Source organism: Rhinopithecus roxellana, chromosome 9 (assembly GCF_007565055.1).
Source record: "Rhinopithecus roxellana isolate Shanxi Qingling chromosome 9, ASM756505v1, whole genome shotgun sequence".
In the NCBI taxonomy this organism is placed as follows: Eukaryota; Metazoa; Chordata; class Mammalia; order Primates; family Cercopithecidae; genus Rhinopithecus; species Rhinopithecus roxellana.
Genome location: NC_044557.1, coordinates 39857303 through 40001481, shown reverse-complemented (window position 1 = coordinate 40001481; position 144179 = coordinate 39857303). Strand labels below are relative to the sequence as shown.

Sequence of the window (144179 nt, the reverse complement as noted above, 5' to 3'; positions counted from 1 at the left end):
CAGGGCCCTTGGCCCCCTAGACATTGAACAATCACTAACATGAGGCAGATTGGTTAATAGGAGAAAAGGGATACAAATATATTTAACGTGTATACACGGAAGCCTTCAGAATGAGGCTCCAGGATCGGGAGTCCCCAACCCCTGGGCTATGGACCGGTAACGGTCTATGGCCTCTTAGGAGTCTAGCTGCACAGCAGGAAGTGAGCAGCAGGCCAGCGAGCATTACCGCCCTACCTCCACCTCCTGTCAGATCCCCAGTGGCATTAGATTCTCAGCAGTGTGAACCTTATTGTGAACTCTAGATTGTGCATTCCTTATGATAATCTAACTAAAGCCTGATGATCTGAGGTGGAACAGTTTCATGCCAAACCCCCCAACTCCCGTGCCCCTGTCCATGGAATAACTGTCTTCTACAAAACTGGTCCCTGGTCCCAAAAATGTTGGGGACTGCTAACCCAGATTACATTTCAAAGCCCCTTTTAAATTAGTAGAAACATCTCACTTATTGAATTTAATATGCAGAAAACCCCCAAATCTGAGGTTTTTGAATGTCTGATTCCACTGTGAGTTTTATCTCATTGCTCTAATTCATTGCCTCTGAACCAGTTTGATTTTGCCCTCCAGGGGACATTTAGCCAAGTCTGGTGACATTTTGGTTGTCACAGGTGGGGAGGTGGGAGGGTAGTTCTTATATCTACTCTGTATGGGTCAAGGATTATGGTAAACATCCTATAATGCACAGCACTGCACCACACAATGAATTATCCTGCCCAATATTGTTATGGTTGAGAAATTCATGATACTTTGTTTCCTTGGGTGATTTATGCTTTTGAATGTGAGCTTACCTTGGAGTTTTGTCTATAGGAATTCTGATAGGTCTAGTTTAAGTTTGTTTTCCACCATAGATGATTAGCTACTGCCAATTGCCTGAGGACACTACCATCCTGGAACAACTTTAATTTCTCAGCCTGGGTTTTTTTGAGACCACATGTAATATGTCAATTTGCTCCATGTTACCACCTTTCCCAAAAGCAAACCCAACCCAACCAAAACCCTAGTTAAGGCCATTCGTGTTTACATATGCTAAGAGAATTTTCTTTCTGTCTCCCAGTATCAAGATTAAGACAAGAAGTTTGCCCCCCTTCAGCATGTCGAGTCATGTGAGGGTGGCTGCCCTCTGGGGCTGCAGCTTTCTCACTTTGGAAGACTTATGAGTTTTTTCCTGTGCCCTGCACAGTGAAGAACAAAGAAACTAGTGAGTGACAGTTTGATGAGACATAGATATACACATAGCTTCAAAGAATCTCTCCATAAAGTACTTATTCATTATAAAGGGAAAAAATAATAACTTCATAGGGAAGAAACCTGGTGGATGACATCTTAAGTGATCAAAGTTACCACCATGACTAATGATACAAACCAACATTATATGCCTCCTGATGTGATGTGATGTGCTAGAAAGAACACAACATCACTTATATAGTATTTCTGCCAAAGAAGCATAATCTGCATTTTCATGTTAAAGTGAAGTTGATTATATATAGCATTGTTAAAAATGATTTTGGAGTTTTTCTCTTCATAAAATTTTAAGGTTGTAAAGTTGACGGTCTGTTTTTAATTCACTTTCACAAGTTGTAAATGTTTTGCAAATATTTTTTTTCCTGTAAGATTTATTTCTTAGCAGGTTAACCTAGATAAATTTATTTCCCAATGGTTACTTTGTTTAATGTTATGGTGCTTGTACACTAAATAATCTCTAAGGATAAGACTCAATATAATTTGTTGTTTATTTTGCATATTTATAAACATTTTTGCCTCAAATTATGAAAAAGTTTTTCCTAAAATTTTCTGGTAGATGTGCTGTCTCTTAACGTTCTCCTTAGCTGTCAATTGATTTCCTTATTTATTTAACTATTTTAAAGTTCTTTATAATAGTTTTTATTCATAAATCAAGTGCTTTTACTCTTACAATAAAAATATACACTTATATTTCCACTCACAATGCACTTAAAGAAAATTTTCAGTCCTGGTTACATTTAAAATAGTTACCTATATTTATCTGGATATTGAGAATATCTGAATCAAAAATCCATTGATAGCATCTACTAAAGCTGAACATTCACACATTGCATGAAATAGGAAAGGAGGGCTTATGTTCTCCAATAGGTGTGTTCATAGCAGTTTAGTCATAAAATCCCCAAACTGCCTATCAACAGTAGTGTGTCTCAATAGGAGACTGTATAAGGACATTTTAGTATACTTATACAATCAAGCAGTGGCAAAAAAAATAAACTATTGCTTTATGCACTAACATGGATAAATATCACAGACTTATTGATAAATGAAAGAAGTCAGAAATGAAAGGCTGAAAATTGTATGAGCCATGTATGTGAAAGTCAAGAATAGACAAAACCAACCTACAGTGACAGATGTCAGAATGATGGTTATATTGAGGGTAAGAATATGGCTATAGCCTTCTGGGATGCTGAAAATATTCTCTATATTGATTGGGGTATGGGTTAAAAGGATCTATACATGTCTAGAAAGTTATCAAGCTGTGCAGTTAAGGCCTATGTATTTTACTATATGTAATCTATAGCATATTTCAATAAAAAATCTGAATGTCTTTGTTATGGCTTAATGTTATTGTATTGATTAGGTTTTAGTCTAAAATATCACGCACAAATTCATGAGATACCAGATAGGTGTTCAGTTATTTAATCTTGGGTCAAGGTAAAGTCAAATGAACTTTGGCCAAATGCTAAGATGTTGACGTAACAACAGTCAAGCAAAGCCACTAGGAAGAATAGGAAGATCACAGAAAGACATATGTATACGTGGGTACTCAAGGTAAAATAAAAGACACTCTAAATCAGTGGGAAAAACTGATAATTTGGTAAATGGTGTTGGGTAAAAGGTGTTGGCAGAAATATGAAGAAAACTAAAATTGATTCCTACCTCACATCACTTACAATGATTCCTACTTCACATCACTTACAAAGGTGAATTCTATACGGATTAAACAGCTAAATGTGAACAGTACAACTGTAAAGTTAATTTAAAAAATGTGGGAAGGGACTTCTTAAAACCTCAAAATGTTATAGCATAAGATAAAAAGAAAAAGATGGTTTTGCTCACAACAAAATTAAGGATGAAGTTAACAGACTGAGAGAAGTTATTTACAATGTCTGAAATTGACAAAGGGCCAATACCTACACATACAAGAAACTTCAACAAGTCAAAATACGCAAAAAACAGGCCAGGGGCACTGGCTGATGCCTATAATCCCAGCACTTTGGAAGGCCAAGGTGGGAGGATCACTTGAGCCCAGGAGTTCAAGACCAGCCTGCACAACACGGTGAAACCCCACCTCTACTAAAAATACAGAAAATAACCGAGTGTAGTGGTGCATACCTATAGTCCCAGCTGTTTGGGAGGCTGAGGTGGGAAGATCACCTGAGGTCAAGGCTGCAGTGAGCTGTGATCATGTCTTTGCACTGCAGCTTGGGTGACAGAGTGAGACCCTGCTACAAAAAAAAAAAAAAAAAAAAAAAGGAAAAGAAAAGAAAAAAAACAAATATCGAAACAAAAGATAGTTCATAGGAGAAGAAACCCAAGAGGCCAAAAGCATATGAAGAGACATTTAAATCTTTTAGTTAACACCAAAGATGCAAATTTAAACAATAATGATATATTATTTTAGACTGGCAAAAATTAGAAAGGTGGAGAATGGGCAGGATGGTAGTGATGTGGAATATAGGAACCTTAGGTACTCTGGCAGTTCTACAGAGCAACGTGCTAGTACCTAATTGTATTATGCATGTGTGTACCTAGTGACCCAGCAGTTTCACTTCCAGACAGATACTCCAAAAAATTCTCACACAGTTCTGTCAGGGGACATAGAAGAATAGGTTCATTATAGTGTTGCTCACAGTAGAGCAGAGGTGATGCTAACCTGGTTGTCTGTGTTCTGAAAATGTGCATGCCTACATATGGTATTGCAAAACAGTTGGAAGAAACTGTCTAGATGTAAACAAAGCAATATGAATAGCCCTTTGAACAAAAAAAAAAGAGTAAGGAACATAATGAGTTATGCAATACATGCATTCAAAAATAGTACATATTTTGTAAAAACATCCAAAATAAGAGGCTACACATTGAAAACACTGGAATGTTAGGTTATTTATGCCAAGTGAAGAGTAGGGACTGGGGAGTAGTCTCACTATGTGGAAAACAAATTTGCAATTAACTCCCAATTTTCAGAACGATGTGTCTCCCTCCTTGCTGCTGTGTTGAATGTCCAAAGAAAAGCCTCTCTGATTCACTTTCCCTAGGATGTGAACCTAATTTTTCCTTCCCAGGACTTGATGAATCCCACTCTGGCCACGCTACTCAACCCTGCTTTCTAAGGCACTTGGAGCCCTAGTCCTAACCTTTAGGTTTCTGCTGTGGGACTCAGGGTGCTCTCTATGGACATCATTCTCTAGGGCATTTAAGGCTGAGTTTTCCCTGATGCTCTATCACCCTTTTCCCACCAAATTTGTGGACACGGCACTTCCACTGACATCTTCTATTCTCTTTGCCTTTCATTCTATACTTTTTTTTCCTTTTTTTTTTGAGAAAGAGTCTCGCTCTGTTGTCCAGACTGGAGTGCAGTGGTGCGATCTCGGCTCACTGCAAGCTCCGCCTCCCGGGTTCACGCCATTCTCCTGCCTCAACCTCCCAAGTAGCTGGGGCTACAGGCGCCCGCCACCATGCCCGGCTAATGTTTTGTATTTTTTTAGTAGAGGCGGGGTTTCACCGTGTTAGCCAGGATGGTCTGGATCTCCTGACCTCGTGATCCACCCACCTCGGCCTCCCAAAGTGCTGGGATTACAGGCGTGAGCCACCGCGCCTGGCCTCAGGCTATACTTTTAAAAACATTTCATTACCGTCATTTTTCTGGAGTTTTAAGAGGGAGCAGGGATTTTGAATTAATCTGTTGGGTGTAAGTGCACTGGAAGCTGCAAACTTATCCTTTGGAAGAATATTTTTTAAACCTGTGCTTTTCAGGGCATACAGGATTCACAAAGTACTTTCTAACTTTCCAACAGTCATTTAAATTATAAAATCTTAACTAAGATCATAATAATATTGAGTCATGTGGGGGGAATTGTAGCTTAATTCCTCATTAATTATTTTTAGAATTGGCAATCCAGGTGAAAGATGCTTAGAACCTGGATCTAGACAGTTGCAGTAGATAGAGAAAGGAGGAGCACATGAGAGAGACTAAAAAGGCAGAAATGGTACAAATTACAAAAGGTGACAGAGGATGACTCTAGATAGCTCTTACAACTGCCATTTGTGGAAAAAGGCATTATAGGAGGAGGAGGAACTGATGAGGAGGTTTTAAAACATAGTTTTATTACTATTCAGATATGGTAAGGCCAACAGATCAGAAGATAATTGCCATTAAAAAGAGCTTGGGGGGAGGCCGAGACGGGCGGATCACGAGGTCAGGAGATCGAGACCATCCTGGCTAACATGGTGAAACCCCGTCTCTACTAAAAATACAAAAACTAGCCGGGCGAGGTGGCGGGCGCCTGTAGTCCCAGCTACTCGGGAGGCTGAGGCAGGAGAATGGCGTAAACCCGGGAGGCGGAGCTTGCAGTGAGCTGAGATCTGGCCACTGCACTCCAGACCGGGCGACAGAACGAGACTCCGCCTCAAAAAAAAAAAAAAAAAAAAAAAAAGAGCTTGGGTCGGGCGCGGTGGCTCAAGCCTGTAATCCCAGCACTTTGGGAGGCCGAGACGGGCGGATCACGAGGTCAGGAGATCGAGACCCTCCTGGCTAAGACGGTGAAACGCCGTCTCTACTAAAAAATACAAAAAGCCGGGCGAGGTGGCGGGTGCCTGTAGCCCCAGCTACTCGGGAGGCTGAGGCAGGAGAATGGCTTAAACCTGGGATGCGGAGCTTGCAGTGAGCTGAGATCTGGCCACTGCACTCCAGCCTGGGCGACAGAGCGAGACTCCGTCTCAAAAAAAAAAAAAAAAAAAAAAGAGCATGATATACTTGTATATCCCAAGAGGAGGGAGGATGCCACACCAGGGGAGGATGCCTGAGAAGCACCAGGGTCTATCCGGAGGCAGAGGGAGGATGGGGACTATGGGCAAGAGTCCATAGTCTCATGGTTTTTGAGGGAAGGAAACCATATTATGAGTTTTGAGGGAAGGAACAGGTGAGGCGGAGTAAGCAGGCTTAGGATTCACTGGTTTGAATCATTTCAGTGGGCTCTGGGGCACTGGGCAATCCCTCGTTGTCTTGTAGTTGGCCCTGGGTGATTATGGCAGGGGAATAGTGGTCCCGAGTAAGAGCCTGATAGAGGAGGTGGTGGGGCTATGAGTTGATAGGTTTGCAATTGAAAGGTGTGCTCTAGGATGAGTTGTTTGGTATCTCCAGGATATGTGTGACCCTCGGAGGGACAATGCCTCCAGTATCAGCAAGATCCCAGTATGTCAAGGCATCAAAATACAGCAAAAAATAAAAAGAAGACATGATGAATACAGTGAGGAGAGCTGAAGCCACATGCACATGCTGAGTTTCAGGTGTCCTGTCTATGAGCCTTCAAGAGGAGATGTCTGTAGGTGGTTGGAGCTCATTTTCAGCTCAGCACAGAGGTTTATTCTGGAGACTTAAATCTGGGGACCAGCTAGAAGAAGCAGTGACAATCACGAGTTTGCATAAGAAAGGGAAGAGGAGAAGCCCCAGTGGTTCAGGAGGAAAACAGAAAGGAGATCTCACAAAGGAGATAAAGCAGGAGAGCGGCACTTGAGGGTGGTGTGGCAGACAGATGGAGGTGACAACACACCACTGTGCAGGCACTCCAGCAATGCTCTCTTCTAGCAGAAGGAAGTGGCAGAGGGAAAGGAAGTTGGGAGAGTAACCAGGACATTGTTGGTGGGGCTGAGGCCTACTTAAGTGCAACCTTTTAGGAATCCTCATGCCTTTCCCCAGTCAGGGTCACTGTCTTACCTGGGCGCCTTCCACTGGTCTTCTACTTTTCTTTTTTTAAAAAAAATGGGGGTAAAGTACACATAATATAAAACTTGCCACCTTTGCCATTTTTAAGCATGTGGTTCAGTAGTGTTATCTGTAGAAGTTTTCTTTCTAGGCTCCTGCTTTCTTGCTTTTTTCTCTCTTTCCCTAGAAAAGGTTTATTCTTTCTACCTCCATCAGGGTCTTAGATCATTTCCTTATGCATTCAAATACTCATAGATCTACCTTCTTAAAAAATTACTGTGCATTACAGCTTCAGTTCCTGCTGTTTCTTCTCATTTTGTCTCTTTCCCCTAAGAATTGTCATCTAGAGATGGGCTTATCTGAAGTCCCCCCATGCCTCTTCTCTAACTGTTGATTTTGAGGGTACCATTGACATTTTATTCCTACTTGGCTAGTGCAACACAACACTGACTTGATCTTTCTAATTTATTTATTTTCATATCTTACAAAAAGTTTTTTTAATCTCATGTACAGGTATATCCTGTACAGATTAAGTTAATAATTATAGCCTTAGTTTTTAGTCAATATCATCATCAGTGTATTTAAGGCTCTCCTCTTATTTTATTTATTCTTTTTAATCATCAGTCTCCATACTCATTTTTATCCTTCCAAGAGGCAACTGTTCTAATATAGTTGACATGTTTTGCCATTTATCCTTAAATTTGTGGGATATTTGTAAAATCTGAGTTGCTGGCATTGCTAATTTGTAGAAAAGGTACTGTATTATATATCCTACTCAGTTTTTTTTCTCAAATTGGTCCATGTTGCAATGCATTTTTCTAATTTCTACATATCATTCTGTAGTGCACATATATGTCACATTTTACTTGTCCAGCTTTTCAGCTACTACAAACAGTACCGCAATATGTTTCTTCATGAATTATTCTTATTGGAAATGAGAATTTCTTCTTTTTTTTTCCCTTTTTTTTTTCTGAGATGGAGTCTTACTCTGACCCCCAGGCTGGAGTGCAGTGGCGCAATCTCAGCTCACTGCAAGCTCCGCCTCCCGGGTTCATACCATTCTCCTGCCTCAGCCTCCCAAGTAGCTGGGACTACAGGTGCCCGCCACCACGCCCAGCTAATTTTTTGTATTTTTAGTAGAGATGGGGTTTCACCGTGTTCGCCAGGATGGTCTCAATCTACTGACCTCGTGATCTGCCCGCCTCGGCCTCCCAAAGTGCTGGGATTACAGGCGTGAGCCACCGCGCCCGGCCAGAAATGAGACTTTCTTAAGGAAGAGGAGTGGGATTGCTTATATGATGAGATATAAGCACATTGTTTTCCAGATTGGCTGTGTCACTCTGTAGTCCCTGGAACTTTGTACAAGGTTATTAGGTTTCCCACATCCCTATCCATACCTAGTGTTATCCAAATTTTTAATAATTTGGCTAATCTGATGGGTTTTAATTTCTAATTATTATTTAATTTGTATTTCCTAATAAAATACTTTGAACATCTCATTCTGTATCCTTCATTTTTTTTTCTTTTTTTCTTTTTTTTTTTTTTGAGACGGAGTCTTGCTCTGTTGCCCAGGCTAGAGTGCAATGGCCAGATTGTATCCTGCATTTTTGATGTTCAACTGCTGACATTTTCTTTTTTTTTTTTTATACAGAGTCTCGCTCTGTTGCCCAGCCTGGACTGCAGTAGTGCAATCTCGGCTCACTGCAACCTCCGCCTCCTGGGTGCACGCCATTCTCCTGCCTCAGCCTCCCGAGTAGCTGGGACTACAGGTGCCTGCCACCACGCCCGGCTAATTTTTTGTATTTTTAGTAGATACAGGGTTTCGCCGTGTTAGCCAGGATGGTCTCGATCTCCTGACCTCGTGATCCGCTCGCCTCGGCCTCCCAAAGTGCTGGGATTACAGGCGTGAGCCACCGTGCCCAGCCTCAACTGCTGACATTTTCTAAGCCTCACCCCTCTCTCTTTTTCTCCCCACACCTGGACAAACTGAGAAAAAAGCCCATGTATTCCCTCCATTGGTGCTGGGAAATTCCAACTACATAAGGGAATAGTTAGCCTAGCCCCACCACCCCCGCTCTAAACCCTAAGACAGTCCTTTCCTTGCTCACTCTAGCCCCATCTGGACCTGCTTGGAGCTGTCCCCAGAAAGCCTCATTATGTGAGTAATGAGTCTTTTTATACCCTCTTACTGTGACTCATTATGTGAGTAATGAGTCTTTTTATACCCTCTCATCATCACTCTTGGCATCTGAACCAAGTTTGGGGTGGGGTCCATTTCTCCTTGCAGGTCATTTACAGCTGGGGCAGTGAGCAGGATGTCAAGGTAATAATCACCCCCACAGGGGTCTTTCTTCTCTTCCCAACTGGTTATACTACCTGCTGGCAAGTATGCACTTTGCCTCTGTCCTATACATAACTAGCCTACATTAGAAGTTATTATGGACATTTAGAGGCAGGTGTAAGGGCTTTGGGTCCTCCTTAAAGTTGCCCAGGGCCATGTGTCTCAGCCCAGACCTATCTGTGTCTCAGATTATGTATCTCAGCTGCAGCATAAGCTCTGAGTGATAAGTGGCTCATGGGAACAACTTTTACTCTAAAACTGTTATTTGTGTGTCTCAGTCAGGCGTTGGCCCTGTTGTATACAGCACTCAGGGGAAAGACCAATACTGTCTGCATATAAGGGTCTGGCTGTTTGTGTGAAGGAAGACAAGATACAATGTAGCATGCCAAAAGCAGGTGGCTTGCCTTTCAAATTGTTGGCATCTTCTCTTGGGTTTTTTACTTTTCCCTCTAATCTATCTTCTCAGATGATTCAAAATGTTATCTTGGAGTTTTTTACTTTTCCCTCTAATCCATCTCTCAGATAATTGATTCTGCTTTTCTAGCTATTTTTCTCATTTAGAAAAGCCTCTTTCTTACCTCCCAGTCATATCACCTACAACCATGTCTATATTTTCTCATGTCTCAATTATTCTAATCCTGTTTGTGATAATCCCATTTTTTCTTTTTCACTATTTCATCTCAGATGCTGCTGATAGATTTCACTACTTAAAACATTGTGTGCTGTGTTCATCCTGTCATAGCTACATGGAACAAAACTAAAGTTACTACTTAATATCTAACATGTGACAGATTCTCCTCTCAGTAGGTTTGTAAGCTAGAGAAAGAATATGGCCTCCTATCTGCAATTCACATTTGTGCCTGTTTTCTATAACCATTTCTACCCCATGTTATTCTTTCATTCTCCCTCTTCACTGAGCCCTTTGATTATTATGTTATCTATCTGTGTATTCAAATAATACATGTATTTTGGCTGGGCACAGTGGTTCATGCCTGTAATCCCAGCACTTTGGGAAGCCGAGGTGGGTGGACCACCTGAGGTCAGGAGTTTGAGACCAATATGGCCAACATGGCGAAACCCCATCTCTACTAAAAGTGCGAAAATTAGCCAGGCAAGGTGGCAGGCGCCTGTAATCCCAGCTACTCAGGAGGCTGAGGCAGGAGAATCACTTGAACCCAGGAGGTGGAGGTTGCAGTGAGCCGAGATGACGCCATGGCACTCCAGCCTGGGTGACAAGAACGACACTCCGTCTCAAAAAACAAAACAAAAAAAGGCTTGGCGTGGGGGCTCATGCCTGTAATCCCAGCACTTTGGGAGGCCCAGGCAGGCAGATCACAAGGTCAGGAGATCGAGACCATCCTGGCTAACATGGTGAAACCCCGTCTCTACTAAAAATACAAAAAAAGAAAAAAAAATTAGCCAGACATAGTGGCAGGCGCCTGAAGTCCCAGCTACTCAGGACGCTGAGGCGGGAGAATGGCGTGAACCCAGGAGGCGGAGCTTGCAGTGAGCTGAGATCGTGCCACTGCACTCCAGCCTGGGTGACAGAGTGAGACTCCATCTCAATAATAATAATAATAATAATAATAATAATAATAATAATAATACACATATTTTGTGCTCAGCTTTCACTTACTCCTTGAATTGGACCTATTCAGAGAAACCTACATTAAATTATGTGATAACTGAGTATTTTACCCTTGTACATTAAAAAGCAAAGTTTCTGTAGAAAATAGTGAAATTAAACTCCTGAATTTGTGTTATAAGAAGAGGAGGTCGTTTTGCTCTATTTCAGAAAGACTTTAAAATTTTTCTTCTAGGAACAATTCAAAGGGCTAGAAAAACTAATTCGAAAGAGAGGGTAACTGCATGAAATCTTGAAAATTTCAATCTTTGTGCATTACACATTTGTTAACATGCACGTCTATGCCAATTCAAATATAAATATGAGTGGTTCAAAGTATCTTTTTGTTGTTTGTTTTTAAGTTAAAAGAGAGCCTCTCTGGAGTTGTGGTGAAATTTGAAATTAGCGTTTAAAGCAGAGAACCCCAAATGATTAATGAAGAACAATGAATTTTGAATAGAAACAAAAGATCAGAAAAAGGAAGCTTAAATGGAGAAAATGAAAAGACTGCATGTTTGGGTTCATTGATAAAATAGACTGCAGTGACTAATGGATAGATGTGTGTTAGTCCCTTTTCTGTGGCCATAACACTGGGCAACTCTGTTTCCATGGCCGTTCAGGAAGAAAGTTTCTAGAAAGTCATTGTACCACCATCCCCTAGGGCAAGGGCTGACAAATTTTTTGTAAAGGCACAAAAGTGAATAGGCTCTGTGGACCATATGGCTGCTGTCACAACGACTCATTTCTGCAGTTGTAGCCCCAAAGCAGCTATAGGCAATGCATCAATGAATGGGTGTGGCTGTGTTCCAATAAAAACTTTATGGACACTGAAATTTGAATTTCATATAATTTTCACATGTTGTGAAGTAGTATTCTTCTTTCTATTAATTTTTTTAACATTTAAAAATGTAAAAGCCATTGTTAGCTTTTGGGTAGAGGCCTGGATTTGGCCCAAGGGCTTCAGTGTTCTGACCCCTGCCCTAGGGCATTGCCAGCTTTGTAGAACTGGGTGCTGCCAAGTTAGAATATACTGGTGGGAAAAGAAGAGGTTTGTGGGAGACAAACCCACTTTCTTAAGACATTGGCTTTATCACTCCCACTGATTAGTGAAAAAGAGTTACTCAGTCCCACCTAGTGACAAATGAAGCTGGACAAACCTAGTATTGTGAGGCAGCCAGGTGCTTGGCTACAAGCTTAATATTGTGAAGGAAAGGCACAGGTTTGATGAACAGCTTTCAGTCTCCTCCTCTGATGTCTGGTTCTTTCCTGTTATGTCTTCTATCAGATGCATTTATCACATCAGTACCCCAAACCAGGGATGAAGAATTCAACCATAGGCCAGACATGGTGGCTCACACCTGTAATCCCAGCACTTTGGGAGGCTGAGGCGGGCAGATCACTTGAGGTCAGGAGTTTGAGACCACCCTGGCCAATATGGTGAAACCCCATCTCTACCAAAAATACAAAAATTTGTATTTTTACAAATACATGTATGGTGGCACATGCCTGTAGTCCTAGCTACTCATGTGGCTAAGGCAGGAGAATTGCTTGAACCCGGGAGGTGGAGGTTGCAGTGAGCCGAGATCGTGCCATTGCACTCCAGCCACTCCAGCCTGGGTGATAGAGTGAGGCTCCATCTCAAAAGAAAATAGACCAATTGTTACATAGAGTTGATTCAAGGCAAACACAGAGAAATGAGAGAGGCTATATAAATCTAACAAATGTATATAAATTTTACTGTTTGGCCAAGTTAGGAATACTAAGATATTGTAATTTTACTATAAACACAAACACATTGGTATTTAGGGCACAGTGGATCATAGGGAAAAGAGCAAACAGGAAGATTGTAAGGATTTACAGATTAAGGATAAGAACTCTTCTATGGCTCAGTGTCCTCATCTGTAAACTAGAAGCAATAATAATACCAACAGCAAAGGGTTGCGATAAAGTGCTTTTTGTTTTTGTTTTTAAGAGACAGGGTCTCGGCTTGGCCTGCTGGCTCATGCCTGTAATCCCAACACTTTGGGAGGCCAAGGTGGACAGATACTTGAGGTAAGGAGTTCAAGACCAGCCTGGCCAACATGGTGAATCCCTGTCTCTACTAAAAATACAAAAATTAGCCAGGCCTGGTGGCACATGCCTGTAGTTTCAGCCACTCATGAGGCTAAGGCATGAGAATCCCTTGAACTCAGGAGGTGGAGGTTGCAGTGAGCTCTGATCATGCCATTACACTCTAGCCTGAGCAACAGAGTGAGACTCTGTCTTAAAAAAGAAAAAAAAAAAAAGAGAGAGAGACAAGGTCCCACTCTGTCACCCAGGCTGGAGTGTAATGGTGCAATCAGAGCTCACTGCAGCTTCAAACACCTGGGCTCAAGTGATCCTCCTGCTTCAGCCTCCTGAGTAGCTGGGACTATAGGCATGTATCACTAGGCCCAGCTATTTTTTTTTTTTTTCTGTAGAGATGGGGGTCTCACTATGTTGTCCAGGCAGGTCTCAAACTCTTGCACTCAAGCAATCCTTTCATCTCAGCCTCCTACAGTGCTGGGATGACAGGCATGAATCACTATACCTGGCTGTGATAAAGCTTAAGTGAATTAATATAGAACTTAGAACAGCACATCTAAATGATACTGTTTATCATATCATAACTGTATTAATGTTATTACTCTATATCATTGTATTACATATTATACACAAATGAGTTATTATACCTATATATATATTTAAAATACTTATGTACATTTGTTATATTTATATCGCTTCTCTCATTTCTCTGTTTGCCTTGAATCAACTGTTTTTGTTTGTTTTTGGAGGTGGAGTTTCACTCTTGTTGCCCAGGCTGGAGTGCAATGGCGAGATCTCGGCTCACCACAACTTCTGCCTCCTGGGTTCAAGTGATTCTCCTGCCTTGGCCTCCCAAGTAGCTGGGATTACAGGCATGCACCACCATGCCTGGTTAATTTTGTATTTTTAGTAGAGATGGGGTTTCTCCATGTTGGTCAGGCTGGTCTCGAACTCCCAACCTCAGGTGATCTGCCTGCTTTGGCCTCCCAAAGTGCTGGGATTACAGGCGTGAGCCACTGCACCCGGCCTGAATCAAAGGTCTATTGTATTTTTATTTATTTATTTATTTATTTTGGAGACAGAGTCTTGCTCTGTCACCCAGAGTAGAGTGCAGTACTGCAATTTCAGCTCACTGCAACCTCTGCCTTCAAGCCATTTCTTGCCTCAGCCACTTGAGCAGCTGGGATTACAAACATGTGCCACCATGCCTGGCTAATTTTTAGCAGAGACAATATTTTTAGTGTTTTTAGCAGAGACAGAGTTTTCTTATGTTGGCCAGGCTGGTCTCGAACTCCTGGCCTCAAGTGATCTGCCCACCTCAGCCTCCCAAAGTGCTGGGATTATAGGCATGAGACACCGCACCTGGCCTTATTTTCTGTTCATTGTTCTTTTTGTCAGTCTTATCTTTTCTTTCTTTTTTAGATGGGGACATTGGTTTTGGACCTTTACAACAGAGAATGTCTGAAGAAGTTTCTTTCCAGTCTGAGATTAATATTAATCTCTTCAAAAGAGATGACCCATATTCCATTTTAGAAGAATTGTGGAAAGATGATGAACACACAAGAAAATGTGGAGAAAACCAGAACAAACCTTTAAGTCATGTTGCCTTCACTAACAAGAAAACACTAGCTAACGACAGGGTATATGAATATAAGGACGTTGGGGAAATAGTTCATGTAAACACACACCTGGTTTCCTCAAGAAAAAGACTCCATAACTGTAACTCATTTGGAAAGAATTTGGAGCCCATTATAACTTTATATAATAGAAACAATGCAACAGAAAATTCTGATAAGACTATTGGAGATGGTGATATTTTCACTCATATGAATTCTCATACAGAAGTGACTGCTTGTGAATGTAATCAGTGTAGGAAATCTCTGCATCATAAGCAAGCTCTCATTCAACATCAGAAAATTCATACTAGAGACAGCCTCTATTTGTTCTCTATGTAAATGTTTTCTCCCCGAAGTCACATGCCTTTACACATGAGAGCATTTGTACTGAAGAAAAGCAGCATGAATGCCATGAATGTGAGGCAGTCTTCACTCAGAAGTCCCAGCTTGATGGCCGTCAGAGGGTTTATGCAGGAATATGCACTGAATATGAGAAGGATTTTTCCCTCAAGTCAAACCGTCAGAAAACTCCTGAGGGGAATTACTATAAATGCAGTGACTATGGAAGAGCCTTTATCCAGAAGTCAGATCTGTTCAGATGCCAGAGAATTCATTCTGGAGAAAAACCCTGTGAGTACAGTGAATGTGAGAAAAACCTCTGTCAGAATTCAAACGTAATATACATAAAAAAATTCATACTGGAGAGAAACACTTTGAATGTACTGAATGTGGAAAAGCTTTCACAAGGAAATCAACACTAAGTATGCATCAGAAAATCCATACAGTAGAAAAACCTTATGTATGTACTGAATGTGGGAAGGCCTTTATCTGGAAGTCACATTTTATCACACATGAAAGAATTCATACTGGAGAAAAACCCTATGAATGCAGTGACTGTGGGAAATCCTTTATTAAAAAATCACAACTCCATGTGCATCAGCGAATTCACACAGGAGAGAATCCCTTTATATGTTCAGAATGTGGGAAGGTCTTCACTCACGAGACAAATCTCATTATACACCAGAAAATCCATACAGGAGAAAGACCCTATATATGTACTGTATGTGGTAAGGCCTTTACTGACAGGTCAAATCTCATTAAGCACCAAAAAATTCATACTGGAGAGAAACCTTATAAATGCAGTGACTGAAAAATCATTCACCTGGAAGTCACGGCTCAGGATACATCGGAAGTGTCATACTGGAGAGAGACATTACGAATGCAGTGAATGTGGGAAAGCCTTCATTCAGAAGTCAACACTAAGTATGCACCAGAGAATTCATAGAGGGGAAAAACCATATGTTTGCACTGAATGTGGTAAGGCCTTCTTCCACAAATCCCATTTTATTACACATGAGAGAATTCATACTGGAGAGAAACCCTATGAATGCAGTATCTGTGGGAAATCCTTCACTAAGAAATCACAACTCCACGTACATCAGCAGATTCACACAGGAGAGAAACCCTATAGATGTGCTGAGTGTGGAAAGGCTTTTACTGACAGATCAAATCTTTTTACACACCAGAAAATTCACACTGGAGAGAAACCTTATAAATGTAGTGACTGTGGGAAAGCCTTCACTCGGAAGTCAGGTCTCCACATACATCAGCAATCCCATACTGGAGTATAATCCCACATTATGAGTGCAGTGAATGTGGGAAAGCCTTTGCAAGAAAATCAACACTAATTATGCATCAGAGAATTCATACCGGAGAGAAACCCTATATTTGTACTGAATGTGGGAAATCCTTCATCCAGAAGTCACACTTAAATAGACACAGGAGAATTCATACTGGAGAGAAACCCTATGAATGCAGTGACTGTGGGAAGTCTTTCATTAAGAAATCACAACTCCATGAGCATCATCGAATTCACACAGGAGAGAAACCATATATATGTGCTGAGTGTGGAAAGGCCTTCACCATCAGATCAAATTTTATTAAATACCAGAAAATTCATACTAAACAGAAACCCTGTAAGTGCAGTGACTTGAAGAAAGCCTTAAACTGGAAGCCACAACTCAGTATGCCTCAGAAATCTGACACTGGGGAAGTAGAGTGCTCAATGCCACAATTATGGTGTGGGGACTCAGGAGGTGACCAAGGCCAACTTTCTTCTATCTAGTTAGAATTATGAACATCTGGATCATATAGCCGATGTGCAGTTACGCTTATGGGGAGACACTTTTGAGAGTGTTAAGCATTGTATAGTGGTCATCTTTGGTTATTTGATACTGGTATTGTCAAGCTCCTGCAAATAATAGTAAATGTGCAAGGAGATGATTTGCAGTCTTTCTTGTTTCACTTTTTGAGCAAACAGTTTTATCAATCCAGGGCTGTTGAGTTTTTCATGTTCTGGGTACCAAAACTATTCAATATTGACCCCAAAAAATTCATTAATGAGTAGAGTGATGAGATAATTTTACATTGTCTAAGCAGCCTAAGGACACTGAGATCAAGGCAAAAGGAGGGCAGTTCAGGTCTATAATGAAAATGAATCAGCAGTTTTTGTGCAAACACTAAAGACAGAAAGGAAGGACTCTACTTTTTTTAAATTTTCTTTGGGAAGTCGCCATTATTTATTATTATATCTGTTAGTGTATGCTGGGGCAGAAGTTAGCCAAGAGGTCTGAAATTGCTCTTTGCCTATTTCTCAAAAGTCTATTTCCCCAGTGATGTAAGCAACAGTGCCCTAACTACTTATTACCTTAGAACTAGCACTAAGATCATGGAAATTAGCTACAGGGACCCAGATCTAGATAGCAGCACTTTAGATCCTCAGCTTTGACCACAGAAACCTGCACTTTTTTGATGTTGTTGTTACCAACTCCTGTTTGAAAAATAGGACAAATTAAGAAAATGGATATCAAATCCTAAAATTTTTCCCACTAATTTTGTTAGTACATTCTCTACATGTTTGTTACTTGCTAGATTACCATTCACTTAGAAGATAAAATGTAGTTGAACATTTGGAAGACTTCTCCTTTTATCTCCTCACAATCTCTACAAACTAATCTTAATTTTGTTTTTCAAATTCTCTGTATTTGAGTAGACTATTTTTCTTCTATCAAATACTAAAAGAAGTGTGTTGTGATTTTACAAATAATTGTGAATTTGTCTCCTTTAGAGCTACTTATTTTTGCTTTATATATTTTGTTTTTGATTTTACATACAATTTAGAATTGTTATAATCTTCCTTGTTAATTGACACATTATCATTACTAGATGTTTATTTTTATCTCTAGTAATTTTTGCCTTAAATGTACTATGTCAGATACTAATATAATGCACATACAGATTAAAAGCTAATGTAAATTAGTACTAACAACATTTCTGGACAAGGGGAGAAGTTATAACATTAATTTCATTTATTTGTCTCTCATATGGTATTGATGTTGTATATCTGGACTCTGTATGTGGTGAACATAGCCAGTCATTATTTAAGTCAATAGCCATTTAAATTAACCCACATATTTATCATTTTAATTACTGTTTTATTTTTCCTGTCCTGTAAGTTTTCCTCTAGAATTATTTTGCTTGTTACTGAAGAACACCCTTTAGTATTAATTTTACTGTGAGTTTGCTGGTGACAAATTGTTCTTTGTTTGTTGGCAGTGTTTTATTTTGCCTTCATATTTGAAGGATACTTTTACTGAATATAGAATTCTAAGTTGAAAGTTGTTTTCTATTAGTATTTTGATGATATTTTATTTTGGTCTGTCTTTTATCATTTTATTGAGAAGTAAGCTTTATATAATTACCTTTGCAGGCAATCTGCTTTTCTGTCTCCTTTGAAATTTATCTATTTGCCTTTGTTTTTTAACAGTTGCACATTGATATGCCTAGGTGTATTTATCTTCCTTGGGGTTTATAATATTTTTTAAATCTGTGGCTTAGTGGTTTTGGGGGGTGCGTGTGTGTGTGTGTGTGTGTGTGTGTGTGTGCGCGCGTGCGCACACGTGCATTTGGGGAAATTCCTAGCTATTATCTATTCAAATTATGCATCTGCCTCATTCTCTTTCTCTGTTTCTTTTAGGGATAGCCTTATTACCTAGATCTCCTGTTGGCCTGTTTTCTAACGGTTATTTTTCTTGAGTTTTGGTGATGTCCTATGTCCTCATATGGTGATTTTTGTATCACTTGCCAGACAATATATATTAAAATTGTAGAGGTAATAAGATGGTCTGGATAATATCTTCTTCCAGAGAGGATTTGCCATAGCTTCTAACATAGCTTCTTAGGCTAGGATCAGTAGTAATCCCTGATTGCCTTTATCCAGTCATGTATTAAGATTATTTGAAACTGGGCTTGAGTCTCTGGAAGACTCATCTTATTATATGTTCAGAATGTGAACATATAAACCTTATTTCTAGGATACTTTAAGGACTTAGGAGTTTGGGAGGTACATCAGGCCCCTCCTCTTTGGAAAGACTTGAATCCTAGTATTTCTTCTTCGGTCACTTGAATTTGTCAAAAATTCTCTCCAGCCTCTCTTGCCCAGTATTTGCCTTCAGAATTAGCAAATACCTCTTGGGAATAAACAGTTTCAGATATTATGTCCCAAATTTCAGACATTATGTCTTATCTCCAATTTTATTCCTGCAATTTCTCATTGCCATGGTAGCTTTCTTTATGCCTTCAGAAAATTAAATGTGTTTAATATTTTCATCCACCTTTTTTAGTTCTCAAAGGAAGTACTAATGTGTACCACTTACTCTGCCACTGGCAGACGTTTTCAATTCGTTGAGATAGCTATTTATATTTAAGAAGTACCAAGACCAAAAATATATTTTCTTACTTTCCAAAATTACTGACTTGTTAATGAAAATGCTTAGATGTGCAGCATTACTTTATTCCAACCTTTTGTTGCTAAAAGTCTTAAGGGATTCACTCATTTGTTAAAACCTTTACAAACTTTGATACATAAGAGAAAATTACCTCTGGTGGTTTCAAATTTTATTTTGGTGGCTGCCAAATTTAGCAAATGGAAGAGATTCACTAAAAGCTTCTCAGATGTCTTTTTTAATACTATGGTTTTTCCTTTGTATAATTAATAGAAAATGGGGTTAATGAAGACCGGTATAGAGTCCAGGGTTTGAAAAATTAACTTAGGAGGATTACCGAGATAGTGATTCTTAACCTTTATTCTCAAGCACATTTTTAAAAATAGAATGTTACACTCCCAAGAAAAATAAAAAACTATAAAAGAGCTACTTGACCTTTTGTCAACAAAGTACTAATCTGTAGAAGAAAGAAAGACTTTCTTTTGTGGGATTTCTTGCATCTCAAGGGGCACTTGTGGACTGATTGAGGAATAAATGATGGAAAACTGAGTGAATTGGGAGAGCTAAATGTTAAGTAGAATTCAAAGGTCAGTATAGATTGGAGACATGTGGAATATAGACTTTACTAGGGAGAACACTATAGGTTCATATCTCTTCTTCTTTTTTTTTTTTGAGACAGAGTCTTGCTCTTGTCACCCAGGCTGGAGTGCAATGGCACGCAATCTTGGCTCACTGCAACCTCCACCTCCTAGGTTCGAGCGATTCTCATGCCTCAGCCTCCCAAGTAGCTGGGATTACAGGCATGCACCACCACGCCCAGCGAATTTTTGTATTTTTAAGAGAGACAGGGTTTCGCCATGCTGGCCAGGCTGGCCTTCATGTTGGATGAAGTGATCCACCCACTTCATCCTCTCAAAGTTCTGGGATTACAGGCATGACTCGGCCAGCTGTATCTTTTTATGCCAGCACGCCATTATAGTTCATTTGTATTTACAACAAACTATTTTAAGACAGTTTGACAGTTTAAATATTTTAATAAAAATGCATTTTATTCTATTTTATTAATTTTAACTTTTTTTTTTAGTGACAGGGTCTCACTCTGTCGCCCCAGGTAGAGTTCAGTGGTATGATCATAGTTCACTGCAGCCTTGAACTCCTTGGCTCAAGCAACCCTCCTGCCTTATCCTTCCAAGTAGCTCAGGCCACAGGCATTTGTAAGTACACCTGGCTTTTTTTTTGTTTTTCTTGAGACAGAGTTTCCGTTCTTGTTGTCCAGACTGGAGTGCAATGGTGCACCCTTGGCTCACTGCAACCTCTCTGCCTCCCGGGTTCAGGCGATTCTCCTGCCTCAGCCTCCCAAGTAGCTGGGACTATAGGCATACACCACTACACCCTGCTAATTTTTTTTGTATTTTTAGTAGAGACAGGGTTTCACCATGTTGGTCAGGCTGGTCTCGAACTCCTGACCTCAGGTGATCCACCTGCCTCAGCCTCCCAAAGTGCTAGGATTATAGGTGTGAGCCGCCGTGCCCGGCCCTTTTTTTTTTTTTTTTTGGAGAGATGAGGCCTCACTTTGCTTTGTTCCCCAAGCTGGTCTCAAACTCCTGGCTTCAAGCAGTCCTCCCACCTTGGCCTCCCAAAGTACTGGGATTACAGATGTGAGCCACTGCACCTAGCCAAAAATGCATTTTAAATTAATTTTTAAAAAGTGAATCATACTGTGTATTCAGAAAATAAAAGAAAACATACACTCAAACATTTACTTATGCATCAGATAATTCATAGGGGATAACAATTTTCTGTTTGTACTAAATGTGGGTAGGATTTTCCTTACAAGTCATACTTCATTATATATCAGAAAATTAATGCTGGAGAGAAACTTTATGAATATGATGACTAGGAAGTCTTCCACCAAAAAGTTAGTGACCTGAACATACTAAATTCACATATGAGAAAAAAATAATAATTCAAATCCCATTATACATTCAAAACACCATTTGCAGAACAAAGTCTATAAGAACACTAACTGGAAAACACTTCACCTGGAATTTATCAGAAAGTTTCTACCAGAAGGAGACAACGTTAAGAGCAAATGTGGGAGCAGCTTCACAGAGAAATCAGTTTTTAGTATTCTTCAGTGTTTACACATGAGTGAAACTGTATTTCTTGAAAGTGAGAAAGCCTTTTCACAGAAGTCAGAACGAGTTTTAAATTACTCATACTACAGAGAAGCCCTGTGATTATTGTACCTTATATATTGTATGTGGAAAAATCTTTGTCCATGAGTCACACCTTACTGTATACCAGACAAGTAATTGATAAAAATACATTTTGTAAGAATACATCATTTTATTAAACGCCATAACATTCAAGTAGAGAAGCAGCTCTATTTGATACATTGGAAAAGGTCTTCCTATAGAAGATTTCACAACAAATATAATTCATTTTGTTTACTGATTTAACTTTAAGCCTATGTCTCAAACCAGTGGAGAAAAACAGACCATAAAACACTTGCCTTTCTTTTTATTAAAATAGTTACATACACATATAACATGGCATAAATGTGACTTTATTTACTTTAGAGACTGTTTCAATCTGTTGCCCAGGCACCCAGGTGGGAGTCCAGTGGCACAATCCTGGCTCACTGCAGCCTCGACCCCCAGGCTCAAGTGATCCTCCTGCCTTAGCCTGTTGAGTAGCTGGGAGTACAGGTACACGCCACCACACCTGCTAATTTTTCTAGTTTTTGTAGAGATGAGGTCTTGCTGTGTTTCCCAGGTCCATCTCAAACTCCTAGCCTCAAGCAGTCCTCCTGCCTAGCCTCCCAAAGTGCTGAGATTACCGGCATGAGCCACCATGCCTGACCTAACTAACTTTTATAATGTATTTTATGTCTTCTTGATTTTTGTACTTCCATTCATAGCATTTCCAGCCACTCCAACAGTCTGTCAACAGATAATGCTAATCAACTTGATATTTTTCTCTATATTCACAATCACAGTCACATTAATATGTCATCTGTATCATATATTAGTGTATGTGATTTCACTGTCATACATAAGAGGGATTGTATACTCATTTTTGCACCTTTTACACTTAACGATTTTTAGCTAGCTGAAAAGACTCCATGGTGTGGACATACCATAATATTTTGACCATATTGCCATTGGTTATTCACATTTTTTTCATTAGGAGAAATAATCTTTTATAACTATACTTGAGAGATTATTGGACAAGGACAGTCATGCCCTAACCTACTGGAGATTATTTTTTTCTATAGCATCTGCTTGTAGGAATGGGACTGATCAAATGGTATGTGTTATTTTATTTTAACAGATGTTGCCAGATTTCTTTGTCCCAAGACTGTAGCTTTTTATGTTTCCAGTACTAGTGTATAAATGTACCTCTTTCCCCCTACTAAAAGTAGCTGTTACTCTTTTTTTGTTTTTTGAGACCGAGTCTTGCTTTATCGCCCAGACTGGAGTGCAGAGGTGCAATTTTGGCTCACTGCAACCTCTGCCTCCTGGGTTCAAGCGATTCTCATGCCTCAGCTTCCCAAGTGGCTGGAATTACAGGTGCCTGCCACCACTTCCAGCTAATTTTTGTATTTTTAGTAGAGATGGATGTTGGCCAGGATGGTCTCAAACTCCTGACCTCAAATGATCCACCTGCCTTGGCCTCCCAAAGTGCTGGGATTACAGGCATGAGCCACTGTGCCCAGCTACAGTTACTCTTTAACCCTGAGAAATTTTACAAGTTCCAAGTGATAACTAATTATAATTTGTATATTAATAGGCCTCTAAATGTGTCTTGGCCATTTGAATTTACTATTCTGTAAATTGCCTTTATAAAGCATTTGTGTATACATTTCTCTTTTTGGATTGTTTATCTTATTAACTTAAAACAGCTTTTTATGTTAAAAGGAGTAACTCCTTTTTTAAAAAACATCTATTGCTTGTCTCGACTTTGCATATGATATTATCCCATTCACATAATTTTATCTGCTACATGTTTAAATGTGTATTCTTTTACAGCTGCTGAATTTTTAATCTTAAGACTTAAGCTTCACATATAATATTTTAAAGTGGTCTTCTGGAGAGTTTGTGTATCTTTTGGGAAATTTTTGGAAAATGTTGCTTTGCTGAACCAGCATGCAATCCCCAAACTCCTCTCTCACTGCTTACTTTATCTTTTGTTGTTGTTGTTGTTGTTTTTTGTGAGACAGAGTCTCAATCTGTCGCCAGGCTGGAGTGCAGTGGCGCAATCTCGGCTCACTGCAACCTACGCCTCCCGGGTTCAAGTGATTCTCCTGCCTCAGCCTCCCAAGTAACTGGGACTACAGGCACCCGCCACCACGCCCGTCTAATTTTTTGTAGTTTTAGTAGCGAAGGGATTTCACCATGTTGGCCAGGATAGTCTCGATCTCTTGACCTCGTGATCTACCCGCCTCGGCCTCTCAAAGTGCTGGGATTATAGGCGTGAGCCACCGCGCCTGGTCTACTTTATCTTTTTTTTTTTAATTTAACTTTTAAGTTCAGTGGTACATGTGCAGGTTTGTTACACAGGTAAACCCATATCATGGGGGCTTGTTGTACAGATTATTTCATCACCCAGAACCCATCAGTTATTTTTCCTGATCCTCTCCTTCCTCCCACTCTTCACTCTCCAATAGACCCCAGTGTGTGTTGTTTCCCTGTTATGTGTCCATGTGTTCTCATCACTTAGCTCCCATTCATAAGTGAGAACATGTGGTGTTTGGTTATAAGTGAGAATATGTGATGTTTGGTTTTCTGTTCCTACATTAGTTTGCTAAGGATAATGGCCGTCAGCTCCATCCATATCCCTGCAAAGGACATGATCTCATTCTGTTTAATGACTGCATAGTATTCCATGATGTATATGTACCACATTTTCTTTATACAGTCTACTATTGATGAGCATTTAGGTTGATTCCATGTCTTTGCTATTGTGTATAGTGCTGTAACCTCATTACCTTCTGAAACTGGTAGTGGCCAAATGACCTGCCTCGGCCCAAGAGAAGCAAAACACTGGTAGATGTATTCTGGGAAAACCTTTATTTCCTAAGAAAAGAGACCGACTTAGCTGTTACCATCAATTCCATCCCTCTTCCTGCCTTGTACATTATGCCGCCAGCAGTGGTGATCTTTCAAGCACCGGGGAAAGGCCAAAAGATTCACCAACACTGGTCCTGATGTTATTGACTCAAAAGTAGCAGCAACTTAACTACAGACTTTAGCTGTGTGATAAAAATAAACATGTTTGGCATAAACCATTCTATTTTATGTCTTTCTTATTGCACCCGAAACCATACCTAAACTTATTCAGGCAATGAAATTTATAAAATAATCCATCCTTTTCCTACTAAAATGAAAATATTTTAAAACCTTAGTAAACTGAATACCTCACATAAACCCGAGTAAGGTAAAGAGATAAGAGCAAAATTATATAAGATTTGTAATGAGTAAAAGGAGGCATGGATATTGAATCAATCCATGGCATCAGAAGAGAATACTACAGTAAATGGGTGATTTCCTAGTAAGATACAACTGATCAAAATTAATAAAAAACTAAAGAAAAAAACATAAAATAAGTTAAAAATATCATTTTCAGAGTCATCATTTAAAATTTACCAGGACTATAGGAAAATATTTTTAAGGTAGTACCCTTTCCTCAGGTATACCACGACCACCGATTCCTCCTCCCTGGCCGCCGCATCCTTGGCTGGCGTCAGAAAAATGGCTACAAACTTCCTAGCACATGAGAAGATCTGGTTGGACAAGTTCAAATACGACCATGCAGAAAGGAGATTCTAGGAGCAGATGAATGGGCCTGTGGCCGGTGCTTCCGGCCAGGAGAACGGCGCCAGCGTGATCCTCCGTGACATTGCCAGAGCCAGAGAGAATATCCCGAAATCCGTGGCCGGAAACTCAGGCCCAGGGGCCTACAGCGGCGCCTGCGCAGACCACAGCGAGCTCGTCGTCCGGATCGCCAGTCTGAAAGTGAAGAACCAGAGCCTGCGCCGCGTGGTACAGGAGCTGCAGCTGATCATCTCCAAGCTGGAGGCGCGGCTGAACGTGCTGGGGAAGAGCTCGCCTGGCTACCAGGCCACGGCCCCACAGACCCAGCACATGTCTTCCATGCGCCAAGTGGAGCACCAGGCCAAGAATTCAGCCACACCAGCAGAGGATGACGAGGATGATGACATTGACATGTTTGGCAGCGACAGTGAGGAGGAAGACAAGAAGGCGGCACAGCTGCGGGAGGAGCGGCTGCAGCAGTACGTGGAGAGGAAGGCCAAGAAGCCTGCACTGGCGGCCAATTCCTCCATCATGCTCGGTGTCAAGCCTTGGGATGATGAGATGGACATGGCCCAGCTGGAGGCTGTATGCCCTCCATCCAGCTGGATGGATTGGTCTGGGGGACCTCCACGCTGATGCCCGTGGGCTACGGTATCTGGAAGCTACAGATTCAGTGTGTGCTGGAGGACAAGGTGGGGACAGACTTGCTGAAGGAGGAGATCACCAAGTTTGAGCAACATGTGCAAAGTGTCGATATCACAGCTTTCAACAAAATCTGAAGCCTGAGTGTGTGTGTGTGCGCGCGTGAAGCCCAGCCATGATTTAAGACTGAGACCGGCCAAAAAAAAAAAAAAAAGATTTTTAAGGTAGTACACATAAATAATGAACTATAAAAGACAGAAATCATAATTTGTAATTTTCAAAATTAATAACTCTTGTCCTTTGAAAGCACTTAAGAAGGCGAGAAGGAAAGACTCAGAAGGGGAAGAAACAGTTGCAATAAATTTCTGACAAAAGATTTGTTTCCTGAAAATGTAAAGAAATGTATAACCCAATTGTAAAAGGACAACTTAATAAAAATGACAATATACTTCAACAGAGACAATTCATAAAATAAGATATGAAATGGTCAATAGGGACAAGAAAGAATTTCAACATAAGCCACCAGGGAAATACAAATCAAAACCATAATGAGACACTTCTTTTTTTTTTTTTTTTTTTTTGAGGCAGAGTCTCGCTCTGTCGCCCGGACTGGAGTGCAGTGGCCGGATCTCAGCTCACTGCAAGCTCCGCCTCCCGGGTTTGCGCCATTCTCCCGCCTCAGCCTCCCGAGTAGCTGGGACTACAGGCGCCCGCCACCTCGCCCGGCTAGTTTTTGTATTTTTAGTAGAGACGGGGTTTCACTGTGTTAGCCAGGATGGTCTCGATCTCCTGACCCCGTGATCCGCCCGTCTCGGCCTCCCAAAGTGCTGGGATTACAGGCTTGAGCCACCGCGCCCGGCCGATAATGAGACACTTCTACACACTCATTAAAATTACTGAAATTAAAATGATTGACAGGACCAAGTGTTGGAAGATGTTGAGCAACTGGAACTCATGCGTGGCAGGTAGGGATGTAAAATGGCACAAAGACTTTGGAAAATACTTTGGCAAATTTTTAAAAAGTTAAACACATAGCTATCATACAACCCAACCATTCCACTCCAGTATTTAACCCAAATGAAATGAAAACTTATGTTCAAACAAAGACTTGTACATGAATGTTGACAAGACCTTTATTCACAATAGCCTCAAAGTGGAAACAATCTACATGTTTATCATCAAGTGAATAGACATAATGTGGTGTATCCATAACTAGAAAACTACTCAGCAATAAAAAGGAACAGACTAATGATAAATGTAACAGCAAGGTTGAATTTCAGTCATTTTGAGTAAAAGATGCCAGACATGAAAGAGTGTTATGTATCATATGGTTGTATTTATATAAAATTCTAGAAGTGCAAACTAACAGTGAAGTAACAAAATTCGGATTAGTAGTTGCCTGAAGCTAGGGCCAGAGACAGGGATGGCCAGCAAAGAGGCACATGGAATCTTTTTGAGTTGATAAAAATGTTCTGTATTGGCCGGGCGCGGTGGCTCAAGCCTGTAATCCCAGTACTTTGGGAGGCCGAGATGGGCGGATCACAAGGTCAGGAGATCGAGACCATCCTGGCTAACCCAGTGAAACCCCGTCTCTACTAAAAAATACAAAAAAACTAGCCGGGCGAGGTGGCGGGCGCTTGTAGTCCCAGCTACTCGGGAGGCTGAGGCAGGAGAAGGGCGTAAACCCGGGAGGCGGAGCTTGCAGTGAGCTGAGATCCGGCCACTGCACTCCAGCCTGGGCGACAGAGCGAGACTCCGTCTCAAAAAAAAAAAAAAAAAAAAAATGTTCTGTATTTTTATTGTAGTTTCATGGGTGCACACAATGTTAAAATGAACATTAAATAGGTACAATTATTGTATGTAAATAATATCTTGCTAAAGTTGATTTTTAAAATACAGAAGATAAGCAGATAGATCCATGTCTGAATATAGTTCATATTTAAAGATCAGATCATTTCATTAATTGAAATCATTTCAAGTTATAGAGAAATATATACCAATATTTTATTTCTTGTAATTGCTTCATTGCAACTTTAAAATACATCATCACTCTTAGACTATCATAGTAAGTACAGGAAAAAAAGAAAGAAATTATTGACTCGGGTCATTTATAACCACAGATGCAAAAATTCTAAATAACATTGTGGTGAATACAATATTTAAGTATATTTGAAAATTAGTAATGATTTTAATTCTAAAATTCAAAAGTGATAGACTATGAAGAAATTGAGGTTGGCCAGGCGCAGTGGCTCACGCCTGTAATCCTAGCACTTTGGGAGGCCGAGGCAGGTGGATCATGAGGTCAGGAGATTGAGAGCATCCTGGCTAACACAGTGAAACCCCGTCTATACTAAAAATACAAAAAATTAGCCGGGCGTGGTAGCGGGCACCTGTAGTCCCAGCTACTGGGGAGGCTGAGGCAGAAGAATGGCGTGAACCTGGGAAGCGGTGCTTGCAGTGAGCCAAGATTGTGTCACTGCACTCCAGCCTGGGTGACAGACGAGACTCCGTCTCAAAAAAAAAAAAAAAAAAGAAACTGAAATAATTTACTATTGTAAATTAAAAGAGAAGGTAATATATTTATATCAGTAATTACTGAAAGGTATTTTATTAATTCAGCATTCTTAATAAAATAGACATGGTAGAAAACTACTTAAATATTATTTAAATGCAACAGCAAATGTTTTTGAATTTTCTTAAATTGATGAATGACATTTGCACATATTTATGGGGAACATGTGATACTTTGTTACATACATAGCCTCAGCCTCCTGAGTAGCTGGAATTACAGGCATGCACCACCACACCAGGCTAATTTTAGTATTTTTAGTAGAGATGGGGTTTCACCAGGTTGGCCAGGCTGGTTTCAAACTCCTGACCTCATGTGATTCGCCCGCCTTGGCCTCCCAAAGTGCTGGGATTACAGGCATGAGCCACCATGCATGGAACTTTTTTTTTTTTTTTTGAGGTGCAGTTTTGCTCTTGTTGCCCAGGCTGGAGGGCAATGGCACGATCTCAGCTCACCACAACCTCCCCGTCCTGGGTTCAAGTGATTCTCCTGCCTCAGCCTCCCTAGTAGCTGGGATTGCAGGCATGCACCACCACCCCTGGCTAATTTTTTATTTTTAGTAGAGACTGGGTTTCTCCATGTTGGTCAGGCTGGTCTCAAACTCCCAACCTCAGGTGAGCCGCCCACCTTGGCCTCCCAAAGTGCTGGGATTACAGGCGTGAGCCACCACACCCGGCTGGAGCATTTTTGTTTCCTGTACTTTGAGGTCTTTGCCATTAAGTATTTCCCTAGGCCAAAATGTCCTGAAGTTTTTCTCCTGCATTTTTTCTAGTAGTTTTACAGTTTCAGTTCTTAGACCCCCTTAAGTCTTTAATCCATTTTGATTTGATTTTTGTGTATGGTGAGAGATAGCAGCTAGTTTCATTCTTCTCCATATAGTTATTCAGTTTTTGCAGCACCGTTTATTGAAGATACCCTCCTTTCCCCCACGTATGTTCTTGGAGCCTTTCTTGAAAATGAGTTGGCTCTGAATATGAGGATTTATTTCTGGGTTCTCTATTCTATTTAATTGATCTTTGTGTCTGCTTTTATATCAATACCATGCTATTTGGTTACTCCAGCATCGTAATATGTTTTGAAGGTAAATAGTGTGATGCCTCCAGCTTTGTTCTTTTTGCGCAAAATTGCTTTGGCTATTTGGGCTCTTTATTGATTCCATACAAATTTTAGTAATTTTCCTATTTTAGTGAAAAAAATACATTACTATTTTTATAGAAATTGCATTGAATTTGTAGATTGCTTTGGGCAGTACAGTCATTGTAATAATATTAGTTCTTCCAATCCATGAGCATGGGATGTTTTTCCATTCGTCCTCTTCAATTTATTTTATCGGTGTCTTGTAGTTTTCCTTGTAGAGCCTTTAACCTCATTAGTTAAACTTATTCCTAGGTATTTTGTTTTTTGTATCTATTTGAAATGGGATTGCCTTCTTTATTTATTTCTCATCTATTTCATTTTTGGTGTATAGAAAGGCAACTGGTTTTTGTATGTTAATTTTATATCCTGCAACTTTACTAAATTTACTGATGTGATATAAGAGATTTTTGGTGGAGCCTTTAGATTTTTCTAAATATAAGATCATATCATCTGCAAAAAAGGACAATTTGACTTTCTTATATATTTCTTTTCAGTGGCAGCAGATGTAAGCAGGTGGCTGGGGGATGCATGTGTCAGCTCTAGGTGGTGGCTGCAGGTGGGGTAGCCAGCAGGGCACTTGTAAATCTGTGGTGATCCTGCTGCTTGTGGGTGTCAGGATTGCTGCTCGTAGCTTGCACTTCAGCTCTGATGGCAGTAGCCAGCAGTAGTAATGGCTGTAGACATGGGAGGTCAGTAGATCTCTGGAGATGTGAAAATGCAGGGCCTGTTGGACTCCAGAGCAGGATGCAGTCTGGTGATGGCTGGACTCTCAAAATGGCTTCTTAGAGCTCAGGAGATATATGCAATGCAGCATGGGCTCCCTCTCTGGAGCAATGCCATCACACAGTCTCCAGGCAGCTCCCTATGTAAGTCTTAGGGCCCACGAGGGTCAAGGGGCTCTCCTGTGGCTAGAATTGCAGGAGTTTGTGGTGGGAGTATAGACCAATGGGGGTCTCTTACTTACCTTTTTCCCACATTGTGGAGTCTCTTTGAAGTTCCCAGCCAACCCTAGCCAAGCAGGCTGCCTGTCTTCCCCTCTCTTTCCTTGCCTCAGGTGTTTCCTGTTACTTCTCTGTTGAATTCCAGTGTTCTTTTTTAGATTATCTATTTGAAGTGTGATTACTCACTATTTTATAAATAAAGTGAATCTGCTTAATTTTATGCCTGTTTTGCTTGATTCAGTTACCAATGTGGATTATTTCTTTCCAATGGGAAGCTATTTGAGTGCACATAATTACTACACCACATTTCTTATGTGGCCTCAGGCGATTTTCATCAGGAACAGCATTAAGCTAGTGAGGAGATAACAATGTTCTCCTTTTCATTGCCTTCCTCTGAGTACACCGATTTGCACGTGACTAAATGGTTTTCACTGGTTTCTCTATACAGACACTTTTCTACAAATTATGCATGATGCTAGGTATAGTCCAAAACCAGACAAAAGCAGCAGGCTATAATTTGTTCACTCATAATTTGCATTTCACTGCATAAAGTGATTTCAACTGCATCAACATTTTTTCGTTCAGAGTGAATCACTAGATTCTCAAAGTTGAAACGCTGGAGCCCCTGATTCCAAGGAAATTTAACACCATTTCTTCAAGTTTCAGTATTTTGACTTTTTTTGTCCTTAACTCTTAAATAGCAGCTTGATATGCTACAAAATAAGCATTTGAAATTTATACTCACTAAAAACATACTGAAAGTATCTGAATTATGTCCAGTCTTTCTCCTCCACCCCTCATTTTCTATACCAAGGTAGCAACATAAGGTGAGACTTTAAAGAACAAAAGAAATTGGACCAAGAAGAAAAGGAAAGGAAGCTGAATGCTCGAGTTTACTGTTTGTAAACCACATGTTACCCTAATTTGGTATCTGGCAAAAGGACATCAAAAGCCCGTTTCATTTGGCTTTTTCCTTCCCTTGGTGCATGGATAAGTCCACTTCCACCTGCAGGGTTTCTGTGTGTGTGTGCACGTATGTGCACATGTGCTGGGACTTCAGCTTTTTTCTGTCTTCTGACTGATTTTTCTCTTCCTACTCTGTTCATAACTTTTACTTCTTACAATTTTTGGTTCAGACACTAACAGATTAAGAAATCCTTGAAGATCTCTTAACTCAACCTTTTCATTTTGAAGATGAGAATATTGAATATTATTGACATGCCTGACTCAGTGAGAAATTTTCTTGATTTTTTTCCTAAAAGGCCAATATCTGAAATGCCACTCTGAATAATACATTTCTCCCCTCATTGATTCATGAAGCTCCCTTTATCAAATATCCTAGTCTGTTTTAAAACTCTCTATCGTGTTTTAATAAATTATCTATCTATCCTTGTTCCTTATCATACTGTTTTAACAATAACATTTTAATCACAGGAATCTTTTCCTCCAATCTTATCTGTGCAATTTATGCTTGCTGTTTACCTGGTGGTATATTTTCAAGTCAATTTTTCAAGTAGTGAAAAAAAGTCCAATTGAAATTATTATTGGAATCAAAATTACACATTATTTTTTAAAGAAATTCAATATGGTCAGGCACGGTGGTGCATGCCTATAATCCCAGCACTTGGGAGGCTGAGGCAGATGATCACTTGAGGTCAGAAGTTCAAGACCAGCTTGCCCAACATGGTGAAACCCCGTCTCCACTAAAAATGCAAAAATTAAGGCTTGGTGATGCATACCTGTAATCTCAGCTACTAGGGAAGTTAAGGTAGGAGAATTGCTTGAGCCCAGGAGGCAGAGTTTGCAGTGAGCAGAGATCATGCCACTGCACTCCAGCCTGGGTGACAGAGTGAGACTCCATCTTAAAAAAAAAAAATCGGCCAGGCGCGGTGGCTCAAGCCTGTAATCCCAGTACTTTGGGAGGCCGAGACGGGCGGATCACGAGGTCAGGAGATCGAGACCATCCTGGCTAACACGGTGAAACCCCGTCTCTACTAAAAAATACAAAAAAACTAGCCGGGCGAGGTGGCGGGCGCCTGTAGTCCCAGCTACTCTGGAGGCTGAGGCAGGAGAATAGCGTGAACCCAGGAGGCGGAGCTTGCAGTGAGCTGAGATCCGGCCACTGCACTCCAGCCTGGGTGACAGAGCAAGACTCCGTCTCAAAAAAAAAAAAAAAAAAAAAATCAATCTTTGCCATGTTTAGTTAGTTAGTGCTTAACTCTGGGGAAGGCAGACTCACATTTCCTCAAGATGTGAGGAACATTTGTCCCATTCCTGGGACATTTGTCCCAGATGAACTCAGTGTCAAATATGAAAAGGTATCTTTCCAAGGACTGTTAAGAGAGTCTCGTTTATGTTTGGATGAACGGAGGCAAGATGGCGCACTTGTGGGTTCTTCATCCCCCAACTTTTCCCGCGCGCGCGAAAATCCAGCCGGCGACCTGGGAAGGTGCAGACCAACTAGGCATGCGCCAGGTGATGTCAATCTGAAGAGACCAAGATTTACCTGGTCGCACCTGTGGAACGCCCCCGGACACGCCCATGCCCCGCCTATCGCCCTCCCACTCCTAGAAAAGCCGCTCCGGAGGATCGCCACGCGCGGACTTCCCAGCTTCCCCACTGCGGTCGATTCCCCACTGCGGTCGGGACTGTTGGAACTCCGTCCGAGAGCTGTACGGGTGACTCTGGGGGCCCCTTTTGTCGGGGGCCAACAGACCTCTCCCTACCCACCTTCTTCCCTTGAAGCTAGGTGACCAAAATAAACTTGCAGTTTTGCTCCTACCCTTGCCTAGTCGCTGGTTCTTTTGTACCCTCCCTGGTGGTCTTAGAAAAACAAAACAGTTGGTGCCGAACCCGGGAGGAGACCCCTCCTCGGGGCCCCCAGGGTCTGGGGAGCCTCCTCCTCCTCCTCGCTCCACACCGCAGACGGACCAGGACCTGAGACCCGCTTCCCTCACTCCCACGGCCTCTCTGGGGTAAGTGCCCTTGTCTCCTCTTTACCTCCCTCAGCCAGAAATCCTGCGCAGGTCCGGGGTCCATTTGGAGCCACCAAGTGGCTCGGGAGACCCGTTCAGGATGGAGACGTCCGCCTGAAGGTAATCTCCACTTAGGCTTCAAGAGCCTCTCGTCTGTCTCTGCTGGTTCCAAAGGACGCTTTGAAGCCAGGCAGGGATCCATTCCCATGTCCATTGGGTCCATTGTGTCGGTAAAGAGGAAACAAATGGGAAACCCCCAGTCCAAATTTCCAAAGAGCACCCCCTTAGGGTGCCTCCTAGCCAATTTAAAAACCTTACAGCTTGAACAAGACCTTAGGAGGAAGCGGTTAATTTTCCTTTCCACTGTGGCGTGGCCCCGATACAAACTAGACAATCAGTCTCAGTGGCCACCAGAGGGCACCCTAGATCGCAATGTTCTGACCGACCTCAGCAATTTCTGCCAGCGGTTAGGCAAGTGGTCTGAAATTACGTACATACAAGGCTTTTGGGCCTTACGCTCTCGTCCCGACCTGTGTAGCCGACGCTCTTTGGCCCAAGTTATGCTAGCCAAGGACGCCGGCCCACAGGAACCCGAAAAAGAGGAGTCTTCATTCCTTTCTGTTCAGCCGGAGGATCTAGGCTTTCCCTCACTTCCGCCCTATACTTCTCCTCCCTCCGCTTGGACTCCTCCTTCCTTTTCCTTACCTACTAGTAATCCACTCAGTCCCGTGCTTCCTTCGGGGCCCCCAACTGGCTGTCTTGAGTCTCCTGTCTCTGCACACACCCGCTCTAAGTGCCCTGCTGATGCCTCCACTCCTGCCCCACACCCTCCTACAGTGTTAGCGCCTTTGCGAGAGGTGGCTGGGGTGGAGGGGGTAGTCAGAGTGCATGTCCCTTTTTCATTGGCCGATCTTTCCAAAATTGAGAAGCGTTTAGGGGATTTCTCAGCTAATCCCACCGTCTACATAAAGGAATTTAGATACCTTTGTCAGGCCTATGACTTAACTTGGCATGACCTCCAGGTTATCCTAACCTCCACCCTAAACCCTGAGGAGCAAGAGCGCATCCTAGCGGCCGCCAGGCAGCACGCCAACCAACTACATTTAACTGACGCCACCATCCCACTAGGGGAGCAAGCAGTCCCCTCGGCAGACCCGGACTGGAACTATCAAGCAAACCAGCCTGGGCGCCGTAGGCGAGACATAATGGTTCAGTGTTTGTTGGCTGGTATGCAAACAGCCTCAAACAAAACTGTAAATTTTAACAAATTAAAAGAAATTATTCAAAATCCAGAAGAAAATCCAGCCGCATTCTTAAATAGGCTGACTGAGGTTCTAACCCAATATACCCGGTTAGATCCGGCCTCCCCCACAGGGGCCACCATTTTGGCGTCTTATTTCATTTCTCAATCAGCTCCTGACATTCGTAAGAAACTTCAGAAGGTAGAGGATGGTCCTCAGGCACCAATACAAGACCTGGTTAAATTAGCCTTTAAGGTCTATAACTCCAGAGAGGAGACGGTTGAGGCAGTGCGACAGGCACGCCTCAAACAGAAGGCCCAGCTCCTAGCAGCGGCTTTAAGGCCCAGTTGTAACCCCAGACCAGAGAGCACATACTCCGCAGACTCCAAGGCTACGAAAGGAGCCTGCTATAAGTGCGGCAAGGCGGGACACTATGCCCCAGGTGTCCGCAAGGTCCCTGAGCCCCAACGCAGCCTTGCCATAAGTGCAAGGCGTCAGGACATTGGGCCAATGAATGTCCTAAGCCTTGTCCACCAGCAACCCCCTGCCCTGCTTGCCAGCAGGGAGGATACTGGAAGTCTGATTGCCCCACCCTGAGAACAGGTGCTGCGTCTCCACGTGACCCCCTTTCCCAGGATCCTGGGAGCTCCTTCCAGCTCCTACATCTGGACGACGACGACAACTGAAGGTGCCGAGACTCGGGGACCCCCATCACCCTCGCCGACCCGCGGGTAACTCTCTTGGTAGCGGGTAAGACAATTGATTTTTTAATAGATAGCGGGGCTACCTATTCTGTTTTGCCGTCCTTCTCTGGACCTAGCCTTCCATCCGATATCTCTGTAGTAGGAGTAGACGGAAAGCCATCCACCCCACAAAAAACTCCACTCCTTAATTGCTGCCTGGCCAACAACTACTTTGTGCACTCGTTCCTCATTATACCCTCATGCCCTATCCCCTTACTAGGCCGAGACATCCTGAGCACCTTAAAGGCCTCCATATACATTCCCACCAACTCATCCACTCCCCTTCAACCCCCTCATGACCTGTTGCTCATGCTTTGTGCAAGTGCACAGGCTCCTCCTATGTCGCCCCCACCCCCCATCTTCCCTATTTCTGTACACCCTCAAGTGTGGGACACTTCCACCCTGGTCATAGCTGCTCACCACCCACCAGTTCTCGTCAAGCTCAAAGATCCCACTCGTTTCCCAAACTGCCCCCAATTCTCTCTCTCTCCGACACATCTACAAGGTTTAAAGCCAATTATCACGCGACTACTTAGCCAACATATTCTTGTCCGCACACATTCCCCCTGTAACACTCCAATACTTCCAGTTAAAAAGGCAGATGGAACGTATAGGTTAGTACAGGATCTTCGGCTAGTCAATGAAGCCACCCGTCCCACGCACCCTGTAGTTCCCAACCCTTACACCCTTCTGTCCCATATCCCCACCAATTCTACTTATTTTACTGTGCTAGACCTTAAGGATGCTTTCTTTACCATACCTCTACACACAGACTGCCAGTTCCTTTTTGCTTTCACATGGGAGGACCCAGACACACATACCTCCACTCAACTGACGTGGACAGTCCTCCCACAAGGGTTCCGGGACAGCCCCCATTTCTTTGGTCAGGCCTTAGCAAAAGACCTTGCCTCCTGCCCTCTCACAAATAGCAAAGTTCTGCAGTATGTAGATGATCTCCTAATCTGTAGCCCTACCAAACAAGACTCTCTTCTAGACACTGCAACCCTCCTCAACCATTTAGGCTCATTAGGTTATAGAGTATCTAAACACAAGGCCCAAATTTCTTGCCAAACCGTCATATACTTAGGAATTGAAATCACCCCGGTCACTAACTACCGACCGCATGGCCCTAATACGTAACCTTCTTCCCCCTCAAGATGCAAAAGAAATTCAATCCTTCCTAGGTCTAATAGGTTTCTTCAGACATTGGATCCCGAATTTTGAAATCCTAGCCAAACCTTTATACGCCGCAGTTAAAGAAACTCCACATGGGCCTTTGTCCAACCCCAAGTTAATCTCGACTCATTTCACCTGCTTAAAAGCTTGCCTTCTCTCACAACCCACTCTCTCACTGCCTGATTTCCAGCATCTCTTCCAACTTTTTACAGATGAAAGACAGAAAGTGGCAGTTGGTCTCTTAGCCCAGCCTGTCGGTAACACCCACCGTCCTGTGGCCTATCTATCCAAACAGCTGGACCCAACTGTACAAGGCTGGCAGCCCTGTCTGTGTGAGCTAGCAGCGGCAGCCTGCCTGACCCAGGAAGCAAAAAAGCTCATTAGAGGCAGTAATCTAACAGTCCTCTCCACACACCGTCTTCAGGATCTCATCTCTCATAAAAGTATTAGCCACTTAACTCCATCCCGGCTCCAACTTTTCCATCTCTTATTCATGGAAGACCCCACTGTTACTTTAGAAGTTTGCTCCTCTCTAAATCCAGCCACTTTACTACCAGACTCTCTTAAACCATCCCATACTAAACATTCTTGTCCTGAGGTTCTGGAGGCTCAACCCCCCAGCCACCTACACTTGCATGACCAGCTCCTTCAGAATGCACAACTAACCCTATTTGTGGATGGCAGCTCCTTTATCAACCCTCAAGGAAATAGACAGGCAGGATATGCAGTAGTTACCTCTTCCACAGTTTTAGAGGCAAAACCCCTACCACAAGGGACCACATCACAGCAGGCAGAACTCACTGCACTAACCAAGGCACTCCTACTATCAAAAGGAAAAACAGTAAACATATACACAGATTCTAAATATGCTTTTCTAATCGCACACACTCATTCAGTCATCTGGAAAGAGAGAGGGTTTTTAACCACCAGCGGTACCCCTATTATTAACAAAAACCAAATACTCAAACTACTAGATGCATTGTTGGCACCTTCCAAGGTAGCCATTATACATTGTAAAGGGCACCAAACTTCATCTAACCCGGTAGCAGCTGGCAACAATTTCGCTGATGTCACTGCCAAGTCAGCTGCCGGATTTTCCACTCCTAAGCCTCCGTCTGCCTGTTTTCTCTCCCCCCAGTATGCCCCTAATTACACTCAGGAAGAAAAGGCTAAGCTATTACAAAATCCAACAGCCGAACTAGCTACAGGTGACTGGATTTATATTGATAACAAACTAGTTATTCCTGAAACACAACTCCATACCATTCTAACAGACATACATAATTCTTTACATATAGGACCCAAAGCCTTATATGATTTCCTAAATCCCCTCCTCCACTGTCCAACACTACAAAAACACTTACTTACAATCAACCAGCAGTGCTCTACCTGTCTAAAGGCAAATCCTCAAGGCGCATTGCGTAATCCCCATCCCAGCCATCAACTCAGAGGACACCAACCAGGTGAAGATTGGCAAATTGATTTCACACATATGCCAAAACGTAAAAAATTCAAATATCTCTTAACCCTTGTGGACACCTTTTCCGGGTGGATCGAGGCCTATCCTACCACAGGAGAAACCGCTAACATTGTTGCCTCTATACTCACTGAACATATTATTCCTAGGTTTGGCCTCCCGGTCACTCTTCAATCTGACAATGGTCCAGCATTCATCTCTAAGGTAGTCCAACAGGTGGCAGCCCTCCTACACATCACCTGGAAACTCTACATCCCTTATAGGCCTCAGTCTTCTGGTAAGGTAGAAAAGGCTAACGGACTCATCAAACAGCAGCTCACCAAACTCTCAATCGAAACCTGGCAGTCGTGGGTAACTCTCCTTCCCTTAGCCCTGACCCGGCTGCGGGCAGCACCTCGAAGCGCAACAGGCCTCAGTCCGTTCGAGTTAGTCTACGGACAGCCCCTAACCCTCCAACAAATACCTTCCCTGCCAGCCCCTTTGGCGAACTACCTCCCATATCTCACTCTTCTCAGACAACTCCTAAGACAAAACGCTGAGTTAGCACACCCTCCTCCAACAGATGCCTACAACCCACATCTCTCCCTCAGTCCTGGAGACCAAGTATACATAAAAGATATCCAAGCCAAAGACTTACAGCCCAGGTGGAAAGGCCCATACATTGTCCTCCTGTTTACACATACAGCAGCAAAACTCCTAGGACACACGCATTGGATTCATATTTCCCAGCTAAAAAGGGCCCCCACTGGGAACAATCAGTGGACATCAGTTCAACTTTCCCCCACTCGCCTCAAACTTACAAAACTTTCTTAACTAGTTCATGCTCCCTGACCCCTGGCGCTTAGCTCGCTTTCTCACCCTCCTCTACATAAACCTATCAGACTTTCAATACATAACCCCAGACCCATATCTACCTCCAGACAATAGTCCAGAGCAGTGGTTCTCCCATCTCCTAACCTTCATCGAACATCTCCACTGCCCAATCCTTCCTTTCCGTTATTCAACTCCAAATTCATCCTGAGGTAATCATACTCAGGCACCCAATGGAGGCCAAAACGGCCCCCATTGAAGGCTATTTCTCATGCAACTGCCCAATCCTTCCTTTCCGTTATTCAACTCCAAATTCATCCTGAGGTAATCATACTCAGGCACCCAATGGAGGCCAAAACAGCCCCCATTGAAGGCTATTTCTCGTGCAACTGATCTCTCTCTAAAACTCTTAACCATACAGCCACTAACTGATCCCTCTATGTCCCCGTGTCCTTGGTCCCCAGTCTAACTCTATACAGCCAGGCAGAAGTAGCAGAGCTTTTCCAGCAACTTTCCATGCCACTACGCCACTCCCGTCAAAACGGGCTGTTTTTCCTCCCTCTAGTTATTGGAATCAGCTGAAAGCCTGGCCTCCCTGCAGCGCCGAACTACCTCAATAGCCTAAGTAGCTGCCCAAAACAGGCAAGCCCTAGGCTTGTTTACAGCTGAAAAAGGAGGCACTTGTCTCTTCCTTAGAGAAGAGTGCTGCTATTATGTTAGCAAGTCAGGCCTAGCAGACACTAACATTCAAACCCTCAAATGCTTCCATACCTCGTTCCTATACTAATACTGTGCTTTATTTTATTCTTCATCCGTACGTCCAAATGCCAACCATGGGCCCCGACCTTAACAGCGCCCCTTAACAGCAGGAAGTAGCCAGACAGACCACGGCGCCCCTTTATCACTATTATCAATAAAAGGTTGGACTGTTTGGATGAAGGGAGGCAAGATGGCACACTTCCGGGTTCTTCATCCCCCCAACTTTTCCCGCGCGCGCGAAAATCCAGCCGGCGACCCGGGAAGGTGCAGACCAACTAGGCATGTGCCAGGTGATGTCAATCTGAAGAGACCAAGATTTACCTGGTCGCACCTGTGGAACGCCCCCGGACACGCCCGTGCCCTGCCTATCGCCCTCCCACTCCTAGAAAAGCCGCTCCGGAGGATCGCCATGCGCGGACTTCCCAGCTTCCCCACTGCGGTCGGTTCCCCACTGCGGTCGGGACTGTTGGAACTCCGTCCGAGAGCTGTACGGGTGACTCTGGGGGCCCCTTTTGTCGGGGGCCAACAGACCTCTCCCTACCCACCTTCTTCCCTTGAAGCTAGGTGACCAAAATAAACTTGCAGTTTTGCTCCTACCCTTGCCTAGTCGCTGGTTCTTTTGTACCCTCCCTGGTGGTCTTAGAAAAACAAAACAGTTTACTGTGTAAACAAGGACAGAAGGCATCAAAGCCAGAATGCCATTATTCCTTGGCTTCTGAACATTGGAGTGGAACTGCTTGTCCCGTGATTACTATTAGCATTAAAATATTGGTTGGATTGTCCCATGAACAGCAAAGTTTACAGCAAAGAGTGATTTTTCCAGAAGAGGAGCTGCAACAGTATTTGAGTTCGGCTTCTACCTTCTTAATTTTCTGAGGTTCCCTCAGGGAAGACCCCAGTGATTGGCAGAGTGGGTGGGATTTAGTAGGCTTTTTCAGGGTTTCGATTAGTCTGACTTTTTTTTTTTTTCAGCTCCCTCAGAGATTTATTTTGAAGAGTCCCTGCCATGACTTTTCTGACTGCCTATGTGGCTTTCAAACCTGCCCACCAAGTGTTTAGGGGTGAGTCATTTCCCCACAGGTAGGAGGGTAAGAGGAGTTTCTAGTCCCCACGAGGAGGGTCAAGAGAGCAAACACGAGAGAGGACTTGATCCTTATCAGAGGTCGCCTCCAGAAAAGTGAGGTGTTCCAGTGATCATTTCCTGACCAATGACTTCCTGAGCTAGCTATTTTCTCCAGTAAACAAAGTCTGTATGAGATATCGTAGGAAATGAATTTCAGACTTTCTTCCACCAAACATTTCTTTTATTATTTTCCAGGAATATTTGCATTGTTTTATCCTGATCTCATCTGTTCACCATTTGCGATTTTTTTTCAAGCCTCAGTTCGCCATTTTTTTTTTTTTTTTTTTATGGAGTCTCATTCTGTAGCCCAGGCTGGAGTGCAGTGTTGTGATCTCGACTCACTGCAAACTCCGCCTCCCGGGTTCAAGCGATTGACCTGCCTCAGCTTCCTGAGAAGCTGGGATTACAGGCACCTGCCACTGCACCTGGCTAATTTTTGTATTTTTAGTAGAGACTGGGTTCCACCATGTTGGCCAGGCTGGTCTCGAATTCCTGACCTTGTGATCCGCCCACCTTGGCCTCCCAAAGTGTTGGGATTATAGGTGTGAGCCACCACACCCGGCCCACCATTTTTTCATGTCCCCTTCTAGTCCTTTGAGATAATGCTTTCAGAATTTTGCCATTCTGCTGTGAGGCCTGTTGTCTATTTGCATGAGAATAATTCCATGTGGAAGAGCTGAGGGCCCAGTTGTTTGGTTTGGAGAAGCCCATGACTGCTCATTCTTCTGAGGCCCTGCCTACACCAGGTGTATGAAATACCTTCATGTGACATGTACAGCTCTTCCAGCTGAGCATAAAGCAGGCACCTCACCCTTTTATCAAATAATCGACTCAGAACTTTAATCAAGACAGATACAAGTGTCTTAAGACTTGAATTTATTTTCTTTAATTTATTAGGTGTTGTGTTTTGTTTTGTATACTAATTGCAATGTATAATTAAAGAACATCGTAGGGTTGTTTAACATAGAAGGTGGTTAAGCTCTGGTGCAGAATACCCTCTCAGTAAACTTTTAAAGGGCATGGGTTGTGGTTGAGCGATATAGACAAAAGTCCTGACCTTTGATTCCTATTACTACTTCTCATCTCTTGCTCTTATTTACTGTTTTGGGCTCTTCATAAAAGGGATTTTTTTCTAGTCCTCCCCAACTCTTGCTCATGGATAATTCAATAATAGTTAAGTCCGAAATGTCTTAAATGAGAAAAGCTTATTCCTATTTAGATTTCTAATTACTCCACAGAATTTGAATTCCACATAATTTGAGATTGCTTTAAGAGCACTAATATCCAGTGCTGGAGTGCCCTCTCATCACTAGTTACAGGGCACTAAATGTCAAATGTTCATCTGGTGATTTATGTTCTTATTTCACAACTTTCCTTAATTGCTTTTTACATACATCTGAGAAATGGTGATTAAAGTATTGCAGGCTTTGGCACATACCATCAGCTTGTAATATCTTCTGATACAGTGTTAAGTGCTTGGCTAACAGACCTACATCTGCATAGAGGTCTATGATAAATTTAAATTTTTCCAATACTCTTGATTTTTAAAGATTTCTTGGTGAATATTGGCACTCAGCTACAGGATATTTTAGCAATACTTTGTCCAATCATGCTCTCCCAATCCGATGGGGCTTTTGATTTGAATTTAATCTTATTATAGTGTCTTGCAACTTATTCAAGTCTACTTTTATTAGTGTCTGTAAAGGTTTATGGTTTATGTCATGAAAGCTCCTGTATTTTTTTTCTTTTGGATTTTTAGTTATTGTACTATTGCAAATGGGATTCACCACCAGCAGCATCTTGGTTTTTTAACCTGGCTTTTCTGTGGCCAGCATCTAGTTATAGACATACAATAACATGTAAAAACTACGACCTGTTTCTATGTTTGAAACTTCTGTTAAAGCAATCAGCAAGCCAGAAAGTACCATGACTACTATTTGCTAAGAATCCTGTGCTAGGAAAACACTTGGAAACTTCACTTTAAAACTTCCCTAAGGACACTCTAAATCGAGGCTTAAGATCCCTGTTATCTCGCCCCAAGACCCCAAGAGCCATTGTCACATATGTGGGTCCTCCTGGAAAAGCAACCCAGGAAGGCAGTGAAAACCCGTCCAGTGGTTCCAGCCTGCCTCTGGCCATGACAGAGCTGCTTTCACCTTTACAGATCCCATGTGGTTACCCTAAACATGCAACTAGGAAACCATATGAATTCCTTGCTCACCAGGTATTTCATGCATGATCAGAATAGTCCAGTCGGCCAACTTGCTGCCCCTCCAACACAGAGAGACAGAAATGAACAGAAATCTAGGCAAGAATCTGTGGCCACTCTCTTCTTTGGCTGGAGCCATGACAATATTGATGGTTTTGCTATAGCCATCAGGAAGGAGAAAAATTGCTTTAGTTTGTCCCCAAGTCGTAACATGGAAAATAAAATAATTTTGAACCACAGAGGAGTGGACCGACTCAGGTCCTCACAACCTTTTACAGGTCAACATTTTCTTAAGAGGGAGACTCCTTCACTCATTTTTTTTTTTTTTTTTTTTGAGATGGAGTCTTGCTCTGTCACCCAAGCTGGAGTGCAGTGGAATGATCTTAGCTAACTGCAATCTCCGCCTTCTGAGTTCAAGCAATTCTCCTGCCTCAGCTTCCCGAGTAGCTGGGATTACAGGCATGGGCCACCACACTGGGCTAATTTTTTTGTATTTTTGGTAGAGACAGGGTTTCACCATGTTGACCAGGCTGGTCTCAAACTCCTGACCTCAAGTGATTTGCCTGCCTTGGTCTCCCAAAGTGTTGGGATTACAGGCGTGAGCCACCGTGCCCAGCCCCTTCACTCATTGTTGAAATAAGACTATGGATTTCAGAATGGTCAGGCTCCTTCAGCAGCGTGAGAACTAGGCCTACGGGATGTCACTAGTCTCTTATTCTTCTGACTGGAACTATGAATGAGCCTGATGTTCTCATCAACCCCACAGCAAGTTCCACATAGATTTTTTTTGTTCAGCTAAAAAGGAGAGAGGGATTTTTATTGTTTTTTCTTTTTTGGTTTGTTTTGAGTCAGTACATGAGTTTCTCTTTCCTTGTTTCAGCGGATGGACAAACAGATGGACCCTGCAGCCAGGTGGAATGTCAGAGATGGAGGGGAGACCCTGGGAGACTGATGGACCTGGATTCTCTCCAGCCTCTCCGCTGCAGTGTTCACACAACTGCCCTGAGTGGTAGCGTTTTGTTTAAACACTCCTGAGAGCTGAGCTGGATGAGTGCACTTGGGACACCTGGTGACAGGTACTTGCAAGCATGATCAGGGTCAGCCTCAATACAGGGAGAAATCTTGGATATTTAAAAATACTTTTTTGATTCAGATCATGGTGTGATTGAAGAGCAACACTGTGTTGAGAACGGGAGGAAGGCAGAGCTGTGGTGCAGGCAGAGCTGCGGTGCAGGCAGAGCTGTGGTGCAGGCAGCTCTTCTCAACTCTAAAGCAAGGCTTTCTCACCAAGGTGCTCACTCATGTCTCTCATCCCTGCCCATATACAGCATTAAAAAATGAACAAAAGGCCGGGTGCAGTGACTCACGCCTGTAATCCCAGCACTTTGGGAGGCTGAGGCAGGCGGATCACGAGGTCAGGAGTTTGAGACCAGCCTGAACAACATAGTGAAACCCCATCTCTACTAAAAATACAAAAAATTAGCTGGGCATAGTGGTGCGTGCCTGTAATCTCAGCTACTCAGGAGGCTGAGGCAGGAGAATTGCTTAAACTCAGGAAGCAGAGCTTGCAGTGTGCCATGATCATGCCACTGCACTCCAGCCTGGGTGACAGAGCAAGACTCCGTCTCAAAAAAAAAAAAAAAAAAAAAAAGTGAGCAAAAGACAGATAAAGAATTCAAAAAGGAAACAATGTAAGAAAGCAGAAGGACAGAAATTTAAAGAAAGAAGAGAAAACCAAAGTCAACAGTCAAAAGGAATGGTGGCAATGGATGTTTAGATTTCAAAATTTAAAAGCCCCAACCATGTCCATAATCCCAGGATTTTGGGAGGCCAAGGTGGGTGGATCACCTGAGGTTGGAAGTTTGAGACCAAGTGAAACCAGTGAGCCAAGACTGTGCCACTGCGCTCCAGCCTGAGCCCCAGAGGGAGACCCTGTCTCAAAAATAAATAAATAAATAAATAAATAAATAAATAAATAATAAAACAATAAATAATAAATAAAAATCCCAAGCTAGGAAGAACCTGGAGACTGAGTACTCCTCAAGTGAAATGCAATCTCTACAGAACATTCTTCTTCTTCTTTTTTTTTTTTGGAGACAAGGTCTTGCAATGTTGTCCATGTGGGAGTGCAGTGGCTATTCACAGGTGCGACCACAGGACAATATGGCTTTAAACTCCTGGGCTCAGGTGATCCTCCTGCCTCAGCCTCCCAAGTATTTGGAATGACAGGCACGCACCACCATGCCTGACTCAGAACCTTATTCTTAAAAGTGTTATCCAGGAATGTGGGGCAAAGGCATGTGGGGGAAGGGACTTCCATGCTATAATGAGTGTGGCTAACACTCAGTGAATCCTGTGTATCCGCTGGGGTTCTGAGCAATTTGTATGCATTATCTCATTAAACTCCTCCAGATATATATATATTAGCCAGGAAACAGACAAGAACATTTATAAAACACACAGCATTTTTTTAGCTCAGTGTTAACAACGAAAAATAATTCCACTATTGAGGCACAAGTTGCAAATCAGTAACATATTCCTATTGCTGTAGAAAAGGGGAGTTAGTCAGGTGTGTCATATGAGCACTAGAACTTTTCATGGTGTCACAAACCAGTTAGTTGTCTGTCACAAAGAATTTCGACTTCAGGATTTGCATTTCTTCAGAGGACGATGCTGTGGACATTTGTGGTCATGAACTTTTGAGTGGCAATAGACCGAACAGGTCCAGTGTCTGTAAGCTCTGAACAGGCAGCATCACTGTGAATTACCATTAAACTTGAATGCCAAATGAGGGTGTCTCACTCCACATCCCAGCATCACAACACAACCTCTATAACTTTCTGTACAACTTTACAACATAATTGTATTTCAGTGACTATTTTGATGCTGGATTAAACTTTGCAAAGAGTTACACATTAGGGTCTATTTTTCCTATCAGTAAGAATTATGCTGAATTTCAAAACCCATCACCACAGTGTTCAGCTTTAAGAAAATTAAACACACAGTAATCTTGCCAAAACTTCAGAAAGCCGAGTGGTGTTTATGCAGCCAATACGGGTTTTAGATACCAATGCCAGCTGTTTAACCCACGAACCATTCTTGCTAGGCTGAGGCTATGAAAAATCGCAAGACGATGTACAATTCTTTTTTTTTTAATCTCACAAAGGGATTTTGTGGATGGTACAGGGTGACACTGAACAGATCACGAGGCATGGCAGACATAGTTCTCTCCCTCCCCAGCATCTCCCGCGTCTCCCTGGTTTCCCGATGTCCACAGAGACTGTCCCAAAGTCACTGCATGGTGGGAGTGCTGTCTTTATAAAACACTTCATTCAGTGTATCCAACTCAGCAATTGCTTCATCAAATGCCGTGTTTACCAGCCTGCAGGCCTTTTCAGGAGAGTTTAGAATCCCATAGCAAAAGGCTGAGAAATTAAGTGCCAGGCCTAGTCAAATTGGGTGTGTAGGCTGCATATATTTCTTACTAATTTCAGATACTTCCTGGTAAGCCTGCTGGGAATTTATCGGGAGAACCCGCTCCCGATGTTTAACATGGGTTTTTTTCTATTTCCTAAGTGTCTCGGATGGGTTGAGAAATAAAGGGAAAGAGCACAAGAGAGAGAAATTTAAAGCTGAGTGTCCAGGGAGACATCACATGTTGGCAGGATCCGTGATGTTCCCCGAACCATAAAACCAGCAAGTTTTTATTAGTGATTTTCAAAAGGGGAGGGAGTGCACGAATAGGGCGTGGGTCACAGAGATCACATACTTCACAAGGTAATAAAATATCACAAAGCAAATGGAGGCAGGGTGAGATCACAGGACCACCGGATGAGGAAAAATTAAAATTGTTAATGAAGTTTTGGGCACGCATTGTCATTGATAACATCTTATCAGGAAACAGGGTTTGAGAGCAGGTAACCTGTCTGACCAAAATTTATTAGCTGGGAATTTTCCCATCCTAGTAAGCCTGGGAGCACTATAGGAGACCAGGCTGGGAACACTCCGCCAGAGTGAGCATGTCTGACCGTATCATAGTTTGTCATAGTAGGAATAATTGAACTAGCTTTCCTTGAGCCTTTTTTGGATTTTCAGAAAGGTTAGGACATTCCAAGTTTTTATTTCCTCCTTTCCCATTTCTTGAATCTGAAATTCAATTCTCCACCCCATGCAGTGTGAAGCGTATAATGCAAGCCAACAGCCCTATCTAGTGTACTCACCTCCAACTTCCACAAAATGACTCTGTGGCCAGTCCTCCCGGACAAGGAGAGGTGCCAGATGTGTACTTTTATCCCCCTGTCAATCAGACATAAGAAATGTGAGGGGAGACGGGAGGATCGCTTGAGCCAGGGAGGTCAAGCCTGCAGTGAGCCATGGATTATGCCACTGCACGCCAGCCTGGACAACAGAGCGAGACCTTGCCTGGAAAAAAAAGAAAAGAAAGAAGAGAAGCATGAGGACCTATTCATTTTTCAGTGTTAGAATAAATTACATTTGTTTTCTGATAAAATTGCACATAACCCTTGAGCTATATACGCCCCATGTACCCTTTGTTTCCACGGTTAGCGCAAGTGGTGGCGGACCGTGCCTGTTCCGTCCTGAGGCACATCAGGCATCCCCCAGTTCCAGGAGGTGGGTCACAGGGGCCATGCGCAAGGTCTAAGCTCTGAGAGAGAAAATCCCTCCTGGGGAAGATCATGATTGACCCCAAATCACCATCGCGCTCAGCTCAAAATACATTTGAGAGTTCAAGGAGGCACTTTGGGCTAAAGTGAAAGATCCATACTAGAGCTGGATCAAGTCGAAGAGGGATTTTTGTGTCAAGATCCAAGCATGCCTCACTGGGCCTGGCGATACTGCTCTGAAGTTATGTTCACTTTCTTATCTCCATGTGCTGGCTTTACTTCTCTTTCTTTGTCTCTTGGCTGGCTGAATTTCTGTGCTTCCTGGGCCACAAAGGAGAGCTGGCTTTCCACAGCTCCTGGGTACCCCAGGGCTCTGTTCTAGGACGTGAACCCAGGGGCATGAGCAGGGAGATAATAGCAAACAGCACTATGTTAGGTACCCAGTGCACTGCGGAACTCAGCAGAGTGCTAGTCCAGTCTGTTTTCTCTCTCCTTTTACCCCTTAGAGACTCCCACTCCTGGGAACATCACACACCAGGGCCTGTCAGGGGGTAGGAAAAAGGGGGAAAGAGAGCATTAAGACAAATACCTAATGCCTGTGGGGCTAAAACCTAGATGATGGGTTGACAGGTACAGCAAACCACCATGGCACATGTATACCTATATAACAAACCTGCATGTTCAGCACATGTATCCCAGAACTTAAAGGAAAAAAAGAAAACAAAAGAAAAAAAAGACCAGCTCCTGCCATAAAGAGTTCCTGCAGTCCACAGGCGTGTAAAGTCGGTGCTTCCTCGGTTCTCTGAGTTTTCCTTTCCTCAGTACCGACTTCATTTATTCCTAAGGCCACTGGGCTTCCCCATCAGAGGGGAAGGTGACCACTCTGATGCCAGATCCAACGCCTCCAAACTCTTGGACCCCCGCAGAAAGGAAAGATGGCCAGAAGGCAAGTGGAAAGCAGGCTTCTTTGGATGCTCTTCAGTTTTACAGAAATCTTTTTGTTTTTTCTTTTTCTTTTTTCTTTCTTTTTTTTTTGAGATGGAGTCTCCCTCCGTCACCCAGGCTGGAGTGCAGTGGCTTTGATCTCAGCTCAATGCAAGCTCCAACTCCCAGGTTCACACCATTCTTCTGCCTCAGCTTCCTGAGTAGCTGGGACTACAGGTGCCCACCACCATGCCTGGCTAATTTTTTGTATTTTTAGTAGACACAGGGTTTCACTGTGTTAGCCAGAGTGGTCTCCATCTCCTGACCTCATGATCCCCCCACCTCTGGCCTCCCAAAGTGCTGGGATCACAGGCCTGAGACACCAAGCCCAGCCCAGAAATCTTATTTTTAAATAATATTTCACATTAATCTGAAAGCATAGACTTATAAAGCATCAGAAGAATCATAAGATTTTTCTTACTTTGAAAACTAAAAACAGGCAACATACAAAACTGGCCAATCAGAGGCGGCTTAAAGAAACTAAATACATCCTGGTTACAGACAAAAATAATCCCCAAAGTATCTCTCTCTTTCCGGTCTGAGGGGAAGGAAAATGAGCCCCTACAGGTGAGAAAGAGGAGGATGAATTCCCTACTATATTTCTGCTTTCCTTTCTTTATAACCTAAGCAATACTGTGGTGGTGATTCAGTGGTTGCAGCTGGGCTAAGAGCAACAGCTCCCAACAGGAAGCACCTTCAACTCTGAAGGAAGGAAACTCTTCTCTCTAACCTGAGAATCTATGGTTCCAGGAGTTGGGAGTGAATCTTCACTGCTCGCTTTCTCTGTGTGCTTGTGCCACATGGCTCTGAACCAACAGTAGAACTACAGCCGATTGGAGGAATTTGCGTACTGAATCTGACCTAGCTGATTGCCGTTTAAAACAACAGCAAAGGACATTGTCCTGACATTTTAAACAAAACCCAGAGTCTCATAAGATGATATCCAAAATATCCAAGATATACTCCAAAACGATTCAGCATATAATGAACAAGGAAAATCTCAACCTGCAAATGAAAAGACAGTTACACTTCAGAACTAAAAATACAAACACTGAAATTAAAAATTCACAAGATGATCTCAACAGCAGAATAGAAATGACAAAGGAAAAAGTCCACGAACTTAAAGATAGATCAATAAAAAGTGTTCAATATAAACAACAGAGAAGAAAAACGATTGAAGAAAAATGAGCATAGCCTTAAGGATCTGTGTAACAATACAAAAAAGCCTAACATTTGTGTCACTGAAGTTCTACAGAGAGAAGCATAAGAACTGAGTAAAAAATATATGAAGCCATGTGTCTCTTAATGACAGTAATACATTCTGAGACATGTGTCACTAGGCAATTTCATCATTGTGTGAACCACAGAGTGCACTTCCGCAAACCTAGGTGATAAAGCCAACTACACACCTATGCTACATGGTATATCCTGTAGCTCTGAGGCCACATGCCTGCATAGCATGTTACTGCACAGATACTGCCGGCAATTGTATTACAATGGTAAGTGCTTGTATATCCAAACATATCTAAACAGAGAAAAGGTGTAGTAAAAATATGGTAGAAAAGACAAAAAATGGTACACCTATATAGGGCACTTACCATGAATGGAGCTTGCAGGACTGGAAGTTGCTCTGAGTGAGCCAATGTGTGAGTGGTGAGTAAATATGAAGGCCTAGGACATTAATGTACACTACTGCTGACTTTATAAACACAGTACCCTTGGACTACACTAAATTTATTTACTTTTTTTATTCAGGCTGGGTTAAAAAAATTGACAAAACCATTAATGGAGGTCCCCAAGTACTGGGAAAGTGTTTCAGGAAGTGCAAGCATATGATAGTTAAAAGATATGGCAGTGTGGACAGAAAGATGGGTTACGTGCCTAAGATTTTTATGATAAAGTGTAAGAAGTTGCAACATATGACCAGTGATTTCATGACTTGCACCTTGATGTTATACCTTGCAGAGTGGAGTGGAGAGAAAAGTTATTGGGTTAAAAAAAGTCGAGGAACCATGAGTCACTTTCCAAGAATTATCACACTTCCCATGGGGAGCAGTGATTAGAAGCCTGTGGCTACAGGAGGGGAAAGGACTATGATGGACATCGGTAGAGTCATGTTGGGTGGTGGCAGGAGTATCAAAGTCAAAGGCGTGTAACAAGGGAGAAGCAAATGGAAGTGGTGAACACAGATCAGAAGGGCACTGACACCACCAATAAGCTCGAAAGGAGAAGGGAAAAGGACTGTCTTCCCCTAATTCCACATGTGACCCAGGTGTCACATATACATTACCATGTAGGGAAAAATCAATGGCTACGCACACCTTCTTCTTTAACTATATAATAAAACAATACATTTTCTTTTCTTTTAGTCTTTTTTTTAAGACAGACTCTCGCTCTGTCACCCAGGCTAGAGTGCAGTGGGATGATCTGGGCTCACTGCAACCTCTGTCTCCCAGGTTCAAGACAGTCTTCTGCTTCAGCTTCCCAAGTATCTGGGACCATAGGCGCATGCCACCATGTCTGGCTAATTTTTGTACTTTTAGTAGAGACGGGGTTTCACCATATTAGCCAGGCTGGTCTTGAACTCCTAACCTGTGGATCCGCCCACCTCGGCCTCCCAAAGTGCTGGGATTACAGGCGTGAGCATTTCACCAGCGAATTGTACGAAACATTTAAGGAAGAAAAGGTAACAATTATTTACAATCGCTACCAGAAAACAGAAGCAAAAGGAACATATCCCAATTCATTCTATGAAGTTCTTATACTAAAAGCAGAAAAAGACATTTAAAGAAAAACAAATGTTCAGACAAATATCTCTCATCAAAAATTCTCGACAAAATATTAGTATGCTGAATCTAACAATACATTGTTGAATTACACACCAAGAACAAGTGAGATTTATTCCAGGTATGCAAGCCTGCCTTAACACAAAATAGTTAAGGCAATCTATCACATAACTAGCTAAAGAAGAAAAGTTATTTGATTGTATTAATAGATCAAGAAAGCATTTTATAGAAGCCAAAGCCCATTCATGGTTAAAACCCTCAGCAAATTAGAAATAGAAGGGAAATTCCTCAACTGATAAAGAACATACACCAAAAGAACACACCACAGACAATATCATACATAATGTGAAAAATGGGATGTTTTACACAAAAGATAAGAAGCAAGGAAAGGTTATCCCCTCTCACTGCTCCTATTCAACATCATACTAAAATCCTAGCTAATGCAACAAGACAAGAAAATAAAATAAAAAGCGTAAGGATTGGAAAGGGAGCATTAAAATGTCCTTTACTCGCTGATAAATTGATTTTCTATGTAGAAAATCTCAAAGTATCAGCCAAAACCCCTTCTGGATTATAGCAAGTTTGCACAGTATAAGGTTAATATACAAAATCAATTGCTGTCCTACATCCAGCAATGAACGATGAGAATTTGAAATTAAAAGCCCAATACCATTTTCATTAGCATCAAGAAAATGAAACAGACACAATCTAGCAAAATATGGGCAGGCTTTATGTGAGGAAAACTATAAAATCTGTTGAAAGGAATTAAAGATCTAAATAAATGAAGAGATATTGTGTTCACAAAATAAGACTCAATGTTGTTGTCAGTTCTCTTCAATGCGATTTATAAATTCAATACAACTCTGGTGAAAACATGAACAAATTATTGTGTGGAAATTGACAAACCAATTCTAAAGTTTATATAGAAAGACAAACTAACCAATATAGCCAACAATATTGTAGGGGAGGAACAAAGTTCAAGGACTTGCAAAGTGATCAATGGAACAGAATAGAGAACTCAGAAATAAGAGCCCACAAACACAGTCAATTGATCTTTTACAAAAAGGTAAAGGCAGTTCAAAGAAGAAAGGGTAGCTTTTTCAAAAACAGTGATGAATCCATTGCATGTATGTATATATGTATATGCAAAAAAAAAAAAAAAAAAAAAAAAGAATTGAGATACAGACGTTGCTCCTCAAAAATTAACTCAGAGGATACATGTTTAAGTTAATAATATTTAAAATTGTCAAACCATAATTGCATACATTTATGGACTACAATGTGATGCTTGGATATGTGTATAAAACAAGGAATGACTACATTGAGGATAAAATATCCATCACCTCAATTTTATTTTTTGTGGTTAGACATTTGAAATTTACTTTTTATTTTGAAATATACAGTACATTATTATTGACTATAGTCATACTGCTGTGCAATAGATTTCAAAATGCATTTCTCCTGCTTAACTGAATCTTTGCACCTGTGAACAACTTCCCATTTTTCTCTCCAGCAACACAGCCTCCGGTAATCATTCTACTCCTACTTTTATGAGTTCAAGTTTTAGACCTAAATTTAAATCCAAAAGCTGTAAAACTTCTGTAAAAATAACAAAAGGAATAGATATTTAGGTAACTTTGGGTTTGGCAATTACTTTGTAGATACATCACTAAAGTACATAAAAGACAAATTTCTACCATGGAAGAAGATAGTGGAAAAGAAAAAAAGAAAGAAGATATATTGATATGACTTCGTTACAATTAAAAACTTTGCTCTGGGAAAGCAAATATTAAGAGAATGGAGAAACAAGCCACAGACAGGGAGAAAATATTTGCCAAACACCTGTCTGGCATCCACACCATTAAAAACCACTTACAACTCAACAATAAGAAATCAAACAAACCAATTAGTAAATGGACAAAGGATCTAAAAAGGCTCCCATCAGAGATAGCATATAGAAGGGGAAAAGCTTATGAAAAGATGTTCGCCTTCCCAGGGCTTTTCCCTCCCTGCGGCCGTCTCTCCCCCACACACCCTCCGCTGCAGCGAGAGTGGGAGCCGGTCAGGAGCGCTAAGCGGTGACGACGACGTGCTGTCTCTCTGGCGAGGCGTGAGATTTAAGCGCATTACTAGCAGTGGGTCCCGGGGAATTCCGAGAGGCTGCGCATGGAGCCCAGACTGATCCGCCTCTCTCATAGTCCCGGCCCGCTGCCCTGCAGAGCCCGCCTTATTCTTCCTCTCTCCAGGCCTGCTGGCCGCGGCAGGCCTTGGCTCCCCTGAGCCTGATGGGCCCACAAGGAGCCGCGTCCAGGAGGAGCCGCTGCCAGGGAACAAGCTGCCCGCGGGCCCTGGGGAGAATCGCCCGTCCGATGAGCTCGGTTGAGCGTGCACGCAGTGTCGAAATCAAGGACGCCTGGATGCTTTTCGTGGCAAAGTGACGAAGGTTTAACAACAAGAAGGGGAGCAGGGGCCAAGAAAAGAAGCTGAAGTTCTGCCTGCCAGGACCCCCGGGTCCCAGCATCCCACCCGAGGCGCCGCTGCAGGAATTCCAGCTGCTGCTGAAAGGTGCGGTGCGGCAGGGCCAGCGTGCGGGACCCTGAGCCCTGCATGCCAGTCTTCGCGGGGCCGATCGCTGCGAGCCTCGCTCAAGTCCAGCCGCCTCCAGGGAGGACAATGTCAACGAGACGCGGGGCGTGAGGGCGGTGCTGGCCGCACCCCTGGTCCTGGGGCCGCAGGAGCCGTGCGAGGAGGCGGCCTTCCACTGCCTCCTGCGCCGGGACGGGTTGCTACAGGGGTGCAGCTGCAGGAGCTCCGCGCCTGCTGCTTCTCCGACGCCAGGGCGCCGCCAGGATGACAGGTGCGGGAGGCTGCGGCTGTGGGCAGATGCGGCTTCCAGCCCCAGGTCCCGGCGGTCCCTGGCTTCCCAGCCCGCTGTCCCGTGGGCAAGAAGATGAAGAAAGCCACCTCATCAGCAGGTCAGCTGCCCCGCCTGGCAGCACAGCCGGACAACGCAACCCGAAGTTCATCCTCTCTGAGTTGACTTCGTGCGGGCAGCGGGCCGGCGCCCAGGATGCTGGGGAGCCCTGTGCGCCGGAGGCCGGCCCCTGGGGCCCAGAGGCGCCACAGGGCGAGAAGGCACCCGCCTCCCAGCGATTTCACCCTTCGGCCCGCCCGGCCCGAGAGGTGTCCCAGTGGCTGCGGACAAGCCAGGCATTCTGCTCGGCGGCTGCTGCACAGGGGCGAGAACTGAGAACCCCCGCTGAACCCCATTCTGGGTGACTGCCAAGTGCCCATGCCAGCGACCCCGATCTCCCTCTGGTGGAGGAGTGGGGCAGGAGGCATGGCAGGGGGCCTCAGGCTGGGCGCGCTGGCGATCCCGAGGCAGACCAGGTCATGCTCCTCCAGCCCGCTTGGGCACCCAAGATACAGCCGGCTTCTGTGTGCAGACAGCAGCTTCCAGGCAATCCCCGAGCCCGCCCGCACTCCCCATATCTCAGAACCGGGGCCAGACGTCCCAGTGGCTGCGGCCAAGCCAGACGGTCTGCCCAGCGGCGGCAGCACAGGGACGGGAACCGGCCCTCAACCCCATCCCCGGTGGCTGCAGAGGGCCCCCGGCTAGAGGTCCCGAGCTCCAGCACAGCAGGAGCCGGGCGGGGGCAGGGCCTGGTGGGCTCTCAGGCCAGGTGCACTCGCGATCCAGAGGCCGCCCAGGCCATGCTCCACCACCTGGGCGCCCAAGATGCAGGCGCCCTCTATCTGCTGGCAACAGCTGACTGGCAGCTCTCAAGCTGGTTGGCGCTCCCAGCCTCGCAGAACCGGGGCTAGAAGTCGCCTTGTCTGCTGCCAAGTCAGGCGGTTTGCCCGGCGGCGGCTGCACCAGGGCGGGAACCGGACCCAACCCCATCCCTGGTGGCTGCAGAGGGCTCCTGTCAGCGGCCCGGATCTCTCTTCGGAGAAGGAGCGGGGCAGGAATCACTGCCACGCGGACCCTCAGGCCTGACGGGCTTCGCGCCTGCGATTCCCGGATGTCCCGCGCGAGCCTAGGAGCACCCGCAAGCCAGCGGCGCCTGCGCTCGAGCTGCAGCCGCCCCCTTCCGGCACGTGGGCTTGGAAGCGGCTTCCGGAGTCTCCGCGGGCGCTGAGCTGCAGGCGCGCGCCTAACGGCTCCGCGGGGCTCACGCGGTCTGAGAGGTTGGAGTGCTGAGCTGCGGGCGCCCGCCTAACGGCTTCGCGGGGCTCACTCCGTCTGAGAGGTCGGAGCGCTGAGTTGCAGGCGCCCGCCTAACGGCTTCGCGGGGCTCACGCGGTCTGAGAGTCGGAGCGCGGAGCTGCAGGCGCGCGCCTAAGGGCTTCGCTGGGCTCACGCGGTCTGAGAGGTCGGAGCGCGGAGCTGCAGGCACTCGCCTAACCGCTTCGCAGGGCTCGGTCTGAGAGGTCGGAGGCTGCGAGTGTCGCTGCTGAAGGCTGTGGTGGACCGGGCTGGATCGCGGATTCTGAGCTACATCGCGGGTTTGGGGGTGGATCTTGGATTTGGGGGTGGATCGCGGGTTTGGGGTGTATCTTGGATTTGCAGGTGGATCGCGGGTTGGTGGGGGGGATCGCGGATTTGGGACTGGGTGGGGGTGGAAAGGCCACGAGGGGCCGCGGCGGCTCAGGAGCGGGTTGTGGGCGTCTGAGAGTTGCCACCATGAGGAAGCTCTTCAGCTTCGGGAGACGCCTGGGCCAGGCGCTCCTGAGCTCCAGGGACGAAGAGTACGCGGGTCCCGGGTACCACATCCGGGACTGGGAACTGCGGAAGATCCACAGGGCGGCCATCAAGGGCAACGCCGCGGAGGTGGAGCGCTGCCTGAGGCGGTTTCGCGACGTGGACGCCCGCGACAGAAAGGACAGGTAGGTGGGGCTCAGCCTGCGGTGGGAGGGGGCCCCCAGGCCCGGCTTCCCTGCAGCCCAGACCTTGGAGGGCGCCGGGACCCTCGGAGCAGCTCAGCCAAGTGGAGCCTCAGCTGCTTTCCATCACTGGCAATTCCCCTCCTGCAGCGCTTGGTGGAGAATTTGAGTGATTTAACTCACGAAGTTAAGCATATACACGTGTAAAACATGGAATCATATACATGATAGGGAGGTGCCTAATGAGAACTCATTCCCATGTCAAAAATACCAGGAGCCATTTTCAGTAGGCGAAGAGTTCTCAGATAAAACCCTGTGTCGGTTTCACATCCGAATCCACCTAGGTAGATAGGTTCTTTACTGCGGCTTCTTAGAGGGACACTTGGAAGTGGGGCGTGGGTTCCTTGAATGGGAAGACTCAGTTTTCTCAAAATGTGAGCTCTTTCTATGTTTATCAGTTTTACATAAACCGAATGAAAATATCAAGGTTTTATGATTTGTGCATGACACTTGCTGTCTGTCTTACTATTGTGATGACTTTTAAAAATGTTTATAATGGAGTGAAAAGACTTGCTTCTCTAGATATCAAAATGTGCTATTAATTCCCACAATTAATTATTTACTAACAGCTGAAAACACAAATAAATGGAACAGAATAGGATATCCAAAAACACTGAAATATATGCAAGATACATGCATAGGGATTGATAATGGTAACATTTCAGATGAGTAGGAAAGGATGAGTTATTAATAAATGCCTGCTGTGTGAAGAAAACTAATGAAACTTTGTGTCACAAAACTGAGTTCCAGATGGAATTTAGACTGAAATTTTTACATATGCAAAATGAGAAAAGTACCAGAACAAAACACAAAGACTTATTTATACAGGTAATTTCACGTTAACTCATCCTAGAGAATTTATTCTTTATAATATGATATTTTATGATTATATATGTAACATTTACTGATTATATATATAACAAATTGTATATATTACTAATATGTTATATATGTATCAGTTATATATATACAGATAAAAAACACATCTTTATTTTACAGGGAATTCTTTCCAATCAAATCCACAAGAAAAGAACTCTAAAAGTGAGCAAAGTACTTTTTTGCAGATCCACAAGTTACTTATGTACATAGAAAAAAATCCTTAGTGTTTCTCATAAGAGAATTTAAGTTGAAAGAGGAATGAGACTGTTTTCTATCCACAGTGTGTGTGAGAATAAAGAGCAGTGGTACTTACACTGCTGCTTGAAGTTTAAGTTGCTGATGACTTTTCAAGTGGATAATTTGGAGATAATTACCACATTTTAAAAATGTATATGCCTTTTACCCATCAATTCCATTGTATTAAAATACCTTTAGAAAATAGAGATACATGCACTTTGTTTTTCTCAGCGTTTATGTTAAGAACCCATAGAATGGATATGTGGCCATTGATGGTGGCAGTAGGTCGAGAAGTATGTTGATGTGTGAAGATGTATTTTGTTATAGCCAGTGAGGAAAAAAAAATCAGTTTGCTTGCACATACACACAAACATACTATGGTCTTGTGTTAGCCAAAATTATGTACAAAATAGGATAAAATTTGTAACTTCTGAGCATTAGTATTATTTTAAAGTCTTTTGTTCCTTTTTCTTACCTTTGATTTCTGAAGTGAGCATTTATGAAACTTCTAGTAAAAATTTATTATTAGTGGAATAATATTTGGGAAGAGAGAAATATGAATCTTGTACAGATAAAAATAATTTCTCACTATTTTATATTATTATTGAGAGTTGTTATCTTGTTTGAACTTTTAGCTTCTTCAGAAATAAAAAGGGAATCTTTTTATCTGTGCTTGCAGATTTTATTGTGTATATATTTTTTATGTATATATGTTTTTCTATGTATAGATTCATTACATATATGCATATGCAAACAATGATAGATTAATCATTTCATTATAGTTGTAGTCTTATAAAAATAACAAGCAGCAAATATTATTACTATCACAAAAATATTGGTTTATAGAAGTTGTATTTAAAAATACTGGGCTCCCCAACTGTATTCTATCAATCCATTTATTCATCAAACATAACCTGAAAACCTGTTATGTAGCAGACATTTTGCACTATCTCTCAGGACCCTTCCATACTTAAAACCTTTATGTTTACCTGTTCTACCTGAGCAAGATGAGAGATTTAAAATGGGAATAGTAGGACTTAATCTCACTGAAGCTTTTCCTTCCACCTTTCAAGAAAAAGCATTTCTGAAGGTAGAAAACAGTAAGAGATAACCTTTAACTGCCCTTTTGAAAATTTATCAGTCTTAAATTCTAATATTAATAATTGGAAAGTCTGATTTGCATATATTCTGTAAATCTAAGTGTTGACTAAAATGAGCCATACCTGTTCATCTCAATCATTAGTTTTCTTTAGCTTCATGTTTTTAAAAATCAAAGTAAGAAGTAATTTGTTTAAAAAATATGTTGTTACTTCAGTGATCGTTCCCCGTGGTACTTTTAGGAATTAAAATGTATTTAAGTGTCAGATGCCTAGAACTGCCCTAGACCTGCTGTGTATACCGTATTCTACTTAATGTAAGGCCTCATGGATTGTGTAATACCCTACTATTTTCTATATTAATAAGATGATTTTTTAAATGCTACCAATTATAAAAAATTATGAATTATAAATGCCATTCCAATATCAGATATGCTAAAGTGTGACCTAACCTTTAAATCATCCTGCAAAATAGCAATAATTGTATCATTTTACTTAATTAAAATGTTTTTGTTAAGTAGTAGTAATAGTAATAATTATAACATCTGGCTGGGTGCGTGGCTCACACCTGTCATTCCAGAACTTTGGAAGCATGAGGTGGGAAGTTCCCATGATGCCAGGAGTTTGAGACCAGACTGGGCAACAAAGTGACATTCCTACTCTACACAACATATTTAAAAATTTGCTGATTATGCTGGTGCGCTCCTGTGGTCCCAGCTACTCAGGAGGCTAGGGCAGGATTGCTTGAGCCTACGAGTTTCAGGCTGCAGTGAGGCATAAATACACCATTGCACTCCAGCCTGGACAACAGGGCAAGACCCTGTCTCAACAAACAAAAATCTAACAGTTATTGAGTTGTTGCTTGTTCTGGAAATGGTTGTAAATGCTTTACATAGATTTTCATTTAAGCATCATAATGGTGTCCTGTGAGCTAGCTACTGTTGTCATCTTTATTTTATTTTATTTTATTTTATTTTATTTTTTATTTTTTTTGAGACAGAGTCTCGCTCTATTGCCCAGGCTGGAGTGCAGTGGCCGGATCTCAGCTCACTGCAAGCTCCGCCTTCCGGGTTTACGCCATTCTCCTGCCTCAGCCTCCCGAGTAGCTGGGACTACAGGTGCCCGCCACCTCGCCCGGCTAGTTTTTTGTATTTTTTTTTTAGTAGAGACGGGGTTTCACCGTGTTAGCCAGGATGGTCTCGATCTCCTGACCTCGTGATCCACCCGTCTCGGCCTCCCAAAGTGCTGGGATTACAGGCTTGAGCCACCGTGCCCGGCCGTCATCTTTATTTTATTAATGTGGAAATTGAGGCACAGAAAGGTTAAGCAATAGCTGGTATGTGACCGAGTACCAAGTAGAACTCAAGCCCTAGTTGAACTGAATCCAAGCACCAAGCTCATTCTATCCAAATAGGCATAGGGAGCAGTAAGAGCTAATAAATATTGTACTTTAGTCAAAAGAAAATTATTTGTAGGCCGGGCGCTGTGGCTCAAGCCTGTAATCCCAGCACTTTGGGAGGCCGAGACGGGCGGATCACGAGGTCAGGAGATCGAGACCATCCTGGCTAACACGGTGAAACCTCGTCTCTACTAAAAAAATACAAAAATCTAGCCAGGGCGAGGTGGCGGGCCCCTGTAGTCCCAGCTACTCCAGAGGCTGAGGCAGGAGAATGGCGTAAACCCGGGAGGCGGAGCTTGCAGTGAGCTGAGATCCGGCCACTGCACTTCAGCCCGGGCGACAGAGCGAGACTCCGTCTCAAAAAAAAAAAAAAAGAAAATTATTTGTTTTGAAGGCAGAGGAATAACTGCCATTCAGTGTTTACAGTTACATGAACCATTGTAGGTTTTGAGATATTGCACTACAATTTCCTGAAATCTCCTCTCTCCTAGGACCGTTCTACATTTGGCCTCTGCCCATGGCCGTGTGGAAGTGGTCACTCTCTTGCTGAGCAGAAGTTGCCAGATCGACATCTGTGACAGATTAAACAGAACACCGTTAATGAAGGTATATAGTAGCCAACTCTTTCAGCATGAAATGGATTTGATTTAAATACATAGAGTTAAAATGAATTTATCTCATTTAAATATAACTAGTTGGTGAAACCTGTGGAATACGTATTTTGAATTCTTAGAATTTATAGTGTAATTTTTTATCTAACACAAATAGGCTATACATTGCCAGGAAGAGGCTTGTGCAATTATTCTCCTGGAACGTGGCGCCAATCCAAACATTAAGGATATCTATGGCAACACTGCTCTCCATTATGCTGTGTATAGTAAGGGGACTTCACTGGCAGAAAAACTGCTTTCCCACCATGCAAATATTGAAGCACTAAATGAGGTATAAATCAATCAACTTTCTTTTCAAAATGTTTGTTTTAACATTGACATAGTTAAGAGTCAGTTTTTCATATTTGGAACTCAAGTGTTTCTGAATAAAAATATTTTGAAATAATTGTCTAAAATTTTATTTTAAATATTGATACTTTTAAAGAAGCATTAGAGGGCACAGCTTTCTTAGTGCACTTATGGGAAGTATTTGTGAATTTGTTAAGGTAAAACTTCTTTTCAAATATTTGTTTCCTACCCCAGGTGTATTTTTTTTTTCTAATTAGTACTTAAAAAAATCACAGGAAAAAAATTACCCTGGAAACAGGTTTTATCTTAAAACTCAAAACTAAAGCAACTTACAATAAATGGAAATCTTGCTGCTGCTGACAGTTTTCTAAAAAAAAGGATGTATCTTTCATTGATAAGATTTAAGAGGGAAAAATGGGAAGGGAAAAGGAGAACAATCAAAAACATGCAGGTCACTTGGAAATTAGGTAATGAGGGAAAATGCCAAGAAGAGGTTTTGTTTTTTAGTTTGTTGTTTTTCCAGTTTATGTATTGAGACAAAGTGCTCTTCAGCTTTGGGGTAATCATTTTTGGTTTGGTAAACAGAGTGATTGAAACTTGCATGAAGATTAATTCTTAGAGGACTCTGAGGAAACCAGATTGGCAGTGAGTAGATGGTGATGAGGTGAGAAACACTTCAGCAAAGGGTGGAACAAATTAGTAACTGACTTATTACCCATCCTGGCAAAAACAGTCACTTAGATAAGAGTCTAAACTCTCAAATCTAGAATATCTTGGTGGGAAGGTGGGAGATAAGGAACTTATAAACAGCAAAATCAACTGGGATTTTGGGTTTACTTGTCCCTGTTATACCCACACCCAGGAAAATTAACTGGAGTTTTAATAAAAAACTCTATCTCATACTCTTCTCTTTCTGGCCACATCCCAACTGATAAAGGATACTGGCCGTGTGGGTGAGAGATGAAACGGAAGTGATTGTCTGCTGCAGTAATTCTTAGCTAGAATTGTGCATTACAGTGACCTGGGGAAATTTTGTTAAAAATCTACAAGTGTAGGCTTTCCCCTGAGGTTTTTGATGTAATAGATCTAATAAGTTCTGAACATGTATGGTTAATAATATTTTCTTGAAGTCATACACAATGGCATGTACCTGTAGTCCCAGCTACTCAGGAGGCTGAGGTGGGAGGATTGCTTCAGCCCAGGAGTTTGAGTCCAGCCTGAGAAACAGTAATTTTTGTTTGTTTTGAGACGGAGTCCCACCCTGTTGCCCAGGCTGGAGTGCAGTGGCATGATCTCCCCTCAATGCAAGCTCCGCCTCCCAGGTTCACGCCATTCTCCTGCCTCAGCCTCCCAAGTAACTGGGACTACAGGTGCCCGCCACCACACCTGGCTAATTTTTTTGTATTTTTAGTAGAGACAGGGTTTCACCGTGTTAGCCAGGATGGTCTGGATCTCCTGACCTCGTGATCCGCCTGCCCCTTAGAATTTATAGTCTAATTTTTTATCTTACACGAATAGGCTGTACATTGCCAGGAAGAGGCTTGTGCAATTATTCTCCTGAAACATGGCGCCAATCCAAAAATCTTGTCTCTTACAACAACAAGAGCAAAAACAAATACCTCAGCATTCGAATACACTCCTGATTAAGAAGCACAGAATAGATAAGTGCAGTATATAAATTCCTGTATCTCAAAGACATAAGAAATCTCTAAAAGAGTTGGCATTTGATAGGTGCTACTTTCTTCAAAGTCTCCTTTCCAATAACGTTAACCTGACTTATCTGTCTTTCTCTACGTTTGTGACTGGGAAGTGAAAGGAAATATCATTGGCAACAGCTCTCAGCTTACAGAATAACACCCTTTCCTTCCCACCATGAATCATTCACTGCCATTCAGAGAGTCTTCAGCAATTTGCTTGTGGGTAATCTTTCAATAAGTAGAGGCTGACCCTTTCACAATTTCATGTTCCTCTGTCACCATTCTAGTGATTATGTGTCAAAAAATGTTCATTACAAGTGAGATTTTTTTCAATTAGATTAGTAGCAAATCCTGAACTTTTTTTTTTCAGTTGAAGTTGTATTAGGGACTATCTGAGTGTGTCTGTTAAGTTTATAGAGCTTTGGCGTAATCAGGATGTCAGTTTTAAACACAAATCCTTGAAGTCAGTGAGAATACAATAGAAATTCTTTTAATAATTCAGTTTCTGCAGTCCTATGAACTAATTATCTATTTGGTTAACAAACTGGGAAAATGATATACACAGATTGCAAATGAGTAAATGTTGGGAAAATTCTTGAGGTGGGTATTATCAGTCTTAACAGCAATTTTTATTATGTATATTTCAGGGCCTGAGTTTTTTTATTAAACATATGATACTAGAGAAAGAAAAAGTTCCACATGCAAATACTTGGTTTATATACAATCATTTAGTAACACATTCATAGCAAATATAAAAACACAAGGGCAATAGTCTACATGTGGCACATAGATTTGTTCTTTGCCTCTTTAAATTGAGTCAACATGTAAAATTTAGTAAACTCATGCAGAAATCTGGACCTCAGGCTTAAGAATCAAATCTGGTGTCCCCTGAACCACATCAGTGCTTGGTCTGCTGTGCAGAGGTTGCCCTGTGTAGGAGGCACATATTCTCCAGTTTGCTACTGTACCCACCTGAATACTTCACTTACTTAGGTAACCTCCTTCATCCTTACAAGTATTTGAGTTTACAACTCCTTTTTTATAGTATATTTTCATAAAGATATCAAGTTTTTCAAGACAACATATATTAGTTCATAATATATAGTCTATAGTTTATATAAATCCCTCAATTACAGAGTTGGATTTTAGAATTCAGAAGTTTAACTCTTTTTTTATATCTATACCACAAATAGTGATCTGCTCATAAGAATGCCTAGAAGCCTTTTTAGGTTATGCCTGCTGAGAAGTGGATAGATTATGAATATTGTAGACATTATATCTTTCTTCTCAGCAATGTCCCTTAAAAATGCAAGTGACGGCTGGGCACGGTGGCTCACACCTGTAATCCCAGCACTTTGGGAGGCCGAGGCAGGCAGATCACGAGGTCAGGAGATCCAGACCATCCTGGCTAACATGGTGAAACCCTGTCTCTACTAAAAATACAAAAAATTAGCTGGCAAATGTAGTCCCAGCTACTTGGGAGGCTGAGGCAGGAGAATGGCGTGAACCCGTGAGGCGGAGCTTGCATTGAGGGGAGATCATGCCACTGCACTCCAGCCTGGGTGACAGGGTGAGACTCTGTCTCAAAACAAAAAAAAAGCAAGTGACTTACTGGCTTTTGTTATGCTAGAAATATACATCAGTATTAGAACTTTTCTTGATAAGCCATTGTATTTTTATTTCTGATTTATATTTTGCCTAAAGTAAAAAAAAATGTTAAATAGCAATTTAAATGGAAACCAATACAAATGGATTTTAAAAGTAAAGTTGCATTAGCATCCCAGGATTATCATTATAATTGAGAATAAAATTTCTTACTGAGCTTTGCTTTTTAATATTTATTTTCAAAAATTTTTAACTGGTCTGTATTACACAGAACACATACTGAACTTTCTAAGTTAAGATGAAAATCTATCTTCTTGTATTAGGAAAAATCCCATGCACTATTTAATAGTAAGGAAAATAAGTGAATTTGAAGCCAGTCTCCCTTAATTCAGAGCTCATTTCCTTAGTGACCCCTTTGCATCAGGAGTGCCTGACATTGACATCCTGACACCGTTGATACAAGTGAATCAAGCAAGTTTGTACCACCCAGAGGAAACCTACACTTGTATTGCGAAGCTCTGACAACTGTATCCCTGAAACTCTAGTTCCTAAAGTGTTAATGTTTGCCACAAAAAGTATTGTCAAATTGAGATTAGGCAAAGTTCAAGGGATTTCTAGATTTTTGGCCATGTAATACAGTTCTGTAATACTTCTCAAATGCAGATGATCATGGAACCTTTTTGTTGGGGTACAGTTCTTCTGGTAAAACAAATATTCTTTAAAATATAGTTTAAGAAACACTACTCTAGAGATAATTTAAATCATTAATTTATTTTAAAAACTTAAAGCATTTGCTACTATGTCTTAGGTTTTAGGGTTATAGAGAAAAAAGATACAGCCTTTGTCCTCAAGAAGCTCTTGGTTTCAGTGGGAAACAATGAAATAATTACGATATACTGTGCTAAATGCTGAGATAGAAGCAAGGATTTTTGGGACTGGTAAATAAAGTGAGTTTTGGAGATGACCGAAGTTAATGTGGGGAGGCAGAGGAGGGGTGTTTGCAAGGCAGTATGTGGGAAAGAACAGAGGAGTGAAAAGGAAGGGACTGCTTTGCATTTACTTTCTTTCTTTATTGCAAGTTTAAGTTCATAGCATCTTATAGAAGACTTTTAGTTCAGTTGAGAAATATGTAATTTTGTGAATTATAAATTGTTTTTGCTTTCTTACAGGAGGGAAACACTCCACTTTTGTTGGCTATAAATTCTACGAGACAGCAAATGGTGGAATTTTTATTGAAGAACCAGGCAAATATACATGCCGTTGACAATTTCAGAAGGTGCAATAGTTTTTGATTTTTGTTGTTTTTTATTTCCTAAAAACCTGAGTGTTCTAGAGTGGTAACTCAAGTAAGAAATGTTAATAAGATTCACTTATAATTATTGGCATATAGCAAAAAAAAATACAAATAATCAGTTAGGTAGAAAAGCAGTTATTTGGACTGAGTAACATCAAAAGCAGTATGTAGTAGGCTTCATCTTCTCTTATAGACTGTTATTTGTAATCTGATGTTTTTGGTCCTGTAATCATAATAACTAAAGGGGTTTTGTATTTTCTAAATTTTATAAAGCATAGACTTTGACTTTCAGTTTACAACTACTACTATTACTATAGTTGTTGTTGTTGCTGTTGTTTTCAGCCTGCAGATAGCTCTTACTTGTTTGATCCCTAGCTGACTTTGAATTACAATATATCAGACTAGGAAAACAATGGGGAAATCTTCATCTAAATCTTTGCCTACTTTAGATAAGTGACCTCAGCACAGTTTCTTGGTCACCAAAAGATTATAAATTAGGAGCTTGTATTATGTCATATCCCAATGGGACAAGAAGCTTCTTTGTTGTCCCTGCCTTCTAGCCTTGGTGGTAATTTACCACCAAGATGAACACTTGAGCACCCAATATGCTTATACACATAAGCTAGTACATGTAAATGGTTATTATGTCTATCCTGACAGGCAAGGTATGAAATCGGTAAAGTGTATCCAATTTGCTAATTAAATATCTTTATTAAAGTTCTTGTGTGCTGTTATTTCTTTGTTATTTTAGAACAGCCCTCATGCTTGCTGTGCAGCATAACTCGTCAAGTATCGTCAGCATCCTCCTTCAACAAAATGTAAATATCTTTTCTCAAGACGTGTTTGGCCACACTGCTGAGGATTATGCTGTTTGTTGTGATTTGAGAAGGTATATGCTTATATTAGGTTAATACTAAATTAAGGTTTAAAATAATTACAAATATTGCATCTTATACATTAGGTGAGAGTTCATAGTTTGGTTGAGGTAGTTTGGAATGGCAACAAGTTAGTCTACTTTTTAACCAGAAATCAAACAGAAAGCCAGACTAGTTAGAAGTAGCAATGAGTGCAAGGTTCTTTCAGAATCTTTGAAGACCTTTATCCCTAGGGATCTCAGTGTTGTTCATTTCATTCCAAGTATTACCCTTGTATGTGAGACATAAATAATGTCACATCTTTTACTTTCTTTTTTTCTTTCTTCTTTCTTTTTTTTTTTTTTCTTTTTAAACAAAGTCTCACTATGTTGCCCATGTTCCTGAGCTCAAGTGATTCTCCTGCCTCGGCCTCGCAAAGGCCACCATGCCTGGCCTGACTTTCCAGATTAGTTGTTGGGTCTTGAAATGTCCAGTGTAGCAAAAAATCTTGTATTATTCCCTGGGGCTATCTCTTATGCCTTCCTCCTTTGGATTTCTCAAAAAGCTAAGGGGTTCCCTAAGTCCAAGGGAGACAATCTTGCTTTACAAGTCAGAAGAAGGGGGGGAAAGGCCATTCTAGTCATTCTGTTGTTTCCATTGATTCACTTCCTGTATTGCTGCCATTGTAACTTGTCCTGCAATCTGGTAATGATTGTCTTTTGGCACCAGGATGCCCTTACTGATTCAGATCCCTCACTCTTCATATGACTCATACACAGTATCCACAGCTACAGTGTTTTTTAGTTCATGTACATAGGCTCAGCCATTGTTCCCAGCACCCTGCTCTGGCAGAGAGGCCTCCTAGCTTTACCCACACACATAGTGAGTAAATTGACCTTCTCCCTAATACTAAAAACCTTATTTGTAGCCCACCTCTTAGCTAGGCCTAGCCTATACCTTCATGGTATGTTATCCTTTGAGACCAGTTTCCATCTGTTCTCTAGCAAATATTAGTTGGATTGTACTCAACAGTCAGGGATATTCAAATAATGTTGCAGGAAGAGAGCAGAGGTCCCTTTGCCTTTTGTTGTCACATCTGTATCTTGAGCCTTTTTTCTGTCCTGTGTAGCAGCTTTTGTTAGATAGCAGAATGTTCCACATTATCCTTCAATAGAGTAATGGGCACCAACTTGGAGTTGGCCCCTCAAGTAATGTGTTTCCATAATAATGAAAATCTGTCAGGCTATTTGCATCTCTCCCTCAAGTTTTTAAAATATTTTAAAATTCTACCTCACAGGAAGTCATTCAACAGAATTCTCTGTATCTAAAGTAGGTAATTTGGATTTTACAGAGCTAAGCCTCATCCATGACTTTTGAGTATCCGTGTATAAAACAGGGCTTTATACTTGTTTCAACAGCACATATTCTAAAATTGGATCAATACAGAACAGATAAGCATGCCTGCTGCCTAAGGATGGCACACAAATTCAGAAAGCATTCCACATGTTGCATAGTCCCTAGAAGGTCATTTGACTATTTGTTAACTAGCTTCAAGGAAATAATGTGAGTCAAACCAAAACAAGAGTCACCCGATATGGAAATTGTTATTATGATCATTATAGAAGTATTCATGTAAGGTGATCTGTGAAATGAGAACAGAGCTGAGTGGCATATGGGATGTTACATGCAAATATGTTGTTAGTACATGACTTGGAAATGAGGAAACATCAACTTGCATCTCTTTCATGGAACTGAAAAACAATACAAGCAGGGCTTTGTCTTGTATGTCAGTCGGAGAGGACCCAGAAAATGCAGCCTCTGACAGAGACCTGCTGGCTCTGAGTTTGAGGAGGTAGAGAAGGAATGGTAGTTGTCCCAGCCAGGTTTTGACATCTATTAGTTTTCTGCCCTTGGTGTGATTGATGAGCTCAGTAATAGGGGACAATTAGGTTATATGTTTTAATGAGACAATAATATATTTATATATAAATTTAGTTACAAGTTATGAACTAGCTAAAATGCTCTGAACTATAAGCCACGATGAATAGAACTAATAACCAAAATTAGCACTTAATAATATTCTCTGAAAACTGTGACATTCAAATATTAGAACCTATAAAAAAACACTCATCAGGTTTTATTTGAGATTCCAAAATTGTTCCAGCAATGCAGCTCAGGAATAAATTTTTCCATTGCTTTACTATTTCTCTGAACATTTAAACATTTTATCTCATTACATCCTCCTAACAACCTAGTAAAGTCAAGTAGTAAAATCTTTGTTTTTTAGAGGAAGCCACGGAGCCTAAGAGAAGCAACTGGTCTGAAAACAAAATACCTATTGGTTACAGAGCGAGGACTTACTCTGAGTGCAGGACAGTTTCCAGGCTGTTAAGTTAACTAGAATTAACTTACTGAGCTATGCTTTTCTCAGTTTATGAGTACTTCCTGTTTTTCTTCTTTAATTAGAAGCTTAATAAGTTTATAGAGCTTAAAATTTTAAAGTGTATTGGACATTAGAGTTCTGATATTAGCTCTGATATGGTCTGAAATGCTTTAAGAATTTAATATGTTTGGTAAATATTTTTCATATCGCTATTAAAATACTAATTTTATTTATTACATTTATTATGCATAGCATTCAACAACAAATTTTGGAACATAAAAATAAGATACTTAAAAATCATCTTCGAAATGACAATCAAGGTAAGACTTCTGATAGTAAATTTCTCATTTCTCTTGGTGGTCTTACTGATTTTAAAGAGCAAAATTACAGGCCAGGCATGGTGGCTTAAACATGTAATCCCAGCACTTTGGGAGGCCAAGGCGGGTGGATCACCTGAGGTCGGGATTTTGAGACCAGCCTGGCTAACAGGGTGAAACCACATCTCTACTAAAAATATGAAAATTAGCTGGGCATGGTGGCGGGTGCCTGTAATCCCAGCTACTTGGGAGGCTGAGGCAGGAGAATCACTTGAACCCAGGAAATGGAGGTTGCAGTGAACTGAGATGGCACCACTATACTCTAGCCTGGATGAAAGAGCGAGACTCTATCTCCAAAAAAACCCAAGAAAAGTAAGATTACGTATTTTTAATCATAAAAGAGCAGTTTAAAATATGTATATTTATGTATAAATTAATTTTTTTAATTTAATTTCTTTAGTTTAGAATTCAGAGTTATTTAAGAAGTTAGTTCTCAATCTCAAACAGTATTCTCTGAAAAAAATTCGTTTATGATCCCTGAAATTCTACATTATATTTTTGTATTAATATAAATAAGAAATTAGATTTTTAAGTTAACATGTTGCATTTTCCTCTATAATTACATTGTTACAAATTGGACTTATTATGCAAATGGATCTTCTATTTAATTTTTATAGTAAATGGTTTATATTTAGTAAATAAATGTTAATTACAGTTGATTCTTGAATATTTTGGGAGTTAGGGACTCTGATCCCTGTGCAGTTGAAAATCTGAGTATAACTTTGACTCCTTCCAAACGTAACTACTAATAGCCTACCATTGACTGGAAACTTTACTGATAACATAAACAGTCGATGACCACATAGTTGGTATGTGTTGCATTATTATATACTATGCTTTTAGAATAAAATAAGCTAGAGAAATGAAGCTGTTACAAAGAAAATCATAGAAAGAAAAAAACATACCTACTATTCATAAACATAAGTGAATCCTCCCAAAGGTCTTCATCTTCATCATCTTCAGGTTAATTAGGCTGAGGAGGAAGAAAATGGTTGGTTTTGCTGTCTCTTGGTTGCAGAAGCAGAAGAAAAATCTGCATATAAGTGGACCCCTGCAGTTCAAACTCTTATTGTTCAGGGTGAAGTGTATTACACAGAAATTTGTGTCACTAAGAAAGTAACTGTCTTTAGAACTGGGAATTCAACAATCCCTTTCTGATACCATAAACAAATGGCAATAAGAACCATAAAACCGAGCCATTGTGCACCCATACAAATAGGAGATTATTTCTGAAGATACCTACTGAATACAGAAGACAGAAAAGTAATTCCTTCCCAAGAAGCAGAAGTTATGTTACATATTCTTATACAAACAAGGTCTACTTCTAATTTATTCACCATAAGTTGGAACCTCATGAGATATATTCACTTCTTAGAACAAGCTGTGTTTTTTTATGTGCTGGATAATTATAATAATAGTAATTTTGTTGGGACAAGGTAATCTGTTACCAGACTGGGCGTGGTGGCTCATGCATGTAATCCCCGCACTTGGAAGACCAAGGAAGGCAGATCACTTGAGGTCAGGATTTTGAGACCAGCCTGGCCAACATGGTGAAACCCTATCTCTACTAAAAGTACAAAAATAAGCCAGGCATGGGGGTGGGCACCCATATTCCCAACTACTCGGGAGGCTGAGGCAGGAGAATTGTTTGAACCTTGGAGGTGGAGATTGCAGTGAGCCGAGAACGTGCCACTGCACTCCAGCGTGGGTGACAGAGCAAGATTCCATCTCAAAAAACAAACAAAAAACAAAAAAAAAAAACTCTGGTAACCATTAGGCAAGAGATGATCATAATAAATATTCCAATAGCCAAACTCTAGGCTCAAAAAAATTTTTTTAATTATAATAAAATTATAAAAATGGTTCTGGTGTTCCTGCTTGGGGATCACTGCTACTAGCTGACTGGACCTCCCCGTTGGAAGTTTGTGATTTTGCTTTGGCAAAGTTTCATTGACTAGTAGAACTCATTCTGTTTTAGTGTATATAAAAAAAAAAGAAAAATGGTTTACAATAACAAAAGTATAACACCTAATGTGTTGTACAATCTGAACTGTATAAAGACACCATTAATTTAGTATATATTTGTCAAATCACTTCTATAAGTTAGGTTTGGCAAATGCACGAGACAAAGATGGAATTGACTTAGTTTTTGTCTTTAAGGTGCTCATAATAGAATATTAGAATATAGATAACTATTTAATTTTTGTGTTTTTTAACAGAATTTTTAAGAAAAATATTTTAATTCATTCATATATTTGTCCACTTAAAAAATAACTATCATGTATCTTTTATAGACTAAGCATTTTTCCAATGTGACAAAATACATTTAAAAAATACAGTTAGGAGATTGTTATTACCACTGTTATTTATTTACCACCTTAAATAGTTCTTACTATGTGTCCAGTGTCACCTGGGAGCTTATAGTTATTATTTATTACATATGTATCATGTTCAGTATGTTCCAGGCACATTTACATTTGTGGTAATGAATGCAAACTTCTAAAATGTGGGTAGGATTTAGGGTGAGCGTGCAGAGTGGGTGGAACTTTGCCAGGTAAGGAGGCAGAGGGATGATGCTTGGCAGAAGGAGTATCTAACAAGCTTGCATGTTTGACAGAAGCAGCACCCGTGAAGAATGAAAGTTTTAAAACACGAGGAGCAAGTTCAAAAGATAGGATACCTGAGTGAACTTTGTAGAGTTTATGAGCAGTTCAGATTTACTAGCGCAAAAAAAAAAAAATATGGAGAGCTTGTTAATGAAGTGAAAATAACTTATACTTATTATTTATTATGTGTTTATTATGTTTAGTATGTGTCAGTGAAGGCAACCTTAGGAAAGACTTTATTGTTGTTTTACCTGTGTCTAGAAACAAGTCCAGTAAAAGACTTTTAATGGTATAGAACTGAGTAGATCTTATCCTGTAGGCCAGGGGAAACTTCTGAGGTAGAATGCTTTTGGCTGCAAATACTGCAAGACCTAACAGTGACCAAAACCATAAGAATCAGGCTTGTTTTGGTTGTCCGGTGATATTATTGGATCCCACTTGTTCCTCTTTCAGCTATGCTGTTGGCAGTGTCTTGTTCATGTCTCCTTTCATGGTTGGCTACTTAGCAACAGCTCCAAACATCATGTTCTCACAAGACAGCATCTAAAGGCTGGAAGGGCTGCTTTTCTTCACATGTGTCTTTTAAATTGGGAGAAAATTCATAAGCTTGCAGGGGACTTTTTGTAATTTTTTTTTTTTTTTTTTTTTTTTTTGGGGATGTAGTCTCTCTCTGTCGCCAGTCTGGAGTCCAGTGGCACGATCTTGGCTCACTGCAGCCTCCACCTCCCAAGGTCAAGCAGTTCTCCTGCCTCAGCCTCCCGAGGAGCCGGGACAACAGGCACGTGCGACCACGCCCAGGTAATTTTTCTGTGTTTAGTAGAGACGGGGTTTCACCATGTTGGCCAGGATGGTCCTCGGTCTCTTGACCTTGTGATCCGCCTGCCTCAGCCACCCAAAGTGCTGGGGTTACAGGCATGAGCCACGGTGCTCAGCCCTTTTTGTAAAATTTTATTAGCTGGGTCACACCACATGTTCATTCCTAAACCAGGCTCTGGGAAAGCAAATCTGGTTATGTGATTAGCTTTGAATAATCACTTACCTTTTGAAGCTGGAGAGGAGTATTGAGATAATAAATATCCAAATAGATTTGTGATTCTCCAGCAAGAAACAACAAGGAACTGCTCTTGGGTAGGGAGCCAGCAGTGTTTGCTCTAGAAATTCATTGGAAAATTGTGAGCAGGGGAGGCATTAGATTCAATTTGAGAATTAGGGCATTCTGTTCAGAGTATAAAGCAGGGATTGGCAAGCTTTTTCTATAAAGGGCCATACAGGAAATATTTTAGGCCATGTGGTCTCTCTTTCCCTCTCTCTCTCTCTCTCAAGAACAATTTAAGCAGCTGAAGGCCATGTGGTCTCTGTTGTAGCTACTCAACCCTGCAATTGTAGTGTGAAAGCAGTCATAGGCAGCATGTCAGTGAATAGGCATGATTGTACTCTCATAAAACTTTACTGAGAAAAAACTTAGGGTAGGCAGGATTTGGCCTGTGGTCTGCAGTGTGCTGACCCATTTTGTAGAGGGTAGGTGGAGGATAGGTGTCACCTGGGAGCATATAGTTATTATTTACTAGAAATTTATTATGTCCATTAGATGCCATGCACTTTTAAATTTGTGGTGATGACTGCAAGCTTCTAAAAAAATGGGTAGGATTTAGGGGAAGCATGCAGAGTGAGTGAAACTTTGCCAGGTAAGGAGGCAGAGGGGTGATGTTTTCTAGAAGGAATATCTAATAAGCTTGCATGTTTGGCAGAAACAGCAGCTGTGAAGCCTGCAAATTTGAAAAAAAGGAAAGAAGGTGCAAAAGGTGAGACACTTGAGTGTCTCTACTCTTAACCATGTGAAGAGACTGGGAGACAAGGGAAGCTTCAGCTGTAGTTAATGCTATAGTTTCCTTGTCACAAATCCATGGAGTCCATGAGTCTACTACAAAGTTTTCACCCATCCATGATAAAATAAAATGATGGAGCTCCAGTTTATTCATTTGAAAATATTGGTGTTGCCAGGGATGGTGGCTCCTGCCTGTAATCTTGTCAGTGTTGGAGGCTGAGCTAGAAGCATCCCTTGAGGCTAGGAGGTCCAGCAGCGTGGGCAACATCGCCAGACCTCGTGTCTATTTTTTAAAAATCTGTAGCTGGGTGTGGTGTTCTGCCCCTGTGATCTCAGCTACTTGGGAGGCTAAAGCAGGAAAATTACTTGAGCCTAGAAGTTTGATCCTGCAGTTAGTTATGATAGCAGCCTTACACTGTAGCCTAGGTGGCATAGTGAGACCCCCATCTCTGAGAAAAATCAAGTCAAATAGGATAAGATACAATAAAGTAAAATGTTGGTCTTTTTCTTGGAATTATGCTTTTCTAATTTGTTTTGCTTTTTAAAAATAAATTTAAGAAACAACAGTAACAGTTGGTTTATATAAGGTTTTTCTGCCCAAATCTCCATCTGCAGCCCTTTCTCTGTCTGCCTCTTTTTCTGGCATTACTGAGCTGCTGGTGATGCCCCCGTCACCATCCCTCTCATGTAGACAAATACATACACTCTGGGAGGCTTCTCTGCCTCTCTTGCCACTGTCTGGCATGTACTATCTTTCCTGCCCTCTGCCTCTTTTAATCTGGTGAACCTCACTGTCTAAGTCTCAGCCCATGCATGATCTCTAGAAAAGCCATCCCTGACAGCTTTTATTTTCATTTTTTTTTTTTTTTTGAGACGAAGTCTCGCTCTGTCGCCCAAGCTGGAGTGCAGTGGCCGGATCTCAGTTCACTGCAAGCTCCGCCTCCCGGGTTCACGCCATTCTCCTGCCTCAGCCTCCTGAGTAGCTGGGACTACAGGCGCCCGCCACCTCGCCCGGCTAGTTTTTTGTACTTTGTAGTAGAGACGGGGTTTCACCATGTTAGCCAGGATGGTCTCGATCTCCTGACCTTGTGATCCGCCCGCCTCGGCCTCCCAAAGTGCTGGGATTACAGGCTTGAGCCACCGCGCCTGGCCTATTCTCATTCTTTAAACCCCAGTGCCTACCACTTAGCAGGAGCTCAATAAACATTTAGTAAAATAAAGACTTTATACAAAGATGATTGCTACAGTCTAGCAACAAAAGGGATAGACGTGCAAAAACATGATGCGCAGTTCAGATGGTGAAGTGACATTAGAAAAATGGACAAAGTACTAAGGGAGCCCCAAGGACGGAGAGCCTGTGTATGTGGAGAAAGATAGCCAGATTCAAGGAGGACTTCACATAGCATTTTGAGCCTTTTTTCCTTTTTTCTTTTTCTGTTTTTGGAAAAAGTTCTTACTCTGTCATCCAGGGTAGAGTGCAATGGCATGATCGAGACTCACTGCAAACTGAAACTCCTGGGCTTAAGAGATCCTCTTGCCTCAACCTCTTGAGTAGCTGGGACTACAGGCACATACCACCATGCCTGGCAAATTTTCTGTAGAGTCAGGATTTCACTATGGTCTCCAGACTGGTCTTAAACTCCTGGCTTTAAGCAGTTATCCCACCTGGACCTTCCAAAGTGATGGGATTACAGGTGTGAGCTACTGTGCCCAGCCTACATTCTGAGTCTTACAACACAAAAATACATTTATCAGAATAGTAGAGGAAAACATTTCAGATGTAAAAAACAGAGTGTACATTATAAAGGTGTAACAGTAACAAAAATTTTGCAAATTATTAGTAAATAACAACTCGCTTAGCATGTTGTTAAAAAGATACTATTATGAAGTAGAGAATAGTAAAGTGTTACTTTATATGTTTTCACTGTATTTTTAAATTTTGTTTTGTTTCCAACAGTTTTGTTTATTTACATTGGGTGGAATAATTTGTGGGTGACCCTGAGACTTTTGCATGTCTTGAACCTGCTGATATCTAGTGTCTCCCCAAGTGGTTTGTTAAAATTTTAGATAATTAGAAGTGCTTCTTAAAAATGTAGATATTCCAGTAAACATTTAGCTTCATTTAAACTCTCAATTTATAAAAGTATGTTATTTTGTATCCATTTTTATAAAGATTATAGTCTTTATTCTAAGTCATTCATTTTAACTGAACATATGGATTTGTCAGCAGAACACAACTTAAAAGTGGCTTCAGAGGAAAAGCAAGAAAGGCGTGAAAGAAGTGGAAATAAACAGCCGCAGGTATATAGCAATTTAAATTTCTGGTTTACTATTGGTTTGTTTGTTTGTTTTTCTTTCATACCATGGCATAGTCCAAATGAAGTGACCTTTTAGGCTATCCTTTTAGAATCCAACAGAGCGTAATTTCATATTGAATTTTAAAACATTTTAGCCAGTTATAAAATTTAAAATATTCTTACAGTCTATAGTAACTCATAGCTATCTGTACCCTTGGAATTGAGGCCAGAAATTTCCAGAAGTCACTTTGCTCTTTTATTTTTATAACCTTCTTCATGATAAAGTGACATCAGAAATGGAGTTGTATTACTAAGCAAGAGAAATTATGAACAGTTGGACAGTGATGGCCCCTGAGTTCACCTCATGTTAAAGGAGTGGTTCCCAGTGGTTCAAACTTTGCAATTTTATGTTGCCGGTCACCAGTGCTGAGGTTAAAGACTTCGTCTGTTTTTTGGTTTCTGGTTGCCTTCAGTATCTATGTTCAGGGAGAGGATGGGTTCATAAAATCAGCCCAACTGCCTATTGAGAGAATCATGCCTTCCAGAAAGGGACTTTGGTGTCAGGGTACAAACAATAACTTTCTTGTTTTAACATAAATAGAAACTGCTATTAAAATTTTTTAACCCACTGTTACTAGTGGAGCTTAGAATATATTAGACCTGGATATAAGCAGATAACTTTCTAGATAACACTGTCATATTACAGTAGAACATTTGAAGTAGAATCTAAAAATTTTCTTCTGTTTCTGATTGGTATGCATTTTGGCTTCTAATAATTTAGCATTTGCCTACTCTTTAATCCTCAGAGATATTAATTCACTGTAGGGGTTCACTATTTAGGGTATGCTGAGGTAAAAATCCTTTCAAGAGAGAAAGCCTGTAGAATACTACATATCATCTGTGAACCCATTTCTGTCAGATTTAATTCATAATGAATTAAGTTTACTCCAAACAAACAGAGTTAAGCTTCCTGACTCATGTTTTTCTCCTATATTAAGCCAAGGCAAATTATTTTTTACTTCTTAGTTATAATCCAGTAACTTAGGGGTAGTAAAACATAGATTAAGTTTCACAGTTCAATTTTATTTATTTTCTATTTTTTCTTTGTTCATACTTAATTGAGACTAAAGTTAATTTTAACATATCCACCGTCAGAAAAGACATCTGAGAGACAAAAGAAGCAAATTAATTTTCACTTTGGCACCTGCAAAAAAAAAAAATGTCTCAAGAACCAAAACTGAGTAAAAATTGTAATAAAGACAATATATCTGTATATTCAGGACTTTCTTTAAAATTCATTACAATACCGGGCATGGTGACTCACACCTGTAATGCCAGCACTTTGGGAGGCCTAGGCGGGCGAATCACCTGAGGTCGAGAATTTGAGACCAGCCTGACCAATGTGGAGAAACCCTGTCTCTACTAAAAATACAAAATTAGCCAGATGTGGTGGCACATGCTTGTAATCCCAGCTACTGGGGAGGCTGAGGCAGGAGAATCGCTTGAACCTGGGAGGCAGAGGTTGTGTTGAGCCAAGATCATGCCATTGCACTCCAGCCTGGGCAACAAGAGTGAAAGTCCATCTCAAAAAAAAAAAAATTCATTACAAAAAAGTTCAACTGAAGATTGCTGAAAGTTTTGAAAAATCCAAAAGTACTGTTTGTCTGGAGGAAGAGCTCTTACATTGTAAACCTAAAAGAGGGACAAACTTAAAGGGAGTGCCCCGTAATCTGATGAATCATATCCCTGATAATATCCCTGAGGAAGCAGATGCACCTGGAGTGTCTAACTCTGTAGTATTCCAGGCATTACCGAAAGAGAACGAGCCCATCTCACTCAGGTCTTGTCATTGCATTTACACTCAGGGTCCCTCAAACACACTTGCCAGTCATCTTCTAAGCTTTATTCAAATGAAAATAAATCAGACTGTAAAAATTGTAACAAACCAGACATGTAGGCTGTTTCTCACAGAGATGAAGAAGAAAGAGAATTGTTGTAATGATACAGAAATTGAAAAATTAAGGAACCCAGTAGTTATGGTTGAAATGAAAGAAGACCAAGATTTGATATGCAAATGACAAGAAAATATAACCCACAATACCACAGATTGGAAATTAGACATTAGACATTGGCCTCAGTCTAGAGATGCAGAAAGTCTTTTTGATTTGTGGTTTGCTCACTCCAAAGAATTGAAGCATGTAATATGGATAGAAAGCTACAGTGTTTCTGCTGTTACAGACACTTACAAAAACCGAAAACCAATATAGCGCTTGTTCCACAAGCCATATGGAACTTAGAAGCTCTTCTAAAGCTTAGAAGATGACTGGCAAGTGTGTTTCAGGGACCCACAAGTGACAGTCCCACTGCTAATATCTATAAAAGCATGAAACCCGAATTAGAAAATGTGAGTTATTCTCCATCACATAGTGACAGAACATCAAAAGCATATCTAGAAGACTTACAGCAAGATATGCAAAGGCTTAAGAATGAGGTGGGCTTGTTACAAGTAGAGGTCCTGGCTTTGAAGAAAAGAAGTTCAACTATGAAAAGAAAGAGGTTCCCTTGCTGCTTCTCTTATTATAAGTTACCTGATTCTTTCTGGTTTTCTACTCAAGAAAATCTCATGTGTATAGTTACAGTGGGGTTATCTAAATGTGTAGTTACGTGTCAAAGTAGATTAGTGCTGCTATCTAAATGACAGTTCTGGAAAACATTCCCATAATCTTTGCTCATTCATCAACCTAAGTCTCACTATGAGTCTTTCTTCCAAGTGGCATATGGGCTGGGAAAATTATTTAACCATATACCATGTGACCTTCTGAACTAGATAAGCATAAGGGAAATTGCTAAAGAAATAATGTCTAGATTCTTTTTTCTATATTCATTTAAATATGAATTACATTTATTTAAATGATAAAATGGTAATACAATGGGAGGGAAGCAATGACTGAGAAGAGACGTGAAAATGTGTCTGACCTTGAGAGTTGCAAAAAATATTTCCAGCCAAAGAAGTCTGTTTAATGTGCTTCATGCATGCAGGTTTATCTGTTTGACTCAAACTGTTTAAACTTAGAATTCCATCATGGCCACTTTAAATAATTTTGGAAACAAATATATATACTTTCACATATTTAAAAAAATCATCACTCTCGAATGTTTCTGTTGAATCAGACTTTTACATGATGTTGTTTCATAAAATATGGTAGGTTTTGACATGTATGATTTTATCATATAAGTACCATAACTCCTCAGCCAAAAATTTAGCCTTTGACTCTATAGTAGAAAGCTGAGTTCTGTACATTGTGTTCTAAAGATAGACAAAAATCTAGAGATTTTCTTTCAAAGGAAAAGCAGATGAGGCCTCCCACCACCCTCTGAGCCATTAAATTGCTTTGCCAAAGTCACACCTTTAATTTATTTGATGAATTTAGTGTATTTATCTGGTAATTTATGTAATTCAGCAACATGTAATTGTATCTTCCCTTTTTGTGCCACGAAATGCTAGGTAATGCCACCTTAGGAGCGTTGGGTGAGTTACTTAATATTTCTTGGTTTTACTTCCCTTATCAAGTAGATAATGGGGCTAGAGTGGACAACTATACTGTATATCTCCAGCTATAAACTTTTGTGGTAATTGAATGTAAGTTTGAGGAACATCTCATTTTCCAGGATTCTGCACTAGCAACTCAGCAGTTTCACTCGACTCCTTGTGTTGTGGCAAACTTTGGTTCCTCTATTTCAGTGAGCACCTTCACTTTTTTGGTATCCCAGGATCCAAATGAAAAAATAAGGAGAACAAGCAGTGGGGAAAAGAATAGCTTAGTGCTGAAAAGGGAAAGGTTCTTTTCTGTTTCTGAAGCCCTACAAGGTCACATCCTTTCAATCTGGGTATTTCATGGAGAATCCAGGTGACAAAGACAGAAGACACATTTTATGCCTGTGTCTTCTTGTTTCTCTGTTTTTGTGTTGATATATTTACACCACAGAAGTACCTGTGATCTGATGGAGAACTAGAAGTAGAATCAGAAGCCCTGAGGAAAATCCTGCAGCTTGCTTATATTTTTAACCTCTCTTCTTTAAGGATTGTGATAATTAAATAAGTTCATCAATGTATGTATGTAGAAGTGCTTAGTACAATGTCTAGATTTATGATTTAGTAAATGTAATTCTTACAACTGACTAAAAAATGTTGAGTCAAATCACAATAGAATATGATCAGGGAAACAGAACTTTTAAAACTTTGAGAGATTTTATCTGTCCAAATAGACGTGGAGGTAAAGCTCTTGCTCTAGGGTGGTGCCTGGGTTAGATATCAGAGTATAAATGCAATTTCCTTTTTTCAAGATTTTAATTTAGTCAAAATTTTTAACATTTAACTTTATGCTTTGAGTTTGTTGTAATTCAGAGAAAGGTTTTTCCAATTCTGATATTCTTAAAAATTATCTAGAGAGAGAGAGTGTGTGTGTGTGTGTGTGTGTGTTTACTTTTATGGATTCATTGACATCAAATAAATTTTTGAACTTTTTGAAATGTATGCTAAGGTTCAAGGTTTTACTTCAACTTTTTCTCCAGTCTGATATCCACTTACAGCAACTTTTAATTCCATGAATGTACAGGTTGTTCTTTCACTTCAGAAATAACCATGATATGTTATTTTATTGAGTGCTAGCTAAAAATTTGTTTTGTTTTATTTAGGATTCTCAAAGTTATGGAAGAAAGAAGGATGTGATGTATGGAAATTACATGTTGAAGAGAGACATTGCCATGCTCAAACAGGAATTATACACAATAAAAAATGACAGTCTCAGAAAGGAAAAAGAATATATTCAAGAAATTAAAAGTATTACAGAAATGAATGCTAACTTTGAAAAGAGTGTAAGACTCAATGACGAAATGATAACAAAAACAACGGCCCAGTATTCGCAACAGCTTAATGAACTGAAAGCTGAGAATACAAGGCTGAATTCAAAATTGGAGAAGGAAAAACACAACAAAGAAAGACTAGAAGCTGAAGTTGAATCCCTCCATTCTAGCCTGGCCACTACTATAAATGAGTACAATGAAATTTTGGAAAGAAAAGACCTAGAACTAGTTTTATGGAGAGCAGATGATGTTTCTGGACATGAAAAAATGGATTCCAATATTTCTCAACTAACAGATAAGAATGAGTTGCTTACCAAACAACTTTCTAAAGCTCAGGTGAAGTTCAATACCTTTAAAGGTAAGCTTCATGAGACAAGAGATGCTCTCAGAGAAAAGACACTGGCTTTAGAAAGTGTACAGATGGACCTAAAGCAAGCGCAGTATCGATTAAAGGAAATGGAGCAGATGCATCCAAATGAGGAAGCTAAAGAAAGTCAATCCTTTGGAAAGCAGAACTCTTTAGAGGAGAGAATACATCAACAAGAACTTGAAAATCTATTGCTTGAACAAAAACTAAAGGATGCTTATAAGGAAGGCAATAATAAAGAGATAGTCATTAATATCCAAAAAGACTGTCTTGAGAATGGAAAGGAAGATCTTACAGAAGAAAAAAATATGGAATTAATGAATGAATATAATTATTTAAAAGAAAAACTGTTTCAGTATGAAAAGGAAGCAGCAGAAGGAGAAGTAAGTATGAAGAAAACCTTTTAACCTTCTGGAAAGAAAACTTAAACATTTCATTCTGGCTATATGTTGAACCTAGTTCAATATAAAAATAAATAGATGAAAATGTGTTTACCATACTGTATAATTCCATTTACATGAATCATCCAGGAAATACATGTATAGGAACAGAAAGAAGATTAATGTTTGTATAGGGCTGGGGCTGGAAATGGGTGGTGACTGCTAATGGGCATGAGGGATTGTCCTGGAGTGATGAAAATGTTCTCAAGTTGGATTGTAGAGATGGTTGCACGACACAGTAAATTTACTAAAAATCTTTGAACTGCTTGTTAAAACAGATAAATTCTATAAATCATATTTCAACAAAGCTGTTTTAATAAAAATCATATTTCCACAAAGCTGTTTTAATACAAAACCAAAAAAAAATATGTTTACTGTATCAGCTTGGAAACATACTTTGTTTCCAGAAAATAAAAGGTAGAACTGACAGATGCTTTCCTTTGAGTAAAGACGTTATGTCACCTATGAAATTTTAGTAGATACAGAGCAATGTTGATAAGGGAGGTAGTCTTATACTACTGAAATAATACATTTAATGTCTTTATGTTGCCACATTCTAAGACCATAATGAAGGGGGTAAATGGAAATGCTTGTACCTGAAATGTGTATTTTGAAATTAAGATTCAATTAAGTGAGCTGGTTTGACACTTAATTCTAGATTTCCCAGATGAAGTGAAGTTTGTTGCTGTGTCTTGTGATGCTTTTCCTTCAGTGACTCTCTCTTTTATGTATTTTGGTTTGTATAACTTTGTTTTGATTCATACCAATGTGACTTAAGTCTAAAAATATGTCAGTCTCACATTATGTATTTTTCTGACCACTTAGAATTTTAAAGACATCTACTTGTTATAAAATCACAATTTGGAATAAATGTCATACATTTTAGCAAAAAAAAAATTTGATATAATGTTCCCACTGGTAGGTATTTATAATTTACTGTGAATATGTTATGAATAATTAGCTCATAATTTGCATTTTAAGTCTCAATGACTATCATTTAGATATAACTCTTTCCCGTACAAGGATACTTGTAGCTGTCTGTGATTTATGAGTTTGACATTGAATCCCCATTTTCAGACTAATGAGGTGTGGCAGAGTTCACGGAGAATGGGATGGAAGTGAGTACGGGACACATATGTAGGAGCTAAGGTCAGGGAGGGAGTTAGAGGCCATGTTACCTAGCGCCTTGAAGGCTATTGGAATTTTACTTTTATTCTGAGATAAGAATCTGTTGGAAGGATTTCAATAGGTGACTGACTATGTGAGGAACTCAGGTTGAGTTGAGGGTCTAAGATGAATGCATAGTGGGCTAAATCCATCTGTCATGAAAGAGAATAATGATTTGGCAGGAAGATAACACCTTCTGTGTCCCTCACTGAATTCAGTAATAAAGAAGAATGTACATATGAGGAAACGAAAGTGAATCTGTGTGTGTGGTAATAATTTTCAAAGTATGTATGCTAGAGTTAAATATTATTAACATAATTTAGTAATAAGGCACTTTATAAAGTTGGTAACAAAAATATTTTATCAGGTGATTGTGAGACGACTTCAAGAAGAACTGGCTGATCACCTTAACAAATTTTCTATGTCAGAATCTCCGCTGGAAAGTACATCACATTGTCATATTAACTTGGATGAGACACGGGCTTCAAAGAAGAAATTATTTCAAGTAGAAAGTCAAGTGTGTATGGAATTTAACATGTAGACCATTAATCTGTAGCTGGTTGAATAATATAAAGTGTTTTAGGATACTAATTTCGGTGGACAGCTTGATTTTGTAATTTCATTATAATTGATTATTGCCATTTTATTATCTTTATAACATACTTATTTCTTCAGCTCTGGCTCTTGTTCTGACATTTTGAAAAATGGTTGCATATGTTTTTTCTTACAATGTTTACTCTTGGGAAAGTTGAGAATGATAAATCACTCCTCACAGAAAATTGACTTTTTTCCTGTTAAACAGTATTTTTAGATAATTTCCTTATTGTCTTGGTGAGGCAAGCCAGATTGAGTCAGAGGAGAAGGTTTAGTGGAATATTGCAGAAAGTTGTCTTATTTCTTCACTTTTGTGAATGGACACAGAAGCTGTGCCTATTCATTTCATGGATTCTAGGTTAATTTGTACAGAAAGGTCATCATACTGTTCTTTGAAATGCACACGTTTTAGATTAATTCACAAACTACTTGAAAAGTTAGGCATTGCCTTCATCTTCCTTTCATTTAAAATATACTGTAATGGCATAAAAATATTCAGATCTGATAGAGCATGTACATCCAAAATAGAGAGCTGAGAAAATTATCTTGATCCTACCATGAGATTTTTAAAACAATTTCACTGAGAGATAATTCACATGTCAGACAGTTCAACCATTTAAAATGTACAACTCAGTGTCTGTTAATATATTCACAGCATTGTGTAATCATCAGCACAATCAATGCTAGAACATTTTCACCACTCTGAAAAGCAACCCCACATCTCTTAGCCATGACTGCAACCCCTCTCCACGTCTCTCCACCTACCCCTACCCCATGTCTCTCCACCTACCGCTACCCCATGTCTCTCCACCTACCCCAGTTGTAGGCAACCACTGTCCACTTTTGTCTCCATAGATGTATATGGTCTGCATATTTTATATACACAGAGTCATACAATATGAAGTCCTTTCTGACTGGCTCTTTCACTTAGCAGAATGTTTTCAGAATTTTATCCATGTTGTAGCACATATCAGTAGTTTATTCCTTCTTATTGTCTAATAATAGTCTATTTCATGGCTACACCAGTTTTCCATTCATTCGTCAGCTGATGGACCTTTAGGTTGTTTCCACTTTTTGGCTATTATGAAAACAGCTGCTGTGAACATTCATTTACAGGTTATTGTATGGATGTATGTTTTTATTTCCCTGCCATTGGACTTTATCCTCAGTGTTAATTGGGCAGATGTCAGCCCCAGTTTTACCCATGCTGTCCTTCCTGCCTTCTCAGTTCCTGCTCATCTAGCCTCATTCATTCAGACCTGGCAGGCAATTTCCTCTTCATGAAGCTTTCTCTGACTCTTCTCTCACTGACCTTACATCTCAGCACTTGTTGCCCAGTCTGCAGAACAACTTAGCCCTTAATTTGACATGGCTTTTATTTTTGATGGAAGATAATTTTGTCTCATCATAAATTTACTTAAAGGGAAAATAATATCTGACATGCATGTCACCTATCCTTGTATAAATTGAAAATATTTTAGCTTGGCAGCTTTTAGCATAGAACAAAATATACCATACCAATTATTTCTTCTTTGAGACATTAACACAGTAAGTCTTTTATTCTAAGTGTATTTTTAGCAATTAAATATGAAATTAAAACCAATGAGTCTAATAGAGGAGAATTGTTCAATCAAATGCTCATGTTTTTCTCAGTATGAAAAAAGAATCTAAATTTGCCTTCCTTCACTATGTAGCCAAAACTGTATTTCTGGATGGTTGCCAGTTTGTCAGCTGAACAGTTCTGGCTGCAGCTTGTCTGGTGAATGATAGCACAGCCCCTTAATCCGAGCGCTCAGCAGAGTACTCATGAAAGCAGTGCCACAGCAACAGCTTCTGGGAGGGAATTGATTCAGAAGCCTTGATTTAGCAATAGAGTCCAGGGTTTTCAGCTCCGTGGCTCAGCCTGTCTCTGCTGGTCATGTCGGTTATGTACTACTCAATTCAGGAGGAGCTGTTTACATTGTAGTACATACATGACTGTTGCCCACTGAGTCATATGGAGAGAAAAGTAAGCTATAAATTATGCGCTCCCCGTTTGCTGCCACTTTCAGTGGTGTGAAGAATGATTCAGTGCAACTATAGGAGACCACTCCCATTGGAATGCCACCTGCCTAACGTGTACAATTGTCAAAATATAAAAAAGTAAAAATTACCATGCTAATAGCAAATATTATCTGTAGCTCACTATGTACATGGACTCTTCTAAGTGCTTCTAAGCAAATCTTATCTGTAGCTCACCATGTACCATGTACTCTTCTAAGTGCTTCATGTCAGTCCCCGCTTTAATCTTCCCAACATCCCAGTGAAGTAGATGGTATTATTCTCTCCATTTCATAGATAAAGAACCAGAGACACAGAAAATTGATTTTCTCAAGTTCACACAGCTAGTATCTGGTAGGACTGGGATTCAGACCCAGGCCTTCTGGCTTCTGTGTAGAACTGCTTCTCAAACCATTGCATGGAACACCTGGTTGGTGAGGTGGTTCATGCCAGTAATTCTAGCACTTTGGGAGGCTAAGGCAAGAACAGTACTTGAGCCCAGGAATTTGAGACCAGCCAGAGCAATATAAGTGAGACCCCGACTCTACCAAAAAAAATTTTTTTTAACAGATGAGGCATGGTGATGCATGCCTATAATCCCAGCTACATTGGGAGGCTGTGGTGGGAGGATCGCTTGAGCTCAGTATATCAAGGCTGCAGTGAGCAGTGATCAAGCCATCGCACTCCAGCCTGGGTAGCAGAGCGAGACTCTGTCTCATAAATAAAATGTTTTTTATAGATTCCCATAGAGTTGATTTAGACATCAGGCATAGAATTATTAGCCACTGTGATGCCTGCCTTGGGAGTAAAACATATAATAAGGGACAGGTTTCAACCATCTCAGTCAATAGCTTCTAACTTCTCCAGAAGGTTCTTATTTCATGAGTTCCTAAGCAAGAGATTACCTGGATAAGACATTTGGTGGACACCATTTTGAGATGAAGAATCTCGATTAGGAAGAAGGGAGATCTCTACTTGACTGGAGCTTCCCAGTGACATAGTTGAGTGTCCCGAGAAAGAAACTGTAGAACAAGATGTTCATCATGCCATATCTCTATGGAAAAGGAAATTTTTTAGAAGGAAACAAAGGCAAACAATTGATAATCTGATTCTCATGGGAAAGTTTTCATTATACAAGAAAAAAAGGGCTGGGTGTCATGGCTCATGCCTGTAATCCCAACACTTTGGGAGACTGAGGTGGGTGGAGGCCACCTGAGGCCAGAAGTACAAGAACAGCCTGGCCAACATGGCAAACCCCTGTCTCTACTGCAAATACAAAAATTAGCTTGGGGTGGTGGTGTGCAACTGTAGTCCCAGCTACTTGGGAGGCTGAGGCAGGAGAATCACTTGAACCCAGGGGATGGAAGTTACAGTGAGCCGACGTGACACCACTGCACTCCAGCCTGGATAAGAGACTGTGACTATCTCAACAAAAAAGAAAGAAAAAGAAAAAAAGGACAAAGTATAGTGGTCGCAAAAAGAAGAAAGAGAGATATGAAAGAGAGAGAAGAAAGGAAGGAAGGAAGGAGAAAGAAAGAAAGGAAAGAAAAAAAAAAAAGAAAGGAAGGAAGGAAGGACAAAGTAGGCTGGTCAATATCCAAAGAAAAAGGGAAAAAAAAAAGAAGGAAAAAGGACAAAGTATGCTGGTCAATATCCAAAGAAAAAGGGGGAAAAAAAAGAAAAGAAGGAAAAAGGACAAAGTATTCTGGTCAATATCCTAAGGGTGAGACAGCCCCCCTTCAAGATTAGAAAATAACACTATACTCAAAGTAACATCAATAAGAATCAACATAAAATAGATAAGATTCACTATCTACAAAAGTAATGTGCACCAAGTAGCAATGTATGAGTGTGTGGTTGAGAATATTGTCTATAATATGTGTACTAGAAGGAAGAAGCCTCAGTAAAAAGGTCAGAGTTGGAAATATATATTAGGGAATCCAGGTTAACCTTTGGAGATTTTAGGAGTTCTGAGAGAATTTAAAAAGAGGAGTAGCAGCCGGGCATGGTGGCTTATGCCTGTAATCCCAACACTTTGAGAGACCGAGGTGGGCAGATCATGAGGTCAGGAGTTCAAGACCTGCCTGGCCAACATAGTGAAACCCCATCTCTACTAAAAATACAAACAATTAGCTAGGTGAGGTGGTGGGCACCTGTAATCCCAGCTACTCGGGAGGCTGAGACAGGATAATCACTTGAACCCGAGAGGTGGAGGTTGCAGTGAGTGGAGATCGTGCTGTTGTGGAATCAGGAGGACCAGAGACAGACTTTGAGGTGTATACAGGAGGATATCTTTATTGAGTGTATTCAGGTCCAATGGACTCAACTTTTGACAAACTGGCCCCAGAACAAAGACAGCACTTGACTTTTTTTATGCACACTTCGAAAAGGGGGTGGGCTAGCTTGAAGCAGGCTTATAGTTAGAGTGGTGTGAAAGCACGGATACAGAGCAGAACAATTAATTAAATTGTGACAGGTTCATAACTCAGGGTTACACATGACCTTTGCCAAGCAACCCAGATGTCTGTTATCTAGGTTTTGCTCTAAAGAGCCGTACACTGGTTTATCTCAAGTTTCAGTATATAAAGTGATGAAAAGTAGATCTCTGGATGAGACTATGTGTCATAGAGTCCAATGGAAGGGGAGAAACAGGATAATAGAAAAGCCACAAAAACTAGACAAAAGTTATTATTTGTTTATTATAGAAAAAATAAACTTTGTTTAAAGAGAAATGGTACAGAGACATGGAAAGACTAAAACCTACGTGAATACTTACAGAGAATGACAGTATTTAGCTCAGCCTGAAGGTAGATGAGGATCAAAAATGTAATGGGAACTAGTAAGAGTTTTCTAAAAATCATCTTAATAAGATGTAATTTAACTTGGAATATCTTAAACTATTAATGACAATGTTTCTAGAGCATCTTTAAAAACTAAAATGTAAATATAGCTACCTTTTTTTTTTACTAACCCTTAGTATTTTATGTGTAAAAATTCTCATTTTTAACAAACATTTTTGCCAGTTTAAATTTCAGAAAAGATAATGTTGAAAGTGTGAATCATTTTTAGCTGTTTTAAGAAAATGACTATTTTTGAAATCTGTCCTTATTGGCATCAGGTTTATAAAATGCACTTTATATACCTGCCTAAATACATATTATTCATCAACTTATGAGAAATAATATTTTTAAGATAGAAGAGGGTCTCTAGATCTTGCAAAAATAATTTTAAACCCTTTGTTTTCAAGCCTGAAGAAAAACATGAAGAATTCAGAAAACTTTCTGAGTTAATATCATCACTGGACTATAATGTGGATCAAATAAGAAACAAAAATCATAAATTAGAAGAAGAGACAACTGGGTATGGTTTTCATATTGTAGAACATTTTAACCATTTATTAATTGATTTAACTCTATTTGACTAAAACCTAGATACAAATTCATTTTATGTCTGCATTTTCATAATTAAACGAATTCTATTTTAAAATGTATTTCAGAAACTCACAACGCAACTTTATAGGCATGTGAGCAGGAGTCCATGACCCTTGCACTTTTTTGTTGGAATTATTAAAAAATCAAATTTCAGTATAAAAACACAATAACTGAAGAAAAAATAGATCTCTGGATGAGACCATGTGTCACAGAGTCCAATGGAAGGGGAGAAACGGGGCAGAAGTCAGCTAAGCTGCTATGGCGAGGTTGGGATGAAAACATTCATCTTAAAAATATGTGAAAAAAAAAGAAACAATGCAATCTCAAAATTTTTTTGAATGCCGAAACATTACACTTATTTATTTATTTATTTATTTATTGAGACAGAGTCTGGCTCTGTCACCCAGGCTGGAGTGCAATGACACGATCTCGGCTCACTGCAGCCTCCACCTCCTGCGTTCAAGTGATTCTCTTGCCTCAGCCTCCTGAGTAGTTGTGATTACAGGAGTGCACCACCCCGCCCGGTGAATTTTTGTATTTTTAGTAGAGACAGTGTTTCACCATGTTGGTCACACTGGTCTGGAACTCCTAACCTCATGATCCACCTGCCTCGGCCTCCCAAAGTGAGGCATGAGCCATTGTGCTTGGCAACGTATTCTTTAATGGTTTTGAAAACAATAATGACAATGCTTTGGGCATGTGATGTCAAGTGCACTTTTCATTACCTAGTTCGAATTTTTATTTCTGAAGATATTTTTGCTGTATTTGGTCATCTTTTCTTCCTTTTACAGTGTTCTTCTCTGCTGCATTCAAATTTTTTTAAGACCTATTTGTGTCATTCTTTTAACATCAAAAGTTATCTTGATATATAGCTTGTATTTTGTTTCTGCTTCTTTCTTTTGCTTTTAGATATAAAACATATCATGGAAATTTACTCATTTTACATGGGTACCTCCATTGTATACATGAAGTATACATCTTATTAAACTTTTGCAGAAATAAATTATATATATGTATAAATATATGTATAACCTAAAGAAAAAGAGTAAAATGAGCATTCATGTTTTGATCACAGATTAAAAAAAAAAAATGGAATGTGTCTTTGAAGTCCTGAACACAGCTAGTTTTCTATTTATTTACTGAGCACTTAAGTTGGTTCTCTGATTCTATTCAACATTTTTCTGTCATTGTCTTTCTCTACATGGTTTTGTATCTCTTTCATTTTGTTGGATTATGTCAGTAAAGATCTCTAGATCTCTTCTTCAAAGTCTTTAAATCATCACATATCTGTCCTCACCTTTCCTTTTTTCTAAAACTGCCTGTTTTCTTTTTCTCCTCAACTCAGATATTAAAGATGTTTCCTTACTTCTCTTTCTCTACATTGAATGACCTTCTTGATGCTTTTTGTGTGTACTTTTTTTCTTGTTATAGACTGTGGTCAATGGATATCAAAATGTATTTTTGTGTCTTTTTCAAACATGTATGTGTTTTACTTTTTTTTTTTTTTATCTTGGTTACTCATCTCTGGGTTATGGCATATATTTACTAATAGGCTATTTTATCTTAGCATACCAAAATGGATGTGAATAGTTTATTTATAAAAAACTGTATGGTTAGGCCAGGTGTGGTGGCCCATGCCTGTAATCCCAGCAATTTGGGAGGCCAAGGCAGGTAGATCATTTGAGGTCAGGAGTTCAAAACCAGCCTGACCAAAATGGTGAACCTCATCTCTACTAAAAATACAAAATTAGCCAGGCATGGTGGCACATGCCTGTAATCCCAGCTACTTGGGAGGCTGAGACAAGAGAATCACTTGAACCCAGGAAGCAGAAGTTGCAGTGAGCCATCATCACGCCATCGCTTCAGCAGGAGCAACAAGAGTGAAATTCCATCTCAAAAAAAAAAAAAAAAAAAAAAAACTGTATGGCTATCTTATCACTTTACCTGCTATATATGCCATAAAATTGTTGTTCATATTATTTATCTAAGATTATAATTTCATATAGAATGTTTTCAAACTATGTTCAGTTGAAACTGAGAGGATCAGTTTATAGATTTGTTTCTTTGATATGCCATAACATAATATCTGTTTAAACAATTATTAAATATTTACTCTTACAAATACTTGACTTACTACTTCTGTACATTTCTGCAGATATAAGAAATGCCTAGAAATGACAATAAATATGTTAAATGTATTTGGAAATGAAGACTTCAGTTGCCATGGAGACTTAAATACAGATCAACTGAAAATGGATACTTTGTTTAAGAAGCTAAAACAGAAGGTAATTAAAAAATAATTATTTTATCTTAAGGTCTAGATTACATGTGCAAGACGTGCAGGTTTGTTACATAGGTAAACGTGTGCCATGATGGTTTGCTGCACCTGTCAATCCATCACCTATGTATTAAGCCCCGCAGGTGTTAGCTATTAATCTTGATGCTCTCCCTCCTGAGCCAAACAGGCCCAGGTGTTTGTTGTTCCCCACCCCAAGTGCATGTGTTCTCATCATTCAGCTCCTACTTATAAGTGAGAAGATGCAGTGTTTGGTTTTTTGTTCCTGAGTTAGTTTGCTGAGGATAACAGCTTCAGGTTCATCCATGTCCCTGCAAGGAGCATGATCTCATTCATTTGTATGGCTCCATAGTATTCCATGATGTATACATACCACATTTTTTTATCCTGTCTATCATTGATGGACATCTGGGTTGATTCCATGTCTTTGCTATTGTGAATAGTGCTGCAATGAACATACAAATACATTTATCTTTATAATAGGATAATTTATATTCCAACATAAGGTAATTTTAAATCAGTTTGGGGATTAAAATTATGTAATTTGGGGAAATACTAATGAAGGATAAACCCAAATTCAGCCAAAATATGTTTAAGGAGGTTGATTCTGAGCCAATATGGTGACTGTGGCCCTGGATTACTGAATCTCAAGAGCTCTTGAGAATGTTTCATGAGACAGTCAGATTACAGTTTGGTTTTGTACATTTCCAGCAGACAGAAGGTGTAGGGAAAATCATAAATCAGTATGACGAAGGCAGACATTGGCTCAGCCTAAAAGTGGGACATCAAAAAGGAGGGGCTAACAAGTCATAGGTGGGTTTTGGGGATTCTTTAGGTGACAATTGGTAAAGAAAATCTGTTGTCTAAAACTGGAAATAGGTAGAAAGGAAGGCCTTAATTAAGATAAGGTGGTTACGGAGATTAAGGTTCTTATTATGTAGACAAAGCCTCATAGCTGGCAGCCCTCAGAGAAAATAGAGGGTAAAAATATCTTTTCACACTTTAAATGCATCAGGCTCTTAGTTAATCTTCCCTAGATCTGGGAAGACCTAGAAGGGGAGAGATTGGGCTACATTAATGAAGACTTCTTACAGATGCAATTTCCCCCACAGAAGACAGCTTTGTACGGCCATTTCAATTTCTTGGTCCTGCAACAGTCATTTCAAAATATGTCAAAAATATATATATTTGGGGGTAAAATACTTTGATTTTTTTCAGCTTCTTCTCTCTGTGATGCTGTACCAGAATCACGTTAGAAAGTAAGCCACATCATAAGAGTTAATAAAACCTATCTGATGAGATTTGATAGTTTGAAGGGTGTGATTCCCAGACCCTTTAGATAGAAACTGGGGCAAAAGAATACAAGGTCTTTCTCCTCAATATAAATCTCTCAGTGCTTTAAGCGGTGAAAGATTTTTCATTTAATTTTACAGACTTGATGCTAATAAAAAGGATACTTTAAAATATATATATATATATATTCTATACAAAAGACATGCTGTTGATTCTCTTATGTCTTGAACCCTGGCCAGTGATCTGAAACCAAGCAGCCCATGTCTCCAGATCACTAGTATCAAATAAATTTCGGGGTGCAACAGGTTTATTGGGAAATAACTAACACACCATGCAATTCACTCATTTAAAATATACAAGTCATTGACTTTTAGTATTTTCAAAGAGTTATGCAATCATCATTACAATCAATTTTAGAACATTTTCGTCACCTTAAAAACAAACCCCACATCATTTAGCCATCTTCTCTAGTTTTCCCTTCCTCCCTCAGCCCTAGGGAACAACCCACCTTCTTTGTATAGATTTGCCTATAAGCCTCTGAAATAAAAAGCAAGTGGTCTACTGTGACTGGCTTATTTCACTCAGCATAATTTTTCATGATGCATCTGTGCTATAGCAGGTATTAATGCAGGGTTTTTGCTCCTTAGTACAGCTAAATCTGGGTTCTTCTCTCATGACCAGGAAAAGTTAGGCACATGGACACATTGAAGGGTGAGAAGGACAGAATTTATTAAGTGAAAGGGAAGCTCTCAGCAAAGAGAGGGGTCCTGCAATCAGATTTCCACCTCACAATTGAATACCAGGACCAGCACACATGAGCTGAAGAGGCCAGGCTCCTCCTCTGCATAAGGCGTGACTTCCTGGTGGCTCCACCCCAACCCCCCAGTGCATGTGGGCCTCTGGTCCGCTGCTGGCATGTCCAGGCAAAACCTTGTGCAGGTTCCCTTATCTGCACCAAATGTTTTGTCTGGTGTAGACACTTGTGGGCCCGGTTGGAGATTCTCCGGGGACCGTGCTGTATCTGCCTAGGCATTTTGCTGTCTCCCGCTTCTATCAGTATCAGTACTTAATTTCTTATTATTGCTGAGTAATATTCCACTGTATGGATACATTAAACATTTTATGTGTCCATTTATGAGGTGATGGACCTTTGGATTCTTTACACTTTTTGACTCTTATTAATAATGCTGCTGTATAAGTTTTTGTGCTTGCATATGTTTTTATTTTTCTGGAGTATATAATTAATGACTGGAATTTCTGGGTCAGATGGTAACTTCATGCTTAACCTTTTGAGGAGCTGCCAGTTTTCCAAAGTGACTGCACCACTTTACATTCCCAGCAGCATTGGATAAGGGTTTTAATTTCTTTACATTTTTCCTAACACTTATTTTCTCTTTTTTATTGAACAAAGATTTCATCCTGTGGTGTGAAGTGATACCACAAGGTGGTTGTGATTTACATTTTCCTAATGACTAATTACATTAAGCATCTATTAATGTGCTTATTGTTCATCTTTATATCTTCTTTGCAGAAATATCTATTCAAAATCTTTGCCCGTTTTTAAAATTGGGTTATCTTATTATTTATGAATTGCAAGGGTTCTTTCTATATCCTATATATGTAAGTCCCTTATCAGATATATGCTTTTCAAATACTTTCTTCTACTCAGTGTCTTACCTTTTCACTTCTTGATACTGTCTTCTCAGGCACAGCAGTTTTTTTTTTTTTTTTTTTTTGAGACGGAGTCTCGCTGTGTGGTGCCCGGGGCTGGAGTGCAGTGGCCGGATCTCAGCTCACTGCAAGCTCCGCCTCCCGGGTTCACGCCATTCTCCTGCCTCAGCCTCCCGAGTAGCTGGGACTACAGGCGCCCGCCACCTCGCCCGGCTAGTTTTTTTTTTTTTGTATTTTTTAGTAGAGACGGGGTTTCACCATGTTAACCAGGATGGTCTCGATCTCCTGACCTCGTGATCCGCCCATCTCGGCCTCCCAAAGTGCTGGGATTACAGGCTTGAGCCACCGCGCCCGGCCGGCACAGCAGTTTTCAATTTTGAAGTCCATTGACTCCATTTTTGCTTTGGAGTCAAGGCTAAGAAAACACTGCCAAATGCAGTCACAAAGATTTATACCAATGTTTTTTTCTGAGAGTTTTACAGTTTTAGCTGTTACAGTTAACTGTTTTATTTTGAATTAATTTTTAAATATGGTATTAGGTGAGAGTCCAACTTTATATATATTTTTTTGCACATGCATACCCAGTTGTTCCAACACCATTTGTTGAAAAGACTATTCTTTTCCCATTCTGTTTTTTTGTTAACCTTGTATAAAAACAACTGTAAATGTGCAGGCTTATTTTTAGATTATCAGTTCTTAGTTTGTTTATGTCTATTCTCATACTAGGACCAAATCAAATTTAATGAAAAGGTTTTTTTCAATCATGTTGCATATTACCAGTTGTCTTATGTCATAATAAAAATTAAATGTAGTGGAATATCTTTAACTTCACCTTTTGTGTCTCAAAGGAGTCTGTGGCCAGCTTATACCTTACTTTAAGACATCATGGCAAGTCAGGCTTACAAGACACACTTTATTTCTTTTTTTTTCTCCATTTAAACCTTTAGTCTCTTATCCAGTGCCTCCCTCTATAGTTTCGTTTTCAGTAAATTTTGGTCACAGGATCTGCTGACATAGTCTACTGTTTAGTGCATTATGTTTTACTAACTCATTATAATTCATAGAATCATCCATAGATGTTTACCATCCAGGAAGGAGAAGTTTAAGTCTGAGCTGCCAGCTTTCCTCAGTGGAAACCAAGTGAAGTCATCATCTTCCAGTTCACAGATCCTCTTGCCACGTGGTAGCTGGTTCTCTTGAGTAGCACTGTGGCTAATCTTTTTCTTGGTGCAGATCTTGCATTCTCAGAAACCACAGTTTCTGTATTGACCTCCTTTCACTGAAACAGAGATGCACAGCTCTGCTTTCTAGCTCACTAGAGGATTCTTGGAATAAAAAGTTTAACTCATTCCAAGAAAAGTTTTAGGAGTGCAGCAGTTAAAAATCAGGTAATATTCAGCAATTTATCAGAGACAAATGGTAGACTGGTATTTTGAATTTCAAAATTTCAGAGCCAAGTTGTGTGCTATAGAGAAGCATTGTGGTGTAACATAGAGATGGGATCGTCTTAACTTCTCCATACAAAGAAGCTTGGAGTAAAGTAAAGGAGAAATTGCATTTGATGTCTTAACACTCAAACCTCCTCACTATGTTTATTTTACTTCTGTGAAGTCTAAAAATCATTCCATAATGTTCTTCTTATTTCCTCCTCATTGAGAAAAAGGAAAATGAAAATTGAATACTAGATTGATTAATAAATACTCAAAGCTTCTTCTCTTTTCTCTTTTTTCTTTTTTTTCTTTCTTTTTTTTTTTTTTTGAGACGGAGTCTCGCTCTGTAGCCCGGGCTGGAGTGCAGTGGCCGGATCTCAGCTCACTGCAAGCTCCGCCTCCCGGGTTTAGGCCATTCTCCTGCTTCAGCCTCCTGAGTAACTGGGACTAGGGCGCCCGCCACATTGCCCGGCTAGTTTTTTTGTATTTTTTTTAGTAGAGACGGGGTTTCACCGTGTTAGCCAGGATGGTCTCCATCTCCTGACCTCGTGATCCACCTGTCTCAGCCTCCCAAAGTGCTGGGATTACAGGCTTGAGCCACTGCGCCCGGCCTTTTTTTTTTTTTTTTTTTTTTTAGATGGAGCCTCGCTCCCTCACCCAGGCTGGAGGGCAGTGGCACAATCTCGGCTCACTGCAAGCTCCGCCTCCCGGGTTTGCGCCTTTCTCCTGCCTCAGCCTCCCGAGTAGCTGGGACTACAGGCGCCCGCCACCACGCCCGGCTAATTTTTTGTATTTTTAGTAGAGATGGGGTTTGACCCTGTTAGCCAGGATGGTTTTGATCTCCTGACCTCGTGATCCGCCTGCCTCGGCCTCCCAAGCTGGGATTACAGGCGTGAGCCACCATGCTGGGATCAAAGCTTCTTTTAGAACTTTCGTTAATTGAAATCACGTAAATATCTGATTTTGGTTATGTAACCAAGTATTTCTAGTTGTTTTTCAAATCATATGTCTTCTTGCTTCACAGTCTTATTTCCGAACTTGAGGGGAAATTTTAAGGAGACGCCCTTGCCTTGTTATCAGAGTTCATAATTGAAGGGGGTTTCAGGAAAAGTTCCTCTTCAGCAGCTTATGTCTCTCTCCTGGTTATCTGCAGCTTTTCAATAATGTTTGTCATCAATAAATTAATCTCAACATTTATTAGATCCTACTTTAAAGGAGAGTCTTTTCTGCTGTATGTTTCTTGTTGTCTCTTTTTAAAACTTATTTTTCTAACAATTACCCAGAGATTTTTAGCTTAAAAGAAAAACATTTATTTAGTTCATGAACCTGTGGTTTGAAAAAAGCTTGGCCAGGACAGCTTGCCTCTGCTCCCCTCAGCTTCCCTAGAAACAGCTGATCACTTGGGGAAATGGCATCATCTGAAGCTTTGCTCACCCATGTGTTTGATGGTTGATGGTGGCCATTGGCTGGAACCTTGCTTGGGGCAGGCAGCATGAACACTGACACTGGCACTCCCAGGCTGTCTCTGTGGCCTGATCTCTCTCACAATCTGAGGGCTGAGTTTGAAGGGAAAGCAGTCTGAGATACGGAAGCCACATAATATCCCTTTTACTACATTCTATTCATTAGAAGGAAGTCAGTAAGGGTGGCCCATATTCTATTCTTTTGATGGGATAAATATAGCTTCTCTTTTGTTTTAATTGACATGTATATACATAATTTTGGGCTATAGAGTGACATTTTGATACACGTATATAGTGCGTAATGATCAAGCCAACTAGCATATTTACTACTTCAACCATTTCTCATTTCTTTGAATTGTGAACATTCAAAATCTTCTAGCTTTTTAAAAATATACAATAAATCATAGTTAACCATATTTGCCTACAATGCCACAGAACACCAGTACTCATTCCTCTTATCTAGCTATAATCCTGTATCCATTAACCAGCCTCCCATCCCCTACCTCTATGAGCTTTTTTATTGTTGTTTAGAGATGAGGTCTTGCTAGTGAAGTCTGGTCTCCGGGCAACTGTAGTCACCCAGACTAGAGACAGTGATTTGATCATAGCTCACTACAGCCTCAAACTCTTGGACTCATGGGATCCTCCCACCTCAGCCTCCTGAGCAGCTAGGATTGTGGACATGCACCATTGCACCTATCTGATTTTTTACTTTGTAGAGATGTCTCTCTGTGTTACTCAGCCTGCTCTGGAGCTTTTGGTCTCCAGTGATTCTCCTGCCTTGGTCTTTCAAAGTGCTAGGAAATTACAGGCATCAGCCATGTTGCCCAGCCCTCAATTATTCTTTTCTTTTTTTTTTGAGATGGAGTTTTGCTCTGTTGCCCGGGCTGGAGTGCAGTGGTGTGATCACAGCTCACTGCAAACTCCACCTCCTGGGTTCGCACCATTCTCCTGCCTCAGTCTCCCGAGTAGCTGGGACTACAGGCTCCCGCCACCATGCCCAGCTAATTTTTTGTATTTTTAGTAGAGACAGGGTTTCACCATGTTAGCCAGGATGGTCTTGATTTCCTGACCTCATGATCCACCTGCCTTAGCCTCCCAAAGTGCTGGGATTTCAGGTGTGAGCCACCATGCCCAGCCTCAATTTTTCTTTAGCTTCCACACGAGTGCAAATGTACGGTATGTATCTTTCTGTGTCTGCACTTAACATAATATCCTCCAGACTGATCCAAATGGCCACAAATAAGAGGATTTCATTTTTTTATATGGTGAATAGTGTTCCATTGTGTATGTGTACCACAATTTTGGTCCATTCATTTGTTGATAGACATGTAGGTTGATTTTTTACATCAGTTGTGAATAGTGCTACAATGAACATATGAGGACAGGTATCTTTGTGATCTATTGGTTTTTTTCTATTGCCTGAATACCCGGGTAGTGGGGTTGCTGGATCCCTCGACAGTTCCATTATTAGTTTTTTGAGAAAAACCTCATGTTGTTTTCTATAGTGGCTGCCCTAATTTACCTTCCCACCAACAGCATGTAAGAGTTTACTGTTCTCTGAAACCTCACCAGCATTTGTTATTTTTTGTCTTTTCTATGATAGCCATTTATTTGAAATGGAGCAAGAGTATATCACATTGTAGGTTTGATTTGTATTTCCCCAATAATTAGTGACACTGAACATTTTTAAATGTATTTATTGGCCATTTGTATTTCTTTTTTTCTTAAAAAAAAAAAAGCTAATCAGATCTTTTGCGCAGTTTTGAACTCAGATTATTTTTTATACTGTGAAGGTGTTTGAGTTCCTTGTATATTTTGGAATATTTACCTTTTATTAGATGAATAGCTTGAAAATATTTTCTTCCGTTCTACAGGTTTTCTCTTCACTCAGTTGTAGTACTGTTTGTCTATCGTTTGTTTTTTGCCTGGGCTTCTGATGTCTTACCCATACAAATCTTTGTGCAGACTAATGTCCTGAAGCATTTTCCCTGTGTTTACTTATAGTAGTTTGATAATTTGGGGCCTTACATTTCAGTCATCAATTGATTCTGAGTTTATTTTGCTATATGGTGTTAGATAGGAAGCTAGTGTCATTCTCCATATGGATAGTTTTCCCAGTGCCTTTCATTTGAAGAGGGTGTCCTTTCCCCAATGTATGTTCTTGGCACCTTAGTCCAAAATCAGTTGACTGTAAATATGTGGATTTATTTCTAGGGGCTGTATTCTATGGCCTTTACCCCAAGAATCATTACCTCTTAAAATGCAATTCTAATTAGCATGAAACATTTGCAGTTTAGGGAAAGGCTTATGGCATCAGAATCCTTATTTACAGGATTCATTATTTTGTGGTTTTTTGAGATATGGTCTTTGTCTGTCCTCTAGGCAGAAGTGCAGAGATGTGTTCATAATTCACTGCAGCCCTGAACTCTGGGTACAAGCCATCCTTTTGCCTCAGTCTCCCAACTAGCTGGGTCTACAGGCCTGAGCCACCATGCCTGGCAAATTTTTTAAAATTTTTTTGTAGAGATGAGTGTCTCACTGTGTTGCTCTGGCTGATCTCAAATTCCTGGCCTTCAGTGATCTTTCTGCCACAGCCTCCTAAAGTGCTGGAATTACAGGCATGAGCCACCAGGCCTAGCCTAGAGTATCATATTATTTTCAAAGTCTTATTCTGAGAGCAATTTATTGACTTTGGCCTAAATAACTCAATGTGATAGCTCTGAAACGTTTTTTGACAAATTTTGGGGAGTGGCCGTGAGGAAGGGGTTGGACACTTTTCACTGAGAGACCACTCAGTGCCGTTTCAGGAGGAACAAAAACGAATCGTCGGAAAAATAAAAAGATCAAGTGCAGGCGTTCTGTGGCAAAGATTATGATAGTAGAGCGTGTATTTTTGTGACTCATGGTAACTTTAACTTTGTTCTTAAAATTCTGAGTAATTTAAGGGTTCACATTTGAAGACTGTGCTACGTTATTGATAACATGTTATTGCAAGTAAATTCATTTCAAAATTTGTTACTGGTTTTGTATTAGATTATTCGCAGCCTGCTTCACTATCAAGCTCTCTTATTTTATTCATGCAGTTTGATGATCTTACGGCCGAGAAGGAAGCTGTATCTTCAAAATGTGTCAATTTGGCTAAAGACAATCAAGTTCTTCAACAGGAGTTTTTATCTATGAGAAAAATACAAGAGAAATGTGAAAAACTTGAGGAGGATAAAAAGATGTTGGAAGAAGAAGTATTAACTCTTAAGACACATATGGAAAACAATATGGTAGAACTTGGTAAAGTACAAGAATATAAATCGGAGCTAGATGAAAGGACAATGCAGACAATAGAAAAATTAGAAGAAATCCATTTACAGGTTAGTTCTTAAAGTCAGGCAAGTTTATCTGTAATGTGCTCTCATTTGTTTCACTGCAAATTATATTTTGAATATGTATATATTGTGTTTCCTCTGCCTCTCTTACAGCAATTTGCTTTGTAGAGTTCTAGAAAACAACTGGCATCTTTTTTTTTCTTTTAAATATTTATATTTCCATTATTATTATAACAAAATCAGTATTTCAAAGTAATGATTCTCACTATAGGGTCATTTGATGATTAAGACCAGCTGGCATAAAATAAAACTGTGATTTAGAAATTATGTGATACTTTTGGATTGGTCTTAAGCTACGTTGTTCATTGTTCACTTTTTAAAATTATAAATGGATTCTATTACTTTTTATAGGACCAGATTACATTAATACTAACATAATTATGATTTCAAATTTTTATAAATCAGACTTAATTCTGAATTCAGTTATTAGTTTTGTTGATATTGCTGATAAATATTTTAAGCTTCAGCCTCTTTTTAACATATTCAAAATTGCTCTTTGAATCACTGACTCAAAATGAAAGGCAGCAAACATATGGTAATTAGGTTATAATTGTTTTAAAAGTGTATTCTTTTCATTTGTTTTAGGAACAAGCAAAATATGAAAAACAATTAGAGCAGTTAAACAAGGATAATATGGCTTCACTAAATAAGAAGGAACTCACACTTGCAGATGTGGAATGTAAATTCTCCAACATGAAAACTGCTTATGAAGAGGTTACAACCGAATTAGAAGAATATAAGGAAGCCTTTGCAGTAGCATTGAAAGCTAACCATTCCATGTCAAAAAATTTAACGAAGTAAGTCAAAACACACTAACAGAAAATCAGTTAAGCTCATTAATTTGTTTTGAAAGTATAATATTTAGTGAGATGGCTTCAGGAGATCAGTAGGAAGTGACTGCTAATCTGATAATGTAATTTTGGAAAATAATGTTAGTAAATAATCTTACCTTTAAAATGTTCTTCAAGGATAGTTTCTGTCTCTATACTCTCTCTCTTTTTTTTTTTTTTTGCTTTTGTATGGTTTTTTTCCCCTGAAGTCTCATGTAGTTAACCTGACCTGTTAGTTTTTTTCACTAAGTATTTTTGAAGCTTTATAATTAATAAAGTGATCTTGTTATAAAATTGCCAGAATTTCCCTAAATAGAAATATTAAAGAGTTTATTTTTTGGTAGATCACAACCTAAACCCAATGTGTCAAGTTGTGCTTCTACTCTGGGCACATCCTGGCACTGAGGCAAGAACTGTTTTTGATTGTGATCTTTAGTATTATCACTAGAGGGTGCCTCAAGAAAGACTATTTGTGTAACATTTTCAAGGAGTTACAGAAAGTCGTCCTTGTGAAATAGGGAATAATTATCACAGGAATGAAAAGAAGTGTAATCCACAAGGTGGTTAAAAGAAAAACACCTTGTTCAGCCTGAAGGGGTGTGTGGAAGGCACAAAGAACAACCCCACCTCCAGTGCCTTGGTCACAGTGCTGGGGGCTAATTGCCTTCAGAGATGCTTTAGTTCTCTTTGATCACCAACCAAACAATCTGGTTCTCCCCTAGGAGTTGTTGCTCTGAGTTATTCCTCAGTGCCAAATACTTAATTGTTCTTAGATCATGGGTGAAATGTACAAGGGTGAAACCTGAAACTGGTTTACTAAACACAAGTATTTCTAGATTATTTTTGTTCATTTTTTTCTTAATCTACATTATTTAAGGAGTATAACATGATGTTTTGACATAATTATTTATAGTGAAGTCATTCTTATAGTCAAGCAAATTAACATATTCATTTTCCCATATAGTTACCCTTCAAATACAAGTATTTCTAAAGGAATCTGTAGAATCTTACAAGTAGAGCTATTTTAGAAGGCAGCTAGGTTACCTGTTGAGCTGTACATCACTGATAGCCATTTCTCTTCCCTGTTGACTTTGAACTGCTTGTTCAGTAGAAATCACTTTAGAAGCACATATACTTATTTAGAATGATTTTAAAATTAAAATTGCTTACAAGAGGTAGGCTCTCACACATCTTCTTGTGAAAACACTGTTTAGTGGGTAATTTGGTTTACTCTTAGGGCAACTTTTTTTAAATGCAAGTCGTTAAGAATCATTCAAGGAAAAATGAAATACTAAAAGCATTTGTCTTTGCTGTCTTTACAGATTGAATAAGAAAATAGCAGTGATCAGCACCAAGCTCCTTATGGAGAAAGAGCGGATGAAATATTTTCTCAGCACTGTTCCTACAAGCCCAGACCCAGAGTTACCTTGTATTGAAAATCTTGCCGGGTGCGGTGGCTCAAGCCTGTAATCCCAACACTTTGGGAGGCCAAGACGGGGGGGATCACGAGGTCAGGAGATCGAGACCATCCTGGCTAACACGGTGAAACCCCGTCTCTACTAAAAAATACAAAAAACTAGCCGGGCGAGGTGGCGGGCGCCTATAGTCCCAGCTACTCCGGAGGCTGAGGCAGGAGAATGGCGTAAACCCAGGAGGCGGAGCTTGCAGTGAGCTGAGATCCGGCCACTGCACTCCAGCCTGGGCGGCAGAGCGAGACTCCGTCTCAAAAAAAAAAAAAAGAAAATCTTAATAGTATAGGACTCAACAGAAAATATATTCCCAAAACGCCCATAAGAATTCCTACTTCAAACCCACAGACTTCAAATAACTACGAGAACTCCTTAACTGAGGTTAGTTATATGACCGTTTCTCTTTTGGGTTTCATTTCTTTAATATAATTCTTGTTTATAATTTGGTGAAATACTGAGTTGTTCTGTTGACTTATGCATGTTAAGTAAAGATTATAATTAGCTGTGTTAACACAGAAAGGAAATGGGAAGTTTACATTTTTTAATTCACTGGAGCTCTCATTTTCAAGAGATACCCATTTGCTAAGTTTATTCAATAAATGTGACTAAACTGACACATTTAAAATTTCTTTAAAAGAAATTGCAGGGGACGGAGCAAGATGGCCGAATAGGAACAGCTCCAGTCTCCAACTCCCAGCGCGAGTGACACAGAAGACCGGTGATTTCTGCATTTTCAACTGAGGTACTGGGGTCATCTCACTAGGGAGTGCCGGACAATCGGTGCTGGTCAGCTGCTGCAGCCTGACCAGTGAGAGCTGAAGCAGGGCAAGGCATTGCCTCACCTGGGAAGTACAAGGGGGAAGGGAATCCCTTTTCCTAGCCAGGGGAACTGAGACACACAACACCTGGAAAATCGGGTAACTCCCACCCCAATAACGCGCTTTAAGCAAATGGGCACACCAGGAGAATATATCCCTCACCTGGCCGGGAGGGTCCCACGCCCACGGAGCCTCCCTCATTGCTAACACAGCAGTCTGCGGCGATCTAACCGCAAGGCAGCAGCGAGGCTGGGGGAAGGGCGCCCGCCATTGCTGAGGCTTAAGTAGGTAAACAAAGCCGCTGGGAAGCTCGAACTGGGTGGAGCTCACAGCAGCTCAAGTAAACCTGCCTGTCTCTGTAGACTCCACCTCTGGGGACAGGGCACAGCTGAAAAACAACAGGGGAAGCAGCAGAGGCCTGTGCAGACACGAACGACTCTGTCTGACAGCTTTGAAGAGAGCAGTGGATCTCCCAACACGGAGGTTGAGATCTGAGAAGGGACAGACTGCCTGCTCAAGTGGGTCCCTGACCCCTGAGTAGCCTAACTGGGAGACATCCCCCACTAGGGGCAGTCTGACACCCCACACCTCACAGGGTGGAGTACACCCCTGAGAGGAAGCTTCCAAAGGAAGAATCAGACAGATACACTCACTGTTCAGCAATATTCTATCTTCTGCAACCTCTGCTGCTGATACCCAGGCAAACAGGGTCTGGAGTGGACCTCAAGCAATCTCCAACAGACCTATAGCTGAGGGTCCTGACTGTCAGAAGGAAAACTATCAAACAGGAAGGACACCTATACCAAAACCCCATCAGTACGTCACCATCATCAAAGACCAGAGGCAGATAAAACCACAAAGATGGGGAAAAAGCAGGGCAGAAAAGCTGGAAATTCAAAAAATAAGAGCGCATCTCCCCCTGCAAAGGAGCGCAGCCCATCGCCAGCAATGGATCAAAGCTGGTCAGAGAATGACTTTGACGAGATGAGAGAAGAAGGCTTCAGTCCATCAAACTTCTCAGAGCTAAAGGAGGAATTACATACCCAGCGCAAAGAAACTAAAAATCTTGAAAAAAGACTGGAAGAATTGACAGACTAATTAATGCAGAGAAGGTCATAAACGAAATGACAGAGATGGAAACCATGACACGAGAAGTACGTGACAAATGCACAAGCTTCAGTAACTGACTCGATCAACTGGAAGAAAGAGTATCAGCGATTGAGGATCAAATGAATGAAATGAAGCGAGAAGAGAAACCAAAAGAACAAAGAAGAAAAAGAAATGAACAAAGACTGCAAGAAGTATGGGATTATGTAAAAAGACCAAATCTACGTCTGATTGGGGTGCCTGAAAGTGAGGGGGAAAATGGAACCAAGTTGGAAAACGCTCTTCAGGATATCATCCAGGAGAACTTCCCCAACCTAGTAGGGCAGGCCAACATTCAAATTCAGGAAATACAGAGAACGCCACAAAGATACTCCTCGAGAAGAGCAACTCCAAGACACATAATTGCCAGATTCACCAAAGTTGAAATGAAGGAAAAAATCTTAAGGGCAGCCAGAGAGAAAGGTCGGGTTACCCACAAAGGGAAGCCCATCAGACTAACAGCAGATCTCTCGGCAGAAACTCTACAAGCCAGAAGAGAGTGGGGGCCAATATTCAACGTTCTTAAAGAAAAGAATTTTAAACCCAGAATTTCATATCCAGCCAAACTAAGTTTCATAAGTGAAGGAGAAATAAAATCCTTTACAGTTAAGCAAATGTTTAGAGATTTTGTCACCACCAGGCCTGCCTTACAAGAGACCCTGAAGGAAGCCCTAAACATGGAAAGGAACAACCGGTACCAGCCATTGCAAAAACATGCCAAAATGTAAAGACCATCGAGGCTAGGAAGAAACTGCATCAACTAACGAGCAAGATAACCAGTTAATATCATAATGGCAGGATCAAGTTCACACATAACAATATTAACCTTAAATGTAAATGGACTAAATGCTCCAATTAAAAGACACAGACTGGCAAACTGGATAAAGAGTCAAGACCCATCAGTCTGCTGTATTCAGGAGACCCATCTCACATGCAGAGACATACATAGGCTCAAAATAAAGGGATGGAGGAAGATCTACCAAGCAAGTGGAGAACAAAAAAAAGCAGGGATTGCAATCCTAGTCTCTGATAAAACAGACTTTAAACCATCAAAGATCAAAAGAGACAAAGAAGGCCATTACATAATGGTAAAGGGATCAATTCAACAGGAAGAGCTAACTATCCTAAATATATATGCACCCAATACAGGAGCACCCAGATTCATCAAGCAAGTCCTTAGAGACTTACAAAGAGACTTAGACTCCCATAAATAATAATGGGAGACTTCAACACTCCGCTGTCAACAATAGACAGATCAACGAGACAGAAAGTTAACAAGGATATCCAGGAATTGAACTCATCTCTGCACCAAGCGGACCTAATAGACATCTATAGAACTCTCCACCCCAAATCAACAGAATATACATTCTTCTCAGCACCACATCGCACTTATTCCAAAATTGACCACATAATTGGAAATAAAGCACTCCTCAGCAAATGTACAAGAACAGAAATTATAACAAACTGTCTCTCAGACCACAGTGCAATCAAACTAGAACTCAGGACTAAGAAACTCAATCAAAACCGCTCAACTACATGGAAACTGAACAACCTGCTCCTGAATGACTACTGGGTACATAACGAAATGAAAGCAGAAATAAAGATGTTCTTTGAAACCAATGAGAACAAAGATACAACATACCAGAATCTCTGGGACACATTTAAAGCAGTGTGTAGAGGGAAATTTATAGCACTAAATGCCCACAAGAGAAAGCAGGAAAGATCTAAAATGGACACTCTAACATCACAATTAAAAGAACTGGAGAAGCAAGAGCAGTCACATTCAAAAGCTAGCAGAAGGCAAGAAATAACTAAGATCAGAACAGAACTGAAGGAGATAGAGACACAAAAAACCCTCCAAAAAATCAATGAATCCAGGAGTTGGTTTTTTGAAAAGATCAACAAAATTGACAGACAGCTAGCAAGACTAATAAAGAAGAAAAGAGAGAGGAATCAAATAGATGCAATAAAAAATGATAAAGGGGATATCACCACCGACCCCACAGAAATACAAACTGCCATCAGAGAATACTATAAACACCTCTACGCAAATCAACTAGAAAATCTAGAAGAAATGGATAATTTCCTGGACACTTGCACTCTCCCAAGACTAAACCAGGAAGAAGTTGAATCCCTGAATAGACCAATAGCAGGCTCTGAAATTGAAGCAACAATTAACAGCCCACCCACCAAAAAAAGTCCAGGACCAGATGGATTCACAGCTGAATTCTCCCAGAGGTACAAGGAGGAGCTGGTACCATTCCTTCTGAAACTATTCCAATCAATAGAAAAAGAGGGAATCCTCCCTAACTCATTTTATGAGGCCAACATCAACCTGATACCAAAGCCTGGCAGAGACACAACAAAAAAAGAGAATTTTAGACCAATATCCCTGATGAACATTGATGCAAAAGTCCTCAATAAAATACTGGCAAACCAGATTCAGCAGCATATCAAAAAGTTTATCCACCATGATCAAGTGGGCTTCATCCCTGGGATGCAAGGCTGGTTCAACATTCGCAAATCAATAAACGTAATCCAGCATATAAACAGAACCAAAGACAAGAACCACATGATTATCTCAATAGATGCAGAAAAGGCTTTTGACAAAATTCAACAGCCCTTCATGCTAAAAACGCTCAATAAATTCGGTATTGATGGAACGTACCTCAAAATAATAAGAGCTATTTGTGACAAACCCACAGCTAATATCATACTGAATGGGCAAAAACTGGAAAAATTCCCTTTGAAAACTGGCACAAGACATGGATGCCCTCTCTCACCACTCCTTTTCAACATAGTGTTGGAAGTTCTGGCTAGGGCAATCAGGCAAGAGAAAGAAATCAAGGGTATTCAGTTAGGAAAAGAAGAAGTCAAATTGCCCTGTTTGCAGATGACATGATTGTATATTTAGAAAACCCCATTGTCTCAGCCCAAAATCTCCTTAAGCTGATAAGCAACTTCAGCAAAGTCTCAGGATACAAAATTAATGTGCAAAAATCACAAGCATTCTTATACACCAGTAACAGACAAGCAGAGAGCCAAATCAGGAATGAACTTCCATTCACAATTGCTTCAAAGAGAATAAAATACCTAGGAATCCAACTTACAAGGGATGTAAAGGACCTCTTCAAGGAGAACTACAAACCACTGCTCAGTGAAATCAAAGAGGACACAAACAAATGGAAGAACATACCATGCTCATGGATAGGAAGAATCAATATCGTGAAAATGGCCATACTGCCCAAGGTTATTTATAGATTCAATGCCATCCCCATCAAGCTACCAATGAGTTTCTTCACAGAATTGGAAAAAACTGCTTTAAAGTTCATATGGAACCAAAAAAGAGCCCGCATTGCCAAGACAATCCTAAGTCAAAAGGACAAAGCTGGAGGCGTCACGCTACCTGAGTTCAAACTATACTACAAGGCTACAGTAACCAAAACAGCATGGTACTGGTACCAAAGCAGAGATATAGACCAATGGAACAGAACAGAGTCCTCAGAAATAATACCACACATCTACAGCCATCTGATCTTTGACAAACCTGAGAGAAACAAGAAATGGGGAAAGGATTCCCTATTTAATAAATGGTGCTGGGAAAATCGGCTAGCCATAAGTAGAAAGCTGAAACTGGATCCTTTCCTTACTCCTTATACAAAGATTAATTCAAGATGGATTAGAGACTTAAATGTTAGACCTAATACCATAAAAACCCTAGAAGAAAATCTAGGTAGTACCATTCAGGACATAGGCATGGGCAAGGACTTCATGTCTAAAACACCAAAAGCAACGGCAGCAAAAGTCAAAATTGACAAATGGGATCTACTTAAACTAAAGAGCTTCTGCATAGCAAAAGAAACTACCATCAGAGTGAACAGGCGACGTACAGAATGGGAGAACATTTTTGCAATCTACTCATCTGACAAAGGGCTAATATCCAGAATCTACAAAGAACTCAAACAAATTTACAAGAAAAAAACAACCCCATCAAAAAGTGGGGAAAGGATATGAACAGACATTTCTCAAAAGAAGACATTCATACAGCCAACAGACACATGAAAAAATGCTCATCATCACTCGCCATCAGAGAAATGCAAATCAAAACCACAATGAGATACCATCTCACACCAGTTAGAACGGCAATCATTAAAAAATCAGGAAACAACAGGTGTTGGAGAGGATGTGGAGAAATAGGAACACTTTTACACTGTTGGTGGGATTGTAAACTAGTTCAACCATTATGGAAAACAGTATGGCAATTCCTCAAGGATCTAGAACTAGATGTACCATATGACCCAGCCATCCCACTACTGGGTATATACCCAAAGGATTATAAATTATTCTACTACAAAAACACATGCACACGTATGTTTATTGCAGCACTATTCACAATAGGAAAGACTTGGAATCAACCCAAATGTCCATCTGTGACAGACTGGATTAAGAAAATGTGGCACAGATACACCATGGAATACTATGCAGCCATAAAAAAGGATGAGTTTGCGTCCTTTGTAGGGACATGGATGCAGCTGGAAACCATCATTCTTAGCAAACTATCACAAGAAGAGAAAACCAAACACCGCATGTTCTCACTCATAGGTGGGAACTGAACAATGAGATCACTTGGAGTCGGGAAGGGAAACATCACACACTGGGGCCTATCATGGGGAGGGGGGAGGGGGGAGGGATTGCATTGGGGAGTTATACATGATATAAATGATGAATTGATGGGTGCTGACGAGTTGATGGGTGCAGCACACCAACATGGCACAAGTATACATATGTAACAAACCTGCACGTTATGCACATGTACCCTAGAACTTAAAGTATAATAAAAAAAAAAAAAAAAAAGAAATTGCATTTAAGTTAGGTTTTAGAAATTGCATGTTATTGCCTAATAACTGACGGTATACTTTGAGATGCTTTGTCTTACTCTACTTGATTGTAGTTTGTCTGAGGTTCACATCATTTTTTTTTTTTTTTTTTTTTTTGAGATGGAATCTTGCTCTGTTGCCTAGGCTAGAGTGCAGTGGCATGATCTCAGCTCATTGCAACCTCTGCCTCCCGAGTTCAAGTGACTCTCCTGCCTCAGCCTCCCGAGTAGCTGGGACTACAGGTGCCCACCACCACACCTAGCTAATTTTTGTATTTTTAGTAGAGATGGGATTTCACCATATTGGCCAGGCTGATCTCGAACTCCTGACCTTGTGATCCGCCCACCTCAGCCTACCAAAGTGCTGGGATTACAGGGTGAGCCACCATGCCCAGCCCATACCACTTTTAAAGTTTCTTTGCACCATCCGAACTCTTCCCACCCATAATCACAAGTGAATGACTGACAACCAAACACTTAACCACACATAGATATTTATTATTTAATAGAATCCAAAATAAGTGCATTTTATGAATTAAATAAACAAAACACTGAAAGATTCATTTCCATTTTTCTGTTAAAAGATTTGTGCTTGGCCAGGTGTGGTGGCTCACGCCTGTAATCCCAGCATTTTGGGAGGCCGAGGCAGACAGATCACCTGAAGCCAGGAGTTTGAGACCAGCCTGGCCAACATGATGAAACCATGTCTGTACTAAAACTACAAAAATTAGCCAAGCGTGGTGGCAGGCACATGTAATCCCACACGCAGCAACCCCATTACTATACTAGGGGTATACCTGAAGGAAAATAAATCATTGTAACAAAATGATGCATGCACCTGTATGTTCATTGCAGCATTGTTCACAATAGAAAGACATGGAGTCAGTCCAGGTGCACCCAAGGATTGGGTGATTGAATATCCAAGGTGGATTGGAAAATTCCATATATACCATGGAATACTATGCAGTCATGAAAAGAACAAATTCATGTCCTTTGCAGCAACATGGATACAGCTGGAATCCACTATCCTGAGGAAACTAAGGCAGAAACAGAAACCAAATATCTTGTTTTCACTCATATGTGGAAGCTACACATTAGGTGCACATTGGCGTGAACATGGGAACAGTAGACACTGGGAAATAAGAACAGGGAGGGACAGAGTGGGCCAGGGTTGAAAAACGACTTCTTAGGTCCTATGCTTACTACCTGTGTGATGGGTTCCATTGTACTCTAAACCTCAGCATCCCTCAATATACCTTTGGAATAAACTTACACAGGTTCCACTTTAATTTAGAATACAAACTAGAAAAAAAAAAACAAAGCAAGACAAATTTACTATAAAAATTTTTTCTATAAGAATATAAATTTCTTTTTAAGAAAAAATTTATTGAAGTAAAAAATTGGATTGAACTTTTATAAAGGACAGAGTTTTGCTAAGAATTTCAAAGCAATGCATTCATTGCAAAATATGACTTTAATTGTTCAACTTTCTTTTTTCTTTCTTTTTTAAGATAGAGTCTCGCTCTGTCACTAGGCTGGAGTGCAGTGGCACGATCTCGGCTCACTGCAACGTCCGCCTCCTGGGTTCAAACGATTTTCCTGCCTCAGCCTCCCAAGTAGCTGGGACTATAGGCACGCACCACCATGCCCAGCTAATTTTTGTATTTTTTTTTTTTTTTTTTTTTTTTTTTTTTTGAGAAGGAGTCTCGCTCTGTCATCCAGGCTGGAGTGCAGTGGCCAGATCTCAGCTCACTGCAAACTCCGCTTCCCTGGTTTACGCCATTCTCCTGCCTCAGCCTCCCGAGTACCTGGGACTACAGGCGCCCGCCACCTCGCCCGGCTAGTTTTTTGTATTTTTTTAGTAGAGACGGGTTTTACCGTGTTAGCCAGGATGGTCTCGATCTCCTGACCTCGTGATCCGCCCGCCTCGGTCTCCCAAAGTGCTGGGATTACAGGCTTGAGCCAGCGCGCCCGGCCTAATTTTTGTATTTTTAATAGAGATAGGGTTTCACCATGTTGGCCAGGATGGTCTCGATCTCTTGACCTTGTGATCTGCCCACCTTTGTCTCCCAAAGTGCTGGGATTACAGGCATGGGCTGTCATGCCCTGCCATTGTTTAACCTTTGTACTAATGAAACACCACCTTTCTAAAATTATGTATATCCAACAGACCAATATTATCTATTTTTGTCAGATTACTCTAAACAGCATTACACAGATACATCCCCTATTATCTAAACTTAAAATAAGTAGAAATTTTACTTGTGTGATTATTTTTCTATTTAAGCAAAGTTCATGTTATGTCTAGTCACTAAAAATACTAAAGGCCACATTTTGTAAGTGATTTATTATTCTCATGATAATGTCTCTTGTTTAATTTAAACATTATTTTTTTTTACTTATTTTAGGTGGAGCCGGACTGTGTAGAACAAATAATTAGATAAACAAAGAAAAGTATGTTGCCAAAATTTATTAATTAAATTTAGGTTTATTTTAGTAATAAAGTGTAAATAGCAAATGGCATTCCTTTTCATTGTTGGGTTAGTAGATACTATGTTCAGTATCTTTTTCTTATACACATCTAATGAAAGATGTGAAAACTAAAACTTTCACAGTGAGGAGTATACTTATGCACCATTAATTCATCATGTCCCATAGCTTAAAAAATTCCCGAGAAGTGTATCCATCTCTTTTTCACTGACTCTACAATTTCTTCACTTTTGCCATCCTCATGGAACTGTCAGCCAGCACACTGAAAGGATTCTCCGAAAACAACAGCATCATCAGGTTCTCAGGGTTTTCATAGAGATTGAAGGTCAACAGACCTCAGACTCGTTTAGAAATACTTAACTGAGCAATAACCCTTCATAAGCAGTTATTTAAAATATCGCTTGACAGGTGACATTTTACATCTCCTGTCGTTTACTGTGTCATTGACTTACATCTGTTCTCAAGAAAAGTTCCAAAATTTTCACCATGAAATACAAACACCCATGTCAATGTAATTCTTGTCAAGTTACTCAGCCTTGTCTCTCAACACTTACCGCACTCTGCCCTTTGCTCTAGCACCAAAGTGGACGGAGTAGAACTCCACCAGGCTCTTGGTCACCTCAGGCTCTTTGCCTTTGCCTTTTCCCTCTATCTGGCAAGCTTTTCCTTGTCCTTCAGGCATCAACCTATGTATCTCCTCCACCAGAAAGCCCATGATATTGACACAAAAGTGGGATAGATGTCCCTTCTGTGTGTTCCAGTAGTGCCCTGCTGTATACCTGTCATGGTATCTGTGACTCTATATGGACATTACCTGCCTGTCTGTTTCATCTTGTAATTCCAGTGCTAGTTTCAGTACCTTAGAATGTAGCTGTTGAGTGCATGAATGAAGAATGAAAAAGCTGTGATATTTAACCACAGTTAGAATTTATGCTATGTGTAGATTATTTAATAGTAATTTTGGATTGTAATTGTACATACATATTTCTCATTCTTATTAACTCTGATAATGTTCTCAACTCTGTACATTTTAAACTCACACTTAGTTAACTGAAATGTTTTAGGTAAAGAACATAATTCTTTCTTTTTCTTTCCAGCTGTTGCTGCTGTGTTGGGCACTTGCTCCCATCTACTTTCTTCTCTGGAATCCACTGGTAAGCCACATCTGATGAAGAGGATATTTAACCAGAAAATCTTAAGGAAAAGTTGTATGATTTAAAAGATAATAAAACTTTATTACTGGGCTATTTACATGAAATTTTAATTGTTTCTCATAAAATACATAACATCACAATCTTTACTAAATTTTTCATGTACTAGAATATTTCTGTGTCATATGTATGATGAAAATTTATATGATTTTTAAATGACATTTTTTAGCCTTCTTAAGTTTTAAGTGGATCTTGCAAATGAACACCAGTATTATTGAGTTTGGCATACTCAGATTGCCCAAATGTCAGCTGTTTAAACAGCCAAACAACCAAGTCATCATTGACACTTTAGTAAAGCTCATCAAAGGCTTATTTGTATTTTACGGTTTTTATTACTCTGTATAGTAGGAGACTTAAAGAGTACCTACCAGGTTTGTCCATACTAATGTTATGATTTTCAATGTGTAGTTCAACCATGTTTTGTGTGGAAATACTTTGAGACTCTGTAAATATCTGGTTACTCCTCAAAACCCATTAGATTTAGCATTTCATGGGTGACTTGTGTTTGAACAAGTATTACTATGATGGTTGCCAGATGATTTTCTTGTTCTCTTCTTTGTTCTACATGGAGAAATAACACCAATAAATAAGACCGGGTGCAGTGGCTCACGACCGTGATCCCAGCACTTTGGGAGGCCAAGCCAGGCAGATCACGAGGTCAGGAGATCGAGACCATCCTGGCTAACAAAGTGAAACCCCATCTCTACTAAAAATACAAAAATTAGTCAGGCATGGTGGCGGACGCCTATAGTCCCAGCTACTCGGGAGGCTGAGGCAAGAGAATGGCGTGAACCCGGGAGGTGGAGCTTGCAGTGAGCCGAGATTGTGCCACTGCACTCCAGCCTGGGCAACAGTGAGACTGTATCTCAAAAACAAACAAAATAAATAAAGGAGAAGGGAAAGCTCATGATTCTTGTGCTCCAGTTCCCCAAGATTAGGCCAGTGGTAGACATTTCAAGCTGACTTTATGTCTTTTTGATTTGTCCCTGTTACTCTGTCAGCACTTTTTTACTTTCTGGCATAAAATGTTCTAAGCTAATCTTGTATTTTCTCTTCCCCAGGGCCGGAATGAGTGATTTTTCTTAGAAGCAGAGTTGGAGCCACCGAGGAAACAGGTGAGCCCTCCCCAGCACACACTAGTCCCCAACAGAAGAACCACTGCTGCATCCACTGAGATACCAAGAAACTAGCAAAGGGCCTTCTAGCTGTCTGGGGACAATCCTCGTGTGGTCTCTGGCTCAGCCTCAAGGGTTCTGGATTAGTCTCTCTGCAACCTCTGTGCTGTGTCTCTAGATCGGGGCTCTCCGGGAAGGGCCTGGGAGACCCAGAAGAACAGGGTGTCTTGTCTGCCAAATGTCCCTTCCTTCTTCCCACTCTGACACTCAGGAATAGGCTACATGGCATGTCCAGGCAGTGCCAAGCCACCTCACTATGTCCTTTGAGATGGGCCCAGAGGGCCTTGGGGGAGCAAGTGTGAAGCTGGGTACCTGGAGTCTGAGGCTGACTGTCCCTCCCTGTGTCTTGGAGGAGAGGCCTTGGGGCCCAAGAAAACCCCCAAGGCCTGACCTCTGGGCACACATGCAGGGAGGGAGAGTCTGTGGGCTGATGGGGGCATTGTAATGAGACTTTGAGCACCACTGCTCAGGGGCCTCAACAGTGGACCATGGTAAGAGATGACCTGGTCATCAGGACCTGTTGTCAGTTGGGACCTGATCAGCAGGGACCTGGTTAGCAGTGGCCTCCTCAGTGAAGGCCTCACCAGTGGGGACCTGGTGACCTAGTCATTGGAAGCCTAGTCAGTGGGGACCTGGTCAGTGGTGGCCTTATTAGTGGGGCCTGATCGGTTGAAACATGAACTATAAAAAACTGGTTGGTGGGGTCTACTCAGTATATTAGGGGCCTGGTCAGTGTGGGGCTTTAGTGGCTTGCAGCCTGGTTAGTGAGGGCCTGGTCAGAGAGGGCTTGGTCAGCTGGGCACTGATCCATGGAGAACTGTTCAGTGGGGTTGGGGTGAGCGGCAACCTGGTAAATTGTGGTCTTGTCAGTGGGAACCCAGTCAATGGGGACCAGATCAGTGGGAAATTGGTCAGTGGGGTCTGGTCCATGAGGCCTATTAATGGGGGCCTGGTTAGTGAGACGTGGTCAGTGGGGACTTGGTCAGTGGGACCTGGACAGTGGAGGAGTGGTCATTAGGGGCCTCATCAGTGGGGACCTGGTTGGGGGCACCTGGTCAGTAGGAACCTGGCCAGTTGGCCGCTGTGTGACCTCAGGCAGGGGGTTTGTCTGTGGAGCCTTCTTGTCTCCATCTGTAGGGAAGCTGAGTTAGGGCACCCTGGAGGGTTGCTGGAAAGAGAATGTGAGAAGATGTGTTGAATTCAGCACTGCTTGGCAGAACTACAGCTTTACACACGACCTGGGTTCTACCTAGAGAGGGTGCCAGCCCTCTCTGCTCTGCCCGGTGCCCTTCCTCTGTCTGCATCCCCAGGACAACCCTCAGTGGGGAGGGTAGAGATTGGGGAGCACTTGTGGAGGCTCTAATCCTGGCCCTGGGCCCTGGTGGTGACAGTGATGAGGACGTGGGTGCACCTGTGAGTGGAGCAGCTAGGCCTGGCCAGAGAAGCAAGACACACACCCACCCATATGTACACACACGCACACGCATGCGCAAACACAATGCATGCACACATGTCAGTTCAGGGGATAGAGGACCCTGACTCTGGGCCCTCTTGACACAAGCAGGCTCCCGTTGTGGTGGATTGTGTCATCCCATGATGTCGCTGTTGCTGAGTCCCCATCGCCTCTGTGTTGTGGAGCAGTAAGAGACACACAGCAGAGTCTGTGAGTGGTTGTGCGTGAAGGACTGTTTTCTAGGTGAGAGGCACATCTCAACACAGCTGACTAATCAGACTCAGGTGAGTGGAACCTGCTCTCTTCTCTTCCTCCTGGCTTAGGGACAGTCGCTATCAGGTGGGTGGTTTTGGCCTCTGGGCAGCCACTGAGGGTAATCCCTGAGCATTCACCAGGTGCCTGTTCTGTGCTGAGAGTCATCTCATTCATCCTCACAGCAATTCCATTCTGCATCTGCTCTGGACACCCCAGGACCACCAGGACAACCCCATCAGGGCCCTGTCACCAGGTCCAGTCTGGCTCCGTGATACCAAGACGCAGGTCCAGAGACAACCGCCCTGCATGGTGCCTGCATCTGACCCCCCTTGGTGGGTAGTGATGAGCAAACATGGAAGAAGCCAGGGCAGCATGCGGACAGCTGCCCTGCAGCCCCAGATGGCACCTGGCCCTTGGGACGTCATTCTCAAAGGGGAAGCTGGAAACTTTGATGTCCCTGGAGGGAAGGGTAAATGTGGCCTCCCAACAACCCTAGCAGCCAGCAGCATGCCATACATCTTCTCACCCAACCTGTGGGACAGAGGCCCCCTCCTGGGGAACAAGATCCATATCTAAAGGGTCTTGACCCAGTCGGGCCTCATCCTGGGCCCTGGGAGGGGAGAGGCACTGTGGGCCCCCAGCAGCAGCCAGGATTACCACCCAGGGGACTCAGCCTTCTGTGGCCCTGGCCAGACTTAGAATTTGGCACAAGATAGGACAAGCTCACTCAGCGCAGCTTATTAATACCCAGGGCCTGTGCATGCCAGGCAAGGCCAAGCTGACTCAAAGAGCAACCAGCCACCTCTGCAAGGGTGTGCCTGGAGCAGGTAGACCAGCCACCAACCTCACCCACTCAAGGAAGCAGGGGTGGCCAGGTTTCCACAGACTGAGTAGCTGTCCCCTGATGGCTGATGGAGCGGAGGCCTGAGGAAAAGCAGATGGCACTGGGGCCCTACCTCCAGGGCAGAATTACTGATTTACCCTGACTGGCAGCGAGTGAGGTTGGTGGCTGGTCCACCTGCTCCTGGCACACCCTTGCAGAGGTGGCTGGTTGCTCTTTGAGCCACCTTGGCCTTGCCTGGCATGCACAGGCCTCAGTGCAACAACTGTGCTACAAATGGAGCCACATAGAGAAAATGAGCAGCAGGCTCAGGAGCAGGGTGTGCGCTGCCCTTGGGGCCCCAGTCCATGCTTCAGGGCTCCTACAGCACTGTGGGCTTCTTGGGTGCCAAGAGGCAGACCACAGGCCATCTTGAGGACAACTCTATGCTCAAGTACAGAAAGGGCCCAATCTGGTGGATGAACCACACGGCCAGCTCCTGGCTGCAGGCACAGTGCCACATCTTCCATCACTTCCTGATGTGCCCCACCAGTGCTGAAGAGACAGCCTGGAGACAGGGCAAGAGGAAGGCTGAGAAGGATGAGATGGTGAATTCCAGCTTCTTCCTGACCCTGAGCCCACCCCCAGGATGACCCTCAACCTTTAGGAGTGGGAGAGCAAAATTGACAGCTTCGAGTGATTCACCAAAAAGATGGACAGCAGGACACTCAGCTCAACTTCACAGCCAGTGAGTTGACATGCAAGCAGATGACGGTGACAGGCTTTAAGAAAGAGCATCAGAAGGCAACCAGTTCTTCAGCGTCGGCCAGGTCTTGGAGCTGGAACAGGCCATCATTTCACCAGAGATGCCTTCAACACCGTCAGTGAGCTCTTTGCCAATCAACCCAGGCAGGACCTGGACCCAGTCATGGACCTGTTGGGGCTGTCTCAGGGACACCAGGCCAACATCCTAGACATCATCTACATACACAAGGAAGCTTTTACCAATGTCATGAAAAGCAGGCAATGTGGGGCAGAAGGGAAGACAGAGGTGCAGAGGCTGATGACATCAGAATCACAGGAACAGGATTTCTTGGGACACTGTGGCTGAAATTCACCATTTTCATCCAATTTGAGTGAGAAACATGGACTCACAGATGCAGCATTTCTTGCAACAAGAGATACTATTTTTTCAAAAAGTCACCCAGGAATTGATAGTGTTAAATGACTAGATACTCCTTTGTGGACTGTTTCCAGTTCAAGGATACTTTCTACAGCAGAATAATAACACTAAAAAAGAGCTAGTGCCAGCTATTGGTGGTAGGACAAGGATGCTTTTGTTCTCAGTTGAAACTCAGCTGAATATAGAATTGTGTAGGAAACAGTTAATATGGTGATAGAATAGAAAGAGTAGCAAACATGAACTAAATCAGGCTATGAATGCCTACACCAGCAGTGTAACTTTTGGAAGAAAGATACCACTTACTTTATTGCTTTTTAAAGTATGAATATTTTAGTGTATATGCTGTAGACTTCAAACCGTGTGAAGAGTCTCAAAGAAGCTGGCTGTATAAAGCCTGCTGTGGATGTCTTTATACTCAAAGACTGATGATGCAATTTGAATATGTGTCCCCACCAAATCTCATGTTGAATTATATTTCCTAATGTTGAAGGTAGATCCTGGTCTAAGGTGATTGAATCCTGAAGGCAAATTTCTCATGAATGGTTTAGCAGCATCCTCTTGCTACTGTCCTCACAATCATGAGTGACTTCTCATGAGACCTGGTCATTGAAAACTCTATTCACCTCCCTACTCTGCATGTTTTGCTCTTGCCATGTTAGACAATTCTCTTTCTTCGCCTTGCACCAAGATTGAAAGATTTCTGAGGCCTCCCAGAAGCCGAAGCCAGTGTGCTTCCTGTCCACCCTGCAGAACCATAAGCCAATTAAACCTCTTTTTCAAAATGAATCATACAGAAAATGGCAAATGAGGATGGGAGCATTGCTATAAAGATACGTGAAAATGTGGAAGCAGCTTTGGAACTAGGTAATGGACAGACATTGTAGGAGTTTGGAGGGCTCAAAAGAAGACAGATAGATGAGAAAATGTTTGGACCATCTTAGAGACTGGTTAAATGATTGTGACAAAAATCCTGACAGAAACATGGACAGTGAAGGCTAGGCTGAGGAGGCCTCAGATAGAAATAAGAAGCTTTCTGGGAAATGTCTTCCTTTTGGATATGGAAAGCTTACACAATGCCTGTACCATCATTGTACCTTAGAAGCAGTGAACTTGCTTTTTATATCAGAGGCTCATAGGAAAAAAGAAACTGGAGCCTTAACTTAGATGAGACTTTGGACTTTGTAACTTTGAGTTAATGCTGAAATGAGTTAATGCTGAAATGAGTTAAGACTCATGCTGGCAAGGCATGATTGTATTTTGCAATGTGAGAAGGACATGAAGTTCGTAGGGTCAGGGACAGAATAATATGGTTTGTCTCTATGTCCCTTTCAAAACTCATGTGGAATTATACTCCCTAATGTTAGAGGTGGGGCCTAGGTGGAAAAAGATTTAGTCATAAAATGGTGCGGGTAGATCCTTCACGAACGATGCAGGACCATCCCCTTGATGCTGTCCTGATAGTGAGTTCTCATGTTATCTGATTGTTTAACAGGCTGTGGAACCTCTTTCCTCACTCTGTCTTGCTCCTACTCCTGCCATGGGAGACAGCTCATTGTCCCTTGGCTTTCTGGTATAATTAGGAGGCTTCCTGACTCCTCCCTGAATCAAAAGACACTATGCTTCCTTCACAACATGCAGAATCCCAAGTCAGTTAAACCTCTTTTATTTACGATAATACAGAAAATTAGAACTGCAGAGAGGAGCTGTGAAATGTCTTGAAGGCCTTTTTCCATTTGTCTTGGCTCATTTGCACAGGGCTTCTGTATATGCAAGTTTCTGAAGTCTCCTTGAATTTTCCCTCCGTAAATCAGGTTTTGTGTTATTACTACATAGCCAACCCCACTCTAGAGATATCTGAAAAAAGAGAAGCAGGTTCCAAGTGGGTAACAAACAAAGACTGAGAGGGTTTGGAGGGATTGGAGAATGACAGAAGGAAGAGGGCCTGGTGAGAGTGATTTAATCATGGATGGGAGGTGGGTCGGGTGGAAGGAAAAAGGGGTGGGTAGGGTGAGGAGGAGTAGGCTGGCTGCAGGGTGGTGGAAGGGTGGGGTGTAGTGGGAGTAGGGAATCACCTACTGCAGAGGCACAGCCTCATGGACAACCTCTACTAGGGCAGTGCACCTGTGGCTTTGCAAGTTTTAGCCCCCGCGGCTGCTCTCATGGACTGGGCTAGTGTTGAGTGCCTGCAGCTTTTCCACACTGAGGGTGCAAGCTGTTGTTGGGTCTATGAATCTGGCTCTGCCTGTGCAGTAGGCTTCTGCCTGGGAACAGTGGGAGGTGGAGGTGGAGGTGGGGATGGAAGGGCGGATCCTTCACCAGTGGTTATACACCATCTTCTTGATGCTGACCTTGTGATATGGAGTTCTCATGAGATCTGGTTGTATAATAGGGTGTGGCACCTCTTTCCTCTCTCGGTCTTGCCCCTACTCCTGCCATATGAAGCATCTCTGTGCCCCTTGCCTTCTGGTATGATTGGGAGGCTTCCTGAGTCCTCCTAGAAGCAGAAGCCACTATGCTTCCTTTATAGCCTGCAGAACCGTGAGCCAATTAAACCTCTTTTTTTTTTTTTTTTTTTGGAGATGGAGTCTCGCTCTGTCACCCAGGCTGGAGTGCAGTGGCCGGATCTCAGCTCACTGCAAGCTCCGCCTCCCGGGTTTACGCCATTCTCCTGCCACAGCCTCCGGAGTAGCTGGGACTACAGGCGCCCGCCACCTCGCCCGGCTAGTTTTTTGTATTTTTAGTAGAGACGGGGTTTCACCGTGTTAGCCAGGATGGTTTCAATCTCCTGACCTCGTGATCCGCCCGTCTCGGCCTCCCAAAGTGCTGGGATTACAGGCTTGAGCCACCGCGCCCGGCCTAAACCTCTTTTCTTTATGATTATACAGAAAGTTAGTGCTGTGAAGTGGAGCTATGAAATGCCTTCAAGGCCTTTTCCCCACTGTCTTGGCAACCAGCACCCACGTTCTTTTCATGAAAATATCTGAAAGCCTTCGTGAATTTTCCCCTGGAAATGGACTTTTCTTCTTTTACTACATTACCAAGCTGTGACAAGATAACTGAGAATGTAGAAGCAGGTTCAGAAGTGGGTAAAAGACAGAGGTCGGGAGAGTTGGGAACGTGTAGAAGACAGCAAGATGAGGAAAAGTTTGGACCACTGAAAAGAATTGTTAAATACTTGTGATGAGAAGGCTGACAGAAGGATGGACAGCGAAGGCCAGACTTAAAAGGTCTCAGATGAAAATGAGGAATTTCCTGTGAACAGGAGCCAAGGTTACATTTGATTGGCCTTAGCCTGGAGATCTGTGAAACTACAAACATGGGGGTGATGATTTAGGATGTATCTGGTGGAATGAACATCTTGGCAGCATAGCTCAAGAGGTGTCCTCTACGTTCAACAGCCTGTGTTCTTATGTGCAACCTAAGAAATGACCTCAAGTTGCAACTTCTATTTAAATGGGAAGTGGAGCTCAAAAATTTGAAGAATTTACAGCCTAGCCAAGTGGTCACAAAGAAAAGCTGATTTTCAGGGGGAAAATTCAAGAACACTTAAGAATATTTGCGTGAAAAAAAGCCTAGTGCAAATAGCCAAGACTATGGGGAAAAGGCCTTGATGGCATTTCAGAGACCTTTGCAACAGCCCTTGCTGTCACAGGCCTTGGGGCCTAGGAGAGAATGGTTTCCTGGGCCAGCTCCTGTGGCCTCGCTGCTGTGTGCATCCTCAGGACACTGCTGCCTGCATCCCTGCAGCTCCAGCTCCAGCCATGGCTGAAAGATACACAGGTACAGCTTGGGTCACTACTTCAGCAGTGGCTCCAAGCCTTGATGACTTCCACATAGTGTTAAGCCAGGAGGTGCACAGAGCAAGAGACTAGAGGCTTGGGAGCCTCCGTCTGTAGTCCAGAGGATGTACAGAAAAGCCTGGGTGTCCAGGGAGAAGCCTTTCCAAGAGGCAGAGCCTCATGGGAAACCTTTACTAGGGCAAGAAAGAAGGGACATATCAGGTTGAAGCCCTCACACAGCACCATCCTTCAAACCCCAGATTCATAGACCCACCAACAGCTTGCCCCCTCAGTGTGGAAAAGCTACAGGCACTCAACACCAGCCCTGTCCATGAGGGCAGCCACAGGGGCTGACTACTGCAAACCCACAGGTGGAGATCTGCCCAAAGCCTTGGGAGCCCAGCCCTCACACCCCTGTGCCGTGGATGTGGGACAAGGATTCCAAAAGGATGATTTTGGAGCTGTAGGATTAAATGACTGGCCTGCTGGGTTTTGGAGGTTCATGTATCCTGTGAATCCCATCGGTGTTTTGTTTTTCTTTCTGACAATTTTTCTTCTATTGGCTGGGAATACTTACCTGTTGCCTGTACAATCATTGTACCTTGGAAATAGTTAACTTGTTTTATAATTCAGAGGCTCATGGGCAGAAGGGACTATATCTTTGTCTCAGATGAAACTTTGGGCTTTACACATTTGAGTAAATGCTGGAATGAGTTAAGATCTGGGGGACTGTAGGGAAGGCATCATTGTATTTTGCAATGTGAGAAAGACATGAGATTGGTGGGGGCAGGGACAGAATAATATGATTTGGCCCTGTGTCCCACTGATGTGGAATTGTAATGGGAGATGTTAAAGGTGGGGGCTGGTGGAAGGTGATTTGATCATGGTGGAGAGTGGAGGTTGGAAGGTAGGGGTGGTGGGGAGAATTGGGGGGAGTTATGGTGGGATTGAGGGGGAACGGCAGGGGTTGGGGGCAGATCCTTCACAAATGGTTAAACACCATTTCCTTAATGCTGTCCTTCTGATAGTTCTCTTCATGGTTTTGTAGCTATGAGTTTGAATGAATATTGTTCTGCTGGGTTTTGGTTGTGCATTGGGCCTGTGGTCCCATTTGTGATATTTTTCTGGGAAATTTCTTCCCTTTGGATTGAGAAGGCTTACCCAATACCTGTATCATCATTGTACCTTTAAAGAAAAGCACTCTGTTTTAACTTCAGGGGCTCATAGGCAGAAGAGACTGTAGCCTTGTCTTGGATGAGACTTTGAACTTTTTATATTTGAGTTAATGCTAGAATGAGTTAAGGCTTTTGGAAACTTTTGAAAAGGCCTGATTGTATTTTACCCTGTGAGAAGGACATGAGATTTGGAAGGGTCAAGGTCGGAATAATATGGTTTGGCTGTGTTTCCCTACAAAAACTCATGTGGAACTGTAATCCCAAATTTTGGAGGTGAAGGCTGGTGGGAGGTGATTTAATCATGGGTGAGAGGAGGGTGGGGGAATAAGGAAAAAGGGGTGGGGAGGGTCGGGAGGAATAGACTGGCCATAGGGTGGTGGGAGGGTGGTGGGTAGTAGGAGGGGGGAGTAGCCTGCTGCAGAGGCAGAGGTTCATGGAAAACTACTAAGGCAGTGCACCTGTGGCTTTGCAGGCTTTAGCCCCATGGCTGCTGTCATGGGCTGGGCTGGTGTTGAGTACCTGTAGCTTTTCCATATTGAGGGTGTGGGCTGTTGGTTGGTCTATGAATCTGGGGTCTGGAGGATGGAGGCCTCCTACATAGGGGCTCCAAGCCCATATTTTCCTTCTGCACTGCCCTAGTAGAGGTTTTCCAAGAGGCTCTGCCTCTGCATCAGGCTTCTGCCTGGAAACAGTAGGGGGTGGAGTGTGTTGCGGGGTAGATCCATCACCAGTTGTTAAGCACCATCTTCTTGATGCTGACCTTGTGATACTGAGTTCTCATGAGATCTGGTTGTATAACAGGGTGTGACACCTCTTTCCTCTCTGTGTTGCTCCTACTCCTGCCATATGCAACATTTTATTGCTGCTTGTCCTTCTGATATAATTGAGGCTTCCTGAGTCCTCCCAGAAGCAGAAGTTACTATGCTTTCTTTACAGCCTACAGAACTATGAGCCCCTTTTCGTTGTGATCATACAGAAATTTAGTACTGCAAAGTGAAGCTATGAAATACCTTCAATGACTTTTCCCTTTTCCCCATTGTATTGGCCATTATTAGCACAGGTCTTTTTAATGAAAAGATCTGAAGCCTTCTTGAAGTTTGCCCCTGAAAATTGACTTTTTTTTTCCTTCTACATTGCCAGGCTATGAAAAAGATAGCTGAAAATGTAAAAGCAGTTTCAAAGTGGCTAACAGCCAGAGGTTGGAGAGTTTGGAGAACTTGAAAGAAGACAGGAAGATGAGGGAAAGTTTGGACCATTGTAGAGACTTGTTAAATCGTTGTGATTAAAATGCTGACAGAAGGAGGGACAGTGAAGGCCAGGCTTACAGGCAACGTTACTTTTGTTTTGCTGTAGCAAAGAATGTGACTGCAGGGTGACCTTGCCCTAGAGATCTGTGAAACTTGGAACTTGAGGGTGATGATTCAGTGTGTATCTGGTGGAATGAACTTCTAGGCAGCAAATCTCAAGAGGTGTCCTGTCTGTGTCAAACAGCCTGTGCTCTTTTGTGTGACGGAGGAAATGACCTCAAGTTGGAACTTATATTTAAATGACAAGCAGAGTTCAAAAGTTTGGAACATTTGCAGCCTGGCCAAGTGGTCAAAACAAAAGCTGATTTTCAGAGGGAAAATTCATGATGGCTTCAAAAATTTGCATAAAATGAAGGCCAGTGCTAATAGCCAAAACAATGGGGGAGAAAGCCTTGGAGTCATTTCAGAGATGTTTGCAGCAGCCCTTGCTGTCACAGGCCCTGGGACCTAGGAGAAAAGAATGGTTTCCTGGGCCAGCCTCATGGTCCTGCTGCTGTGTGCAGCAGGGATGCAGGCAGCACTGTAGCTCCCTGCAGCTCCAGCTCCTGCTCTGGCCTTGTCTCAAAGATGCACAGGTACAGCTTGGGTCACTGCTTCAGAGGGTGCAAGCTATAAGCCTTGGTGGCTTCCACATAGTGTTAAGCCAGTGGGTGCACAGAGCACTAGTCCAGAGGCTTGAGATCCTCCACATAGATTTCCGAAGATGTATGAAAGTGCCTGGGTGTCCAGTCAGAAGGCTGCCAAAAAGGCAGAGCCTCATGAGAAACCTCTACTAGAGCAGTGCAGAAGGAAAATATGGTGCTAGAGCCCCCACACTGGAGGCCACCATCATGCAGACCCCAGATTCAGAGACCCACCAAGTTTTTTGTACCCTTTATGGGTAAAAACTACAGACATTCAACAACAGCACAGCCCATGAGGGCAGCTGCGGGGCTGAACACTGCAAAGCCACAGGTACAGAGCTTCCCAAGGCCTTGGGAGTCCAGCCCTCACACCCTTGTGCCCTGGATGTGGGACAAGGATTAAAAAAGGGTGACTTTGGAGCTGTGGGTTTGAATAACTGGCCTGCTGGGTTTTGGACTTTAATGGGACCTGTAAGTCCCATTTGTGTTTTGTTCTCTCTGGCAAAAATGTTCCTTTTGGCTGCAAATTCTTACTCAATGCCTGGGCAATCATTGTACCTTGGAAGTAGTTAACTTGTTTGTATTTCAGAGGCTCAGGGGCAGAAGAGACAGCCTTGTCTCAGATACAACTTTGGGCTTCGGACATCTGAGTAAATGCTGGAATGAGTTAAGACCTTGGGGGACTGTAGGTAAGGCATTATTGTATTTTGCAAATTGAGAAGGATATGAGATTGGGGGAGGCAGGGACAGAATAAGATTTGGCTGTATGTGCCTACAGAAACTTAGGTGGAATTGTAATCGGAAACGTTAGAAGTGGGACACGTGGAAGGTGATTTAATCATGGAGGGCAGTGGGTGTTGGAAGGTGGGAATTGGGGAGAATGGGGGGATTATGGTGGGGGTGAGGGGTGAAAGGTGGGTAATGGGGGAGGATCTCTCACAAATGGTTAAATACCATCTCCTTAATGCTTTCCTCATGATGGTGAGTTCTCGTGATGATTCTGGAGCTGTAAGATTAAACGGATACCATCCTGCTGGGTTTTGAACTTGCACTGGGCCTGTGATCCCATTTGTGTTGTTTTCCTGACAAATCTCTTCCCTTTGGATTGAGAAAACTTATCCAATGCCTGTACCATCGTTGTACCTTGAAAAAAAAGAACTCCCTTTTAAATTCAGGGACTCACAGGCAAAAGGGACTGTAGCCTTTTCTCAGATGAGATGTTGAATCTTTTACATTTGTGTTAATGCTGGAATGAGTTAAGACTTTTGGCACCTTTTGAAAAGGCATGGATGTATTTTACTCAGTGAGAAGGATATGATATTCGGGGAATCAAGGTCAGAATAATATGGTTTGGCTCTGTGTCCCTACCAAAACACATGGGAAATTGTAATTCCAAATGTAGCAGGTGGGGCCTGGTGGAAGGTGATTTATTCATGTACTTGAGAGGGGTGGGGTTGGAAGTAAGAAGAGGTGGGTAAGGTGGGGAGGAGTAGGCTGGCAGTACAGTGGTGCAAGGGCGGTGGGTAGTAGGAACGGGGAGTAACCTGCTACAGAAGTAGAGGCTCATGGAAAACCTCTACTAGGGCAGTGCACCTGTGGCTTTGCAGGCTTTAGCCCCCATGGCTGCTTTCATGGGCTGGGCTGGTGTTGAGTGCCTGTAGCTTTTCCATACTGAGTGTGGGAGCTTTTGGTGGGTCTATGACTCTGGAGTCTGGAGGATGGTGGTATCCTATATGGGGGCTCCAGGCCCTTATTTTCCTTCTGTACTGCCCTAGTAGAGGTTTTCCAAGAGGTTCTGCCTCTGCCTTAGGCTTCTGTTTGGAAACAGTGGGGGGTGGATGAGGGGTATTGGGTGGATCCTTCACCAATAGTTAAGCACCACCTTCTTGATGCTGATCTCCTGATACTGAGTTCTCAGGAGATCTTGTTGTGTAAGAGGATGTGGCACCTCTTTCCTCTCTCTGTCTTGCTTCTACTCCTGGAATATGAAACATTTCATTGCCACTTGGCCTTCTGGTATAAATGGGAGGCTTCCAGAGTCCTCCTAAAAGCAGAAACCACTATGCTTTCCTTACAGCCTGCAGAATTGTAAGTCAATTAAACCTCTTTTCTTTCTGTACAAACAGAAAATGCTGCAAAGTGAAGCTATGAAATGCCTTCAAGGCCTTCCCCAATCTCTTGGTTGTTAGCGCTGGGCTTTTTCAATGCAAATATCTAAAGCCTTCTTGAAGTTCCCCCGATAATGGACTTTTCTCCTTTTACCACATTGCCAGGCTGTGACAAAGATAGCTGAAAATGTAGAAGCAGCTTCAGAATTGGGTAATGGTCAGAGGTTAGAGAGTTTGGAGAGCTTGGAAGACGACAGGAAGATGAGGGAAAGTTTGGACCATTGTAATGACTTGTTAAATAGTTGTGATTAAAAGGCTGACAGAAGGATGGACAGTGAATGCCAGGCTTAGCAGGTCTCAGATGAAGATGAACTTACTGGGAACAGGAGCAAAAGTTTTTTTTGTTTTGCCTTAGCAAAGAATTTGTCTGCACAGTGTCCTTGCTCTGGAGAGCTCTGAAACTTTGAACTTGAGGTTGAAGATTTAGGGTGTATCTGGTGGAATGAACTTCTAAGCAGCAAAGCTCAAGAGTTGTCCTGCTGGTGTCGAAGAGCCTTGTGGGTATTATGTGTGACCAAAGAAATAGACCTTAAGTTGGAACTTACATTTAAATGAGAAGCAGAGCTTAATCCTTTGTAAAATTTACAACCTAGCCAAGTGGTCAAAAAGAAAAGCTGATGTTCAGGGGAAAAATTCAAGAAGGCTTTGGGTATTTCCATAAAAAAGGAGCCGAGTGCTAATAATTCAAGACATTGGGAAAAAGGCCTTGAAGGCATTTCAGAGAGTTTTGTAGCAGTCCTTGTTTTCACTAGCCCTGGGGCTTAGGAAAAAAGAATGTTTTTTGGGCCAGCCCCATGGCCCCAATGCTGTGTGTAGCCTCAGGACACTGCTGCCTGCACCCCTACACCTTCATCTCCAGCTCCAGCCATGGCTGAAAGATGCACAGGTATAGCTTGGGTCACTGCTTCAGGGGTGCAAGCTCCAAGCCTTGGTGGCTTCCACATAGTGTTAAGCCAGCAGGTACACACAGCACAAAACTAGAGGCTTTGGAGCCTTTGTCTAGACTCTAGAGAATGTATGGGAAAGCCTGGGTGTTCACGCAGAACCTTTTCCAAGAGGCAGAGCCTCATGGTAAACCTCTACTCGGGCATTGCAGAACAAGCATATAGGGTGGGAGCCCCCACACAGGGAGGCACCATTTTCCAGACCCCAGATTCATAGACCCACCAACAGCTTGCACCCTTAGTGTTTTTTTTTTTTTTTTTCTTTTTTATTTATTTATTTATTTATTTTTTTATTATACTTTAAGTTCTAGGGTACATGTGCATAACGTGCAGGTTTGTTACATATGTATACTTATGCCATGTTGGTGTGCTGCACCCATCAACTCGTCAGCACCCATCAATTCATCATTTATATCATGTATAACTCCCCAATGCAATCCCCCCCTCCTCCCCCCTCCCCCCCCCATGATAGGCCCCAGTGCGTGATGTTCCCCTTCCCGAGTCCAAGTGATCTCATTATTCAGTTCCCACCTATGAGTGAGAACATGCGGTGTTTGGTTTTCTGTTCTTGTGATAGTTTGCTAAGAATGATGGTTTCCAGCTGCATCCATGTCCCTACAAAGGATGCAAACTCATCCTTTTTTATGGCTGCATAGTATTCCATGGTGTATATGTGCCACATTTTCTTAATCCAGTCTGTCACAGATGGACATTTGGGTTGATTCCAAGTCTTTGCTATTGTGAATAGTGCCGCAATAAACATACGTGTACATGTGTCTTTGTAGTAGAATAATTTATAATCCTTTGGGTATATACCCAGTAGTGGGATGGCTGGGTCATATGGTACATCTAGTTCTAGATCCTTGAGGAATTGCCATACTGTTTTCCATAATGGTTGAACTAGTTTACAATCCCACCAACAGTGTAAAAGTGTTCCTATTTCGCCACATCCTCTCCAACACCTGTTGTTTCCTGACTTCTTAATGATTGCCATTCTAACTGGTGTGAGATGGTATCTCATTGTGGTTTTGATTTGCATTTCTCTGATGGCGAGTGATGATGAGCATTTTTTCATGTGTCTCTTGGCTGTATGAATATCTTCTTTTGAGAAATGTCTGTTCATATCCTTTGCCCACTTTTTGATGGGGTTGTTTGTTTTTTTCTTGTAAATTTGTTTGAGTTCTTTGTAGATTCTGGATATTAGCCCTTTGTCAGATGAGTAGGTTGCAAAAATTTTCTCCCATTCTGTAGGTTGCCTGTTCACTCTGATGGTAGTTTCTTTTGCTGTGCAAAAGCTCTTTAGTTTAATTAGATCCCATTTGTCAATTTTGGCTTTTGCTGCCGTTGCTTTTGGTGTTTTAGACATGAAGTCCTTGCCCATGCCTATGTCCTGAATGGTACTACCTAGATTTTCTTCTAGGGTTTTTATGGTATTAGGTCTAACATTTAAGTCTCTAATCCATCTTGAATTAATCTTCGTATAAGGGGTAAGGAAAGGATCCAGTTTCAGCTTTCTACTTATGGCTAGCCAATTTTCCCAGCACCATTTATTAAATAGGGAATCCTTTCCCCATTTCTTGTTTCTCTCAGGTTTGTCAAAGATCAGATGGCTGTAGCTGTGCGGTATTATTTCTGAGGACTCTGTTCTGTTCCATTGGTCTATATCTCTGTTTTGGTACCAGTACCATGCTGTTTTGGTTACTGTAGCCTTGTAGTATCGTTTGAAGTCAGGTAGCGTGACGCCTCCAGCTTTGTCCTTTTGACTTAGGATTGTCTTGGCAATGCGGGCTCGTTTTTGGTTCATAATGAACTTTAAAGCCGTTTTTTCCAATTCTGTGAAGAAACTCATTGGTAGCTTGATGGGGATGGCATTGAATCTATAAATAACCTTGGGCAGTATGGCCATTTTCAGGATATTGATTCTTCCTATCCATGAGCATGGTATGTTCTTCCATTTGTTTGTGTCCTCTTTGATTTCACTGAGCAGTGGTTTGTAGTTCTCCTTGAAGAGGTCCTTTACATCCCTTGTAAGCTGGATTCCTAGGTATTTTATTCTCTTTGAAGCAATTGTGAATGGAAGTTCATTCCTGATTTGGCTCTCTGCTTGTCTGTTGCTGGTGTATAAGAATGCTTGTGATTTTTGCACATTAATTTTGTATCCTGAGACTTTGCTGAAGTTGCTTATCAGCTTAAGGAGATTTTGGGCTGAGACGATGGGGTTTTCTAAATATACAATCATGTCATCTGCAAACAGGGACAATTTGACTTCTTCTTTTCCTAACTGAATACCCTTGATTTCTTTCTCTTGCCTGATTGCCCTAGCCAGAACTTCCAACACTATGTTGAATAGGAGTGGTGAGAGAGGGCATCCCTGTCTTGTGCCAGTTTTCAAAGGGAATTTTTCCAGTTTTTGCCCATTCAGTATGATATTAGCTGTGGGTTTGTCATAAATAGCTCTTATTATTTTGAGGTACGTTCCATCAATACCGAATTTATTGAGCGTTTTTAGCATGAAGGGCTGTTGAATTTTGTCAAAAGCCTTTTCTGCATCTATTGAGACAATCATGTGGTACTTGTCTTTGGTTCTGTTTATATGCTGGATTACGTTTATTGATTTGCGAATGTTGAACCAGCCTTGCATCCCAGGGATGAAGCCCACTTGATCATGGTGGATAAGCTTTTTGATGTGCTGCTGAATCCGGTTTGCCAGTATTTTATTGAGAATTTTTGCGTCAGTGTTCATCAGGGATATTGGTCTAAAATTCTCTGTTTTTGTTGTGTCTCTGCCAGGCTTTGGTATCAGGATGATGTTGGCCTCATAAAATGAGTTAGGGAGGATTCCCTCTTTTTCTATTGATTGGAATAGTTTCAGAAGGAATGGTACCAGCTCCTCCTTGTACCTCTGGTAGAATTCAGCTGTGAATCCATCTGGTCCTGGACTTTTTTTGGTGGGTAGGCTATTAATTGTTGCCTCAATTTCAGAGCCTGCTATTGGTCTATTCAGGGATTCAACTTCTTCCTGGTTTAGCCTTGGAGAGTGTAAGTGTCCAGGAAATTATCCATTTCTTCTAGATTTTCTAGTTGATTTGCGTAGAGGCATTTATAGTATTCTCTGATGGTAGTTTGTATTTCTGTGGGGTCAGTGGTGATATCCCCTTTATCATTTTTTATTGCATCTATTTGATTCCTCTCTCTTTTCTTCTTTATTAGCCTTGCTAGCGGTCTGTCAATTTTGTTGATCTTTTCAAAAAACCAACTCCTGGATTCATTGATTTTTTGGAGGGTTTTTTGTGTCTCTATCTCCTTCAGTTCTGCTCTGATCTTAGTTATTTCTTGCCTTCTGCTAGCTTTTGAATGTGATTGCTCTTGCCTCTCTAGTTCTTTTAATTGTGATGTTAGAGTGTCCATTTTAGATCTTTCCTGCTTTCTCTTGTGGGCATTTAGTGCTATAAATTTCCCTCTACACACTGCTTTAAATGTGTCCCAGAGATTCTGGTATGTTGTATCTTTGTTCTCATTGGTTTCAAAGAACATCTTTATTTCCGCTTTCATTTCGTTATGTACCCAGTAGTCATTCAGGAGCAGGTTGTTCAGTTTCCATGTAGTTGAGCGGTTTTGATTGAGTTTCTTAGTCCTGAGTTCTAGTTTGATTGCACTGTGGTCTGAGAGACAGTTTGTTATAATTTCTGTTCTTGTACATTTGCTGAGGAGTGCTTTATTTCCAATTATGTGGTCAATTTTGGAATAAGTGCGATGTGGTGCTGAGAAGAATGTATATTCTGTTGATTTGGGGTGGAGAGTTCTATAGATGTCTATTAGGTCCGCTTGGTGCAGAGATGAGTTCAATTCCTGGATATCCTTGTTAACTTTCTGTCTCGTTGATCTGTCTATTGTTGACAGCGGAGTGTTGAAGTCTCCCATTATTATTGTATGGGAGTCTAAGTCTCTTTGTAAGTCTCTAAGGACTTGCTTGATGAATCTGGGTGCTCCTGTATTGGGTGCATATATATTTAGGAGAGTTAGCTCTTCCTGTTGAATTGATCCCTTTACCATTATGTAATGGCCTTCTTTGTCTCTTTTGATCTTTGATGGTTTAAAGTCTGTTTTATCAGAGACAAGGATTGCAACCCCTGCTTTTTTTTGTTCTCCATTTGCTTGGTAGATCTTCCTCCATCCCTTTATTTTGAGCCTATGTATGTCTCTGCATGTGAGATGGGTCTCCTGAATACACCAGACTGATGGGTCTTGACTCTGTATCCAGTTTGCCAGTCTGTGTCTTTTAATTGGAGCATTTAGTCCATTAACATTTAAGGTTAATATTGTTATGTGTGAACTTGATCCTGCCATTATGATATTAACTGGTTATATTGCTCGTTAGTTGATGCAGTTTCTTCCTAGCCTCGATGGTCTTTACATTTTGGCATGTTTTTGCAATGGCTGGTACCGGTTGTTCCTTTCCATGTTTAGGGCTTCCTTCAGGGTCTCTTGTAAGGCAGGCCTGGTGGTGACAAAATCTCTAAGCATTTGCTTATCTGTAAAGGATTTTATTTCTCCTTCACTTATGAAACTTAGTTTGGCTGGATATGAAATTCTGGGTTGAAAATTCTTTTCTTTAAGAACATTGAATATTGGCCCCCACTCTCTTCTGGCTTGTAGAGTTTCTGCCGAGAGATCTGCTGTTAGTCTGATGGGCTTCCCTTTGTGGGTAACCCGACCTTTCTCTCTGGCTGCCCTTAAGATTTTTTCCTTCATTTCAACTTTGGTGAATCTGGCAATTATGTGTCTTGGAGTTGCTCTTCTGGAGGAGTATCTTTGTGGCGTTCTCTGTATTTCCTGAATTTGAATGTTGGCCTGCCCTACTAGGTTGGGGAAGTTCTCCTGGATGATATCCTGAAGAGTGTTTTCCAACTTGGTTCCATTTTCCCCCTCACTTTCAGGCACCCCAATCAGACGTAGATTTGGTCTTTTTACGTAATCCCATACTTCTTGCAGGCTTTGCTCATTTCTTTTTCTTCTTTTTTCTTTTGGTTTCTCTTCTCGCTTCATTTCATTCATTTGATCTTCAATCGCTGATACTCTTTATTCCAGTTGATCGAGTCGGTTACTGAAGCTTGTGCATTTGTCACGTATTTCTCGTGTCATGGTTTTCATCTCTGTCATTTCGTTTATGATCTTCTCTGCATTAATTAGTCTAGCTGTCAATTCTTCCACTCTTTTTTCAAGATTTTTAGTTTCTTTGCGCTGGGTACGTAATTCCTCCTTTAGCTCTGATAAGTTTGATGGACTGAAGCCTTCTTCTCTCCTCTCGTCCAAGTCATTCTCTGACCAGCTTTGATCCGTTGCTGGCGATGGGCTGCGCTCCTTTGCAGGGGGAGATGCGCTCTTATTTTTTGAATTTCCAGCTTTTCTGCCCTGCTTCTTCCCCATCTTTGTGGTTTTCTCTGTCTCTGGTCTTTGATGGTGGTGACGTACTGATGGGGTTTTGGTATAGGTGTCCTTCCTGTTTGATAGTTTTCCTTCTGACAGTCGGAAGTACTGTCTGTTTGTCTGTTGGAGATTGCTTGAGGTCCACTCCAGACCCTGTTTGCCTGGGTATCAGCAGCAGAGGTTGCCGAAGATAGAATATTGCTGAACAGCGAGTGTACCTGTCTGATTCTTCCTTTGGAAGTTTCCTCTCAGGGGTGTACTCCACCCTGTGAGGTGTGGGGTGTCAGACTACCCCTAGTGGGGGATTTCTCCCAGCTAGGCTACTCAGGGGTCAGGGACACACCTGAGCAGGCAGTCTGTCCGTTCTCAGATCTCAACCTCCGCGTTGGGAGATCCACGGCTCTCCCCAAAGCTGTCAGACAGAGTCGTTCGCGTCTGCACTGGCTCCCGCTACCTCCCCTGTTGGTCTTCAGCTGTGCGCTGTCCCCAGAGTTGGAGACTACAGAGACAGGCAGGCTTCCTTGAGCTGCTGTGAGCTCCACCCAGTTCGAGCTTCCCAGCGGCTTTGTTTACCTACTTAAGCCTCAGCAATGGCGGGCGCCCCTCCCCTAGCCTTGCTGCTGCCTTGCGGATAGATCGCGGCAGACTGCTGTGTTAGCAGTGAGGGAGGCTTCGTGGGCGTGGGACCCTCCCGGCCAGGTGTGGGATATATTCTCCTGGTGTGCCTGTATGCTTACAGCGCAGTATTGGGGTGGGAGTTACCCGATTTTCCAGGTGTTGTGTGTCTCAGTTCCCCTGGCTAGGAAAATGGATCCCCTTCCCCCTTGCGCTTCCAGGTGAGGCGATGCCTCGCCCTGCTTCAGCTCTCGCTGGTCAGGCTGCAGCAGCTGACCAGCACCGATTGTCCGGCACTCCCTAGTGAGATGACCCCAGTACCTCAGTTGAAAATGCAGAAATCACCGGTCTTCTGTGTCGCTCGCGCTGGGAGTTGGAGACTGGAGCTGTTCCTATTCGGCCATCTTGCTCCGCCGTAAATCGCACCCTTAGTGTTGAAAAGCTACTGGCACTCAACAGCAGCCCAGCCCATGAGGGCAGCTGTGGGGAAAGACCCTGCCATGCCACAGGTGCAGAGCTGCCCAAGACCTTCGGAACCCAGCCATCACACCACACTGTGCTCTGGATGTGGGACGTAGATTCAAAAAATGATGATTTGGAGCTGTAGGATGGAATGACTGGCCTGCTGGAATTTTGACTTGCATGGAATCTGTAAGTCCTATCTGTGTTTTGTGCTGCTTTCTGGCAAATTTCTTCTTTTTGGCTGGGAATGGTTACCCAATGCCTGTATAAGCATTGTACCTTGGAAGTAGTTAATTTGTTTTGTATTTCAGAGGCTCAGGGCCAGAAGGGACTGCAGCCTTGTCTCAGATGAGACTTTGGGCTTTAGACATTTGAGTAAATGCTGGAATGAGTTAAGACTTTGGGGGACTGTAGAGAAGACATCATTGTATTTTGCAGTGTGAGAAGGACATGAGATTTCGGGGGCCAGGGACAGAATAGTATGATCTGGCTCTGTGTCCCCTACCAAACCTCATGTGTAATTGTAATGGGGGAATGTTAAAGGTGGGGCTTGGTGGAAGGTGATTTAATCATGGCGGACAGTGGGGGTTGGAAATGTGGGTGTGGGAAGAATGGGGGTTCATGGTGGGGGTGGTTGTGAAACATGGAGACAGGGGCAGATCCTTCACAAATGATTAAACACTATCTCCTTAATGTTGTCTGTGTGATAGTGAGTTCTCGTGATAAATGAACACTTTCCTGCTGGCTTTTGGGCTTGCATTGGGCCTGTGTCCCAGTTGTGTTATTTTTCTGGGAAAATCTTCCCTTTGGATTGAGAAAGCTTACGCAGTGCCTGTACCATCACTGTAAATTGAAGGAAAAGAACTTCCTTTTACATTCAGGGACTTGTAAGCAGAAGGGAACTGCAGCCTCATGTTGGATGAGACTTGAACTTATTACATCTGATTTACTGCTGGAATGAGTTAAGACTTTTGGAAACTTTTCAAAAGACATGTTTGTATTTTTCTCTGTGAGAAGGACATGAGATTTGGGGGTGTCAGAATTAGAATAATATGGTTTGGCTGTGTCTGCCTACAAAAACTTATGGGGAATTGTGTTTCTGAATGTTGGAGGTGGGGCCTGGTGGGAGGTGATTTATCATAAATGGGAGGCTGGTGGGGGTAGAAGGAAAAACACGTGTGTAGGGTGGGGAGGTGCAGGCTGGCAGTAGGGTGGTGGGAGGGTGGTGGGCAGTAGGAAGGGGGAGTAGCCTGCTTCAGAGGCACAGCCTCAAGGACAACCTGTACTAGGGCAGTGCACCTGTGGCTTTGCAGGCTTTAGCCCCATGGCTCCTCTCATGGGCTGGGTTGATCTTGAGTGCCTGTAGCTTTTCCACATGGAGAATGTGAGCTGGTGGTGGGTCTATGAATCTGGGGTCTGGAGGATGGTGACCCCCCAACATGGGGGCTCCAAGTCCATATTTTCCTTCTGCACTGCCCTCATAAAGTTTTCCAAGAGGCTCTGCCTCTGCAACAGGCTTCTGCCTAGAATCAGTGGGGGGTGGTTATGTGGTGGGGGTGGATCTTTCACCAACGGTTAAGCACCATCTTCTTGATGCTGACCTTGTGATACTGAGTTGTCATGAGATCTGGTTGTATAACAGTGTGGCACCTTCTCCTCTCTCTGTCTTGCTCCTACTTCTGCCATATAAAATATCCCATTGCCGCTTGGTCTTCTGGTATGATTGGGAGGCTTCCTGATTCCTCCCAGGAGCAGAAGCCTCTATGATTCCTTTAAAGCCTGCAGAACCATGAGCCAGTTCAACCTCTTTTCTCTATGATCATACAGAAAATTAGTGTTCTGAAGTGGAGCTATGAAATGCCTTCAAGATCTTTTCCTTCTTTTCTTGGCAATCAGCACTCAGTTTCTTTTCATGCAAATATCTGTAGCCTGCATGAATTTCCCCCCTGAAAATGGACTTCTTTTACGACATTGACCGGCTGCAACAAAGAGAGCTGAAAATGTAGAAGCACTGGAGAAGTGTATAACGGTCAGAGGTTGGAAAGTTTGGAGAGCTTGGAAGATGACAGAAAGATGAGGGAAAGTTTGGACCATTGTAGAGACTTGTTAAGTAGTTATAATTAAAAGGGTGACAGAAGGATGAACAGTGAAGGCCAAGCTTTAAGGTCTCAGATGAAAACGAGGAGTTTACTGGGAACAGGAGCCAAGGTTACATTTGTTTTGCCTTAGCAAAGAACATCGCTGCATGATGCCCCTAACTTGGAGACCTGTGAAACTTTGAACTTGAGGGTGATGGTTTTGGGTGTGTCTGGCGGAATGACATTTTGGCAGCAAAGCTCAACAGGTGTCCTGTCTGTGTCCTGGTCTTCTGTGTGACCAAATAAATAACCTCAAGTAGAAATTTATATTTAAAAGAGAAGCAGAGCTTAAAAGTTTGGGAAATTTGCAACCTGGCCAAGTGGTCAAAAAGAAAAGCTGATTTTCAGTGAGAAAATTCAAGACAGCTTCAGAAATTTGTATAAAATGGAGTCCAGTGCTAATAGCCAAGATAATGGGAAAAAGGCCTTGAAGGCATTTCAGAGACCTTTGCAGCAGCCCTTGCTGTCACAGGCCCTGAAGCCTAGGACAGAAGAATGGTTTTCTAGGACATAATGGTTCCTGGCCCAGCCCCATTGTCCCCTTCTGTGTGCAGCCTCAGGATACTACTGCCTGCATCCCTGTAGCTCCCGCTCCAGCCATGGCTGGAAGATGCAAAGGTACAGCTTGGGTCATTGCTTCAGGGGTGCAAGCTCCAAGCCTTGGTGGCTTCCACGTAGTGTTAAGCCAGCAGGTGCATAAGCACAAGATGAGAAACTTCGGAGTCTTCATCTAGACTCAGAGTATGTAGGGAAGGTCCTGGGTTTCAAGGCAGAAGCTTTTCCAACAGGCAGAGCCTCATGGTAAACCTCTACTAGGACAATACAGAAGGAACATACAGGGTGGGAGCCCCCACACAGGGAGCCACCATTCTCCAGGCCCCAGATTCATAGACCCACCAACAGCCTGCACCCTTAGTGTTGAAAAGCTGCTGGCACTCAACACCAGCCCAGCCCATGAGGGCAACTTTGGGGAAAGACCCTGCCATGCCACAGGCGCTGAGCTGCCCAAGACTCTGGAAGACCAGCCGTCAAAGCACCCTCTGCTCTGGATGTGGGACGTAGATTCAAAAAAAATGATTTGGAGCTGTAGGATGGAATGACTGGCCTGCTGGGTTTTTGACTTGCATGGGATCTGTAAGTCCCGTCTGTGTTTTGCACTTCTTTCTAGCAAATTTCTTCTTTTTGGCTGGGAATGGTTACCCAATGCCTGTATAAGCATTGTACCTTGGAAGTAGTTAATTTGTTTTGTATTTCAGAGGCTCAGGGCCAGAAGGGACTGCAGCCTTGTCTCAGATGAGACTTTGGGCTTTAGACATTTGAGTAAATGCTGGAATGAGTTAAGACTTTGGGGGACTGTAGAGAAGACATCATTGTATTTTGCAGTGTGAGAAGGACATGAGATTTCGGGGGCCAGGGACAGAATAGTATGATCTGGCTCTGTGTCCCCTACCAAACCTCATGTGTAATTGTAATGGGGGAATGTTAAAGGTGGGGCTTGGTGGAAGGTGATTTAATCATGGCGGACAGTGGGGGTTGGAAATGTGGGTGTGGGAAGAATGGGGGTTCATGGTGGGGGTGGTTGTGAAACATGGAGACAGGGGCAGATCCTTCACAAATGATTAAACACTATCTCCTTAATGTTGTCTGTGTGATAGTGAGTTCTCGTGATAAATGAACACTTTCCTGCTGGCTTTTGGGCTTGCATTGGGCCTGTGTCCCAGTTGTGTTATTTTTCTGGGAAAATCTTCCCTTTGGATTGAGAAAGCTTACGCAGTGCCTGTACCATCACTGTAAATTGAAGGAAAAGAACTTCCTTTTACATTCAGGGACTTGTAAGCAGAAGGGAACTGCAGCCTCATGTTGGATGAGACTTGAACTTATTACATCTGATTTACTGCTGGAATGAGTTAAGACTTTTGGAAACTTTTCAAAAGACATGTTTGTATTTTCCTCTGTGAGAAGGACATGAGATTTGGGGGTGTCAGAATTAGAATAATATGGTTTGGCTGTGTCTGCCTACAAAAACTTATGGGGAATTGTGTTTCTGAATGTTGGAGGTGGGGCCTGGTGGGAGGTGATTTATCATAAATGGGAGGCTGGTGGGGGTAGAAGGAAAAACACGTGTGTAGGGTGGGGAGGTGCAGGCTGGCAGTAGGGTGGTGGGAGGGTGGTGGGCAGTAGGAAGGGGGAGTAGCCTGCTTCAGAGGCACAGCCTCAAGGACAACCTGTACTAGGGCAGTGCACCTGTGGCTTTGCAGGCTTTAGCCCCATGGCTCCTCTCATGGGCTGGGTTGATCTTGAGTGCCTGTAGCTTTTCCACATGGAGAATGTGAGCTGGTGGTGGGTCTATGAATCTGGGGTCTGGAGGATGGTGACCCCCCAACATGGGGGCTCCAAGTCCATATTTTCCTTCTGCACTGCCCTCATAAAGTTTTCCAAGAGGCTCTGCCTCTGCAACAGGCTTCTGCCTAGAATCAGTGGGGGGTGGTTATGTGGTGGGGGTGGATCTTTCACCAACGGTTAAGCACCATCTTCTTGATGCTGACCTTGTGATACTGAGTTGTCATGAGATCTGGTTGTATAACAGTGTGGCACCTTCTCCTCTCTCTGTCTTGCTCCTACTTCTGCCATATAAAATATCCCATTGCCGCTTGGTCTTCTGGTATGATTGGGAGGCTTCCTGATTCCTCCCAGGAGCAGAAGCCTCTATGATTCCTTTAAAGCCTGCAGAACCATGAGCCAGTTCAACCTCTTTTCTCTATGATCATACAGAAAATTAGTGTTCTGAAGTGGAGCTATGAAATGCCTTCAAGATCTTTTCCTTCTTTTCTTGGCAATCAGCACTCAGTTTCTTTTCATGCAAATATCTGTAGCCTGCATGAATTTCCCCCCTGAAAATGGACTTCTTTTACGACATTGACCGGCTGCAACAAAGAGAGCTGAAAATGTAGAAGCACTGGAGAAGTGTATAACGGTCAGAGGTTGGAAAGTTTGGAGAGCTTGGAAGATGACAGAAAGATGAGGGAAAGTTTGGACCATTGTAGAGACTTGTTAAGTAGTTATAATTAAAAGGGTGACAGAAGGATGAACAGTGAAGGCCAAGCTTTAAGGTCTCAGATGAAAACGAGGAGTTTACTGGGAACAGGAGCCAAGGTTACATTTGTTTTGCCTTAGCAAAGAACATCGCTGCATGATGCCCCTAACTTGGAGACCTGTGAAACTTTGAACTTGAGGGTGATGGTTTTGGGTGTGTCTGGCGGAATGACATTTTGGCAGCAAAGCTCAACAGGTGTCCTGTCTGTGTCCTGGTCTTCTGTGTGACCAAATAAATAACCTCAAGTAGAAATTTATATTTAAAAGAGAAGCAGAGCTTAAAAGTTTGGGAAATTTGCAACCTGGCCAAGTGGTCAAAAAGAAAAGCTGATTTTCAGTGAGAAAATTCAAGACAGCTTCAGAAATTTGTATAAAATGGAGTCCAGTGCTAATAGCCAAGATAATGGGAAAAAGGCCTTGAAGGCATTTCAGAGACCTTTGCAGCAGCCCTTGCTGTCACAGGCCCTGAAGCCTAGGACAGAAGAATGGTTTTCTAGGACATAATGGTTCCTGGCCCAGCCCCATTGTCCCCTTCTGTGTGCAGCCTCAGGATACTACTGCCTGCATCCCTGTAGCTCCCGCTCCAGCCATGGCTGGAAGATGCAAAGGTACAGCTTGGGTCATTGCTTCAGGGGTGCAAGCTCCAAGCCTTGGTGGCTTCCACGTAGTGTTAAGCCAGCAGGTGCATAAGCACAAGATGAGAAACTTCGGAGTCTTCATCTAGACTCAGAGTATGTAGGGAAGGTCCTGGGTTTCAAGGCAGAAGCTTTTCCAACAGGCAGAGCCTCATGGTAAACCTCTACTAGGACAATACAGAAGGAACATACAGGGTGGGAGCCCCCACACAGGGAGCCACCATTCTCCAGGCCCCAGATTCATAGACCCACCAACAGCCTGCACCCTTAGTGTTGAAAAGCTGCTGGCACTCAACACCAGCCCAGCCCATGAGGGCAACTTTGGGGAAAGACCCTGCCATGCCACAGGCGCTGAGCTGCCCAAGACTCTGGAAGACCAGCCGTCAAAGCACCCTCTGCTCTGGATGTGGGACGTAGATTCAAAAAAAATGATTTGGAGCTGTAGGATGGAATGACTGGCCTGCTGGGTTTTTGACTTGCATGGGATCTGTAAGTCCCGTCTGTGTTTTGCACTTCTTTCTAGCAAATTTCTTCTTTTTGGCTGGGAATGGTTACCCAATGCCTGTATAAGCATTGTACCTTGGAAGTAGTTAATTTGTTTTGTATTTCAGAGGCTCAGGGCCAGAAGGGACTGCAGCCTTGTCTCAGATGAGACTTTGGGCTTTAGACATTTGAGTAAATGCTGGAATGAGTTAAGACTTTGGGGGACTGTAGAGAAGACATCATTGTATTTTGCAGTGTGAGAAGGACATGAGATTTCGGGGGCCAGGGACAGAATAGTATGATCTGGCTCTGTGTCCCCTACCAAACCTCATGTGTAATTGTAATGGGGGAATGTTAAAGGTGGGGCTTGGTGGAAGGTGATTTAATCATGGCGGACAGTGGGGGTTGGAAATGTGGGTGTGGGAAGAATGGGGGTTCATGGTGGGGGTGGTTGTGAAACATGGAGACAGGGGCAGATCCTTCACAAATGATTAAACACTATCTCCTTAATGTTGTCTGTGTGATAGTGAGTTCTCGTGATAAATGAACACTTTCCTGCTGGCTTTTGGGCTTGCATTGGGCCTGTGTCCCAGTTGTGTTATTTTTCTGGGAAAATCTTCCCTTTGGATTGAGAAAGCTTACGCAGTGCCTGTACCATCACTGTAAATTGAAGGAAAAGAACTTCCTTTTACATTCAGGGACTTGTAAGCAGAAGGGAACTGCAGCCTCATGTTGGATGAGACTTGAACTTATTACATCTGATTTACTGCTGGAATGAGTTAAGACTTTTGGAAACTTTTCAAAAGACATGTTTGTATTTTCCTCTGTGAGAAGGACATGAGATTTGGGGGTGTCAGAATTAGAATAATATGGTTTGGCTGTGTCTGCCTACAAAAACTTATGGGGAATTGTGTTTCTGAATGTTGGAGGTGGGGCCTGGTGGGAGGTGATTTATCATAAATGGGAGGCTGGTGGGGGTAGAAGGAAAAACACGTGTGTAGGGTGGGGAGGTGCAGGCTGGCAGTAGGGTGGTGGGAGGGTGGTGGGCAGTAGGAAGGGGGAGTAGCCTGCTTCAGAGGCACAGCCTCAAGGACAACCTGTACTAGGGCAGTGCACCTGTGGCTTTGCAGGCTTTAGCCCCATGGCTCCTCTCATGGGCTGGGTTGATCTTGAGTGCCTGTAGCTTTTCCACATGGAGAATGTGAGCTGGTGGTGGGTCTATGAATCTGGGGTCTGGAGGATGGTGACCCCCCAACATGGGGGCTCCAAGTCCATATTTTCCTTCTGCACTGCCCTCATAAAGTTTTCCAAGAGGCTCTGCCTCTGCAACAGGCTTCTGCCTAGAATCAGTGGGGGGTGGTTATGTGGTGGGGGTGGATCTTTCACCAACGGTTAAGCACCATCTTCTTGATGCTGACCTTGTGATACTGAGTTGTCATGAGATCTGGTTGTATAACAGTGTGGCACCTTCTCCTCTCTCTGTCTTGCTCCTACTTCTGCCATATAAAATATCCCATTGCCGCTTGGTCTTCTGGTATGATTGGGAGGCTTCCTGATTCCTCCCAGGAGCAGAAGCCTCTATGATTCCTTTAAAGCCTGCAGAACCATGAGCCAGTTCAACCTCTTTTCTCTATGATCATACAGAAAATTAGTGTTCTGAAGTGGAGCTATGAAATGCCTTCAAGATCTTTTCCTTCTTTTCTTGGCAATCAGCACTCAGTTTCTTTTCATGCAAATATCTGTAGCCTGCATGAATTTCCCCCCTGAAAATGGACTTCTTTTACGACATTGACCGGCTGCAACAAAGAGAGCTGAAAATGTAGAAGCACTGGAGAAGTGTATAACGGTCAGAGGTTGGAAAGTTTGGAGAGCTTGGAAGATGACAGAAAGATGAGGGAAAGTTTGGACCATTGTAGAGACTTGTTAAGTAGTTATAATTAAAAGGGTGACAGAAGGATGAACAGTGAAGGCCAAGCTTTAAGGTCTCAGATGAAAACGAGGAGTTTACTGGGAACAGGAGCCAAGGTTACATTTGTTTTGCCTTAGCAAAGAACATCGCTGCATGATGCCCCTAACTTGGAGACCTGTGAAACTTTGAACTTGAGGGTGATGGTTTTGGGTGTGTCTGGCGGAATGACATTTTGGCAGCAAAGCTCAACAGGTGTCCTGTCTGTGTCCTGGTCTTCTGTGTGACCAAATAAATAACCTCAAGTAGAAATTTATATTTAAAAGAGAAGCAGAGCTTAAAAGTTTGGGAAATTTGCAACCTGGCCAAGTGGTCAAAAAGAAAAGCTGATTTTCAGTGAGAAAATTCAAGACAGCTTCAGAAATTTGTATAAAATGGAGTCCAGTGCTAATAGCCAAGATAATGGGAAAAAGGCCTTGAAGGCATTTCAGAGACCTTTGCAGCAGCCCTTGCTGTCACAGGCCCTGAAGCCTAGGACAGAAGAATGGTTTTCTAGGACATAATGGTTCCTGGCCCAGCCCCATTGTCCCCTTCTGTGTGCAGCCTCAGGATACTACTGCCTGCATCCCTGTAGCTCCCGCTCCAGCCATGGCTGGAAGATGCAAAGGTACAGCTTGGGTCATTGCTTCAGGGGTGCAAGCTCCAAGCCTTGGTGGCTTCCACGTAGTGTTAAGCCAGCAGGTGCATAAGCACAAGATGAGAAACTTCGGAGTCTTCATCTAGACTCAGAGTATGTAGGGAAGGTCCTGGGTTTCAAGGCAGAAGCTTTTCCAACAGGCAGAGCCTCATGGTAAACCTCTACTAGGACAATACAGAAGGAACATACAGGGTGGGAGCCCCCACACAGGGAGCCACCATTCTCCAGGCCCCAGATTCATAGACCCACCAACAGCCTGCACCCTTAGTGTTGAAAAGCTGCTGGCACTCAACACCAGCCCAGCCCATGAGGGCAACTTTGGGGAAAGACCCTGCCATGCCACAGGCGCTGAGCTGCCCAAGACTCTGGAAGACCAGCCGTCAAAGCACCCTCTGCTCTGGATGTGGGACGTAGATTCAAAAAAAATGATTTGGAGCTGTAGGATGGAATGACTGGCCTGCTGGGTTTTTGACTTGCATGGGATCTGTAAGTCCCGTCTGTGTTTTGCACTTCTTTCTAGCAAATTTCTTCTTTTTGGCTGGGAATGCTTACCCAATGCCTGTACAAACATCGTACCATGCAAGTAATTAACTTGCTTTGTATTTCAGAGGCTCAGGGGCAGAAGGGACTGCAGCCTTGTCTCAGATGAGACTTTGGGCTTT

The 144179-nt window shown here is 41.9% G+C and overlaps 2 protein-coding genes, 1 non-coding gene and 2 pseudogenes across 3 annotated transcripts; all 5 read left to right on the top strand.

The window, feature by feature from the left end:
- Positions 1-1148: 1148 nt before the first annotated feature.
- On the top strand, positions 1149-17159 carry LOC104680503 (zinc finger protein 484). Its single transcript, XM_030937493.1, is given in 7 exon segments — positions 1149-1160; positions 11950-12013; positions 14452-14973; positions 14976-15317; positions 15320-15791; positions 15793-16276; positions 16279-17159. Coding segments are annotated over 7 exon segments (2388 nt in total). The 3' UTR covers positions 16771-17159.
- An 8026-nt stretch (positions 17160-25185) lies between these two features.
- Positions 25186-26027, top strand: LOC104662447 (annotated as a pseudogene).
- A 28268-nt stretch (positions 26028-54295) lies between these two features.
- Positions 54296-55649, top strand: LOC104677926 (annotated as a pseudogene).
- A 436-nt stretch (positions 55650-56085) lies between these two features.
- On the top strand, positions 56086-116514 carry LOC104677925 (ankyrin repeat domain-containing protein 18A-like). The gene is given in 24 exon segments (XM_030937889.1): positions 56086-56335; positions 60496-60610; positions 60773-60946; positions 65435-65541; positions 66311-66448; positions 69049-69116; positions 73528-73581; positions 75835-75905; positions 80597-81514; positions 83106-83255; positions 88620-88732; positions 90959-91088; positions 100043-100324; positions 100925-101136; positions 102492-102617; positions 102923-103019; positions 111887-111932; positions 113066-113122; positions 114272-114356; positions 115998-116091; positions 116245-116269; positions 116272-116331; positions 116334-116408; positions 116411-116514. Coding segments are annotated over 24 exon segments (3504 nt in total). The 5' UTR covers positions 56086-56132.
- Positions 67820-67922, top strand: LOC115899779. The gene has a single exon (XR_004059384.1). It is a non-coding gene; the product is annotated as a U6 spliceosomal RNA (small nuclear RNA).
- Positions 116515-144179: the final 27665 nt, after the last annotated feature.